The sequence below is a fragment of the Planococcus citri genome, chromosome 3 (assembly GCF_950023065.1).
Source record: "Planococcus citri chromosome 3, ihPlaCitr1.1, whole genome shotgun sequence".
NCBI classification, from domain to species: Eukaryota; Metazoa; Arthropoda; class Insecta; order Hemiptera; family Pseudococcidae; genus Planococcus; species Planococcus citri.
In genome coordinates, this window is record NC_088679.1 from 38,865,741 (window position 1) to 39,009,919 (window position 144,179).

Below are 144,179 nucleotides of genomic sequence, written 5' to 3' on the forward strand. Positions count from 1 at the left end.
ATAATAGAAGTGAAAAAACAAGCAAACAAACAAAGAGGCCAAAGGAGGCATTTTTTTCCAAATTGAGCTACATAATATATGGACCTTCTCAGGTGGATATTTCTTGTCATTTCATACCATTCTATTGACCTTTCTCATGTACCTACCAACTTTAAAAGGTTATGATTTTGGTAATAAAATTTAGTCATGGATATATCAGCATAAATATGTAACACCTGAACTCCTGAAGAAACAAAATGCTTCTCTAAAATTAACATTATGATACAATAAGCATTTTCCACTCGTGAGCGTTGGCGGCACCTAGGTGCATATGCTCGTACATTAGAAAAAAATTTATTGTATTTTCCAACAACATTCGTCCAGCTACTCGCAAATGAAGTTTGTATATAAAACAGAAAAAAAAGGTGATCCACGCTGGCGCTTTATAACCCGTCATCAAATAATAAACTGCAGCATCTGTTTTTACCCCTTTCGGACAATTTAAAAAATTCTAATTAAATCGGACTCGGACGCCACCTCGTGCCGCGCTGCGAAGAAAATAAAATATAGAAAACAAACGTTCCGAATGCTAGACTTGGAAGCAATTAAGGTAATTGTGAAGCTGTTCGAAGTTATTTTCGTATGTGTGTGTAGCGCAAATGGCTAAACAACGATTTGGGACTTGTTAATTAATAAAATCACGGCACCTATTTGAAATGCGGGACGTAGTGGCGCCAATTTCACAACGCAGACGAACCGAATAAAAACAATAAAACTTGAAAATGAAGGCGAAAAAAAAGGCGCTTTCGTATATAAACCAATCGAATTAAACATAGAGATATATGCGATCGCTGTATCTAAAACCTTTAATGTTCGACATCGTCTTTGGTTGTATTGTATCGTTGTATCGACTCGTACGTAGCACGAGTGGTTATACCTTTTCCTTCCCTCCTCTTCATCCGTCCCTTCGTCGTATTCCTTACTGAGACGTGTGTTGGTGTTTTTCAAAAAGTCTGGTTAAATAATCTAGATAAAAGGTACATAAAATAATGGATTTTTATAGAGTAAATAAAATCAAATGAAAAGGATCGTCTTTATTAATAAACTTTGTCTAGTGTTGAAAATGTTCGACGTATTGAAATTGAGTAAGAATGATAGGTAAGTATCTTTTATTTTGAAGGCGAATAAGAATGTATCTATGCTTACTTAAATGAATTTTTGTATTGAATTATACTGGTTAAAATTTGTTGTATCAGTTGGTAAAGAAAAATAATAGTACCTAATACATATGTAAATGAAATGAAAATAATTTTTTAACAATCGATAACTCCGTACAGTACGAATAATTTATTTTTGCTTAAATAAACTTACTTATTCAGGTAAGAATCAACGGAAAATTTCTTGTACAAAAATTGAAAATTTTTTCACAAATAGGTACATCAACAGATAAAATTTTAAAAGCTTACTAATTTCATTTTTCGATTTTTAGCAAATTTTTAAGACTCAAGTTCGGTCTGTTTTCCATAAATAAATTGATGACGAAAACGGAAATCCTTACTTTGTGCAATGCTGGGTTTTCGAGTGGGCTATTTTTCAACTTTTAAAAAAAAATAACAGAGCTAGGAAACAATTATGACCAGATGAATAATCTCAACCAAATGTGTCTACAAAAAACCTAAAATTTTTAGATCCATGATTAACCCCACTAGCAAGAGCTCAAAGTTTGAAAAATTTGCAACATTTTTTATGCATAAGTATAGGTACAACGAATTTTTTTTAAATTTTTATTATTGGTTTAGGTAGCTTAACGTGTATTATTTATTATCAATGTCTATACAAATTAGTTGTTTAATTCCAATGTCACCTTCTTGAGGGGCAGCAGTTTAGAATACTCATCGTCAGTCCCAAAGTTAGATCCCTTCCCTTTCCCCCTCACTAGAGGACAACCTGTGCGGCCTTTCAAGGTCATTACTACGTCTCTTTTCCCTCTCAAGGTCATTTGTCTGCTTGTCTGGCATTTTGAGGTAGGTAATTGACCCATCTGTCTGTCTTCTCAAGGTCGTCTATCTGCCTACTGGCGGTCTCAAGGTCACTGATCTATCTGACTGCCTGTCTGGCTTCCCAAGGTCGTCTGTCTGCGTTTCTGTCTCGCCTCTTAAGGTCATTGAAACGTATATCTGAACTCTCAAGGTCATTGACCTACCAGCCTAGCCTTCTAAAGTCGTCTGTCTGCCTTTCTGGCCTCTTAATGCTATTATTGAATTGACTCGTCGGTATGGGCTTTGATTCTCCCAATCTTCAATTTTTCAACTCTTGCTTCTGACCCTGAATGTGGTCTTGTATTCGGATCTTTGCATCGAGGAAGCAAAAAAAACTCCTTAAACTTATATCGTAAGTATTGACCTACTTGCAGAGTGAAATTGCAAAAAAAATCTTAAATGATCCAGCAACCTTCTTTGATTGATGGCATTAAAATTTTTTATAGGGTAGAAGTTTTTCAGTTTAGTGTGAACTTCTTTATTCATTGGGTGTGATTTATCAGCACGACAGAAATGGGCGTTTTCACGACAAGAAAAGGGTATTTTAACGACAAAAAAAGATATTGTATGGGAAAAGAATCATTTCACGACAAAAAAAGTTTTGAGATGACCAACCACAAATTGTGCACGCCAAAGAAACGATATAATGGACGACATAAAAATATAGGTAACACTCGTGGCCCTAAGATAGGGCAAAAGCCTCCCCCAGCCTGTACCATTCTTTCCTGTCCTGGGCGATCTTTTGAAAATGGTGACGGTCAGTAGTTTCCCAAAGTCGTCCCTCCACCTAGCCCTCTGTTCCCCTTGCCTTCTTGTCCCCGTATTGAACCAGAAAGTGACTTTTTGTGTTCATCTGTTGTCCCTTAATTTAGCCACATGACCCCACACCCCCATATTTTTGATTTTATCAGTTTGACTGCGTTCCGACTATTTTTCAATTTCATTTTAATTGTTTTGATTCTTATCCGATCTCTTTTTTTTTAATTTAGCATGGATCTTTCCATATAGCACGTCAAAAAAAACCAGTTCATTTATAGCACAAGTACATATAGTGCTTTTTTGCTTTTTTGGGCAACAGAAGGAGATGGGAGTAATTTGGAGCAACTATTTTTAGTGGTTTTGACCAAAAACGCAAAAGTTCTTCACAATTCTAGCAACAAAAAAAAAAAAACACCAAAAACAGTAGGGTAAAACTTTCTATCAATTTTTAGCGATTTGGATTATTTTTTTTTGGAATTTCACAATAAAGAATATGAAAGGCAAATTTTTTCAAAAATAGAGTTTTTGAAAAAAAACACGATTTTTGGCAGTTTTGCAAAAAGCTGAATTTATTTAGTAATTCTGGAAACAAAGGAAGACCTTTTGAAAATTTTGACCAAAAAAGCAAAACTTTTCCACAATTTTAGAAACTAAAAAAACCACAACATAACTTTCAGCAATTTCTGCCAGAAATCAAATTTTTTGGAATGGTAAACTTTTTTGAATTTATTTTTAAAAAAGAGTTTTTTCAAAAAATGAAGGACTTTCCATTCGTAAAATGTATTTGTTTATTTTCTGGAAAAATTTTTTTGGTGCTGAATCATTTATTTTTTCCGGGCAGTAATTTTTTTTGGCGATCAAAATTTTATTTGGATATGGATTACATTTCTTTCGTTGTTATATGAAATCGAATTGTCGTTCGTATCACCTAAATTGTGGTGCTGAACCGTCTTTATAACATTGATCGTTGAAATACCCTATTTTGTCGTTCCAATGTCCTGTCGTTCAAATCACGTTTTCTGTCTTGCCAATATACCTATATTCCCCTTAAAGATTTGGTCAAACGTCAAAATCAAAGTACAGTAGGTACTCGTATATAGATGTTTTTTTATCCAGCCAATCACACATTCCCATAAATATTCTTTGATGATTTACTCCCTCCCCATCTCTTTCTCCACTAATTCCCTAACTTATTGGTAGATAAATTTTTGAAACTGTGGGGGGTAAAAAAAAGTTGAGAATTTTACTTGAAAAGAGGGATGTTGTATACACTTTTTGATCCATTATCGACCCAGTTCGAACAGAAAACTGATTCAATTAGTCGATTACGTACGCAGTGCTCTCATTCCCTCTACTTTTGAGGTAGGTACCAGTAAAGCAGCAATCAAAGAACATGATCGATTCATTAACTCGAAAACGATAATTTTTCCGGCATGTTCATTACATTTTATTTCGTCCATACAAACCGAACAAAAATTTCAAGCCATTTCGAACCCACCTATCTACCCAAATAAAAAAACACACGGTCAATTTACCAAACCAAGCGAATTTGCGACGCGACGGGTAAGTAGATACATTGGAAATGAATGTATATGGGACAGATACACACGAGGGCAAAAGTAGGTATCAACAAAATATTAGCCACGAATTTCGTTACAGTCGTAAGCACGAAGGACATTCGACATTGATCAAAACTATAATCCTGCGGAACGGACCCGAAGCCGGAACCGAAGCGAAAGCCGGAGGAGGGACACTGGTAAACATAATCTGCGGATTTTCGTAATAACTGTCCGATTTAAGCCGCTTTTCGAAAAACAATTCGCGACGATATTGTATCGACTGTGGGCTATTTTTTCGGCTGTACTCTTTTAAAACCTTATAAGTACACGCGTTAGCCAACAACGTATGTATACAAGGCTGGAAAAATATGTCAACAAACATACGCGTGGGAGGATGCGGGATTGCGGGAGAATAGCCTTTGCCACAAGCGCGGTCGGCGTTAGTGATAAAAATATACCCAACTACGAGGTACGTGCTGCCATCTGGTATAGCAGCGAGTAAAAAACGATTCATTTTTAAAAAACGTAGAAATTCTGTAAATTTCCAAGGGTGCGAAAAAGAGTTTAAAAAGCGGGTTGACATCGACGACGTAAAAAAGGGGAGGTGAGGTGAGGTGAGGGTGGACGAACGAGCGTCGCGTCGATTTCCATAGTACACCACGTGTATAGGGTATATCTATACATACACTTTGGTGTAAAGGGAGGTAAAGGCAGAAGTAATCCTATGGTATTTGTTCCTGAGTTTTGTTTTTGCAATCATGCGCGACGCGCCATGTTTCAAGACAGTCGTTTGATAAAGATGCAAAAGAATAATAGGCCTCCCTTTGCCCTTCGAAGAGCCTAAATGCGGCTTTCATATTAACCCCAAGTGCTTTCTTCATTTTTACCCAATTTGCGTTACCATTCAAATCATAGCCTACAACCGCGTTAGCGGCTTTTTTTCGCTCAAGCTACGTTTGCAAAAATTTTCATTTCGTATCGCGCGTCGCGTCGGCATCGTGTTTTATTTCTCTTCGGGTATTTTTGTATGTTGTTTTTTTTTCGTCTCTCTATACTTACGTTACGCATTTATGTGTGTTCGTTTTCTACTATTATTATAGTTTTTCTATATTCGACGAATTATTATCGTATAACGTTTTTCGTACGTACTCTTATACGTATTTCCTCGACTTGGGAGGAAAATCGATTATACCGTCTCGTTTCGTTTGTTTTTGTTTTTGTTTTTTTCAATGCACGAATAAATTCTTTCATATGCGTAGTTATCGTATAAAATTAAAAATTTATTGTTACATAAACGTACATAAAAAATACGTGTAAAAGTAAATGAAAATGCAAATATTACAACTTTACTGCAACACACCACCGAATAAAACAAAGGTAAGTACACGCTGTTAAGACGATAAAAAAAATTCCAAAATGTAAAAATTCTCTATCGAATTACCTAGTTTTCGCTTCGGTGTAATTTCGCCTATGTTTCTCTAGCCATGTTATGGTTTAACAAGGATGCTTATATAGTTACATAATTTGCGCCGTGTATACGAGATGGCTAGCTATACACAACTCGTATCTACACGTTCACGAGACGCCTGCCTGCCAGCTTGGCTGTGTATTTCAGTAATATGTAGATTTTATCACTTGTTACTTTCGGTAAGTAGTTTAATGAATACGTAAACACACCAATGACCCGAGCTCAGATTCGTTTATTCGTTAAATTAATTAATTAAAAAAATACTTGGCTCGTTTTCATTTTTTTTTTCTTGCTCGCTCTCTTTCTGCATTTCTCTGTTTGGACGTATGAGTGTGGCATCTGCTGCTGCGAGTGCTGTGGATGTTGCTAATTTTGTCGCAGATCTAATCAGCTCGCGTTTACTGTTTATTGACACTGACGCTGCGTCAAAACGACTTTTTCTCTTTAATTAACGACGTGAGAAAAAATAAATAAAAGGTTCGATGCGATACGGAATGACACCCATGAGGTGTAATCTCAAATGTGGAATTACGGATGAAAAAATTTTTGAAATCGATATTATTGTAAAACCTGTATTAAGCTGTGATTTTTTACTCTGAATTTTTGAATTGCCACGCAGGTAGGTAGGTATTGATTTCAAATAAAAATGATCAATTTGCTCTTTGTGAAAACTCAGTTATTTAGAAATAAAAATTTGACGTCATTGAACGATTCAATCAGAAATTTCGAAACTACGCAGGTGGTGGTTTTTTTTATGAAATACTTACCTACGTTTATTTAGATACAGATTTAAAATCGAATTCAGGGACCTAAGGAACATTTTGTTTTACTATGATAGGTACATTTAAATTAGGTACTGAGCTTCATATCTCATATATTATGGTAGGTACCTAATTTCGGCTTAGTCCAAACTGGATAAGTGGATAGGAAGGTATCTACTTATCACTTGACTCATCAAATTTCGTTTCAAGAGTCTAAATTCATCAAGACGATGTGAATAAATTCAAAACCTTAGTTAAAATTGGTCGTCTTAAGGAAAATGAAGCTTTCTTATGCATCAACTTCAAAATAAAAATACTTATAGTTTGTGACTTCCTTCTAATCACTTCGATATACTTACTCATTTAAAATTATTCCTAAACATAAAAAAATTATATTGAACAATATACTATAGTTAGAGGCAAAATAGGTACTTATGAGGTTCATTCAAGCGCTTTAAATTTGCAACAAAGTTTGAAAAAATTTCCAACTTTGCATTTGTTCCCTGTCTTTCTAAGTCCTCATGTAAAAGGTTAGATAGGTATATGAGGAGAAAGTGTAATCAATTATTATTCAGATTTATGATAAGTAACATGTATCGTTACTTGGATGAAATTTTGAAAAAGTTTAATTTTTTGCTCCGAATTAAAACGAAATTTAAGCCAGGTTTCTGAAAAAAAAACAAATGTTTCATCTTGATGAAAAACTTGATTTAAAAAATTTGAAAAACTGAAAACTGTTGATTTCTATTTTCTATACAGCACCATTTTGAGATTTATCGGCTGTTATCAGCGTTATTGGTAGAACACTGAGTAGAAGAAGAATTTTTTATAGCTTGAATTTTAATGATTTCAAGTCCCATCTCATCGTTCACGTTAATTTTATAAAAAAAAAATTTTCATTGTAAATTACGTATTTAATCTCTTCTACCTACTAATAGGCAGAAAAGTCGGAAGCTAACACAGGTCTATAGAGCAAATCATACCATAATTTAAGTATGTGGTACCTTACTCTTGAAAAATAATGGAATCAATTAACTTGGTTGGAGATATTTTTTGCAAACAGCACCTCAATTAAAATTAAAAGATCAAGTATGTAATCTATATTCTATACATATAGGTTAAGAATGACGAATCGACCCCTGCCTGAGATTTTGAAATTAACCAATGAAAGTTGATCCTTTTGGTTCATGTCCAAAATCAACGTGAAAATTTTCAGACCGCTTGATCGCCATTTTATCCCATTAAATGGGTGTTTACATTTCGGTTAAAAATTGTCATCTTTGGTAATTTTCAACCAAATTTTTTCAAATTTGTAGCAATGCCAGACACTTGATACCTACCAAAAGTCATTTAATGAAATTTTTCTGACATTTTTTTGAACATATTTTTTCTGTGAAATGCGCATTTTCAATTTTTCAACGGCGGTTTTGGTAACTAGGTACTTCCAGGGTCTCACTCTCTCAGGGGTGCTATATAAAAAAAAAAACAGTGTTGTCAGTTTAAAACGTTCAAAACACTGTTTTAAACGTCGAGAAAAAAACAGACAGTGTTTAAAACAAAATTCTGTTTAAAATGTTTTTTTTTTGTTTTGAACAAGTTTTTTTTCAACTCCAATTTCCTAAAAAAAAACACTTTTTTCAATTTCTCGTTGAAAAAGTAGTGAAACTGAAGAAACTGAATTTTTAGATTTTCATTCTTCTTCCTATACTTTTTTTAAAGGCAAATTTTGTGTTTTGATTTCAATTTTTTAATATTTCTTGAGCCTTATAGCTATTTTATGACGTCGCATCTTAAAAGTTGATGACTGGATAACGTAAGTTTGAAAAACTGAATCCAAAACAAATGAATTTCTCTTAAAAACGTGTTTAAACACATTTTAAACATTGTTTCAAACATAAAAAACGTTTTAAACAAAAAAAAGTTTGTTTTGTCTTTTTTTAAAAAAACCGTTTTTTCCAACACTGCAAAAAAGTATAGGAATCATTTTTCTCAGAATTTTTTATATGTGGGTGCAAGACTCTTAAAAATTTTCAAAAGTGATTAATTTTGGTCGAAATTTTTTTTCTTCATCACGATAGAACGCAACCAACTAACCACCAACCTGCATTTGAACCAAATTTGTATAAACTTTTTCCATGGTTTAGATATTAATTTCATTAAAAAATTTGGATCACGCCATTTTGGAAAAATTTGAAAAAAAAATCGGTTGAAAACATATCTACGAAAGGTAGGTACCTACTCGTAGATATGATTTTTCGACAGAAATTTCAATTTTCACCCCTACTTGAAGGGGTTAGAGGTGATCTAGCGGCCTGAAAATTTTGTTACGGTTTCAACCACAAGGCCCAACTTTAACTTGTTAATTTTAAAATTCCAACCAACGACCGATCCCGCTATTCTTCACCTGCTATAGAATTGATAATTCATTATTTATCCCACAATCACTGTTCAAGACCCAATTTTTTCGATCAAATGGTAGGTACCTACCTTACCTACGTAGTCTACGAAATTTAGCATGCAAGTAGCCAATGGTGAAGATTGTCAACAAAAACCCCACCTAATTTCTTGAAATTTTTTCAAGCTTTTTTCAAAATCGATTTTTTAATTCTGAAAATGATCTCCATCACGTTTCCAGTCATCAGTTGACATGTTTAAAAAAAATGTATTGTTTGCAATCACCTATATTTTCTCAATAAGGCGTAGGTAGGATGGTACCTACCATAAACTTCATTACCTTCATTTTCATTTTTAGGATTTTTTGAGCCATCTTATCGACGATCTATTAAGTACGTGTGACCAAAAAAATGTATTTTGACAGTATTTTCTGACCTGAAAACATTTTCCGCTGCATAAATTCAACTCACGAATCCTGGATTTGCATTCAGCAAGTTGGACTGCCAGAAATGCACTCTTTTTGTTGTTATAGCAATGCTAATCTAGGATGGTGGGGGGGGGGGAATGAGATGAAAACTTGGATTTCAAATTTTTTTTATTACTTGATATCCATAAATAAGGATAAGTTTTTTTAATCACCAGAGTGTCATCTCAAATTTTTCTCTACATCAGGTAGAAGGACAGCTAAATAACTATAGGTATGCCAGATTTATGCCATGGACAGACAAAAATGTGCTGAATATTTTTATGCTAAATTTTTTAAAGATAATTTCTCTGATCTATGTACTATGTTACCTAGTTCTTAAAATTTTTTGATCGTTGGAAAAAAAATGTTTTCTTCAACTTTTTTTTTCAGGTAGAAACATATTATGCTAAATTATGCGAAAATCTCTCACATTTTTCTACGTCTTTTTCGCGTTGAACCCAACAGGTTTTCCTTTTTTCAAAACAAGTTGCCTATACGCTACCTCAATAGGCAACGCCAACATCTTCACACAGCTATTTCCGCATTGATTCAACACGACGCGACGTTGAAAAAAAGGCTGCTGGGAAGAAAAGCGTGGTAAAAATCGATGAAAGTCGCGATAAAAATTTTCATTATATTTTTAAGGAAAAATTAACATCTCTTTGAAAGGTCGTACTGTATATAATAAAGTCTTTTATGTCGTAATTTCGACACGATCAGCACTTGAATCTTATGATGATTTGAAAGCACCGTAAGAAAGCGTAAGTCGTAAGTACATATAAAGCTAGATACGAGCCGACAATTGAAAGAAATAGTCTGAAGTCGAGTTATACCGTAATTAATTAACAAAGATAGCAATGTTACACGTCTGCCGCATAAAAGAACGAAGAAAAACAGTTCTGAAGCAACCTCGAAACTAGGGTTAAAATTAATACTATACAAAACCGTAATAACAATAAGAAGTTAGCGCTTTCATATTGTTAGCGTATAACCCAAATCCATTAGCAACGTTGTAAACAAAAAGAGACACTAGGAGAAAAGGAGAGGGGGAGGTATCCTAAACGAACAATACAACAATATACAATACAGCAGCTTGTTACCAAAAACAAGGGTGTTGTTGTATCACTTCCCTTCGACGCACCGCTACTCACTCGCGGTACATTGTTAAGCTCTTATTGACACTGTTAACGCGAAGGGGACATATCTGTAAAGATGCTTGTATGACAATGGAAACATCAACACTGACAACGATTGGGCCGCGTCTATTTTTAGAGGCGGGGCGAGATTCGATCTTCGAACCTATGGAGACGGTACAAAAAAGTTGGGAGAAATGAGAAAAATAGAGAGAAGTTAGGGGAATGCATTTTTTTTCTATCGGTGGTGGGAGACTTTTTTTTTCCACTACAAACGAGAACAACGAGCGGAGAACTTGAAAGAAAAGAATGCTAGTTAAAGTGTAACAAGACTGACGAGTGCTTTACAAACTAGATTCGCCTTTATGATGTAAAACTACATAAAGCGTTGCTAACCTACGTTAAAACCCTGAATTTAATTAATTCTGAAGGGAATCAGTGGTTGGTAAAATTTTACTACCATTTTTATTAGATACAAGTATAGGTGTAGACACACTTACCTAACCTATTCGTTAAATAAATTTGTGCCACGGTACTGTTTTATTGTATGGGTAGATAGGTACTCGTTACATTGTATTTTATTTTACTTTTTTTTTTTTTTTTTTTTTTTTCATTAACCTAAAATTTAATTGAGATGCCAATTGACGTAAAATATTCATGTAATCGCGCGAGTGTGAAACATTAATTCTGCTATTCCTATAATAAAAATCAAGGTTAACCGCGCGTTTAAATCTTTTTCTTGTTTTCTTTTTCGCATTATGGTAAAATTGGTATCTTTGTAAGAAGAAAATATACACCTTCAACCATTTGATTTTCATTTAGTTTCTTTTTGTGTTTCTAAACTATACTTACCAGTTTTTCAAAATCGTTCTTCACTGATTTCTCGCAAAGGCCAACCCCCTTTCTTCAGGAAATTCTATTTTTCCCTTCTTTTTTTCAGTTCCTTACGGAGACTGAAATAGCTAAAGAATTATTGTTTTAAGTACCTATACATAATATTCGTAATTTATCAAGTTACAGGATGTCCAACTCCAAAGAATAAGAGATTTTGACTTTATCAAAAAGAAGAGAAAATTCTCTACTTACCTACCTACCTACTTGAAAATTGGAAAATTAAATAATCATTATAGAGAACATGGGCGTTTGAGTGATTGTTTTAATGAAACACGAGAGAAATTTTCATTTTGCATTGAAACAAAAACTCAAACGCACATTTTTTCGACTGATGTTCAGTATTTAAAATTATATTTAGGAAAATGTTTTCCATCAAATCGAATTCTACGATTTTTTTTGTTTGGAAAATATGCCTATGACTCTAAATACTTACTTACCTATTTAAACCTTTTCACTCTCGTAAAAAAAATTCAGATTGGTATGACATTCGTTCAGGTACCTATCGTAGACGGATGTACCTATAGGTATAGGTACCTTGAGTTGAAATTTGAAGATCAAAGAAGTTGAGAAAGAACAAAACCTTTCAACGTGTAAAAAAAAATTAATGGAGAATAATGAAACCTTTTTTCAGCAGTTTGTATAATCCAGAAAAATTGAATGTCACTTTTCTCACAATTTTCTTGTTGTGAGACTACCTAAGTATATTAAGTAGATAGGTACCTTTGTACCTAATTGATTAAAAATAGCCTATACTTAGTTCTTAAAAGTTTGACTTTCAGTTTTCTCGAAAGAAAAAAACGACGTTTCATGTTGTGCATGTGTTTCCTTTTTTTCATTCAAAAATAACGCTCTTCAAAAACAGCAAAAACAAAAAATGAACGAAATGAAATGGAATTACTGTAAAATTTAACTTGAGAAAAAATAAAAATTGAAGAAAATTCTCCTCCTCTCGGTATAGGGCTTGAACTCCATGCCTACATAAGTACCTATACGTACTTCAACTGTTGATTAAAATTTGAGTAAATATGTTCCTAGGAACTTTTTTATATTTCACTCAATCAATTTGGGGACAAAACGAAGCATTCACCCCAAGAAATGATTTTATTTTTTTCTAGAATGCATAGTTCCCGAATTATTCTCAAAAAAACTAAGATTTTAATGATATGGACAAAATCTATTTTCATTTTTTTTTAAATTTTATTTTGGTCAGGTACAAACCTATGAAACCTAAACTTTAACATCATTTTTGTTAGAAGTGCACATTCCAAAAAAGGGAACATTTTCTCCCAAAAAAAAAACTCATAGGTACCTAATTGGACCGCTCATTCATGTGCACACTGAACAATCACGGCCCGTGTAAGTATATGTACATAAATAGTACTAGCCAGGATTTTTCTTGGGTGGGGGGCAGGTCGAGATTATAAATAAATCATAAGCAGGCCTTTGCAGGGGAGGGGGGTTCCCCCGGGCCCAGCCTTTTCAACTAGCGAAGGGGCACGGTGTAGTTCTAAAAACACATTCACCAAAATTGCTCTAAAAATGGCCTCATCGAGATTTATTTTCGGTTGAACAGTCGTAATCCACGACTCGAAGCTTTTTTTTTTGCTCTTCAAATTTTCTCCCAGAAGCCGAAATTTTCTCTGCATAGCCCTGGTCATAAGTTGTCAAATATGTGCTTAGATTTTTTAGGTGAGAAGAAGTTGTTGTTTGAAACAATTTTCAATATCTAAGTATATACCTATCTACTTACCATACATACCTATACATATTTTTCACAATTGTTTGAGGAAAAAGTAAAGTAAGCAGATTTCAAGTAGGTACCTAAAAATTTTTCAAAAAGCAAAAAAACGAACTAATTTTTGTACCTACCCAATAAACTTTTTATTTCAATATTATATAAACCTCATCAGGGCCACCGACAAGAGAAGACTAGTGGAGACATTTGTCCTGCTAAGCCCACTTTTTTCAGAGAGTCCACGTTTTTGAAAAAAATTCGTGAACTTCAATTTCAAATAAGAAATGCAAACGTCATTCTTGAAAAAAATGAAGAGTTAATTTTTGAACAGCTATAGAAAATGAAAACTTAATTTCGTTTTTGAAGAGAGCCTGCAAAACTTTATTTTTGAACAGAAAATACGCACCTAAGTACACTATCTTAATTTCTGAAGATGAAAAGAAAAAACTGAAAACTTCTTCTCTGAAAGGAACAAAAGTCATGGGAACTTTACTTTTTTAGAAAAATAAAGTCTCTAGGGAAAAACTTTCTCGAAAAAACTTCTCTAAAAGAAACCTTTCTCCAAAAATTGTTTTTGCACAACATGATTTTGTTCTTGACCTCAACTTTCAAAAAAGAAAACTTGAAATATGAGAAAACTTCTTTTTTTAAAATTTTTTTATTTGCTCTCGGAGACACTAACCTCATCAAGATTTTCAAAAAAAAAAAAAAAAGAATTTCCAATTTATATCTACTTGAAATTGAGATTCGAAATATTTGGCTTTTATACTTAGGTTCTGAACTCTCCAAAGTGCTCAAAATTAAACTCAAAATGAGCTCAAATAAACATTACTACGATGAGTATGCAATGTATGCATAGGTACTTGCAAATACGATAAGGTATACAAAATATGTATAACAGGATAGGTAAATCACTTTTTGGATCAATCAAAAATAAGTAGGTACCGGAGCTTGATAAATTTTCCAAAATTCAGTTTTTATGGGGTGCCTATAAATTTCTACCACCACTGTTGAAGTACTAGGCTAATTTTTAGTAGGTAAGTAGTCGAAATTAGAGGAAACCATAAAATAGAAATTGATAAAGAAAACTTGTCAAACTTATTTTCAATTGACACGAAAATTCATCATTAAGACGTACCTATTTTTGCTACAAGATGGCCCTTGTAATTTATGTTTTGTCATAATACATAGGCTTAAATTCAATTTTTTAATTTTTTTGGCGAGAAAAGAATCTAAAAATAGAACTATTGATTTTTTATGGTAATTTCCGACAAAATACGACGCTACCCTGATCAATATTGGGAAATGGTCCATATTAGGCGACTATATGTAGCACGTTGACGGACTTCGAGATTCAAAGGTATACCTACATAACTTACCTAGTACTAAGAAACGAAATTAAATACCTACGTATAGTCGTACAGAAAAACGAAAACGATTCAATTTTACACACAAATAAGTAATAACTACATACAAAAAGAGCAGATACTACGTAAAAAGGAAAGCGTATATGGAAAAGGGAGAGAGAAAAAAGAGGCATTGGAAGTAGCGAAACTTGTACATATAAAACACGGTGTCCTCAGTAGGCCACAAAACCGAACAAACAATCTACAACGAAACTATTTTAGTACAGACGTTAAATTTTTCACGCGGTGAGGCTTGTTTTGCGAATTTGCAGAAAAACTTTTTCCTATATCGTTACAGTACACTGTTGAGTATATATAGCACCGTACAGAATAGTTTGTATCGTTATATAAGTAAGTATATAAGTTGCAATTTCGTTAGGCCATATTTCGTATACGCAGTTATAGAAGGAGGGGACATGCGAGGGGTATAGGTATACGTTCAAGGGGCTACAAGCGAATAGCAAAAAGTTGTGTAAAAGCGTAATGTAAAATTCAAATACAGCGGAAAAAGCAAATAGAAGCGTTTAGAAAAGCAGCCCCTTGCACAGGTTAATACATTGTATTTAAAGTGCGGTAATACAAGACTCATGTAGAGAGAGTGAGCAGAGCGCCGAGTTTAATGTTTATCGAATTGAATAACCCCGTCACGCGGGGTGGGGGTTGGCGAACGGGACGATAGAGAGGGAGGAAGAGGGAATGAGACGAAGGCCGAGGGGTTTTGTCGGACAAACTGACGAACAAGGAGGTCATAACATGGAACAAGCGTTTCTGGATCCCCGCCGAAAAATAGACCTTTTTCGGGGTAGTTATTAGGAACACGTTGTAACTAGGACAACTTCAAGAGTTTCTCCTCCGATGTGCTGCCTGCGTAATAGAACACATTGTATATTGTAGTTAGTGTTGCTATACGTAAATACAGCAGTGTTACCTATACCGGCGAATTCGAATAACCACAACGTACTAACGATGAAAATGGCTATAGAAGGAAAACCGAAATGTAAGCGTATAGAAATATCTGAAAATACGTAAAAAAAAATTAGTATCTTTGGAACGTCTGCTGATTAATATTCTGTTATTGCCCGGAATACGATCGATTTGATGGCAGGGTAAGAGTGCTGCGCCGTTGAATGATAATTTTTTTACATTTTATACACGACGACGATATAAAGAGAGGAATAAACCACCAGCCACGACCAATGTTTCGCGTCGCGACAGTCTTCGCTAACAACACTGGTAGTGGTACCCTACCTAATCTCACCGCGCCGCGCGTAGCTGGAGGGGAAAGATGACAGCTCGGGGCGAGGCGAACGCCCCACTTTGCAATCTACGTATTGTGATAACTCGCTACTGTGTCACATTCGGTCCCCACCTACTAGCCAACTTAACCCCACCTACTCACAAAAATCAAAGCGACTACACGCTGTCCCGCCACCAAAAAATTCGACCGTTGGCCTAAACTGATAACAGCTGTAGTATATCGGTTTGACACCTCAAGACGGCTTCCGTGTACCTACGCGCGATACAGTCTATTCGTAATCTCACCGGTAGCTAATTTTTCTCTCGCTGTTTTTCGATTTTCTCTTTGATTTTTTCCCATTTCTACACGTTTGTTTGTTTTTCTTGTATTTTTTCGTTCGTTTTATCGCACGTTTTAACCCGAGTTTTTAATTCATACGACGTTTTCGTTTATTATTATTTTTTTCTTGTCAACGTTCAGTGCTGAATTCGGATTGTTTTTATTTATTACACTTACCTATTAATTGATATGCGATAATTTTACACATTCGGACTTTTTTACGTATACTCGTGTTTCGTATTCGGATGTTGATCAGTGTTATATTTCAACTATGAAAAATTTTGATTGTTTACATCGTATCTTTAAGTTGAGAAATATTGAAACACTCGAAGGTTGTCTTTCACTATCCTGGGAAGTATCAGTTTGCTGAGGAGGGCCACCGTTTTGGTGTGTCCCTCTTCGTACAATATGTCACGGTACACAAACATACCAACAGTAGATATTGCTACGTCTCGTTGTCTTCAGGTTAGTACAATTTTTTCAATGATAAGAGAATATTTTTCATCGAGTACCTACTGATAAGAGATCAAGAGTTATTAAATGTGTTCCTATACCCAGCCAATCATTTATGCTGATTCAGCAATGATAACGATGTTAAGCCCTACCCATATCTCAAGTGAAAAAAAATATTTATATCATCAAGCAGTGAATTTTGACTACTTCAGATATTTGAATATACTTTACCTACTTGAGGTAGTTTTATGACCATGAGGGCATTATGTGATAACTCAAAAACGAATAGATCATCTAACTATGTTAAGAAGGTATAAATCAACCAGAAGATGAGAACAGCACTATTTACATCTATAGTTTTGGGATTTAACCTCATATCAAACCATTGTGGAATCAGATATTTTTTTTAGACTTACCTATGGTTAAAAAGATTTGTCATTTGATACTCATAGAGGTATATTTACTAAGTACATAACATATCTGCTTATGGCATGGTACTTGAAATATTATGTTTATATTCTATCAATTTTTTTGTGCTGGTCCAAATTGGCTGCGAAAAGGTCTCTATAGTAAATTTAAAAAAGTGAAAAATCATTTGAACTGCTCAATTGTCAACATTTACCTGCAGTGATTATTGCTTAAAGTACCTACATATAAGTATGTATATACGATATAGATAGGAGAAATGTATACCTACATAGGTGAAGAAAAAACTCTGTCAACAATTTAAAAGAACTGCTAAGTATATAGGAATTATCTTAAAACACCTAGATACCTAAAAAATTATTTTGAAAACTCAGGGATGGAAAATTTCATAAAATTAATCTGCAAACTTTTTACCTGATGTTCGCAAAACTATAGTAGAGGAAGATGAGGGAGGGGGGAATACAATTTATGGATAGTGTATACGCAGGCTAGAGCAGTTCATAAACTATCAGCTATTGTATAATCATTTGAGGAAAAACAGCTGTAAAAGTGTGAAAATTTTTGCAAAATTGGTGATATTTAATTACCCACCAACGTAAATGTAAATTTCAAAAACTAGAAAACCATAACAAGCGCAACTATAAGCTTTGAAAACGCATGTTAGTGTGCTATCTCTTCCACTCCTTTCTCTCCTCTCCTCTCTACCATACCTAATGCATATCTTCCTATGTATTTTCCACCAATGTATATAGGTACCTACCATCCTGCCTAAAGCTGCTTAATATAAGTGAGGTTGCTTTGAAAAAAATTGACCAAATTGAGCCAAACACTTTATTCGAATAAAATTAAATGAATAAAGAAACAGGTAAAACCAAAATTGGACAATTTTTTGAAGTTGAGAAAAAGGTACAATGATACAAAGATTCTCCAGTGAGTTGAGGATAATAATTTTTTTACAAGAAATTGAGTAAAATCTGTTTGAATGATTTCAAAATTATACGTAAATTATTAAGTTGACTTTGGTAAAAATTTCTCAATTTTTCCAAAGGAGTGAAATCACTTTAGGTAATACTTTTTCCAGTTTTCCAGAGAGTGCAGGACACCCTGATAGGGGAGTTTTGTATAGTTGTTCGTCGGTGAATAATTACCCATAAGTACCTAGGTATACCTATTTATTTTATTGTCTTTCAAAAACAAAAATTTTTTCAAAGTGACAGTGCATTCTAATTAATATTTTTTTCAAAGGTTAGGAAAAGCAATGCGTTTTTATTTATTTAGATTACGAAATTCACAATGAAAATTGATAGGTAGGTACCTATTTACCCTGATATTCCGATTTATGATGACTTTAACCAGCACGTGGCTCTCTCTTGTAAAATAATAAATAGTGTGATGGGATATAGGTATACCAAGTGCTTATCGAATAGGTACCTACGTAATAAGTACCTCACCAACTAGGTATTTTTTTAATGATCTTATCTTATTAATAAATTAATGGAAACTTTTCAAAATTACTATCTACCTAATAAAAACATTTTTCTTGGACGTAGATTATTCTTACATTAAGTATATTTACTTATGTAGCATATCTCGTATCAGTGTCAGTTGTTTACGATGCGTAATTATATTAGGACCGATTCATTTGGCACTGATGCTTAATCAGTGTTAAATTTAGTTCACCTAAACGATTCAACGTCACTGCAGTATGTGTATCGAAAATAAAAAAAGTGAGATCTTACTAATATAAAAAGTGAGATGGAGTAATTATTCGATGCCAAGATGAAATTACATAGGTAATATCATATGTATATTTAGGTGGTTCTAAATAGGTTCTTTATAAGCGTAGCATTTTTAAATATGAATTTACTTCGGTTGAAAAAAATTAATTAAACTCGTTAAGTATAGGTAAAGACGTGCTTTTTTCTAAAATATTGGATAGGTATTCTTATCCTTCTATTCAAATAAAATCTACAGTGGTAGACAATTTTCAATTTTCAAGCCAAATCGATGAACTATGCAGAAGGGGGAGGGGGAGAAACTTCAGATAAAATCGATTAAAAGTCTAAATCGAAAAGGTTGTTCTGCGACTGCGGATAAATCCATTCATTTTTTCCATAATATACATTTCTTCAATATATTCGGAATGTAGAATCTTTGGCCATTTCAATATTTTAATTATTTTTTAGTAGGTACCTTATGCTAGAAAATTTCTTCAGAATCATGGTTCACATTTTTTTAAATAATATACTTACCCAAATTCTAAACAATTAGAACCACAACACAAACAATAATTTGAACAATTAGATACCTAAAATTATTATAATATGGCTACATTGCTGGACATTTTCCTCAGGAAACCTGTAGATTTTTAGACTAACAATTCAAATTTCCCAATTTTTTCAATTCATTATTTTATGGTAATATTTTCACCATTACATATAAAAAAATTTGACACCATAAAATTTTGCTTGGTAGCCAATTTTGCTCACATTAAATGTGCTCTCTCCTTTGCCTTTAATTTCAATGAGTAAATTTATAATTTATTCAGTAAAACATCAGTACCCCTCTCAACCAATTACCTAACCAATAATCCAGAAATATAATTTGAAAAATTTCGGTGATGTTTTGGCTATGATTTTTAAAATTAAATTTGGAGCTACATATATAAGATTCAGCACGTGTTGTTGAAATCATTATTTACCATACCTACCTACAATTTGGCAGCTGGCATTAAGTAGGTAAGTATAGAAAACACTCGTCCAAATTGACAAATTTAGCGGAACATCACTCATTTTCTAATTGCCAACGAGCTTGTGTGAAAAAATTGGGAACTAATTTGGATCGAATGCAAGTTTTATTTAGACAAATTGTCTACTTCGAAATAATATTTTTCGAGCCAATAAAAAAAGTACAACTATTTTGAATTAAAAACAATCTCAAAAAAATTGAGCAAGAAAATGTTTATTTTTCACAAATTTATTTTCAAACACCAATTTTTGTACTATGTATGTACATTTTTTTTTGCATATTTTTGATAGGTAGGTATATACTCGTAGGTGCTTCTTTACGGTTTTCAACGGTCTTGCTTATTTTTTTTTCTACTTTTGACCTAATTTTTTGCCAAATTACGAAAAAGCTCTGTTTTTTTTTTCAAATTTTTAAATGAAACTTTGAATCTTTCTATTACACCTATTTACTCTACTCTTCATTCGGAATTTTGAGATTATTGGTTTCATTTTTCCTTGAACAACGAAGAATTGAAAAAATGTGACTCGAAGAAATTTCAACTCATCAATCCCCCTCCCCTTCAAAAAAATAAATGGCCTGCTGAACATTTTGCTTTAGTCTCTCTTTTTCGTGTTGCTTTGATTTCTAGATGGGTACCCTTCTAGCTAAATTTTGAATTTTAATTTCAACTGAGTTCCAAATACATTTGTCCAATTTCCTATATCAGCTGTAATAAATAAAAAAAAGGTCATTCCTATTCATTAATAGTTGTTTGAAAAAACCACACTGTTTCTCTTACTTTAGATACCTGAATATTTCCAAAATTGAAAATCAAATATCTCCTACAACCTGTGAAATTACACCCAGACATGGTTTACTTACCTAATAATATACCTTCAAAATAAGAAAAAGGGTACCTATAAAAAATTGCTCACTCGTTCGCCTAAAATATCAAACTTTGATTGGATTTTTACGACGTGAACGTGTTGCTTACGCAGTTTATAAAAATTCTGTCGTCGCGTTGCAATAAATTTCCACATGTAACTATACTATATACGTGTCTCCACGCTTCGGTTAGGCAATTTTTCAAAAGTTGGCATAGGTAAAGATACAAACAGCCATAAATTAACACGGGCTGGTTGTATGATTTATCATTTCTTCGGAGCTTGAACATTTGCAACAAATTCGGATTTGCATTTCAGAATTAGTTAAAACTCAGTACCTATCAGTATGTGCATAATTTTTTTCACTTTCTTAGTGTCATTCTTAGTTAAGTAGGTTTATCTAGCCTCCTATAGGTGTGTGCAACAGTGTCCTTTTCTTCAACGCAATACGCGCAGTTTTCAACAAATTTACCCCCTCCTCCTCCTCCTCTCCATTCACGTATTTTTCCAACAAATGTAAGAATATGATTTATGCATACAATTTTTTGTATAGTTTACTTTCAAAATGATAAGATAAAACCGAAAAACAAGTTTCACTTTTCGTTCTTCCCTTGTAACATTTAAATATGTAGTAAAAATTTTCTCAAAAATGGAACAAAAACATGAAATTTCATAGCTTTTTTTTAGTATTTTTTGGTTTCCTGAACACCATACCACCTAACTATACAATATACATAGTTATATGAGAAATAGTTTGTAATCTTTTACGACTTTTTGGCTTTTTTCGTCAACTCGTAAAAAATGTAGGTGATATACTAGATAACCGTGTATAAGTAAATGGGAGTACTACCTATATACTTTTTGTTTTCTAGTAAGTAGTAAGTACTATATCGTACACAAGGAGTATATGAGTACACGTCATCGATGACTACATGGAAATTTTCGATATTGTAACATAAAACCGATTAGTGTCAGGTGAAATTGTTTTAAAATCCGAACGCCTACTGGTAAAGACAATAGTGATCCGCCTTGCTCCTAAACTACCACGTAAGAAGATTACTAAATGGAAACATTACAAGTGAATAACACCCATCTTGTTCTTTTTAAATATGTATATTTGATAATACGATAATATGAAAATTAATTTTTACACCGCTCTAGGATCTCTATAAATCTGGATGTTTTTGAAAAAAAAAAAAATGCCCCTACTTATAAGCACGATAACGATGACTTGCGTAAAAACAATCTCAAAATTAATACTTCTATTTGGAATATATTTGTAATTACAAGCTTGTTGGTCATGTTGAAGGGCTGTGGTTCAAACATAAATATTCTAGTTCGATATGCGCGCATAAGGAAAACAATTGAAGTGGTCGTTTAAATAGGCGTAAGTATAGAATTTAAACTTGTAAAATGATAAAAGTATTTTTTTTCAACTCGATTTGAGCATCTTATATAAATCTTTAACGACGGATATATTCACGTGCTATTTGCCTCCCAGGTGAATTTGTACTCATACCACTTACTTAAAACTATGTTAAAGTTACCTATAGGTGTACCTACACCTATATTTTAAAAAACGTGTTTCGTTAAGGTACTCATATTACTGGACAATACATCATTGGCGGGCGTTAAACCGCGTACATTCGAATAATACTTCAAATTTCTCGCTCAATTTTATACAAATAGTTGAAATAGTCACGCAAACGAATACAACGACGTCGCGGCTAATCGAATGAGCAAATCATGCTCATACACAAATGTAGCTATAATAGGCATATATACGTCGCTATAGGTACGCGTTTATACAAAATATATAAGGTCCTGATTTGAAGTGTAAACACTTGAAAAATGTGACATCAATAGTGAAGCGTGAGGTGACAAAGAATAACGTATAAACCTTATAAAAACACCGTTCATTCGTATGTATCTGCTATTCGAATGCAGTGAATCACGAATAAGATTGTGCCGATGAAGCGAAGGGCGCGAAAGAATAACTCGATTTAGAATATACAGCGTTGAAAAACACTCTTGCAATGTAACAAAACCTTTGCGTGGAAAATACCGCCGTCCAGGCCGCCTTTAAAGTGCTGTACGATTGCGGTATGTCGATCCGGACTCGATATCGAGTCTTTGACTGTGGGTAAATTTCACCTTTTGAACTTGCCAGAGATCCATAGAATCCCTTTCGGATCTCATGAGAAATTGAAATGTTGATAGAATTAGATCCGCAGCAGCGAATGTTAAGTACCTATAGCTAATTGTGGATTTTGTATTTTTCAGACGGCATCTTCAACACATTCTTCATCATCTAGTCCGCCAACTACCAGATCTTCATCTTCACCGATATCCGCCATTAGAACCACGGCCATAACCAGTCCTTCCATTGGTACCAATCAAAATAGCCCGACGAATTGCGCGCCCAGGTGTTGCGACACCGGCAGACCGCTTTTCACCGATCCTTTAACCGGCCAGACTATCTGTTCCTGCCAATATGATATTTTAAATTACCAAAGATTAGCTGCTTCCGGTGCTACAGGGTTACCAACGTTATCAATGTACGGAACACCATATCCAGAAGGTATGGCCGCCTATTTTCCCGCCTTGGGAGCCGATCAAACACCATTCTACACGTCTGCGGTGAGTAAACTTTGCATATGTGCAGTGATTTTAGTTTTGTAAAGTTATCTGTATAGGTAGTCTGTGCTGTATGGATAGATAAGAATGTGGGCTAGGCGTAGGTATATTTTAGACGTGGGCCTCTTCCTCCCCTCGTGAACTAAGTAAATAGTTGGAAAAGCCACGTCGTACTGGTTGTATTGCTCGCTGATACCTTCGAGAGATCCAAATTCGTATTTGTTGACAATTTTTTGAAAATATTTTATGAAATGGAGTCAGGAGTGAAAAAAATCATAATATCTTACGCAATATTCGATAAGACATAATATTATTTAATTTACCCCAATATACTCGAAAGGGGAACTGGGAACCTGTTCAAAGCTGGCACATAGCAAGAGCGTGCCACTCACCTCTCACAGCCAAATTAAGAGTCGAGCGAAGTTGATTTTTCGATTTTTGGAAAATTTATTTAAATGGTAGAAGTATTAGTCCCTTTGCATGAGTACTGAGTAGGGTGGTTATAGGTACATATAATTTCACAAAAACAACAAAACTTCACTTAAAAATTTAGAAATCGGATCAAAAGTAAGTCGATTTTGGTGCATCTTACATTTTTAGATTTTTACTTGTACATGTAATTCTTTTTTTTATTAAAAATTAATGTCCCTACGAATTAATATAAATTGTACGACAGGAAGCACAGGCAAAATCTGCAGCTATTTTATAAAAATTTAAAAAATTTTAAAAAGTTTCTTACCATAAATGTACTTTGAAAGTTCAACATTTACTTTTGAAATGTGAATGGCATGCTCCTTCTGTGTGCCAAATTTTGACTCGATATCCTTCAACTTTTCCTGCTACTTATAATATTATGGGTAAATACATAGCTAATATATCTTACCTACTGGGCTACTGAGAAAAAGAAAAACAAGCAATGAATTATTGAAAATCTCTACCAAAAACGCAGTCACCTACCTTAATATTGAAAATTTTCAGAATATTATTCAAATATAGGTAAGCACTTTGAGGCCAAAAAAAACATTCAGGGGGATGAGGTGGATGAATATACCTAAGTACGAGTACTTAATACATACTTTTAAATATAAATGCATAATTTTTTACCCCTTGAATTAATAAATTAAAAGTAGGAAAAAATTGGTGAAAATTGCTCTGAAATACAATTCGAATATAGAAAATCTTCTCAATATTTTCAATTCAGTAACTTTATGCACATTTTTAAACATTTTCTCGAAATGAGTAGACTGAAGCTCACAATTACAACTTTTTCAAACTAGAATGTAATTTATCTTTTTAGGAATAAGTACTCTCTAAATTTGAAACAGTCAATTTCACTGCTTAGCAGTGACGACATTTTGCCTTTTTAAAGCAGTAGTTTTTTTTACTGCAAAACAGTGAAAAATTACTGAATTGGTCAGTAAAAAATCATTTTGACTGACCAATTCAGTAATTTTTCACTGTTTTGCAGTAAAAAAAACTACTGCTTTAAAAAGGCAAAATGTCGTCACTGCTAAGCAGTGAAATTTGACTGCTTTAAATTTAGAGAGTATCTGGCTAAATTGTGGAAATTTCACTCCTCTTAAACTGCAGTAAAAATATAAGATAGATAAATATACCTATTTATTATATTCATCAATTATCATCCATTCCATTAATATGTCTGCCTGATCAAAATCATTTTTTTTAGTGAGGAAATGGACTATGGAGAAACTGTAAAATACTTTCTCATACTTATTTTCATCACAATTTTATTGTTTTTTTGATTTCTCTAGAATTTTTAAATTTTTCCAGAACTCGTGGAAATTAATGTGGGCATCTGAAAATCGATTTGGGGCTCAATCTGAATCTATATTTAACGTATTTAACGAGTTTATCATCATTTGGCCTAATTTCCAGGAAAACGTCTAGTGTTTTTTTTGGTACTTATTTTGCATTCAAAAATCTCTATTAAGTACAACAAAAAATATCATTGAAAATACTCTAATTTTAGGATTGTTTTGCAATAGCGTAATGCAGGAGGGCAAAGAGAGATAAGTTTTCACTTTTTCCAAAACGTGATTTTTCAGAGCTGAATTAGTTTTTCTGCCCGTTCCAAAAAAAAAAAATTGACATATAAGACGGTGAGACCAGTAAATTGGCGCGATTTTTTATAGTTCAACTTATTTATTTTTGTTTATTGATAAATTTGAAATATTGATAAAATGACGACTTTTGGAAATTTTCCAAATTAAGGGAACCCATTGGGGCGAAATTGCTTCTGTATCTGTTGAAAGGCACCTATTACAACAATTTCCAAAAAAAAATTGTCTATATACGTACTAACTACTATGTACTGAACTCATCAAAAAATTTAATTATTCAATTCTATAGGTACTTACCCATTTTTTTCATGGTTTTTTTTTTTTTTAATTTAGGTATTCGTAGGCTATTAAATTGTAGAACTTGATTTTTAATGACTTATTCGTTATGAGGCAGTAGGTGAATTTCTTGTTACCTCGCTAAATTTTTTTGTTCAAAACGTCGACAAACTGTTTTAAAATTTTTAAAAAAATTTATTTTGATTTTTGATTTGATTTGTAAATTTTTATTTTCATTTTTCATAATATTTTCTCTGATGAAAATCAAAAATATCTACCTCTTTCATTCTAATCAGTTGATGAGGGAAAATACATCACTAGTTTATATCCACGACTCATTTCTCAATCTATGCCAGAAGAATGTTCTTAAAGGACTGTCTTTGAATCAACATAAATTAAAATTCAGAGTTGTTCGCATCACCTTAAAAGGCACACTGGGGTGAATTTCACCCCACCGGTTTTTCGTTGCGTTACGCTGGAAGGAAAGAGTGCTCAGGTGGTAACGACTATTGGTACATGTGTGTGTATGTCTTGCGCTTCCATTCCGCTGTTGAGCATATTGCATACTTTTTTATTTTAAGGGGCAGAATTTTTTTAAGATGAGTGAAATGAAAATTATTTTTGAATGTTTGCATTTTTTTTTGCCCCTTAAAAGAGAAAGATAGGCAAGTTGTTGTATATTAATTGGTAGAGCATGGATTCATAAATATTTACCAGGTGGTAGTTTCATTCCAGCCGCTTTCGATTGACCACAAAAAATTGTCAAAAAATATGAAAAAAGTGGAATTTTTTCAAAAAATTCTGCTCCTTAAAATACGAAAGTAGGCAATGAGTCAAACATGTCAAATGAAAGGGTGAACATTTACGCACATGTATCAGGGAGCTATAATATCATGTGACTCGTCAGTATAGCGCAGGAAATTCTTGAAAAAATATCAATTTTATCATGTGCCATTAACGGGTTAAAAAATGGACATTTTCTGACTACTTTATACCAAGGTGATTCAAGCTTGAATAACATAGACAAATTTTAGACTTTTTCGACTCACTTCTGTACACCTCAATTTTAAAACCAGAATTTTAATTTCTTGATCTTGATCAAAATCAATTCAAAGACCAGTTTGTACTCGTACATCTTTTTTTATTTCATTTTTTAAATTTTTTTGTACATTTTGCAACCAAAAGCAAAAGGTGCTTAGGTGCCTGAAAATAAAAAATAAAAAGAATTCAACGTTGCAGCCTTTTTTTGGTCAATTTCATTCGTAGAATATTTTGATTATTCATCTCGATGAAAAAATTGATTGAACTAAAATTCGCAGAAACTCAAATAATGTTATCAGACGTTTAATATTTCTACGAGTATCTTTATTCCCATACAGCAATTGTTTAGACTCAGTAGGTAACTCGCATGTGGTTTTATAAAGTTTTTCCAGAAAAATATACCATGTAAATCAGATTGAAGACAGCTCAATAAGACTTGATATTTTTTCTTACCAGTTCAGTTTACCTACCTGAAATTTTTTCTGCACGTAGGAACGAAAATTCAAACTTTTTCGTACCATACCTATGTATTTTCTTGACGTTAGAAAACGAAAAATTCTTAGGTAAGGTTACAATTCATCGCTATACCTCGTGTTCTTTTTATCGACGAACAATTTAAACGAAGAAAAATTCGCATTGCTGAAAATTTTATTTTCAATTCTTTTTTTTTTAGTGACTTCAAGGCACAGAAAATTATGCTATCTATCTAATATACTTACCTACCTACTTATCAATTTATGTTCTAACTACTATTAGTAGTTAATTAATTCAAATACTTTTCAAAAAGTTGGCTTTAAAAATTAGGCAGGGTATCAAATACGCGGTCTCAAAACCCAAACGTGAAGTTTTAGGTCATCAGGTAGAGAATCAATTTTTTTTTCAAAGATCCGATATTTTTATATCTAATTGTAAACATATTTGATGAACATGATGAACTTCTCTACATTAAATACCTAGATAATTTTCAGATATTCAAGTGGGCACAACACGATAAAATTACAAAATTTTCATTCAATTCTCGGAAATATTGGCCTTGTAAATGACAAGCGATGATACACAATTAACACGTGTTTATTTGAGGTATCAAAAATTAAGTATGTTCGCAGTCATATACGTAATTTACCAAATACGTATACCTAGGTATAACGTAGGTACTTAATAGGTAGAGGTACTGTACATGTCGTTCCTTAAAATCATTCTCGATTCAATAAAAACAACCACGTACTTCTAAGACTGTTGAAAAAAAAATTCTTAACAAACGAAACGCGTGCATGGCAAGGTAATACCTTTACCCATACAGGTACACAGTTACATATACCTATTACCTAGTACCTATGATGTGGGTGCTATATATGTAATGAAAAAAAGAACCAACACCTCACATCTGCGAGTAATTAGTACGGTGGATTTTTCACGATATTACTTGTTAGTCAGTCGTATACCTCATAGCTAAAGACCTACACATACTATATAGAAACACTTATAGTCGCTTCTGCATTAAGACGTTTAACATTATTTAAGCATTAGACATAAGTTTTTACACATGTTACTTTGTACGACGACACTCGTTCGTGTACCAGCAGCTACAAAGTATACGCAATTATTAATTTAGTAAAATTTCAAAGTATACTTGTAAATTAATTTCGTTCGTTTGCTCTCTTACGTGAACATTTGTTGCGTCCTGTCGTCGCAACTGACATCATACTAACGCACACATTTACACATTATTTAACAAAATATACTCGCACCTATAACGTTTTTCTTCGCTTTTTTTTTCATAATACCTACTCGAATTCGCGTGAATAATTTGGTCGTGCGAGCGTTGAAAGCGGAATTATTTTCGCTTTTGTATTTAATACGAAATGTACATTATACAGGCACCTACTCTTCTTATACCAGCTGTACCCAAAACACGCGATTTTCTCCTGCACCAAACGAGATATCCAGTACGTATATATTTTGACTCGATCAACAGGTATTTAATATATTATGGACGATTTTTCGCCTCTATTATAAAAACGTCAAAATCTGTAGAATTTAATAGCGACAGCAAAGGTGACAAAAATCCAATTGCTCGGATTGATTTTCATCAATTCACCTTCCAATTTATCAAGTCGTTTCCGCGTAAGTTCGCGATCGCGTTAGATAATTTTTAATAGACTTGTGAAGTATGTGTAGATCGTGTTAGTACATAGTTTTTAAATCAATCGTCATCAGATTATATCTCACTAAAGCTATCAAAATGTGTGTCTTAAAACAAGCTCATCAATATGATACACCATCAACCAACTCATAAGTATTCGCGTTAATTTAAGATATTCTGTCGTTTAAAAAACATCGTATTTAATTGGCGAATTAAATTTAATGTATCAATTTTCACGTGAAAAAGTAGGTATTGTTTACGTCTTGTTCTCGTATAGCAGATCTTATTAATTGGATGAAGTTTGCTCGTAACTTAGATATTTAGGTGAATTGAATTCTAGTTTCCCCCTTCACCAAATAAAAGTACCTACTCGCCTATGGGTACTACCTGGACCTATTTTATATTCAAATACCTATACTCGGGAGTAGGTTCGCGTAGATATTTTATATTTTAGAAATTCGTTAACTGGTCGCGGTTGTTACAGCTGTTACTTTGCTATCACGACAGCATGAACACCTATGTAGTATTACGAGTACCACCTATACCTACATAGGTAGATACTTTTTACCTAAAATGATAAACACCTATCACCTTCAACCCGTGAAAAATCACCACCATGTATGTAATTACTATACGTGAAAAAAAAAGCAAAACAAAACTGAAACATACAGAAATTTACAAAGTAACGACATAGCGAAAAAAATATGAAGTGAATTGTTAACGCTAATGGGGTTCTGTTGTCAAAGCACCGAGTAAGTAAGTAAATTACACGACAATTTCACGTTATATGCGAAAGATAAAATTTAACATATTAACCATGTTCACGGTAAACTAAATTTTCCGTTGAAATGAACGCCAAGGTAAATGTTTGAGCTTTTTATTTACCCGGTTTGCCTGTTTACGCGCTAAAAGCACCAATTTTTTGGCCTATTTTTTTCCAAAGCTACGCGTGTCTTTTTATATTTTTATTTGTGGTTTTTGTTTTATACTTACTTACACTTTCGTTTGGAGAACTTGGCCTAGCTTAGGTACTCGTGTTTTTTATTTTTTTTATTTTTTACCTGTATTGTCAAGGTTTGAAGAAAATAAAATGTGAATAGAAAACAGCTATAATTTCGATAATAAATGTATAAAGTAACCATGTGTTAGAAGAAGTCGTGTCAATAAGCGGAAAATTTCACGCTGGGGGTTGTAAAACGAAAGAATTTGTTGTTTTTTGTTTTGCTGGTTTTTTGCGACATTGACATCTCGTTACATTTTTTTTTTAGGAGAAAAAAGAATTTAGAAAATGTCAGCGATTTGCAATTTCTGTTGTCTTTTTTATCGTGCAAGTTTTTGTTTTTTGGTATCAAATTCATAAGACGATAGTTGAGAACTCAATTTGAATTGAATATCTGTTTCAATTTTTGTATTTTTTACTTACTTACTTACTTACTTAAACTGCTCGATATTTAGCAAGAAAGAGAAATTTATTAAAATATCTAAAAATAGTTAAAGCTCCAGAAAATTCAAATTACTTATAGTGATATACAAGTACTTAGTTGGAGATATTTAATAAATTGTCAAGGAAAAAAATTAGCCAGTTTTCAAATGTAAATGAATGAACGTATTACTAAAGCATGAAGGCGGATGCTTAAAATCCTTCCTGGAATTCGATGAAATAAAAATGATTGGCTTTCAATTGATTCATTTGAAAAAAGTACTTTCTTTCGTTCAAAAATGAGCTATTTTTTAATCTCTGTTTCTGTAGGTAGTTAAGCCTTCAATTTTTTTCAACTTTAATGAGTGAAATTGTTCTGAAAATTTTGAAATTGATTTCTTTCACGTTGGATAGGTAATCAGTATACTTATTATATAAATTATTGAGTTCGCACAACAGTAAAAATTTGAATCAGTTTAATTTTCCAATTTTCAGTGTGTATAGTTAAATAACTAACTGGGATCGAATATTTTTTCGCGCCAAAAAATTCAATTTTTACGTTTTTCATCAATCTATAATTTTTTTCAAAGCTTGGTTCAAATCTTTGATAAGTATTGGCAATGTGTGCCTGCAATGAAAATTGAAGTGTCATTATTAGTCAAGTCATGGGTTATTTTGCTTTCAGCACCTAAAGTTATTGAGAAAAAAAATCAAAAATCAAATTCGTCGCTTGAATCCAGCTCCTGATTATTTTTTTGCCCCCCCTCCCCTGTTTTTTATTTTTAAAACAATTTACAAAAAGACAATTTCGTGAAAATTATTTTGAAAAATATCTACAGCTTCTCGATGAGCTATTTGATTACCTATAAGCTTTCTCGAACAAATCATCGGCGTGTGAGTTACAAGTAGGTTCTTATACACAAAGCCAGACTCTGGGGCTGTAAAGAAAGGGATCAGAGAAAGTAGGTAATTCATCTCGAATTTCAATTTTCTGGAGAATTCAGAGAATTAGAAACCAAAGATAAAATGTAATTGATTATTTCATAGTGATGTTTAACTTCCAAAATTCACAGAAAAATTTTAATTTTAATTTCGAAAAGCTGATGAAAAATTGAACAAAAAATTTTCAAGGAAGTTCGAAACATTTTTTGAGAGTTTGAATTATAAAATTTAGTCGGTATTTTTCATTTCAAAAACAAAAATCAAAATTAGAATTTTTGTATTCAAATTCAGTCAAAAGCTTCGAAATTAAAAAAATAGTATGTTTTCCTCCTTATTCTCACTCTTCATTGGACACTGATTCAAAACATTTTATGTTGAACTAATGTCGAGTTGAGGACATAGGTACTCTCTAAATTTGAAACAGTGAAATTTCACTGCTTCAAATTTAGAGAGTAAATAGGTAAACAAAAAAAAATATTTTGTTTTGGTCATAACATTTTTTGAACCTGACGAATCTAAATCCAAAGATCATGCAAAAATACATTGCCTGGTGCATTTTTTGATTCCTGCTGAATTGTTAAAAATCGCTCGCCCAAAAATACTTAGAAATCATCAAAATTTCAATAAATTGACCCATAAAACAGAAATTTGTTATTGGGCTCCATTTTCGATCTCCTTTCTCCCCACTGAATCGATTGGAAATGATTTTAAATCGTTTTGAGTAGTTCATGAATCCTTCAGAAGATTTTTGAAACTTGAAATTTTCACAAAATTTTACCAAATGAAGTTAGAGAACTAAATTTTACGTGTCAGCATATTTTGGAAATTCCAGATTTTCAAAAAGTGCCACGAAAACTGTTCAAATTAACCTCAGCACGTGTATTTTTCCAAATGGGTTTCAGCTGATTTGGAGTCGTATATTTCATCAGCGATTTTATATGTAATTAAAAATTTGAAAAATGTAGGTACGTAAAATTCATTTTTCAAAAATCTACCGGATGCTCCAAAACTGCTCAAAAAGATTCAAAATTATTTTAAATCGGTTCGGAGGGTTAAGTTGTTAGAGCAGTTCCAATTGGACAGTAAATCGACTTTAAAAACAACAAAAACAAAAAAGAGAGAAATCAAATTTTAAAAATACCCTCAAATCACAAAATATTCAGCACAAAATAGAAAAATGAAACAACTTTCACAGATTTTTATTTAACTTCATCTCCTGAAACTAAAAGTGAGCTAGAATACCTACATTGCACTGCTGTTCTAGAACTCTGAAAATCACATTATCATTTTTAAACTTCTTCTGAATAGGTAGTTTGACGAAAATGAGTGTATCAGTGTAAGTATGCTAATTTTAAATGAATTCGGAATGATTTTGTCTTCAATTTTTTAGGAAATACGATTCATTCTAATCGCCAAATTCTTCTTCTGGACTAAACCATACCTAAAATCAAATGCCTTCTCCTGCGAAGTGCGAACGAATTTCTTTGAATATCACACAAAACTTTTTTCACAACTCCTCAGTATACACCAATCATTTTAATCACTCCTGCAAAATGAAGGAAATAAGATTCAGTCTCAGATACTTACATGCATTTCATTAATAAACATACCATATGATAAGCTTATGTAGCTAAAACACTCATTGATTCGCGAATGAATATTCGACTGTTGTAGGCCATCAGGCAAGTCCAAGTTGTAATTCTGCTCGACTGCGTAACATATAAATAGCGCAAGTTCATTATAGATATAGGTAGATGGATGTTCGCGCACATAGCACTTATCTAAATAGCACCAAATGCAAGAAAATTGTTGCAATTAAATTACCGCTCAGCCGAGTATCTTATCAGTGCAGTTTCCAGGCTCACAGGCTAGTTTCTTTCAACTCTTATATGCTTGGACTTGGACCGACGGTAGCGGGACAACGACGGTCAAAGCATTCATTATACGATCACCCTGTCGCGTTTTGCAATTACCTTCGGGTCAGTCCACACCTTATCCTATATGTATTCATTCATAGATTATTAACGATCTCGTTCACCAAATGTTTACCTTTATATACTGGGCATGGGCAACCATCAACGAAAAAAAAACTAAAAAAAAACCAAACAATTCCCACGAAAAAGTAGTTTTACCATAAAATATTTTATTATAGCTTGTATGTATGTAGTATGTATAGCTGTGTACCTTGTGTATCCATCAGTTACCTACTCATAATTTTCGATTATCTTTGGACCTCCTCCTCTGCGCCGCTTTTACGCACCTATACAATATATTCGACAAACCAACCATACTCGTGGTACCTACTCATAAAACACAATCGTCTGCCTATATCACGCCATAGGTATTATAGGTCCTATATAGGTAAATTAAATTCGTCAAACATAGAAATCGCGTTAAAACTATGAAGTATTAGTTCGTTAATGGCGGTGTTAATAAATCGTACCACGAAAAAAAAAGAGAAAAAAAGAGGGCCGTAAAATACACAACGTAAATCAAATGACCACAGGTAAATACACGATTTATTTATATACGTTGGAAGAAAATCCGAGTATTAATTAAAAAACATTGATTTTCATTTTATGGTTAATGTTTATATATCAACAGTAATAAAACAATATATGTTTAACGATGTATAGCTATAGTTTCATTGTATCACAAATGGTACATTAAAGTGAAAAAATAAGAAAAAAAAACTTTATAGATCTTCCACCTTCTTATTTTCCCTTCTTTGCTTTTTGTTTGTTGTGTGTTTTTTTTTCTACTCTAAGGTAAGTTTATATCGATTACTTAAGTAATCCAACCAACAATAAAACAAAAGAGAAGAACATACCTACACACTTTATAGGATTTTTTCCCCTTTATCGATCATAAAAGTGGAAAAAACATAACCGAAAAAATCGGTTGTACGTGAAAGCTGAAGCTGAAAGTCGGATTGTATTGGCGAAATTTATGAGACTAATAGGGACACATTATCTATTGTGTATATTAAGTATGTATAGGTAAGGTACCTACTGGGTAGATAGGGTATTTTTTAAACCAAAATTTTCTTCTTATTGTCTTCAAAGGGAGAAAAATTGCGTTAAAAATCCCATCAGTAAGTAAATGAATTTTAATTTCAGCTGTAGATATACCTACCCATCAACCGAAATATTTTTCAGTCCCAAACAGAACATAAAAACGTGCACAAATGTTCATTATGATCGATTTTTTAAAAACGTTTTTGAACATTTTCAGAAAATATGTTTTTAGGTAGATATTATAGTGTCACTCAAACAACCAGTAAAAAAAATTAAAGTTTGAACCATAAGTTCTAATTTTTGTAAAGACACTTTTGTCGCTGATTAACGGTAACAAATGATTCTTAAGGTTATCGTTAATTTTTTCTTTATTAATAATTACCAATATTTTGTGGTTACTGTTGCTCATGAAGAATTTTAAAATGAATTTATCCTTAGAAAACAGGTTACTGTTTCAAAAGCGAACACTTGTTTTCTATACAATTCAGTCATTTATTCGCAATTTTCACAATACTTATACCTATCCACGTGTCAAGTTCATTTTGCCTGTAAACGTCTCTACGTGTTAATAGACCACTTTTTTATATTTTTTTAAAAAGTACTTCTGATGCTTCTCAGAAGAAAGACACATTTTTTGAAAGTTCAATTAGGTACGTTCTGGATCTCGTTTTAATGGACAGTCAAGTGGACATGCCACGTTTGAAAATAAATTCATTTTTGGATCAGTTTACATTCTTGATTAATAATACTTCGTATAAAATAAATTGCTCATCTGTTCCTGATTTGATTTTCACGAAAAAAATATTTCAAGTATAGAATGATTTCTCACAATTTTGACATCTTGAAAGCCCATATGCTCAATTGCTCAATACTCATGGAGTCATTTTCATTTTCTTAGGTACCTACTTACCTAATGGAACAAAAAATATTTCTATTTCAAATTTCTAAAAATTATTATTTAATCTGGAAACCAATTTGCACTAGCCACTAGTGGGTACATTACATAGGTACCTATAAATATTAATAGGAACAGATTTTTAAAATTAGGGAAGAGATCGCAACTACAGTCTGAGTTTGTAGGGTGTTTACTAGAATTTTTATTTGGATCATTTTAAAGGGATTTTTCAAGAATAGGACATAAAATTTAAATATTCGCTCTCTTAAAAAATCGGTAGATTTTGACAAAATTCAGCAGAGACTTTCATTTTGAGTTGAAACCTACTCAAAAAATTTTTTAGCTCCGGCGGTGCCTCTGGAGGGGAGATGTGAGCCCTCAATGAGAGGGAATTTTCTAAAAAAAAAAAAAAACGTGGTTTTTTCGTTTCAATCACTACCCGACCTGTTTTAGGGAAAATGGCTCAGTCTCAAATGAAAGTAGGTATTTGAGATTCTGCGTCGATCTTTGCTATTTCCGTCAAAATCATAGACCACTTTTAGGGTTCTACTGAGAGGTTAAAAATTTGCAAATCGTTTATTTTTGGTTAAATTCATGTCTTCAAAAATTCTCTTCTCGCAAATATTTCGCATTAAAATTTAGTCAAAATATTAAAAGATATCATTTTTTATTTTTCAAATAAGGCATCATTCAATTCTTGAATTTTCTCAGAAGGGAAAAATAAGGTGATCTATACTCATGAAACATTCGAGAATTTTTGTACATAATATCAGTAGGTACCTAGGTACCTATATCGTAGCTAATAAATAAACAGAGACCTATGGTAGGTTAAATGTTTCTAGTAAAAGTTGTAAGACGATTTCTTTCTCATCAAATTCTCACGTTCTTTATTCCCAACAAACATTCCAATATTACTTAGTATAGGCTTCAAGTCTACTTTCCAATAACGTTCATGTGTGTAATATCGGTAAGTAGGTAGATATTGCAACAAAAACCATCAAGTGTGAGTATGGTATCCCGGTCCATCTGTTTGGAATGCTTTTCTTCAAAAATTCGTATTCTTTTTTTTCTTGGGTGATACCCAATTTTTAGGCTTTGATTTTTCGACTCTTTCAGGGGGGAGGGGGGTTGACAACATCGTCTTCCCATAATAATCCAATATTAAGTATACATTATATGTACCTATACTTAGGTACCTAAGTAAGTACATACATTTAAAAAAATGAAACCATATCATTAAGGAAAGTCATATACCTACATTTTGAAACCAGTTCATGCTACACTATGCTTACACGTAGTCGATAACGAGTAAAATAGTTTTCCAGATAAAATTTAAAATGTAACGTAAGCGTGTACATTTTTTTTTATCAATTCAGACCCACATAACACGTAGATACATAAATAGTTGTACAGCCATTATCGAAACTTGTCACAATAAACTGTGTCATACAGTTGACGAAGTACTAATTCTATGTATTCCTATAATATATCAGTTTTGACCTGTTTGTTAAAGTACATACATTTTAAAAAAATAAAATTTAAAAAACACTCCATTTTAGTTTAAAACTGAAATGATTCATTTATACCTCATACATTTCATTTTCACGATTCGTTTTTAAAAAATTTCAAATACCAAACGAAGCTCTCATCTGGCATTGAAATTGGCACCATTGCCAACTCATTTCAACCCCATTCAAAAAAAAAATCATCGATTCGAACAGTTCAAATGCATAACACGTTGTATGTACTTATAAAAATGTTGCATCTTGAAAGTAAAATCACATATGTAGGTATAAGACAAACGCGTCAATTCTAAAAATACGATTACGCAATGCCACAAATTGGAATTCGATTCGTAGAAGAAAATTTCGTCGCGTTTTCAACACCGCTCGCCCGTATTTATCCACTTTTTTCAAACCTTCTCCTCTTGCTTCTCGCTCGTAAAATGGGAAATATACAGTCGAGTGTTTTTTCGATTATGTAAAACAACTAGAAAGTCGAATAAGTTACAGGTTGGTGTTTCTTTTTTCTTTTTAACTGATAACAGAAAATTTTGTATACCTACCTACCAAAAAAAAAAACTAATGCGCAAACTCGATCACACCTTTATTTTTAAAGTTAATCATTTTAATTTACTATTTGCTCGGGGTTTCTTTGTATATACCATTTAATGCGGTATATTAAATAAAGCAATTATAAATGGAAATTTTAACCGAATGATTGTTGAAACAAGATTTTAAAAAAACTCGATGAAAATTTATTTAATGTGTAAATACCTACCTATTAAATATACTTACTCGACAAGATTTCAGAAATTCGCCAACGTAATGTATTATACCTACCTGAATCGATAACCTATATACCTATAATATTTCATGTCGAGAACAAAGTAAATAATTAACGAATATTTCAATTTTCACAAGATAGCACCCTTCTTCTATTCGACACTTGATGTAATATCGTATCAATTTAATACGGTAGTAGTGCATTTGGTGTCTTGGCTAACGAACGTCTTTCTTTAATACACAATATCGAGCTTATTAAACATTATTAATTGAATTATAATATCTTATATGTATAGTTCGCGTACCTATTTATAAACCGACCATAATGAATCGTGATTATTTCAATCGTATGAAAAACATCGTAATGATTTATAATCATTTGCAGGCTGCGGCGGGATTAGATTTAAAGGACAATCTAGCGTCAGGAGCTGCCTGGCCTTATCCAACCGTTTACCATCCGTATGACGCCGCCTTTGCCGGATACCCTTTTAATGGGTAAGTACCTAGAATTTTAAATAATTAACTTGTTGCATTATTAGTCATCCTAATAATTAGCCATGCTCGATGTATTACTAATATTCCGAGAAATCATTTTCTTATGTACGATAAAAGATGAGTTTTATTGAAAATTTTACGAGATTTTTATTACGATGTAGTAGATCACCGAGCGGCGTTGGTGAAACTTTTTTTATATCATTTTTTACGATACTTGTATCTTGTCATTATGGACATTTTAATACGTGTACGGTTTCGGCTATTTTTTTGGTACGATTTTTTTTCGAGTTCTTTCAGCCTACTCGTTTTACTGCAAAACATCGATTTTCGTTCTTTTTTCATCGCTATTATACGATATCAATTCGTGTAATTTTATGCATACGATTTCAACTATAAGGCTAATATTCTTGTTACGGGGGTGAATGTGGAATCTGCCAATATTGTAGATATCTCGTTCGCGGATCTATACCGTTTTTTAAAGCGATCTCTGGTGCTAATTCGAAGTCGTAAATGTTTTACAAAAAGTTATACCTATTCTACATATGAGAAAACACCGCGATTCCTTTATTATATCTACCTACCTACTTTATCTCGTTTAAAACCGCGAGAATGAGATCTTTATAGCATCTTTGGTGATCGGATTTCTCCCCTTGATAAATCACTCGAGTTGATACTATTATAAAGACGAATGGGTTCCTGGTTTATTTTAATGCGTACATTGCAGTTTTTCTACCATGACTAACAATTGTACAATAAACGCTACATTACATATTTTCGAAAGCTCGTGTTTACCTTCGTTATTCTTCCAATAAAAAAGGCTAATAAATTTTTTTATAATCGTTCCTATTAATGTATACTCGGATTTTTCATTGCTTCGAAACGAATAAACTGTAGGTACTTCGATAATAGGCAGGCACGTATGAGTAAGAGTACACGAGGTATGAGCAATAGTATATTTTCGGCGAAAAAATTCAAATGTACGAGATCACAAAAGCGGAACCAATTACACTCGAGAAAATAATACTTATATGCGTGTATCTAATTGAATAATTATTACAGTAGTTTCAAAAGGTGTAATTACCCAACTACCTATAGCGATGCGTAAATAGTTATAGCCGACATCGAGCATCATTTCCTACCATTTTTTTTTTCAACGTTAGTGATATTATAGATAGAGCTATACAATCAGCTATAAGAATAGGCAGTGTGCTTTTTTACCTAGACCTACCTACCATTTGATACGAGTATAGAAACAAAACAAAAATAATAATTTATTATTCAAATACTTAATGAACAATCGGGTCGAGTTGTTTAATTTAATTTCAATGATTTTTTTTTTTTTTTAATTTCAGTAGATATCTAGGTACCTATTTAATTTTTTTTGAAAAGTAATCGAGTTTGAGCGATACACATGTTTGAATTTTGAAAAAGAAAAGGTACGGTAGATAGCAAATATGTACTTACCTAAAATTCAACCTTCTAGAAATCAAAGAGAGGGATTTTGCTGGAACGAAGAATTTTCAAGATCATGGATGCCTCGTGAACTGTTCCCTCGGAAATTTCGATGTAAAATGATCCTATGAAGTAAATATTTTAATAGATAAATCAAAGTTGAAAAAATATATGTACAAATTCTGGCGTCTCCTATAGGCAAAAGTAGTAATAAAATTTTTGCATGTTTTAACTTGAGAAGTCCGTAAGTGCGATCATTTTTTTTCTTAAATCACTTGAAAGTAGAGATTTTTGCATTCAATGATAGTTTCAGGATTTTCAAAAAAAAAAAAATTACATTATTTTGCTTTTTAGTGTAAGGCTTAAACTCATAACTGGCAGCTGAAATTTTGGTGACATAGTTTGTAGCGGAGTTCCACCATATCTGGGGGGCAGTTCATGAGGTTCTCTGTGAGAAAATGAATGAAAAAAAAAATTTAAAATCGCTCGATACCAATTTTTATTCTGTTGATAGAATTTCCGAACATTTATAAGAAAGATTTAAATCTGAATAGAGTCTCCAGATCAAGAAGAAATGTTGAAATTTGGTTTAGGAATATCCGATGAACTTTTCGTGTTATTGTTGGAAAAATATACATTTTAAAACTAAACATTTTTGTTAAAAAATATTACGAAGGAGCTTGATTTTCAAAGACAAAAAAACCATAATGTTTCAAAATTTGTTCAAAATTGAAAAGTCAAAGCATAGGAAATTGCGTTAAAAGAATTTGGAACACGTTGTTTGAAGATGCAATTTTTTTGAAAACCAAATCGATATTAAAGGAAAATTTTTAAAATCAATAATTTTTTTCATGTATACCTACGAGAAAGTGGTGGTTTATTGCTTCAGTTTAGGTAATAGGCAGTAATTTTAATTTTTTTTGAAGTTGGCAACATTGCATTTGGCACAATCATGTCTTATCTCTTGTGAACTTTGACAACGTCACGAAGAAATTACGGTTAGAAAATCAGTGTGCCCGACCCTAACAAGAAGTCACCAAATTAAAGTTTTTTTCGACATTTAGGAAAACATGAGGAATTTTCCGAGTGAATTCATGATTTTAGAGAATTTTTCTCAATAATATACCGGTCTTCATTTGAATGATGTCCCTCTCAGCGAATTTTCATCAAAAATGTACTTTGGCAATATGTACATTTATGTACTTAATAGCAATGCCTTGTTTATGGGATGCAAGACCACCAACTTACTTACATTTTTGGTGAAAATACACCGAGGGGACTGCAAAGAGAAAACTAAGTATATAAATTCTAGAGAAAAAAATGCTCATCATCATCACCAAAATAGTGTATGTACTTTTGAAGCATAAAATTTACTTTCTGTTTCACGTTGGGTCGTCTCATTCAATTTTTTCTATTATTCGATGCCAAAATAATATCTTGCAATGATTTTTATGAACTAAGTAAGAAGGGAAGAGACGGGGAGGGTCTCCCAAAAGTAGGTATTTTAGTTGATTTCCAATGCAAAAATATTTTAAAATTGAGGGAATTTTTGAAAATTTTATTGGCAACACTGTTTAAAATTTAAATCCTGAATTTTGGTATCACTTGATATGAGAAAATTTATCACAGATCTCTTTTAACGCTTTTTTGACCTTTGTGTAAGTACTTAACTCCAATAAAAATAATTTATAAAATTTAACAAACCATAGAGTAAGTTGGATATTTTTGCTTGGGGTGCCCATTACATTGCAAAAAATAAATTTCATTATTTTTTGAACGATTGATTCCATCATGTTTGCCATTTCATTCGGGGGGGGGGGGAGGAAAACGGGCATCGAATTTTTTTTCAAAGGTGCGTTAATGAAAAAGGTCTCTGAATCGATCAAATTTTTTTCTTAGTGTGTTGAAAAAGAACGGTCTTTATTTTTTACATACGAGAATTTGGTAATTTATCCGCCAGGTTGTGAAACTTAATCGCGTATATTTTCACCAATATATATGGGGGTCTTCGTCGACCTACGACCTATACGAAGTAATCGCGTGCGATACTATCGCATGTGTAGTAAATCTTGATTTTTAGATATAGATAAAAGTAGGTACGCGCGTGATTTGATGCATTCTTTTTTATTCAATTTATCTAAGTATGCGAGGGAAATTTCTTATTGAGTACCTATTTTAATGGAGGGATATTAGAGGTATTGTTTTACACCTTTGTCATTGGCATGGCGATGGCGATAAAATGGAAAGAAAATGGAGAATGGAAAGTAATTCTACAACCGCAGTATATTATATTCTTTCAGTCGTTATAGTAGATAGGTACTTTAAGGGCCTTCACTTTCGTTTTAGTTTGCTTTTCTGAAAAGTTGAAGAATTGAGGGGCTTCAACGCTTCATGGAAAAAGGGCCTCATAGTCAATTAATTTTTCACTGATTTTTACAAGTTCAAATAGACTTGAATTTTTTTTTCTATGAGCAAACATTTTCCAATTCGTTTTTTTTTTTCATGGAAGAACGCTTCGATATCTCTGAATATGGAGGAATTAATAAAAAAAAAAATTTTAAATATAGATACCTATATTCAGAATTGTAAAAATCAGAAAAACAAAAAAAATGACTAAGGCCCCTTTTCCATGGAACCTCTCAATTGTGAAAAGCACAAATTGTGACCTTTGGCTCACGGTCTCTTCTTTCCAATACCTATTTCAGAGTCTTGAAAATTTTCAAAAAATTCAAAAACACAATTCGGAGTTAAGCATTAGTTTAAAATTAGAATACGCAATAATCATCATTTGAAGCAATGTTTAATCATATTTTTCAATTTTTCATCACTTCTTCACATGCCAAAAAAAATTGGCAAAATTTAAAATCACTCTTGCTTTTGACTCTGACTTTTAGAGAAAATATTCAACGTATCAGTTTTATGTTTTTTTGTAGTCCTTCAGAAACTTTTAGCAAGCATTTGGTTTTTCAAGAGATTTTCAATGTTTCTCGTAACAAAGGCCATTAATGGAACTCTCTTCTTCTAAATTGAACTAAAACTGATCCTCGAACTGGAATTTGTATTTCAATTTAAAAAGTTCAAAAACAGAAAAAATTGAAAAAAAATCATTTTAATTTAGTTTTGAATAACTTTTTTGAAAATCAAACTCTATTGTACAAAATGTTAATTTTTTCGCCCTTTTACTGAATTTGTCATCAGATCGCCCTTGATTCATAATCACAAAACCGTCACGTTTCCCCAAATTCGCCTATATATAAAGTTTACACGAGTCTTCCACAAATTACAAAATTCAACAGAATAATTAAAAATTTGATAATTATAAGCTAAGCAAGTTCTTAATAATGAAATTAATGGATAGAAGGTAGGTAAATACCTACATGCAAACGAACATGTTGGGAAAAATAGTTTGTATGTACGATGTCTGAGTGACTTTCCACGAATACCTAGCACCAAATTACCAACTATAGCGAGTACGACGTGTACTGTGTATAGTGTGTACCTGTGTACCTGCCGTACACAGGTAACTCATTTTTTTTACTCGGAAATATTTGGCAAACCGCAAACCAACTTGGTGGCCGGACGATGCCGATGGAAGTGTTTTACATATGCGTATTTTTATCGGTTGCGCATCGTCGAGTTAATTAAAAAATTATACAAAAAGCCATTTACCAACTTTTAACTACTTGTTTGTTCATTCTAAAATAAATTTAAATTAGCGTACGTGCGTTTTTACATTTGTCGCAGCGTATTGTAATACACATTGGTCAATATGAACCGGTTATTCGCCAGTGTGCCGATGGATCTCGTCGCGTATCGTATCGTCGCAATTAATAAAGATACGTAAATGACATTTGTTTTTCAACAAGGTATTATAATAATTTTGCTTTTAATTTTTCTGCTCCTCTGTCTCCTCTGCTGGGGATATAGGGCCCCGTTTCAAATGAACATTTATTAGAGATATAGGTACACCTATCCTACCTAACGGTTGTTCGATGCTACTTTAACATCATGTTGGCGTATTCTTTATCAAAACGGAAACAAAACGGGTATTAACCTAAAACACGTTCGTGTTCTCCCAAACAAGTCTATCGAACAGCTGAACATTACATTTTTTTTTTTTTTTATTATACATATATGCCGCATCAGATAAAAATACCCTAGCAAAAGTCTTCAGTTGACATTTTTTTCCTATGTACTACCATCTCATAACTATACCTTCGCTACTAATTAATGTACTACTAACGAGGAACTGTTAAAATACGTCACGTTAATGAATTGTAAATTGGGTTTTCGTGTTTTTCTCGACGCCTAAAAAAATTATAAATATCGTTTTCGGTTCGTTCTCCTATATGTACTCGTAGGTAGGTATGTTATAATAAAATTGAATTGTTTGGCCGCCGCAAATTTGATGCAACAAACTGGTTTTTGTATTTGGATAGAAACGAAATTAATAACGTTATTAACGAGCAATTTATTAACGCTACGAGAGCTTTTTTTTTTTTACCTTCTTTCGCTATCTGTCCGAATGAATACCAGTAGGGCATTTCGTCGATAATGGAGTCTTCAATGGAACTACCGCGAGACACGATCGACCGGCTAACTCGATCCTGTATCACAAAATCGAACCGCTGATGTATCTTGCCACATAAGTATACTTATAACTTGTTATACAAATGGTCAATGGATGAACCATGTAAATAAAAAGACTATATAGCTGATGGTATAATATACCTAACTTGTATATATACAGATATTATTCTTTTATTCAACCATCTATTGCAAGGTGTACCTATTTACATAGATGAGGGGGAAAAAACTGCATCGTCTGCATCCATCAAGGTTTTCTCTCATCATTTTGTCTTTCCGCGATCCCATCCACGGTCTCCATATAGGTACGATGCTCATCTTCGTGCATGATCAGCTCACGAAAGTCAGCTCATCGTCTAAGATTAGTGTTTACTAAATTTAATTTATTTGCTCTTTTCCATTTATAGTAGTCTAAGATGGGCGAAATACAAGCAAATTATTCGCCTATAAATCAATCGTGTACGAGTAATCGTTGAACAAATCTAATTTCTAACTTCCGTTAAAAATTCCCAAATACCATTGACATTGATGTACTATCCGGCGATATGCAAACTGGTTGGGTAGGGTTTTTAATTCAATATTGTGACGTGATTTTAACCATTATACCCACGTTTCGGTGTATATAGTTTTTTTTTCTACCTTTCTGGATTCGTAAATGTATATGGTTTAGATACGTATATTATCTCGGTACTATTAGATATATAAATGAAAAAGATTCGTGGGGAATATATTCACGATGAGAAACTACTTAAAACAATTCCTCGTCTGATGATGCTGATTCCCATTCATAAAATACTCGTGTATTCTACTTGTAGTTGAAGATCCATGTTATATTCGTGCAAGAAAAACATATCGTGATCTTCAATTTTCGTAGGGAAAAAACTCTTAGTACGAGTATTTTTACGCTGGAAATTTTTTAATTTTTTTTTTAAATTATCATTTTGTTGAAAAGGAAATCAGATCTTGAAAGAGGCACGAATTTTTTCGAACAATTCTTTAAACAAATTTTCAATTTTTAAGCCTTTTATTATTTTTTTAAAAAAAGGTCATGAAATTTCGAAAGCCAATTTATAAGACACTCTTTAGAAACATCAAAATTCCGAGTTTCAAAATTTTCTCTAATTCGAAGAGGGGCTGTAATCATTTTTGGAAATAATTAAATCAACACTTAACACTTAACCTGCATAATTGTTTCTGTTTGGAAGTGAGTGTTATAGGTACAATCTGGTAGAAAAGGAAGATAAAATTAGAAAACCCTCTCTACTGCCCTTAGAAAAGTAAAAAGAGCCCGAATAGATCCGAAAAACTATATTCGAACGTTTCAAAAATACGTAAATCGCCCAAAATGAAGTAAATTTTTAAAAATGTGTTTATTGGATCTTCATTTTTCTGAGGGCTGGAGGGTGTTTGATTTTTATATTAATTTTTGATTCAAACATTGGATAGGTCCCTGAAAAATGAGAAAAAAATTATCAAAAATGACCTAGGTACCTATTTTTCAGTGTTGAAATCATGGATTCTAGTCCTTCTATTTTAAGGGCTGGAAGTTGAAAATTTCCGACGTTTATTTGAGCTCATTTGACCACTATTGAGAGCTCTGATTTTTCAAAAAACATCTCAGATTTAGAGCATTGGTAACACGTTTCAATATTTTTTACTCCCCCTTCTCCTTTTTAATTTTTTCTTGCCTGCTAAGTTGGAATTAATTAGTTTGAAAATATTTCTGAAGTTGAGAGTAGAAATGACAAAACTAACAATAAGTCAATTTGAAAAAATGGTAGGGCGTATCACGTAACAAATTCCATAAAAACCTGCTGATTAAATTTTTTTCAACTTGAAGGGAGGGAGAAAGGGGAGAAAATGTAGCAGGTATCAAAAGTAGTTCGTCGAGACGATGAAAATAGAAGATAATATGTTAATCAAATAGGAAGTAAATTTTTTTACAATAATCAATCGCAACCAATAGATTTTTGTGTTTATATTTTTCAAAAATTCAAAAACTTGACCAAAATGATTTTCACTGGACAAAAAAGAGAACCATCCGCTATGGTTTTTATTTCTGAGTTCTTACTTGAGTAGGTACCACACTCACTCTAAAAATTGGAGGGAAAATGTTGGGAAAAATAGCTAGACGCTTTATTCGTAATCCTAATAATCAGATTTTTCTACATACGTAATTTTTCCAAGTTATTTTCATAAGCAAAAAAGTATACTTTTTCTAGTTTCTGTGATAAGGCAACCTTTGCAACCAGTCAACTCCTATTGAATTAAAATTTGGTTCACTGGAGGAGCATGTCAGATCACTCAAACCACAGAACCAAATTTTGAGCTGCCAAAGTTGAATTTTCGATTTTTGGCGAATTTTCAAAAATGGTGGAAATGAGCTATTGGTGTCATATAAATTTTCTACAAAAAGAGTACCTACCTAGGTAAATATAGATCTACAAATTTTAAGATCACTTTATAAATTTAAGTTGACCGAATTGATCTGCACAGGAGCCTTTATTAAAAGTTGACTTTTCTCTGGCTGAAAAGAGTTTTTTTTTTTTTTTTTGCAAGTTGAACATCTCATTTTTTATTAAATTCCAAAATTGACAAATTTTTCAACAAATTGCTAAAAACTCACCACTTGAAGTCATTTTCAAGCCGGTCTGGAGTCTCCAGCAAAACTTGATTTTTGTCCAGCACTTTCAAATTACTTCAGATGGCTTTTGTATGCTGCTTGTTGTTTAGCTGATCAAATCGAATTTTGAGAACCTGTTTCTTTCAAAGCATTGCTGACTTTCTTTTCAACTTTTCACGACTATAACCCTCTTTCCTCTTTCATTTCTGGAAGATCCAGGGTTAAGTATAGGAGAAAAATGTGCGCTGTGGAAATTGGAAATATATACCTATGCTCCCCTTTTCTTATTTCTGTGAAAATTCTGAGGTTTTGTCCCCCAGCTGAATTGTCAAAGCTTGAAAATTTTACAAGACGTTTTTCATTGATTAGACTTGCCCTTCAGAAATCTTTTTATTCAACATTGTTTTCTTCTCTCCAAATTGAACATTTCTCATTTTTATTAAAATTATTATTTCAGAATTTGCCAAAAGAACTTTCAATTCAAAGGATAAGCATAAAAGCTGATTTGAAATTTCTCAAGAATTCGTTTGACTTATGGCAAGGGGAGGAGAAGGATAATTTTCAGGGGTTTCTTTTCCCATTCCGAGTAAAACACCAGTGAGCCAAGCCACACAGCACAGTATTCAGTCTTAAATCGTCGATTGCACCATGTTTTACCAATGGATCTCATTCATAAGTTTATAGATACATGGTTTTAGTTGCTGACTTATTTGATGAGCATTTCATCATAGGATAGAATAGGTACTTTGAAGTTTTCCACATACAGTCATGCACCCAACACTTGTATTGTGATTCGTATCGCGTACAGTTGGCATACGACGTAAAAAACGGTTCAACTCGAACATGAAGAAAAAAAAGACGACAGTCGATCGTGTGCAGAGGTAACAACGGTGTCTTTGTACGTGATTGTCGCATCTATTACGTTATTAGTATGCAACATAATCGATTAGGTATTGTATTGTAGGTACTAGGTACACAGTAGGCGATATGCTTTCGACAAGCCGAGCGGTTTCTTTCCAAATAAAGTATAGCTGAGGTACAAACTTGGTCCGGACATCCGGAGCGATTGTTGCCGGGCACGCTTCTATGTTTCCGCGAGACAATGGCCTTTCTTCGAATTGACCTCGTTATAAAAATTATCCTATCAGTTGGAGAAATATGGGTGTCGTCCATTGCCTCGACGCCATTGATGATAGATCATTTTGAACGTTCTTGCAATGTGCTCGTAAGGGCTTGAAAAGAAGACAAGGGTTATTCTAAGAAAAAAGTTCAAAAAAAAGTCACTGTGACACAGTTAATTATAAGTATTAGCCTTGAAAGAAAGTTGTTTCTTTTTTTTCATCTATAGGGGAGGCAAAAAAAATCTGAATCCAATACGTTAATTTTAAATCTACGTACGAGTATATCACAAAATGTACTAATTTTGGTTAATTAGGAATTTACATGTAACTATCACTCGACTATATCGCATAAGAAGAGAGGAAAAGACTCGAGGGAAAAGTCCAACGGTAATATATTAAACGTCATTTGGTGCTATGTGGAATACCTCCGTGAATAATTATTTTAAAAAAGGCGTTAAATCTAATTTGATAAATATTTCAGTTGGTATGCGTGAGTACGTGCACACATAAGTGCGTATAAAGCGCCCTCGTTAGACGGAAGTTTTTCCTTCTAGCCAAAGGAACCTTTTTTTAAACGCGATTTACGGATTATCAAGTCTAATGTTGACAGAAATATCGAGAGCAACGTTTCGACTGATCTACCGCAACTCATCTTATCGACTAATCTAGAAAGCTGCTCTGATCCATCGCACACGCGGCCACAGCAAGATCATATACATAAAATTATACGTGAAGAACTTTTCATCTCCTAAGCCATCTGCACTGTTTACAGCACTAGAGACCACATCATACCCTCTTCGATACTTGTTGGATTTACTGTATAGGTTGCATTAAAAAACCCTATTCTGTATTATCGCAAAGGCTCGAACGATTTTTAAATCTCGTAAATACACACTATACATAAGAGCTGAAGATATGCGTATTTCCTTTAGTTAGTGCCTACTGCATATAGAATTGGAAAACCATGGTCGAAGAGCAGCGTCATCCCTTAGGTTGAAAAATATTATAAATCCCAAAAGAGGATACACGCTAACCGTTTAGTGTGAAACATACCCCTCCTTTAAAAAAAAAAAATATGAATCGACATTTTTTACCACAGCTGTATCTCTCTAACGACACTAAGTAAACATGTTTCGACATAGAAAGACGCGAAATCCTCCAGGGATGATGTATGGCCTTATAATTACATTTTTAAAACTGACTCTTGACGTGGGCCCCCGATATACATTTCAAACGGACCTTTCCTCTCTATATACCCCTGCGTATTACGACTACCGCCAATTTTTTTTTCTCCGGCTTTACAAGTCGCCAATGTCTTTTTCAACCCTTTGATATGTATAGACACGAGAACTGCAGTAGAAAGAGTGTGGAAAAAAACTGCGAAACCTTTCCAAGTCACGGCTGTTGGCTTGGAAAACGTGTGACGAATTCGTTTATACTTCGATGATTCGCCTATTTTAAATATTCACGCCTTAAATCACGTCTTCCTTTTTCGCGGCTCGACAATATTGTACCTTTTAGAAGTATAATACGATGTATATATAGGTTTCGCGGTGTGTAATTACGCGGAATAATAAGATCCCCGCGACGAATACCGTCAAAATTATATTTTAATAGCAGATTTCTACGGCGTGATTAGCATGCGAGCCTGGTAAACCACGATACCCGAGTGAAAAACTAGGTACTTGTGGAAAAAATTACTAATTCGATAAGCTTAGAAGTATAGTATGTAAATGATTTTTTGTGCTAAAAATTAATTAGCAAATAATACGAAGGATTTTTTTGTAAAATGATACGATTCGAATACAAAATTTCAGACATGTTGAAATACAATCTGAAGGTGCTTGATTTTTTCCCACAGGAAGCGCTGTATGCACTTCTAAGACTGAAATTTAGGTCAATTTTACCGATTTTTCAGTTGATTTAGATGATTTCATTTTTGAGATTTATTATACGTTAGGTACTAAAAAATTGAATTTACTTAAATTCATCTCACGTGTTTTTTTTGTCTACATAAAAATCAAAAAGCAAAGAAAAAAAATTGAAAAAATTCACAGATTTTCAGGAATATTTTTCTGATAAAAAATTTATATGTACTTTATTTTTTCGAGAGCAGAAAAATTCAAAAATCAACTGGAGACCTCAGAATAATTCAGAAGAACTGCCAATCAATTTTGGGGTCAAAAATGAAGTGCATACCTATAGAATAAACCAAATTTCAATATTTTACATCAACTTGTCTGTAAACGAAAAATTTCTATTTTTTTTTTTTTTTTCGAAAAATCGCAAGAGGAAATTTTTGGATTTAAACTGGCGGAGACGGATTTTGAGTGGCGAAATCGACCAAAAAGGTCACAAACTCACCATTTTGTCTCCTTTTCATGCCAACCTTTTCAAAACTGAAAGATCTAAAATCCTAATGCAGGATTCAGAATTACTCGAAAGCACCATCATCTGATTTGGGAGGTCAAAAACCATTTACCTATGGATAAAATTTTGGCTTTTTATCTCAACTTGATCAAATTATAAGTTTTTCAGGGAAGATGAACCTTTGAGTCATTAAAAAATCTACAGAAATTGCGGTACATTAATAATGGGTATTATTGTAATTCCATCAGTGAAATTTTTTCTAGAAAGGGAGGCATCCCAACGAGCGGATAAATTTTCAAACATGGCTAAGCTAAATCGAAAAAGCTTGTAAAAATACATTATTAGCCAACACTATTAAAGAATAAAATGTATTTTTTGATTTTTGGTCAATTTTTAAAAATCAAGTTTGGCTCAAAAATGAAAAAAACTACATTAAAATTTTACCAATTAATCCAGAAAGATGAAATTTGGTGTATGCTCATTTTTGACCACCCGAACCGATTAGAAATAGTTTCCAATCGTTTTGAGGAGTGCTGAAGCCTCCAGCAGATTTTTGAAATGAGATGAAATTTTCATAAAGTTTCACCCCATAAAGTTGGAAAATTAAAATTTACTTTATATCGAAATTTGAGCATGCTGAGTCGATTGGAGGTACCCGAGCAGTTTGACAAAGAAAAATCTGAAATTGAACTTTGTGTTCTATTTTTGGCATTCTGAGTCAACTGGAAATGATCTTAGGTCGTTTTGACTGCTCCAGGAATTTTTTGAAAATTCCAGTTTCCCAAAAAATGTGATGAAATTTATAGAAATGGAGACTCATTTGAACAATTACCCACCTAGTTTCAGAAATCGGTTTCAGCCGATTCAGAATAGTGATTTTTGACATTTTCAGTAAGTAGTGAAATTGCTGGAAAAATTACGATTTCAAATCGGCAGGAACAGGTTTTGGAAAATTGTTGTTCGATCTGCCAAGTAGGCCACTAACAAGCATTAACCGCATTTATACATTCTGAACTTGAATTGGACAGTTTTTTTGCACTTTTTAAAAAATCTGAAATTTTTGATATTTGATATATGGCTGGAGGCTTCAGAATGAATTAAAATCACGTTCTATCGACTCAGCATGTCGAAAGGGTATGAAGAAAATTTTAGTTTTCCAACTTCATTTGGTAAAATTTTGTAAAAATTTAGACTTTCAAAAATCTACCAGAGTCTCCAAAACGGTTGGAAACAGTTTTCAATCGATTTTGAGATAGGAGAAGGTCAAAAATAAGGTATAAACCCAGCTTTGGAAGTTAATTTGGTAACATTTTGATTTTATCCATTTTTGGGCCTTTAATTTTATTTTCAAAAATTCACCAAAATCGAAAAAAAAACACTTTAGCTCTTTTAGCTCTTGAAATTTTGGCTGGTGATGTATTTTTACAGGCTTTTTTGATTTAGCCATGTCCATGTTCAAAAATTTATCTGCTCGTTGGGATAACTTTCTCGTAAGTGCCAATCTCAATTATCACTACTAAAGTCTTATTCCTTCAATTTCACAGCACTTTTTCGAGTGAAAATTCATGGATTTTTTTCTGAATTATTTCACTGGTCTACATTGAAATTCAATACAGGAAAATTGCTCGCCAGGATTTTCAAGCAGACTTTTCCTATATACCAAGAGAGCGAAGAGAATGGGAGAGTGCAGAAGTCAGCATGGGAAGATCAGCTCAAAATTAATCAAAGGCACTTAACTACTTATGTAGGTATCTATAGCCTATCCCTTCATCATCATTGGGAAGATAAAAATTATTCTCCATCTCTTAGGCCTACGATAAAAAATAACATCAAAATTTCCACACCTATAGGAACATTTTTATCAACATGAGAACGAGATACTCAGAAATGATATCGAATTACAAAAACGAGCCGATTGAATAGCACAGCACGTTGCGTTAAATTACTCAATCTACGAAGGTGTTCGGTTTCTTGTTTAATTACTCGAGATTAGTGTTTCCTCTTTCGGTAGCCTGTGTTCGCGCTGATTTCGCGGTTTCCATCGTGTTAACAATCAGCTTCACACTTTGAAATATTGTCGAGATGAAAGGTTCGTTTGATTTTCTTAATCGATATTATAAATATTAATTATCTCGCGATAAACTGCCATACGAGTATGTATTGTAAGTATAAATCGAGCCATCTTCGTGTACATAAATATTTCATCAACCTATAGTGGCTTTTATCTTTAATTGTTTATAATTAAGTATATACTTTGTGACGACCCTTGGAAGATAATTTCAAGATATGTTAAACCGTTTAAAACTTCGTAATACGCGTTGACTGACGAGCGAACACGTAATTGCGTTAAAAACAGAAAAAAAACACACACCTATGAAATCCATACTATATATATACGTTGTGTTTAAGATGGACCTTGAATGTAAAGTTGACAACGTAGGTGACATTAAGGTTGAAATATTGCTTCGTTGTGTAAAAGTACCTCGAAAAAAAATCACCGTTGTTCGTGTTAGAAAATTTGCTATCATTTTTCACTTTCAACTCGCCGAAAAAGTACTTCACCAGTCACTCGTTTCGAGGGTTTTCGAAATTTTATCGACGCGTTGTAATGTTTTTCAATTTTCGATTTTCATTTTCGTTTTCGCTTAACGTGATATTGATGCGTTTACATATATTAATGTATTATTATCTAATCTTTTTCGATTATATGTTGAGTTGTATACCTATTTGTAAAATATTTTTCATTCGGTTTCGATGATTCGATGATTCGATTCGATGAAATTAGACATCGAGTACCTACTTGGCATTTCGTATTCTTTTTGCGGGGGTATATCTGGACCTGCCACGTCTCAACTATACTGCGTCGCATTGAAGGACCATAGAAAAAAATTGTCATTTTGATCAAAAATTGAATGAATTTTAATCTGAGCTAAGCAACTGAGCTGAATATAGCAAAAAAAAAACGCCTTTTAATTATGTAGCACCAAGGATAAATTCAGTTACCTATAATAAAAAGGTCGATGAATTCAAAATTTCGAAAACCATCAGAGTTAAATGAAGAAAAACGAGGGTGAAAAAAAAACAGACTCACGATCACGCGCGTCGAATAAAGTACCTAATTTAACTCTGTCAAATAAATACGAAATGAAAAGTCGAAAAAGCTGTTTTAATTTACCGTTGTTAACAGCGAAATTTGCTAATTGACGTTGCGGATGTTTAGTATATACGCTATCGTCGGGTTAACGCGACGATATCCATATTACTACATAACACAGCATCACTAAATCGGCAGAACATGACGTATATCCATGCACGGTGGTGATCGGAGTGCAAAAAGTAAATTACCATTTCAAAAAGTCGAGAGGAGTGTTTTTTTTCCAGCAAGGTAAACGAGACGAGGACTAGATAGATAGATAGATACATAGTACACTAAAAAGAGCAAACCTGCAGCCAGAGAGACGGAGAGAAAAAAGGGCTTTATTAGTTGTCCGTTAACAATGCGAAATCAAGTTGTAAAAGTTTTGTGTACTTTAAACGCTCATATATAAAGAAGAAAGCTTTCGGGCTTTTGTTGACACATGATCAATATACAACACATGAAAAACTGGAAACACGAATCTGCCATTTTATACTCGGGTCTTTGCATTATTCACACGCGTCAAAAAAGGGACATTTTATTTCTGTCCGTTTTGCCGTGAGTTTTGTTTGTTTCTTCTCCCTCGTGGTGCGGATTTTTCGTTTTAATCTATATTATCGCGTCGCCGCGCCGGCTATACGAGTATGTCGACGCTATATAGTATATACTTTTCTATGTAGCATTCCGCCTCGACCAGCCACTAGCCAGCGCGGTAGCGGTTTTGTTATTTCAAATTAATACAATTTCCAACGCCCGGTTGTCGTTTTAAATCTGATTGGAAATGGGGGAAATATCGCGTTGTTGCGGTTGCCATAATAATGAATTCGTTAATTTTTACTGTTAACCATGTTGTTCTCCTATACTATAGCACATATAGTACATTGTATGTGGCATATTATGTACCTACGATCCGATGCGAGGAAATGTAGGGGGGAAATTGAGTCCTGCTGCAGTATTATGCTGGTCGAGTCGACTCTTTTCGCATCGCTCGTGTGTTTATTATACAGAAATATAAGCTAGGTAACAAAAATGTCATTCTAAATGACCACTGCTGGTTGGTGCGGTATTTTTCACACCGCAGTGCAGTATTATTTCCCAGCGATGGAGAGTCGAATCGAATAGGTACATCATTTTGCCTAATGCTCCAAGTATATTGGTCGTGAATTTGATGGCAGAATAAGGTGAAGTATTTTCCTGTTCCTCCCCACAATGTAAGAGAAATGACGAAACATGGAAAATGCTTTTTGAAAATTCAACAAGTGATTTTACGATATAGAATAGGATTTTTCAACTTCAACATACCTACATGAGAAAAAAACATTCCATTTATAAGGTTTTTGCATGGAACAAATTTTTGGCATAATGATTTTTTACCATCTTAATTTTTTCAAAATGAACCAAAAATTGCAGGCATTGGTGGGAAAAAAAGGACCGATTATTATTCAAGTAAACACTTACCTTCCTATTGACGGTCAGATTTGAATTTCAATCACATTTAAAGGCTGATTTCAGCATAAGTAGGGATAATCGTAGCCTATAGGTAGGTATTTTTGAAGATGTAGTTTTAGGTACGAAAAACAAACTCTCAAAATGTGCGATTTGTGGGGTACTACTTCAAGGATTTTCTTCACAGATCATATTCTGAAATATTCATCGTACCTAAGTAAAAAAAAGTGTATTTTTAGAAGCCCAATTTTTTTTTCAAAAAATGCACTAAAATCTATAGAAACATATGATTTAGCAGCGCTTCAACTCTGAAAATCTTCTTTCTTTGAAATGAGAAAATGTATACATTTTTGAGCTCAATTTTTTCATAAAAATTCCCCAAATTCTTAAAATGTGTGACTACGCAGGATCAACTCTGAAAATTGTTTTTCTACATCATTCCGCTCTCGAAAAGAGTACCTAGGTAAGTAGGTACTTACCCAATGACTTGAAAGCTATATTTTTCGATATCTGACAGCATTTTTTGAAAATTTAAGGGCCCTAAAAATAATACTTTTCCTACTTCCAATGTACAAAAATTTGCTCTCAAGATGCAATTGTTGCCTAATTCAAAATCTGGCCAGAAAATAAGTGAATGGAGTTCGCAAAATAATGAACTAGGTAGCAATTTATCATTTTTTTTCATCAGTTGATGAAATTTTTGGAACCGTTTTGGAAAATTCAAGATCCTCAATTTCCCATTTGGGCAGTTGAAATTTATTTACGAAGCTATAAATTACCATACTCTGAAAAATTTTCAGCCCCAATTCTAGCCATGCAGGGAGCTGAGTCTAGAGTTCTCAAAATGGAGCGATTTTTGAAAAAAAAAACACGTTTTTTTGGCCATTTTGGAGTACTTAGGCTACTTATCAATACAAAAGCTCGTTTGAAATCCGATATCTACCACTCTTATTCACAAGCTATGTACTTAAAGATTGGAGGATCACAAAAATTCTGATTTCTCATCAATCATTTCATGGTACGTTTCATGGTACGTTTCAACTATAATAAAAAACTTCATTTCGGAAAAAACTAATGCTAAATTCGTTCTCAGCTGATCAAAGTACCTCAATTTCTACACTTTATATGGCCATTTCGGCGAAATGTAAAAATTCGGCCTTTGGTTTGATTTTTTTCAAACACTTAGGATATTATTCATTAAAAATGAGTAAAAATCATTGGAAAAATATAAAAAAGTGTCTATTGGAGCTTTAAGTACAGGGGTGGGCAAAAGTCAGCTTGCACCATCGAAAATTATGAATGCATCACTTTACCGCTCCTGGATGCAGAAGGAAGTATTCTACGGAAAAATGAGGTCGAAGAAAATTGTAGAGAATTAAATTTCCAATCGACATAATCTCGTTTGTTTTTCTGTAGGATGCTTAGTTTTTGATTTATTGATGAAAAACTAAAACTTTTTTAAATTAAATTTCAATTTGCAAAAAAGTTTCCTAAAAATCATAAAAATCGATCTGGAGGAGGAAGGAAGCACTCTACAAAAAAAAATAAGTAGAGGAAAGTTGTAGAGAATTAAATTTCCAATCGACATATTCTCGTTAGTTTTTCTGTAGGATGCTTAGTTTTTGATTTATTGATGAAAAACTAAAACTTTTTGAAATTAACTTTCAATTTGCAAAAAAGTTTCCTAAAAATCATAAAAATCGATCTGGAGGAGGAAGAAAGCACTCTACAAAAAAAATAAGTAGAGGAAAGTTGTAGAGAATTAAATTTCCAATCGACAAAATGCCACTCATTTTTTTCTAGGGTGCTTAGTTCTTGATTTATTGATAAAAAAAAACTTTAAAAATTTGAAATTTGATAAATTTCATTTTTCAATTTTTGCAAATTTGCAAGCTGACTTTTGCCCACCCCTGAACATATTTCAACCTGTTGAGAAGGAATTTAGCGTTGGTCTTTCAGAAAAAATAATTGATAAGAAATCGAAATATTTGCGATACAACAATTCGAAGTCACTTGTGGAGGACTAAAAGAGGTATTGAACTTTCAAAATGAATGGATCAGAGAGGCTGAAAACTCAAAATTGCTTGTTTTCAGGGATTCACTAGAATGTCAGAAAAAAACACGTTTTAAAAAAAAATAAATAAGTAATAATAAATAATACCTACTTTGAAGACCTCAAGCTGAGCTTCTGAACAGCTATAGGGTGGTCAAAATTTTTCTGGGTATTTTCCCACTCAAAGTGAATTTTGTTGCCAATTTTCATGGAAATACACGAAATGTTTTTTTTTTTATATTCAACTCTAATCCTCATGTTTTGGTTTTAGTTTTAAAACAAAAGCAAAATCGGTGGCTGAGTGACCAAAAAGTTCCTTTGTGAAATGAAAATTCCAAACATTCTTCTCAAAGTTTTATTTTAAAAGCAGTGCTGCTCTCAGTCTATACGACTATGCTTATTATTCTGTCTGCATCGAGTGTCATTTTTTCCTAAGATTTTTCAATGCTTTGAGAAAATTATCTCATAACGAATCTTTCATACAAATATAATCAATTAGCGACCCATATATCTGAACAATCTTATGCAAGTGGTAGAAATTCTGCCCTGGTAAATTGTCACGTCCACAAGATAGGTGGACAATCCAAGTCAAGTAGAACTTGTACATATTCCACAAGGTGCACCATAAACTTGAAATGTGATTTTTCTTTTCAAGTCAACAAAAAGGCTTCCATGCACTTGTTGACTGACCCATGATTTTTAGAAAAAATTTTAAGTTTACGAGGCAAAAAAAATCACTCCATGGATACAATGAAAATGATATTTTTGTGAAATAAGAAACTCGTACCTGATAAGCACCTGTTTACTCGATCGTTGTAAGGCATAGTACTTCTTTGATTTGCTCAATAGCACAAGTATACCTATGTACTTACCTAAAGAGTAATACATCGAGCGTTACGTTGCACCCTGTATTGAGGTTCGGTTTTATCTCTTTGATGGCTCTGGCAGGGAAGAAAAAAAAGGGCCACAGGCCACACCCAAGGACGTAGTCTAGAAAATCTCACCTTGCATACAGAAGTGTAGAAATTGATACAAGAATTTTTTATCTCTTCGTTATATAGACTTGGATGTTGGCGTGTTTAGAAGGCATTTTTTACACTAGAGAAAATGTCCAACTACTGAATTGATAAGGATTACGTTAGGCGCCTGGTATTTTATTATTTGTGGTCAATCATGCCGTGATAAAGTCTCATGAATGTGTCTATTTTAGGTGGAGTTTTCCTCTCTTTCTTCGTAATACCCGACGATGACTTATAAAACACGTTGGAAAAAAATAAGGAAATACCTACTATACGAATAAGAAATATGTCGTACCTACTTTTATTCGCGATGTATATTATGTGTAGGTCTATAGTCCAGGTAAACCATAAAGTATTTCGAAGTAAATTAGACTTTCGTGTGAACGGACGACACAGCTATCCTACCTACCAAGTAAACCGATTCGATTCGATTTCGAAATCTGTATGGCAGCTATTTCTTTAATTAGGCCATGTCGTTGATGCATAGTGTGAAATTCGATCACATAGCATATAGTTTACCTAGCTGTATACCCACGAATAGGCATACCACACATAATACGTAACATGATGGCAGATATTGGTGATTTTCGTCTCATTTCCATGGTCGCGCTCCGAGAAGACGTGCGGAACGTGGCGTACGGTATACCGGCGGCTATATTGATTTAGGGATGACAACTGGACGTTATAATTGGACGTTTGAAAGCCGATAAGTTTTCAACGCAGAACACTATTCCGTGATTAAATTTAACCTCGGTATACCGAATTACCATTTTCCAGTATTACGCGAATAAATTACGTGTTTATTTACATATATAATAAGGATAAATGTAAACGCGTAAAATATATTTGACCGCAGCTTGACCCTTACCGATGAAAATTAGTTTGAAATGCTGGTTACTATAAGTGCACCTGTTAATAGTATTATATCATGCGGCTTCCATACCTCCTCCGGTTCTCATCACAGAGCAGAGGTATACATCGATTAAAATGTCTTGTACTTACAAAAGTGAAATCCTATAAATGCCTTGTAGAACTTGTGGTGAAAAAGGATAAGCGCCTGATGTAAATCTCTCTAAAGGAATTATATTTCTGGTATGGCTATACAACTATACCCAGGTAATAATACGATCATTTGTGATTTTTCGGTATTGGATTTTGTTTTCGAGCTTTCTTATACTGGTATAAGTAGATATATTTTGGCTGTGAGCCGACTTGTATACCTATAGCTGCGGTATTTTGTCAATGCGATTGATAACTCGCGTATATGATATTTTATACCTCTTTAATCATTTCACTTCCGAAATTAGGTACTCGTTTTGGGGGACGGATCTAGATCATGATTTTTCTCAAAGGTGTAAGTAATCTGTTCAGAAGAATATTGACCTATCTTTAAATATAGTTACCTAGGCAGCTGAGTGGACTAATCATAGCTTTGCTTACTCGTATACTTTTAATACTTACTTACTCCTTTGACTGAAATTAATTTGAAAAAAAAAATGGAAAATTACCCCAAATGAACAAAATGTTTATAAAAATACGCACCTTTGAATCTACTACAGCCCCTCTCGTTCTTTTGGACTTTCTGTTTTCGCCAACAAAGTACCAAAAAAGATTGTCTCATAAGATTACTAATCTCTCATTCAAATTTCAGAAAAATTTTGAAAATGAAAATAATAAAAATATTTATTGTAAACAAATTTCTAAAAGCTGCATAAAGATTTGAATACTACCAAAATTTTGAAAAGTATGACCACAAAATTTTCCAAAAAATTGACCATAGAAAAATTTGAGTAAAAATGTAGATATTCGTATAACTTGACTGAAATTTTTTCAAAACATAAATTACCTAATTTCGTATTTTTGCCCAGATTAAAAAGTGTTGGTACTTGGTACCCATTCATTGAAGAAATTCGATTAATTATTTGATTTCTAAATCCCTCAATTATGAGCTTACCTATCTGTATATTTATTTGCACCCCTTCTACTCTCATTCTAGACGAATACGGTTACAAAATTATCATAGTATTTAAAAAAAAAAAAAAAAAAAAAAAAAAATGAGAAATCCTGACCTAAACAAAAATGAGTTTTGATTTTTTTTAACGCCTCAAATGAGATGATGAGTGAACTAAGCACATCAAAAAATCACTCGAACCAAAATTTAAAAAAAAATGTTTAAAGTTTTATTATTTGAAGTTTGAAGGAGGAGAGGGGTAGCAATAAAATATAATTATTGATCAAAAAATTTAAAATTTTCAGACCAAACTACCCATGAAAAATCGAAAGTGTATCCAACAATACTTTATGTGGCCAATTATTAGGGACTTCTGAGTTCATTTTGCAAGTTTTGACGAATTTTTAATTAATATTCGAAGGCCAATTTTCAAAAATTGTGATAAAACTGGAGTAGAAACGTGAAATTTGGTTTATACGCTATTTTTTACCTTCTGAATCTATTTGCACGAGTTTTGAGCTGTTCTGGAGTCTCCAACGGATTTTTGGATCTTCCAGTTTCAGAAAAATCATCATAAAATGAGCCAAGATTAAATTCAACACATCAATCAACTTGGATTTACCATCTTCATGAATTGATCGTTCAAATTGAGTTGGCCACATAAATTCAAAATTCACGATTTTTCAGGAGCTGGAAGATTCAAAAACCCACTAGAGACTCCTAAACAGCTCAAAACCGCTACCATGAAATTCAATAGGTAGGTCAAAAATGGGTAAAAATCAAATTCCAGCTTTCTACCTCAGTTTTATCGAATTTTGATTTTTTTTTTCATTGAAAATGAACTTTTGAAATTTAAAAATCAGTATGTAATACCCAAAAAATATGTAGGTATTTTTTAAATCAAGTTCCTCACTTGACCGTAGACTAAACCACTCAACCGAATTTCATGTGCTCAATTTAATTTTTCAATTTTTGACAATTAAATTTGCCAATTTTTAATGAAAAATCAAATTAAAATTCAATTAAGTCAACTTACGAGTAAAAAGTTGAAATATGATTCAGACCATATTTTCGATTTTTTTCAGTATATTGGTGGTGATTTTGAGCTGTTTTGGAGTCTACAGCAGATTTTTGGATTTTCTAATTTAAAAAAAAAAACAAGGAAAAAGGGGAAAAAATTAGTCATCAAATGAGCCAATATTTAGGCACGAATTTTCAAAATTTGTTTCTGTCGGTTCAAAATCCAAAATCTTCCCCAGTGACTACTTTTGAAAAAAAATTTCAGTAAAATGAAATAGAAGCCTAAACCCAACATCATTATTTTAATTTGTAAGATACAAGTCAACACAAAAAAATTGAAAACGAAAAGAAGCCATACAAGGTTTCGTTCGCGTTCAGTCGGGAAAGTATAATTCATGCAGTTCTAGCCTATAATACAAATTCTGATTATATTATGTAAGTACGCGCGCAGTCATAATAGTCTATCCATTCTATAGCTGCATGATGCGTATTGCATATGTCACAACAATCCCCTCAACAAACAGGGAACAGGGATATTGCCTATACTTATCAGTCTGCCAGTACTTCACTTGTATAATATGCACTAAGCACAGAATATTTTCAACTTGCACCTTACAATAGTGCTACTTTCTTTCCTCGCTTTAGTTTCATTACAAATGATTTTGAACGAATACGTGTGGGGTCGAGTTGATATACGTAAGTAAGTATATCGTACGAGTACATACGTATTAGGGGGATGAAGAAAAACGTCGTGTTAATATTTTATTAAACAAAATTCCGTCTAAAAGTTTCTCCCTTTTTGACTTGTGTCCTCGAGAGAGTTATCAATAATTTTTTTTCCTTCTTGAAAATGGTCCAGAAAATGAGGGTTGGTTGCTTTTGCTATTTTATTATATAAAGTAGGTACAGTGACCATTTCTTTTTAGTAAGTGGTGAAATTCTCGCTTCAGCGTATTGTATTTATCCATAAACTGAAATAAATCCCTCGACACGAGGTTTCCTCCACCCTCAAAACGCAGTGGTCATTTTTGCAAAATTCTATAATTTTTCATGCTTAATTATACCAAATGCATCAATCTACTAGATACTTCTGTAATACCTTACATTCGCGAACAAAATGGCTGATTATCTTTGCAACCAATGAAGATGAAACAGCAACGTTAAAACCCGATGTAATTTGAGTTGCTAATCCGATTCCTATATATGTACCTCTACCTACCTACCGAAGTAACTATATTTCCACCATATCTAATACACAAGTCGATGCAAATTACCCCCTTTGATCGCATTCACGCTTGAATTGTTGCGGGAAAAAAATGAAAATTATTCAGACATTTCACTTTTAGCGGTTCCTTTTTGATTCGTGCCCTTCTCGTCTCGCTGCTAAATATTCGCCTCTTTCCTCAAACGCGTCGCGTTATTAATTTCAAGCGGTTAGCACCTTATGTTGTCAAGCTGACAATTTGTGTTATTAAAAAAATATGTTAATCAGTAAAATTACAAAACCCTTTTTTTTGCCCCTTCGACGTCTCTGGTCTCTCGAGTAACACGTCTATCTTCTAAACGCAGGTAAGATATACAAGAGAAGAAATTCACACCCGAGTAATTTCTAATACGAAGTCGATAAAAGCGGTAACCGAATCCGCGCAGTGTGTTCGTCCACAAGTATTTCATCGAGTTGGACATCTGTAAGTGTTTAATTCTCTCCACTTCTTGTTGTGTTTCTTTGCCGAAACCAAATTCTACTTCTTTTCGACCTATTTCTATGTATTCTTTCGATTCAAGTGCCGCCGCCTCTGTAACACCTCAAAGTGTCTTCTTTGGAGAACATTATCTATTACGATGAAATGGGTATCTAATTCCGAGCATTCTGTCAATGCTTCTCAGTTTACATAATTTTTTGGTGGCGATATCGATGAGTATAATTAGGGACTGGACAGGTTTGATTTATTAAATTGAGGTGTTTACCTTTCCGGTAAATTTACCTGCTGAATTATTGCACTGGAGAGGTAGTACCTCACGTGTGAAGTGATTCTTATTTATTTTCGTTGCTGATTTTCTTCTAATTTTTTTTTGGCTCCTATCACTTCCAAATTTTTCAACGATCTTTCTCAAATTTTCCAAAAATTAGGCCGAGAAAGCTTGAAATTTTAAATTGTTTAATTTCAGCTCATGAACTTGACTCGAAAATTCTTTGGAAAAATTCTGAGCACCTTATTAATGAAAATCATTGAGAACTAAGATGGTTAACATTTTCAAAAAATTAAGTACTAAAAAATAACTGAAAAATTTAGAAAAATTTTATCATAAGACTTCTTTAATGGGTAAGTAAGTACCTAAGCGATTTTTTTGCAAAAATTCAATTCACTTCCACGAACAACAAGTGTAAAAGTGGATAAATTTTAGGCGTGAATTTTTTTTCTATTCATCAACTCAAGTATAAATTTCAATTCTTTTTTCGATGGAAAATCAACCAAAAATCTAGTTGATTAGGATTTTCAAAAAAAAAAACAAAAAAAAATCGTAAGAGAAAATAATAATTGAAAATTGAAAATATTTTTCGTAAACGTGAAGAAAAGATTTTTTAATTTTTATATTTTTTTGATGGTAATTAGATTGAAAAAATCATCCAAGTTTTGGTATTCCCTTCAAGAAATTGTAATATTTAAACAGAAAATGATGATGAATTTCAGAATGAAAATTCAGTGAAAAGGATGGGTTCCGAAAAATTAGATCGACGATGCTTATCAAAAAATTTACAACTCTTAAAAAATATACTTTCTTCACTGCTACAAAATTTTTTCCAAATTTTGATAATTTTTTTATTTTTAATTTTTTTTTTTGAAAATGTTGACCAACTTGGATTTTTTTATACCTACTACTTATTTTATTTTCTATTTGAAAAAAACACTTGAAATTTGTCAATTCTTGACGATTTTCAATTTTTTCAAGCTGTGAAGATTTTTGGATTTTCTTCACATTGGCTTTGGTGGGAAGTGATTATAATCGAATTCATTTAGCATGAAAATAAATTAAGGGATATATTTTTCAGATTATATGAAAGCAAAGGTCATCCTGAAATTTCTTTAATTTCTTCACCTCGAGTTTTCTTGAAGTTTTAAAAATATAAGACCAGGCCTTTCAACAAAACCTCATTTTGAGACCTTTTTCACAATTTTTAGACCCGAATGGTGACAATATGGCGACTGATCCCAACTTCTGCTCGCCTCTACGCATGCACTCTCTAATCTTAGGCATGCATGAGACCAACACCGAATTTTACGAAGCATTGTACACTGTACACCTTTCGTTTATTCATGCATTAAACTTAAAATGTCGGCACCATTACCATCTAATACTTGAAAGACAATCGTTGTTCAGATATTCTCACACACTCTCTGTCCACTGCACCGCGGCGGCGGACATATACCTACGAGGAGGTATGTCCAAGACACACACATACGTATAAACACGAGTTGGTACACCTCTACTTAAACTTATACTTACAGTTTACTGAGCTGAGATTCTGGCGTATAGCCGCCCGTTTACCTATGTATAATACCTATACAGATGATCAATTCCATTTTAAACGGATTCGATTTCTTGTCGCCTTTCATCTATTGCGCCGACTAAACAAATATTTTATTATTATTAGTCGTCGGTTAGCGAACTTGTTGTAAAATCACTCGTATATAAGAACTAAGAGCTATAGCTGGTGCACTCGTCTCATTGGATCGTGGATGCATGTATACTGGATACTGCAGGGTACTGGGTATGGGTATCTACCTAAGAGAGCTGCGGTTATTATATGCGCACAGGTACCCACTATCGATATTTATTATGCTGATTAGTCCATTATTAAACAGATTAAAAAGTTTTTAAACTGGTTTTAAATTTTTTTTATGCTTCTTTAACGACGTTTATGGTATTTGGTAAAATTTAAAATCAAACAACTACCACAATCGTGTAGAAACTCGTAAAAAATGTGTGCAGGAAAACAAATTCCATCGAGTCATACTTGCATGAATTAATCTTATGAAGTTATATAATTGCCTGTACCTATTCAAAAGCCAAGGCAAATATAATATTCTAAAGCTTACTTTAATTTAGCCTTCACATTCGAAATACCTATACCCACTTGAATATATCCAAAAGATTTTAGCAGGACGATAAATTTTCATTACCCCCCCCCCCCCCCCCAGCAATTGCTGTAGAAAATTTCATGATTTGAACCGACATCAAAATGGTTTTTATCTCACTTAAGCCGTTTTTTCGAAACCTATAGAATGCAAAAATCCACTAGAGGCTCCAGAACGGTTTGAAACCATCACCAATCGACTCGGGAGGTCGAAAATAGGGTGCAAACCAAATTTTAGCCTTCTAAGTATATGTCAATTTGATCTTTGACCCTTTGATTTTTTTAATGAGAAATGAGCCTTTAAACTTTCAAAAATTCGCCAAAAATCGAAAAATAGATTTTTACGTCTGGAAGTTTTGCTGGTGGTATATTTTGGGCTCCTGTTTCGATTCTCTTTCGTCTTTTTTTGAGCTGGTTGAAATTTTTTTAGGAACCAAATTTCTCCACAAGAAACGAGGTAAAATGTAAGAACATGCACTTTTTCACACATGTCAAAAGTGGCCTTCAAAACACGAAAGTAGTGAGACTGAGAATGTTGTCTAGATGGACGATTTTCAGAATTTGTAGCTGCCCAATTGCACATTTCAAGATTTTAGGAATTTTTTTTAAATTTGGGCTTAAAGAACACATTTTTTCTCTCTTGTCGAAATGTAGTTTTCAAGATCCTAGAATTGTAACTGACCAGTCGCACATTTCAGACTTTTAAAATTTCTTTTCGAAAAAATTGGGCTCTCGAAAGTACCATATTCCCTTATAGGAAGTGTACAGTAAAGTACCATTTATGGATCACTTTTTTGGAACCCATTTTTGAGGGGGACGTGGGTGGAATAGATGAGTGGAAATGCAGTTGTTTTGAAGGATGAACTCTCCTCGACACCTTGTAACACTTTTTTTTCTTTGATTTTCTTCGTACCTTACCTCTACAAATCAGATTTTCAAGATTTTCAAACAGGAGGTAGATATATTGTAAGAAACTCGAACCATAAAAATCAAAACTACAGAAATTTTTGTTTTCTAAATACTCTAATAATATTACGATGGTAAAAACATGGTACAATAATTCTAAAAATTCATTCGTTTTATAAACTTCCCCCTACACCAGCACCGATTATCAATTCGTGCGAAAAAATAAATCTCAGCAAAAATGGTAAAACCACTCGTCACTTTTTTTCTCAACAGCATCGCGAACACCATCAGCATGAAAAGTTTATTAATTATAATATTTCAACTCGCATCGTTATTACGACCAAAAAAAATACTCGTTACGTTGTCGAGCGGAAATGAAAGCTTGGCAGAAAAAAAATCGCTTCTCGCAGGAAAAAGGGAAAAAAATAATTATTAAGCCAAAAAACGAGTCGAAAATGAAGTATAAATACACAATTTGGGATTTTGTAAAATGAGTTTAACGTAGTAAACAAGGCATCGCGGATACATAGGGGGTGAAGAATGAAAGTGAAAGTATCACCACAGAGATGAGGGGTTGAAACGCCCAAGAAATAAGCAATTAACGATATTTTTATTAAATTTTTTTGCTGCAAAAATCCCGAAAAACTTTTTCTTCGTTTTGGAATTATAAGCATGGAAAAAAAAGGAGAAGAAAAATATGAGGGGGAAAAACTAACCCGATGAAATAAAAAGGTTACACATCGTCCGCTCTTTTTATGAAATTCCATTAAGCGTGACACTGTTAATAGGATAGGATTTAAGAACTAAAAGAGTATACCTATAGCGAGAGAAAAAAACGAGAAAAACAGCGGCGCAGCCAGCAAACTGCGCGTCAACCTTGATTGAAAACTAATGCAAATTCGTTTAAGGGCTGCCGAATAAAAAAAAAGGGAGGGTAGTGATATAACCAGAATTAATAAAAGGATTCCAGATAAAAATCGACCTAAGCGGGGTGAAAAACATTTCCCATTTTAAAAAAGGGTAGTTGAAAGTAGTCGAGAATCATCCAATAAGATGAGTTCAATGTTGCGGTTGGGTGTATAGCGAGAACAGTTTTTCGAAAAGTATGGCCCCTGTAGCGGGGAGGAAAGATTGTACTTAACGATATTTACATATAAAAGTGTTTTAAATGTTCTCTCCGGAAAATTCCGAAACGTTATCTTATTTAGACGAGGATTATTTTCGAGTGCTCTCTCGCGCTCTCGCTCTCTTTTCCAAAGCTAAGTCTGTCGGAAAATATAGGCTTAAAAAAGAAAATAGAAAAAAAAGAAGGATTTTCCAATTTCAATTTAGCTGATTCTCGGTAGCTACTTATCAAAAAGTTTGTCTCAACGAGTACGCTATACAGATAGCGATTGGAAGTGCTTTCGATGAATTTATTTGTCTCGTATATCGTTCGGACTTACAACTACGATAAATCGTCGTTGCATCCCCCTCCCTTGCACTGTTCCTATCACCTTTATATAGTCTAATTTTTGCCACGCTGAATTTACTTATACCTACCTACTTCAATTTATATATACGAAAAATCTATCGCAACATTTTCATCTCGATAGTTTTCAATTCTCACTTCGAGTAGGTATTGAGAATACAAATTACAAAAAAAAAAAAGATTGCTCGAAGGGGGAGAAATCTCCGCGTAAAAAGCTACACCTGCGTGTAAAAACTTCCCTTTTTCCAACTTTCAACCCTCATCGCTCGTTATAAAAATTTACTCGATACTTTTGGTAACCCTGCCAGCGACCACAACGAGGGAATAATTAACATGGTGGCGCACAAAGTGCCAAAAAAATCCACCCACAAACGACAAAGACGCCGAAGCAGATCCAGGATATAATTTCGTCGACGACTCGGTCGGATCGTTTAAAATACGAAAAAGCTCTTAATGCTATTTCATCATTAAGCAGATTCGTTCACGGTGTAAACGAAAGATAATGTTTAGTGCGTAAAAATTGAATCGAGTAAACTTCCTAATAGGGGATTTGTCTAAAGTTTTCTTTTACTTGGTTTTTTTCTCACTCGTGTACGCTTTTGTTTATTTTTTGCTACCTACCTTTTTTTTTTCTTAATTTCTCAATTCTTTCGGAAAATTCGAAGAAAGATTACGACGGCACGATGTTGCTATTTTTTCCCTAGACCTTTTTTCTTTGTTTTTTTTTTGTTTTTTGTGTTTTTTTTTCAATTTGCCATCTTACTTAAGTTACTAATGTTTTTCGTTTTTTTTTCTGCTTTTCGCAGATATGGCATGGATTTAAACGGAGCTAGAAGAAAAAACGCTACGAGAGAGACAACTAGTACTCTGAAAGCGTGGCTTAATGAACATAAAAAGAATCCTTACCCGACCAAGGGTGAAAAAATCATGTTAGCCATTATAACGAAAATGACGTTAACCCAAGTATCCACGTGGTTTGCTAATGCTAGACGACGACTAAAAAAAGAGAACAAGATGACTTGGGAGCCAAGAAATAGGGTCGAAGACGATGATAATAATAACGACGATGCATCCGATGGCAGAAAAAGCGTCGATAATAAAGACAATTTAGGTGAGTTTTTTCTTTCAAAATTTATTTCTAGATTTATGATTTAAGTATTTTTACTTAATTATAATTATTTTATGAACAAATCGTCGTCGAATATGAATGTTTTGTCTGCCTTTGCAAAAACGCCAATGAACAACAATCTACCGAATTCTATACGCTGAACTTGGATCTTTTTTTTGACTTGAACAATGTTGTCAACTTCCAAAATTTCCTGTCTTCAGATTTTAAGATATTCACCATACATTTCAATATTTTTACAAAAATGTCTCAATTTTCAAAAATGGATTCTGGCATAAGATCAATCAAAAAAAAGTTCTCTTACGAAATTGTCTACGTCTAAAATTGAAGGAGTCAAAAGCAGTTGTGTACATTTGAAGAATAATATCATTTTTAAAAATGAGTTTCACAGAATTTGCAAAAGATGTAGGTACCTACTTTTGTTAATTTGAAGGTAAATTCATGATGGTAACATCTCAAAACGAAGAAAAGTATTATTCTTTTGTGAAGTTGCCTATCTTTGAATTTGAAGGAACTATGGACAATAATTTTACAGAAATTTTGGGACCCCACAGAAAAATCATTCGTCAAAGAGTCTATAATTTCAGAGAGGAGATATTTTTTGAGAGAACATTTTTTGCTTGCTTTAAAAAACTTGAAAAAATATGCCAGAAATTTTGATCAAGAATAAAATTCCATTTTCAAAAATTCGTTATCCTCTTGTTCCTTTAATCTAGTAGGATCGGTTCTCAACTCCCCCCTCCCTCCCAAGGAGCATATACTCGGTCCAGATCTAATTTCAGCCTCCTTCCCCTTCTAACACAAAATTTAAGCCAGTTTTTAAAAAGAAATAATGTCTTTATAGAGACTAAAAGAGGACAGGGGAGGAAAATCCCTCGTTTCCTCTTTTTTTCAGCAGTATGTACCTACTCAGAAGAAAAATTGAAACCATCTTAAAACAAACTTGAAATTCAGTTTTTTTCAGAATAATTATTGTAAGTAAGTGAAATGTGCTCAAAAAAAAAGAGATACCTACACACGCGTATATTGTACCTAAAATGCAGGATTATTATACTCAAAACGATCACTTTTTCAACGCAAATTTTCACGATTTGGGAAATTTTTCTCGCGATTTTACTTAGGTACAGTTTATTCAAAAAACGAAACAAGAAATAAAAATTGTATTCCAAGCATAAAAATGATTTTGATCATCTGCATCAATGATGGTAAAATTTCCAATTTTTCATCAACTGGGTTTAGTTTTGATATTCTTGACAATTTCCAACCCTCTGGTACTGTTTCTAAATTTAAGGGACATTTATTAATCAAATTATAATCCAAAGCTACTAATCCCTCCAATATTTTTGATCTGCTGTTACAACCAAATACTAAAATGGCAACAAAAATATCAAGACAGCTTTTGAAAACACTAAAAAACGACCTTAAACTAGGCATGGTACATATCTAACGCATTTTTTTGTTGAAAAAATCACTATCTACCTACTTTTTTCACTACTTTTTTTCAACCAACTTTCAGAATGTTATCCACTCGACCCCCCCCCCTTACACACAAAAAAATTAACAAAGTCAATTTTTTCACATGAAAATTGTTTTAAAAAATTGAAATTTGAAGAAAATTTGTGTACAAATAATTTTTTAATTTGATTCAAACATATTTTTTAAAAAACAATACAAATGAGCTCATTGTATCTAACAAAATTTCAAATTAAAAAATCAGGACTTTAGCAGGACATTTTTTAAACACTAGAGATTTTATAAGAAAAGGGAGCGGGAAGAGGCAAAATTTTACATTAGAATTTTTCGCTTTTCCAATGTCTTCAAACGTCGTCAGATTTTTTTCAAGCAAGCGGATGTCGAATTTAACAAAATTCACTACTTTTTCACTACTTTCACTACCCATTTTAAAAATCACTACTTTTTCACTACTTTCACTACCTGTTAAATACCCTGCTATAATACCCCGTTTTGTGCGTAGCTGCTCCCCCCCATTCCCCTTCAACACCCTCCATTTTTAACTGAAAATTGAATGGACTAAATAGTGTTGTTTCTTTTTCAAAAATTGGCCCAAACAATCAGAGATCCCTGAAAGACAATGCTTACTCATATATTTCACCTTTTTCTAGAATTTGAATACTCGTACCTCATAAAAATCTCATATTTTCACTCAAAAGCTCATACAAAAATTTGTCAAAAATTATGAAAAACTTTAAATCTTTTCATCTTCTTTTTGTCGCTGTGTTGTTTTCTTGTGAAAAGTTTGAATCCCTCGAAACAATCGTCTCTGAAAGCAAATTCCCTTACTAAAAAACAAAATTTTTCATCAGGATCAGTTGGCAACACTGCTCGAAAACATTCCATAATTAATTTCCAAGTGATAAAACAAGTTGAACTCAGAAAACAGTACCTGCTATAACTTAAGCTATACGTCAATTAAGCATACGAATGTAGTCTACACGATGAGGCACACAATTACACAATTTAGTGACATCGTAACTAGACACCTTGCCTATCTATATCTATACCTACCTTTAGATGAACAGATTCAGTGTTGAAAAATATAGCCTATGGTTAATCGATGAACCGCGACATCTGCGAGATTTAATCTGCCCATCGAACGAATGCTTATAACCAAATTACGAATAACTTATTATGGCCTATCTATCTACTATATACACTTCTAACGAGTTGTTAAATTGAAAGTCTCTCGCGTAGCAGAGGGGGGGGGAATCTCGGTTTATTTGTTCGACGATATGATAATGGATGGTGATGATGAAAAACAGCCATCGATAAGTCACAAGGTGTTATACAAAATCGCGATAAATTCACTCTTTTCCCTTTTTGGTTTTTTCGAATACATTAAGGTGTAAATATGGGTAGGTTTAGACGCGAGTTGTGTGCAGTGCGTTGGTGAATTGGCCGTTCAAGTTGCCGGCAGAATGAACGGCACGCTGCGCTGAGATAATTTCGATACCGCGAGAGGTGTTGACTCGCGCTGGCGATCGTTTCTCTTTGCCTGAATCCGGCCATCCCCGCGCTGCTCGTGTCGATACGTTCGTATACATACGTATAGGTACCTGTAAAAGATACGACATTAAGATAACGCGCAAATAACCATAATATAACCGGTAGTGGTCGTAATAAATCACATTCGATAAACTCGACGATAAAAGGTATACAAAAAAAAAGAAAGAAAAAAAAGTCAACAAAAAAACATTAAAAACCGTTGTCCAAACAGATTCCAAAGATTCCGGCACGGCTTCCAGCGAAGACGGTGATCGTCCGGCACACCACAGCTTAGACATGGTGGATCGACCGATCGGCGGCGGTGCTCTGGATACGGGCAGTGAATGGAGCGAATCGAGACCAGACAGTGAGCCCGAATCGCCCGAATGTCTTTACGAGCAACGATCGCAGCACCTGTTGCATCCGGCTTATCACGGCCATCCTCATCTTAATTCTAGATTTAACCCTCCGTCGTCACCCAGTCTGCACCAAACGGATACCTCGTCGCCGATAACCAAACCTAGAATATGGTCTTTAGCGGACATGGCAACCAAAGAAAACGATGTCCGGACATCTATCTCGTCCAGCAGCGTTTATTCTACCGGTAAAATGGTACCATCGTTGGCAGGTCGTGGTCCGCTACCGCATCCGGCCAACTACGCCCGCCACCACGAATTCTACCGCAATTTCTACGGTCCCCATTTGGCCGGAGCAACCAGCGATATTCTAGAAAGCTATTCGCGGACTTTGGGCGCGACTTTCAACAACAACGGTAACGCAACACCTCCTTTTACGTCCGTAGCCGCAGCAATGGTCGCGGCCGCAGCGGCCGCATCTTCCAGCGCCAACTCTCCGTCGGCGCCTTTCGATTTGGCAGTTACCGCCGGCGCTTCATCTACCTCATCTACCGAATCGTCGCCTTCAGATTCCACGCCTAGTTTAAACCTTTCCAATTCCATAGCCAAATCTGCTGCTGATAACGTGCAAAGAGCTTAAATTAATCATGGCGGCGGTGGCCCAAGGAACTAGGTGATTGCATAACCTGCTCCTTTTACCACAGGTATGTCGTTTTCATTAAAAATTAAATAAAAGCTAGTCCAGAGAATTTTTTTTCAACACATATCTCGAAAAATTGTTTTCTTTTTTCCTTATTCATTTTTTCCTTTTTTTTTCTTTATTCTTTTGTTTCTTTGTTTGTTTGTTCGTTTGTTTGTAATTTGTATGTACGATTTTTTTTTCTATGTATTATGTTGTTAAATGTGAAATGAAAAATTTCGTCGGTTTCTTTCTTCACTTTTTTTTCCTAGAAGAAATCGACGTTTTGAAAAAAATTTCCATTTAATTTACTATTATACTTTTCACTGTAGATTTTTATGTTCAATGTTTAGTCTTTTGTGGCAATATTGTGATATGTATATAAAATAAGTCAAGTTCCATTTGAGCCCATTTTACTATACCTACGTATTTATCGTCATTATCGGTGTAAATTAGGGTGGTTCTGATTTACCTATCTTTGGGGATTTTTTTTTTGAATTTTTTTACCCTCATCCTACGTACAGTTGTTGGGTTTTACGAGGAAAAAATCGTTTCATTTTTTTTTCAACTTTTCAAGTGAACAAGTTGTATCAGAAAGCCTTATAAAAAGGTACCTCTACCTACCACAAAGCTGAAAAAAATTCAAAATTTTATTTTAACGTCTCAATGCGCAGTCTTTCTTGAGAAAAAGTTACCCTGAGAATTAATTTAGCCTTGGTACCTATTAACTGTGTCTCTGGTGAGAAATGAATTGGCATTGAAATGACCAAAACTTCTCAAATATTACACAAAAAAATAAAAATAATAATTTTAAAAAAGTTGAAGCAAAGAGAAACTCATTCTATAACTGATTTCCAAAAAAACAAACTAATAATGAAATTCATATTAGGCATTTTTTGGGATTTTAATTCTAATTTTACAAATCTCTTTGAACAGAAAATAATATGTTTTGTAAGTAGGTAACCTGTGACTCATTTTCATGAAAAATGAGCCAAAAAAAGAAAGAATGGGAAGAGAAAAAGTCTTACTTATCACATAATCTCTCCTGATATACGATTAGAAAATTATTCTGGAAATGAAAAGATCATCTCCCACTTTCCCTTCAAAAAAAATATAAGGAATGCTTTTGTCAAGTTCGATGAAATTTTCAATAATTTGTAAAAAAAAAAAAAAAATGAAGCTTCGAAGTTCAAAAATTATCTATTTTTAAAGATTATTTTCAAAACGTTGAGGAATTTTCAGCAATCACGAGCTCCTTGCTTTTCATTGAAGGAGCTTTGATGAAAATTGAAAAACAAACGTTTTCAATTTTTCATCAGGTTTGAAGAACTTGCGGCACCATTCTGCATCGACTCTACCAAAAAACCAAAATAAGTAAATTATTATTTCATCGTAAAATCCATCAGTTTTGAGGATAGAGGGTGAAATTTCATAAACCAAACTATACAAGGACCACCCTAGTGTAAATTTACTTCATATAAATTGTACTTTCATCATTTTTCTTTTCTCTTTTTTCCTGTACTTGTTTTTTGTTTCGTTTTTTTTTCCACTGCGTACAAACTACTCGTGTAATGTCGTGCACATGCAAATTCGTCGCTCGTTCACGTTTAAATTCTCCCCTCTTCTTTCTCCATTCATTGGAACGAAAAATAAATCTGCTCTTTTTTTTCACGTCACTTTAAACATACGAGAAGTAGTTATACTGGCATAATTCACAACGGGTTTCCAATCCAGCGAACTCGAACTCGAGTATGAGTACCAAAGTATACATACGATGAAGCAAGTCTATCTATGCAGTCGAACAGATAACTCGTCAGTAAAACCAACCAATCAATAACGTTCATCTTCTTACACAGAGAGAAAGGGGGACGAAAATTAAACCGTAATTATAGGGTTGTGTGCTGAGAGTAGGTACTTCGTACGCCACTATTTACAAATCCCCTATTCTCTTTCGTATATTGAATAATAATTGTGTGTGTAGCAGTAGCACATACAACACTTTGGAAAACGTTTTGTCATATCGTATTCGTCATTTTGAAGCTTTTATTTTGAGCCAAATACTAGATGCAGGGATGCTCATGAACCGGAAAAATTGTTTTTATGCGAGGATATCTACCTAGATGTGTGATTGATACTTAGATGTTGTTTATTTAGTATTTATTGTTTCGAGCCCTGGTGGTTTTTTTCCTCTCTGCGTGGAATAAAATGAGAATTCATTTTGTACTGAGCGATTGAAAAGGTTGGTTATTTGTTCAGGATATACTTAGGTACGTAGGTACCTCACCTACCAAAAAAGAACTTCATTTCAAGTTGGAACAATTTTTTTTTTCATTTTTTAATTATTAATATTGATCTCAGAAAAAAATTGGACAATATTTTTTAAAATAAAAATATTAATTCCCCCCTCTTTAAAAAAAAAAACTTTTAGAAAAAAATTATAACTTGGCACAATCTTTGCATTCTCACCCACCCAATCCTCAATCCACTTGCTCCATCGTATATAATTTCGTCAAAAATTCAACTGTCACACTTATTTCGACAATTTCTTGACATGATATCTTCTTGTTTTTTTTTTGGTTGCTGAATTCTACCTATCTAGTCAATAAATTTATACACCACGCACTTGTTGAAAATTTAGCTGCGTGGTTATTGACCCAAACATATAGTTTTGACTTTATCGAGGATTGTAAAATTTATAAATTTATTGTAAACGATAAAAATGATGAGCGGGCTTATTGTTAAACGCGTAACTTGGCAAATAAATTTCAAACAATCGTGCTTGGTTAATAAAAAACGACACCACTTTGCGTATCAGCACGACGATGTGATGCTACAGCAAAAATATAAAATAGCAAAAAAAAAAAAGAGGAGAGAAAAAAAGTCGCAGGAAATGCACGTTTATTATAATAAACTCGCTCGTAATGTTATATATTTAATGTCAAGTACGCGATAAAAAGTAATAAATTTTTGGATTGGGTACGAAATTTTGTCGTTTATACTTTCAATGTTGCATGTTGATGTTTTTTTATGAAAAAAATTATAAGGACAATATTACAGTAGTTTTCAAAAATTTTCCCACTGAATTGAAATTAAATTATCAAAAGTGACGCGCGACTACCTACATCGTATAGTTTGATCGCATCGTACACGTAAAAATATAAGTTACATATTTTCAAGTTCGAAATAGCCAAGCTTCTATTTATATAGCAATAAAATGAAATTTTCTCTTTTTATTTTTTTTTTAAATACGTAATTTTATAAAATGTAAATATTATTTAAATGAAAATTTTTTGTAACATTATGTGTAAAAAAATGTATAGCTTATGTTACGATTTTTAGTGATGTGTTACATTCTTATTCAGCATTAAAAATACAGTTGTTAGACAAGTTTTCAATTTTTTTCAACTTTTATTTTTCTGTTTTGACGTTGATGAGGTAAAAAATGGGTTTTCAGAATAGAAATTCATCAAGTTTTTGTGCTTCATTCGGAATTTCACGAGGAAAACACAATTTTGTACAAAATACTTGCGAATACTAGGTCAAAAATTTCGATTTTTTAGCAATTCCGCTCACAACAAATTGAAAAAATATGCCTACAACAATAAAATAGTAATACCTATAATTGATTCGATGTTAAAAAATACCAAAATCTGATAACGTTTCAGTTGAAAGTTGGTCTCAAGAAAGCAAAATTGTCATTAAAAAAACTCAGTATGTACAGATCTTATTCATCAATTTGAAAATTTAAAAATCCAACAACATTGAGAAGCTACATATAAAAAGCACCATACGTTCGTATATTCAGAAATGGAGAAAAATCACAGATAATCTGGAAAGATGCAGGAATAGGTAAGTAACCAATTTAATTCTCTAAGCGAATACCGTTCAGAAAAAAAATATCATTTCCTCGCCTTTTACTCAGAGGAAAATTGCAATTGAAACTTAATGAAATTAGCTAGGTATGCACCTGTAATTAATTTTTTAAGAACCGTTACATCTCAAATTACAGCTAAAATAATTCATACAATCAATCCACTGAATTTTGCAAGATCAAGCCATAATGCATGAATTTTCTTCCAAAAATTTGTCAAAAAAAATAAATGCAAGAAAGTAGGAATAAATAATTTATTTGATTTGAGAGAAATACTTTCAGCCAAAGATCCATTATGTACAAATTGCTTACCAAGACCAGTAGAAAAGACGAACCAAAACCAAAAAAAATATTCATGGGTTCATACAAATTATGTAGAAATGAATGTTGGCCCCTCGGTTGATTTTTTGCCGGAGAAAGAGAGAACTGGGCAAAATGATATTAGCTCTGAATTCATTTCGACTTTTTGGTTTTCAAAGGTTTTGCTTACATGCATTAAATCTTAATTTTATTTTTTAAATAAAAAATAGAGACGTCAATATCTTCCCTAAAGCTTGAAAAATTGATCCTTCAGTTGAAAAAAAAATTGTACTCAAGCTTACTGAACATTTGTTAATCAGAACCAAACACTTTCAAATTGAAGACAAATTTTTATAAATTTTGAAACAGTAAAAAACTGCTGCTTTCTTTACTTCATTCTTCTATGGATCTGGTTGTCAGAGTATTAAAATCAGGGAGTGATGCATGTGCTTAAAAGGCTCAATAAATCAAAAAGTAGATCAAAATTTTGAGCTTACCGATTAAATTTAAAATGCCACTCGCAAAATTTTCCAACGATTTAATGCTACAGTTTTGCATCCAAAAAAATAAAATCTCCATACTATCAAAACGTTGAGATCTAGATCCTGCATTTAGCAGTTGTATTCTGGTTCGATGCACAGAACTTCCACTCCGCTTCATAATAGGTAGAGCTTCCATCATCAAAAAGTTGAACTGTGGTTTAGGTCCCTCCTAATTGGTTCAAGATTTAGGAGCCATGCTTTGAAAAAAGAACTAACTTGAAATACTTCAGAGTCTCTCTAATTCGATGTTTTGAGAATGAAAAATCTTATTCATTTCATTTCGGCGTTCGGTCGATTGGTCTGTCTGCTGTCACATGGAATTTCCTAAAAAAAATTAAAAATGGTAAGAATTTCTCTCTCCGCCTCCCCCCCCCCTTCCCAATGAAAAAAACTATCCAAAATCCACCCTTTTTTCGTGTCAGTCTAGCAGTCGTCGAAAACTGTCGAAAATTCTCGGTTTCTAGCAAAATATTTCAAAAAGTCTTGACTTTTTCCTTATATGAAAATTGTTTTTAATAGGCCTAATGAAAACATTGATTTAAAAGAACTGGATGGAAGGACTTTCTCGATACAATTCATTATTTCTTGAAATTATTTCAATTCCGAAAGATAAAATTCCAACGGTTTGTTAAAGGAAATCTATTAAGCACAAATTTTTAAAAATGACCGCATTAGTTATGACTCAAATTTATTTATTCCAATCCGAGTTCGACCTTCCAAATTTCCCTAAATCCCAATAATACTAGACATGGTATCTGTTACTTAATTTAATTTGTCTGTTTTTTATCGATCATCCAATTTCTGGACATTACAAATACTAAATTGCAAGCAGGAACTCTGAAGTCCAATTCCTGGATTTAAATCTTACCTTCTCAGCAGAATATGATTGGACATTCGTCCCATGGATTCAATTTGAGCTGACCCGGGTCAGATCAAAGTTCTGATTAGATCAGATCTATTATGATTCGATCAGACCCAATAGGAAAGATCTGATTATATCTCACCAGTGATCAGACCTGGTTAGATTCTGACATGTCATGGTTCCAATTTGATCTCACCATATCAGACCAGAGTTAGTTTCCATCAGATTAGGTAGATCTAGTTGGACTTTATCACTCAGATACAGCCATTTTTCCTAAAGAGTAAAGATTTCAGTATGTTGTCATTTCCATTTCGATATCAAATTTTTCCATAAAGAATGAGGGGATTGAATGGGATAGCGAAGTAGCAAAAATCTCATCTTACTCAGAGCTTTGAGAATTTGTATTCCAGCTCTGGCAGCTCTGAACTCAAGTTTTGTGTTCCTTCGCCAATATGAGTCGAGGATCTTTTTTTAGAAATCGCAAACTACTTCCCTAAATCCTCATATCTTGACAAACCATTACACTTTATAAGTATTAGGTAATCTTTTACCATAGCCAGTTCGAATTAAAATTAATCTCGAAGCTACTCTTATCGTTGAATCTGCAACGTACGGTGGTTTACATCTCAGGGTAATTGCCATGCTGATCATCTTTCTTGGACTGGTTATCTAGCAGAATCTGAACTACTGAGACAGTCAGTCGGTGGCGTTTAGAATCACCGGGATACTCGCGACTATGGTTTATTTGTCAGCCATAAACAAAAAAATCCCATAGACGTAACCGATATGATTTTCAAAACGTGTAATTCATGAAAGAGCTGTAATGCCTGCATAGTTAAACTCACACAAGATGAAATGATGAAGAAGAAGAAGAAGAAGAAGGGAAAAAACATTATACATGAAAAAAAAAAATCAAAAGACGAGTTGAACGTTGGGATGTTGTATTATAGAGAGAAAATGTGATCGTAGTGCTGCATTTTGCGCACAGCACAGCACTGCACAGCACACCACACCACACGAACACAATACGAAAAATATAGTATAAGTACTGCAGTTTGTGGTACTTGTACCTTCTGTTCATACAGCAAGTTCTCTCTCATTCACGTCTAACTGTCGTTATCAGCGCAAAATCGTGTACAGCTGACAACATGCTATACTATATAAGATATACCTACAAAACAGCACTGCAAGAGTTGATCGCATAGAGAAAGAGGATGAATCGCCATCATATATCACAACATGAATCCGCAACATAAACGCATTCCATCGAGAACGTATTACAATAGCGAAGATTTTGCGCGCTCCAATACAAGGTGGTCCGGTCGGTTGGCTGATTTGTTGATTTCTCATGTCCCCGAAGACCCAAGTCCGGTCTAGTCTTCGCGCAAGTGTTGCATGGCTAAAAAGTCAACACGGTCATTCGTCCTCTTATTAAACACAATGCGCCAATTATTCTGCCAATAATCGACAACACAATTGGCACCTCTTTGCTCCATATATTACTTTTCTTTCTATCTGTCTCCCTCTCTCTGCGGACTTTTTTTTAATGGTTTGCTAGAAACGCCGATCTCTTTGAAATACTACCATAAATATTACCACACATCGGTTAAAAGTGCAAAAATGCGGATCTGTTTAACGATGTTGAAAAGTGTTTCTTGTCACTATACGTCTCTCCCATTCTTCTCTTTCACACTTCGCATTCGCAGTCCTTTCCAAGCGAATTAGTAACATATAAAAAAAAGCCACATTTCGTTTCTAATCATTTCCATACGCATTGACATCTCTTCGGTAGTTTTTTTTGTCTACCCGGTGTGTCCGATTTAGCCGTTGGGTCCAGCGCCCCGCACTCGCCAATCTGCCCGCACGCCAGCTTCAATGTGTGAAAATTCTAATAGATGGTGAAAAAGATAAAAACTATTACACCGCGTAAGAAATTGCTCCTGTCAAAATCAACCTTTTTTTTTGCCCGCTCGTTGGCTCGTTCAGCCAAAATAGTTCGCACATTTATTTTACTGATCGTACCTCTAATGCATGCTGCGTATCTACCTGTACCTACTGGTGTATCTAAGTACCTGCAGTAGATAACTTACACGTACTTTCAACGAGTGTTCATTTCCATAAGGTAACGGCATCTCATATGGAGTAGATACATTAGTAAAACGAGTGTCATAATTCCAGAAATTGGCAAAGTTTCGAGCAATAAGTAGCAAAAATTGACAATTTTGGAATTTTTTGAAAAATTGCGATTTTTTAACTTATAAAAAATGCACTTTTCAACTCGTCGCCTGGGACTTTCGATTCACCGAATTCGATTTGGATTTGGAATACCAAACTTACGGTAGGATTAACGCCTTTCTGGACCTCCTGGATCGTTTTGAAATTGCTGGAGAAAAGTCGACTTTTGCTGGAGGCTCCAGGTCAATCTAAAAGTGGTGGCAATCAATTGGGGGTGGGTCGACTTTAGTACATATGTATTTAAACTGAGTTTCAGATTTTTATCTCTATGTTTGCTTTTTTTGTAGAAAATTGATACATAGGTACGTACTACGTACCAACAGACTATTTTAACCATTTTCGAAAATTCGCCAAAAATCGAAAAATCAACTTCGGGAATGCTGAAAATCGGACTTTGAGGTCTGGTTGGCATGCTCTTTCAATGAGCCAAATTTTAGCTCGATCGGAGTTAACGATGTTGTAAAAGTTATCCCTTCTCAGTATGTTTTCCAAAATCAGCTTTTGCCTGTTCAAAAGCATTTTTCAAATTTTCTACTGTTGAAAAACGACAACTTTTGTAAAAGGTACTGGTAAACATTGTGCAGATGTAATTCTTAAAATCAAATGAACTTTTTTAAAATGGCATTTTATCCTCTTTCCAACCATGTATTCATTTTTTTTCTCGGACACGCGGAAGAGACCACAGCAGTGTTACCAAAATGATAACTTGAAGATGCCGCACCCTGTATTTCCAAAATATGCACAGAGACTCTAGAATGGCTCAAATAACCTCGAATGGACTCAGCTTGCTGAAAATAGTAGGGCGTTTAAGTGAATTTCAGCTTTTCGATTTCCTGTGGTAAATTTTTTAGGAAAATTCAACAATAAAAAATCTGCTGGGGCTTATCCAAAACTGCTCAAACTAGTTCAAAACCGTTTCCACTTGATTCGGGGGAGAAGGGGGTGAGGTCTAAAATATGGTAACCAAATTTCAGCGTGCTTTCTCCCTCATGTAGCGTAACTTGACTCTCCTTCTGGGGGTGGGGGGGTCGAAATCAAAATACAAGATATCATCAGAGGTGGATCGAAGTCATGCTATTTTAGGGAGGGGGGTATCATGCCATTTTGCCAACAAAAAATTGTGATTTTTCCGGCTAAATAGGTATACCAATGGAGATTTTTGGACATAAAAAATTGAAACTTTAATTTTCTGAAAACTCTTTAAAAAGAATGATAAATTTATTGAAAAGAAGGTAAAATTACTGCTCAAGCGAAGCAAGAGCGAAATTTTTTGAAAAAATTGGTTTAAAAAACGACCATTTTTATATGGTTTTGAACAGTTTATGGCTCTGTTCAGAAAAAATTAAGCACTTTTCAAATGGTTTGGGTCCTTTGAGTATTTCAGGAATTTCCCTTAAAATTTTTGAATTCACATCAATTTTAATGAAGGAATTCGTTTTTTTTTTTATCTCAACATTTCAAAAATTCAATCACAGATTTATAATTCAAAAAGTAGAACATCAATTCTAATTTAAGAATTCGATTTTTCCAATCTCAACTTTTTAAAAATTTTATCAGTTGTTTCTTGAAATTTGAAGTGGGAACGATGAGTACCAAATTGGCCCGAGCGACGCAAGGGCAAAAGCTTTTGAAAATTTTTAGTTTCAAGAAGCAAAACTGTAGTAATTTTGATGTGAAAGGTCAGTTTGAGAAATAGAAATCATAAGTGTATTTTTACGCGATGGCGCGGCCATTGCAAGCGAAAAATTCATTTTTGCATCGCTTCGAGGGGGGGGGGGTGTACCCAAAACCCCCCGTGATTACGGCACTGTTCTCCCCCCCCAGCTATAAAAATCACAAAAAATAATTTCATTTTAATCAGAAAATTGTCAGTTATTTTTTAATTCCAAGGATTTACTAAGTCCTTCATCCTTGAACAAATGAACATATTTTTCTTTGCGTTGCTATCCCTCTCGAAAAAATTTTTAATCAGAACTTGAAAGCAGATAGTAACCAATAATTAGAAAATTACCTACTTAGAGTAATGTCATACATGGTAAAGTTGACAACTTCTTGAAATTTTGGGTAAATTTCGTCGACTTTTTATGCACATTTGAAAAAATTTGGGATAACTATTTGAGTTGCTTGGATTTTTTTTCAATTTTCCGGGATCAATTTATTTTTTAGGGTTTGTTGAGATTTTTTGACGTGATTGAACCTGATCAGATCTGAACTGATCTAATCAGATAAAGCTCTGGATCTGATCGAATCTGATTGGGTCCAGGAAATGTCCACATCTGATCAGATTTTGTGAGATCCGATGAAGTCTCTCATTCTGATCTGGTCTCATTAAATCTGGTACGATCAAATTGGATCCATAAAATATCTGGATTTGATCAGATCTGATCGATCCAATCATTTTCCACTGAAACAGCATGAGTTTCACGGATCAAAAATTCAATTCCCTCTATTGTAAATTATTATTCCACTCTGGATACCTAATTGTATATCATACATTTATATGATTTTTTTTTCGTCTCATAATATGTACCTGTGAGTACCTAGAAACACAATCAGTCCAAACGTGCATATGGTTTGGTTTGCAAACTATAACATAGTCGCATTAAACAGAATTTCCTTTAATTTTCATATGTAAATGACAATTTGAAAATACACACATATACATATTCCTCTAGAACATACAACAGCAGCAACGACTCGAGCTTAATTATGAAATCTAATTTAAAGAGCTCGTTTATTTACGTGACGGATAACACATGTAAACAACCGACACATATATAATGGAATTAATTATTACAATGGACTCTCATCGGCCAAGAACCGCATACATCGGAGTTTTATGTGTAGGTACGAATAAAATTAATATTTTCTCCTCTACCGCTGCGACGACCTAATTAAAAAAAAAAATGTACGTTTGTAAGAGAGAAATAGTAAAAATTAGGTACGGTTTAGTTGGTAGGTAAGGTTGTTAGCATTAATTGACGTAGAGGTTAATTAATGTATCAAAAAAGTATAACTTTTACCAAACGTTAATTACCTAGGTAAATTTTCTATATACATACCTATACTTAAGTATATGAGAAGGTACATGTAAGTAAGCACATATAATGTATATGCTTCAGCTTATGTCGTCGTCGATGTCGTATGATGTGATGTAGGTTACATAAATGATGTGTACTTGTATGTATGTATTATTTACCTATGGTAAAAATAAGCTGAAAACATTCACATCGATGATATGCTATCTTAACTTAGCCTATGTATAATTTTACCCCCGATGCAAACGGATCGCTGCGATGCTCTGAATATGAATGCTCGTAGATATAGTAGCAGAGTCACTGCAGTTTTTTTCTCTTCAGTTGTCGGAATAGAATCTGGTATGTCTAATACATCAAACTGTTTTATGTAAACACATTCGTATATATATATCGATGGTTTAAGCGGACATTGATGATTAAAATAACGTTGTCAATCGAAGGCTATCTTACGAGCGGTTTTTCAGTCAGACCTACCGCGGTTTAATCGAACTAATGAAGTCTTAATATCATAAATTGTTCTGCTTTGGACAATTATTATCGAAAGGCAATAAATTTACCGTTGAAATGACAAGATCAACCGCCGAGTTGCGCTTTCCGTGGTGACCTACCCCTTCGCTAGCTTAAAACATATGTTTGTTATTGTTAACAACTAGTTTTCTGCGTATAGGTACGCGACGTTCCCTGGTGCCCCGCTCGCCCCTCTGGGCATTGTGCACTGGTTCGCGGTTCAATTTGTATTCATTGTACGATTATGGCATTGATTTTAATTGCTAATACTTTCACTATTCTTTGAGAGCGGCGCGATCGACAAATTATTGAAAATGGAAATTCACCTCGTATAATGTCGAATTTGAGCTTCGATGAAGTCTCCAAGTATTGAGGGATTATAGACTGAGAAATTGATAAAATATGGATGTGTCGAAGTTAATGTTGGTTTTATCAATCGGTAAACGCTCGACTTTTTACCAAGTCATTTGAATTTTTTTGAGAGAAAAAGTCATATGGAGAAGAAAAAGAGGTTGTGAGTCTTATTAGGTACCTACATTGAGTTGAAATTTCAAAATCGAAGAAAAAATGTATAAAAGTACCCATCGATGGCTATTTTCAAGTGCAAAAGGTACATCTACATACCTACACTCGAGCTTGTGCTAGTCTGATTATCATTTTTGTCAGTGGCCAGCTTATGGCTTATCTGTATTCCAAAGAAGATCGACTTTCTATTGTTGTGTTGGTATGTGCATCAGTAGAATGGAAAAATGGCAAGATGGATATAATGTATTGATATTTGTACACAACGAACGTTTGCAGCACGGCTTTATTAGTCTCGTGCTCGATCGTATCTATATGATTGAGAGGACGATGAAACATTATTAGACATAGGTAGCATAGGTAATAATTTACCACACACAGAAGATCAATTGACCATACTATATACATGATTATATTACGTACGAGTGAGTACAACACCGAAAAAAATGTAGGCTAGAATAATCGTTTCACCTTCTATGATAACGTAATTATTCCTGAAAGTTCTGTGACGATTCATGTTTGGCAACTTTTAGTGGAATCATTCCCTTAAAAATGAAATTCAATGTAAAGAATCCCGAATCTTGATGAAATGAATACTGAACATTTCGTCCTGTCATTTTTTTATCGGATTTCACCGTACCTACCTAGATACTCATTATGGTATAATTTTTACAATGTAAGTAGGTACAGAAGATGCTGACAAGATCTTAAAATTTATTATTCGAAAGTTATTCGCGATGTAATTTAATCAAAGTCAGATGAAATCAGATGATTAGAGTATGAAACGATACCTATGTTTAGTTTTCATTGGTCTCATAAAAATTAGATTAAATCAGACAGATTTCATGATAAAACGAGGCAGAAAAACAATGCGGATATGTACCTATTTAAATTGTTAACAATCGGAAGCAATTGAAATGAATTCATGACTTTTAAAAAAAATTGACCTCTCTGACATTTTGGGCACCTACCATTGAAGGAGACGCTCAGATATCAAGCCTGACTTTTGGAAATTTGAAAAAATTGACCAACTTTCGAAAATAAATTTTTGATAAATTCCAAGTCGAAATTGAAAATTTTCAAAAAATTTTCATAGACTTTTTTTCAGTTAAATTTTTTCTACATTTTCAATTTTAAAGAACTTGCACAGGGAGAGCATTGCTTAGGAAAACGAGAGGGGGGAGCGGAAGATTTTGGATGCATTAATCCAGAAATTTCTATAAAAAATTTTCAAAATGGATAATGTTTTTTGGGACGAGGTCGCTGGGGTCTGTCCAAAATTTTTATTACGCTTAATTTGCGTCACACCGATCCGCGTAACGCTGATCATGCGTCGCACTGACTTTTGAAAACATGAAAAAAATTGTTCAATTCTTCGTATAAATATCTCACTTTTAAAAGCGAAAATTACCAAAATTCTGGTATTTTATTATCATATGTCATATTCTCTCTAACATTTTAATATTATCTATACCTACCTACCTATAATTGAATCGGTGAGAACAGAAAGGGACCAATAAGTCACAATTTTGGGGGGAAAAAATTTCACGGATATGTGGGTTTTGAAATACGGCGGATCGACTGGTGATGTCAGATTTCCGCAAAACTGCCAGGAAAGTGGTATTTGGGCGCAGAAAAAGGGCGGGTCTGCAATGATGACTTTTTTGTTAAATTTTTTGAATTCCTTGAAAAATAACAACCATTTTCGAGAAGACCATGTTTTGAAATTCAAGTTCATCTCTGAACTGAAAAAAAAACGAAAAAATTAACAACTTGAGCAAAAAGTTTTACACCTCAAGGGGTTTTAGGTCAATTTAAACGAGATAGCAGTCTAAGTGATGTACTTAGATGTAGAATCAAGTCCCATTCGTGCCCGAGCAATTTCAAGAGAAATTTTGGCGATTGAGTGCAGAAAGGGTCCAAGTCCCATTTGTTTAGGCAGCAACAGCGCCGGCGCACGTGAATATTTTTTATTTGAAACTGTGCTAAAAATTGTGTCTTGGGGTTCGCTTTCAATGACCTTAAGCAATAGCATGTTTACCAAAAATTTTAGATTTTTGAATAAATCAATTTTTTGTTATTCCTGAAAAATGCGAAAATGGACTTAGCCCCTTTCTGTTCTCACCGATCCAATTGCACTCAATTCCAGACATTATGCTCAACTTTCAAAAACTTGAAAAAATTACTCATCTTTGAAATTTTTATTTGTGTTTAAGTGGACTTTTATGGATACATACCTACCAAGTGAAACAAAATTACTAAATTATAAATTGCTGAGACGCTCGACAGGAAGATAGATGACCTTGAGAGACCAGACAGCCGGGCCAATAACCTTAAGGGGGTTAGACAAGAAGACAAACGACCTTGAGAAGCCAGACAGACGGGTCAATGATCTTTAGTGGACAAACAGGAAGACAGACAACCTTGGGAAGCCAAACAGGCGCACAGACAACCTCGAGAAGCCCGACAGACGACCACGAAAGGTTCTACAGGTAGGTCAATGACCTTCAGAGGCTAGACAGACAGACAACCATGAAAGGCTTGACATGTAGGTCAGTGACCTTAGAGGCCAGACACACAGACAGACAGACAGACAGATAGACGACCTTGGGAGACCAGACAGACAAGTCAATATGCTGAAAACTTGATGAGATCAAATCTTGGTTAAAAGAGCGTCCGCACAGGCACACCTAACATGATCATTTTTTATCAATAGGGACACCTCAATATATTTTTTTGAATATTTTTTCGTGGTGTTCCGATCATGAAATAACGAAATCATTTTACGTTTCAGAAAATTTCCTTTCAAATAAGTCCAACTTCATCTCGAATATTTTAGAATATTTTGCCTTAAAATGTATACTTTTACATAAAAACGATTGATACGAGTATTTGAATATTTTTGTCCAAAATTACCATAGTATTTCACAATTTATCGAATATTTTGGAATATTTTCGAAATTTTTGCATTTTGAGGATCTCAACACTGCAAACGTAATTTTATTTTGAAATACATTTGGTTTTTGAATGCTGGGAATAGCTTTTCACGGTTACAATAAAATTATTTTCAAATAAGTATTTTCAGGGTATTCAAAATGATACATGAATAAGAGCATATTTTGGGTTACCCTACTGATCGAGCATTAAGTCAACTTGACCAAAAAACATATCCATGATTTAAAATGTTCCAAAGGGAACCCTCCCACATGATAATCTCCGATTTGAATGAAACTTGAACTGGTGGAAAGAGTACCTCAAAAACCCCATCCTCTGATTTTCAGCTGCTGAAGTTGATTTTTTGATTTTTGGTGAGCATTTGAAGTTCTGTGTATTTTTTATAATGTATGTAGTACATATCTACTTTTTCTTATGTTGTGTGAAAAAATTCGATTTCTGATGATAATTCCAGATTTGACCGAAGTAGTACTTATCAACTTAGGTGTCAAGCATAGACCCTTCGGCCAAAATTTCAGTAATTTCAGCTGCGGCCGGATCCGGCCAATGATGGTATGAGTCAATTTCGTATTCGGGACAGACTGTTTGACCAAAATTTGAGCCCTTGAAGTTCATTAGATGAGGTCAATTTACTGGTTTTTCAATGGCATTTATAAACCACCAGATGGACAAAAAATTCGATTTCTGATAATAGTTTCAGATTCGGCCAGCGGTAGTATTAGTCGATTAGGTATCAAGCATATAGACCCTTTGGCAAAACCTTCAGCAGCTGAAGTTCATGTGATGGGAAGAAACGGTCATTTTTCGAATTTACAGAACAACTTTATCTGTGTATACAAAACTTCAAACGCTCGTCAATAATCTAAAAATCAACTTCAGCAGCTGAAAATTGGAGGATGGGAGTTTTTTGAGGTTCTCTTTCCATCAGTCTTAGTTTCATTCAAATCAGAGATCATCATGTGGGAGCGTTCCCTTGTTATAGAGAGGAGACTTCAAATCCATTTTGACATAGATAGGTATGAGGTATATTTTAGCGGGAGGGGAGCGGAGGAAAGTATCCCAAATGACAGAAAATTTTCCGAACCAGACAAGTTGAATCGAAAGAACACACAAAAATACGCAACTACGCATAGTAAGTAATAAGTAACCAACAAAAATGTCAGGTGCTAAAGCGCATTTTTGTTTTCTCTTATTAGTTATGAAAGTTCTGTTGAAAAACTTCGAGGATAAGCTTATAGGTAATCCAAACAGGAAGACCTTTTCAACATAAATTCACTTTCTTCATACACCCGTTTGAGTATAAACAAGTATATCAGCAGAATATAAGGTACGACAATCGAAATGATGGGTTATTTATTACACCTAAGCGTTATAAATTCCGCTACGTGTAGTTTTGGCAAATATCTTGATAGCCGGTAAAAAAACAGAGTTTTGTTTGTCTCTTCCAATTAAGTAAACTAATAAATCTGTTAGCGAATAGCAATCGGTCCTTGTGATAATGACTCAGAAAAGCATTACGCCGGATACCATACAAAATATTATGCTTCATTGGCCAGAATAAGCCTTCCACATCAAAGTAATGAGAGCATGTGTGTTAACATATGTCGACGGTAGACATGATTTAATGCGCGTTTATTTCGTAACCGGGCCACAATTTATAAATAATTTGTCTACTTAGGTATATTTGACGCTTTGATACCTAATTATTAGATTCGGTATAGTTATTTCTTTTTCCAGTGCGCGAATCCCGAAGCTTATAATACTTACTCGTCACCACAAGGGAAAATATTGATGTTTATTTTATCTCTCAATTACCCACTCGCAGAACTGCTGGGCTTTGTGGCTTTTTACCGAGCTTATGAGTAATAAGCGTGTTTTTTCGTTCTTTTGATTTCGTATCTTGTTTGTTTACTTATTAAAAAACGTCTCTATTTAATACGATGGTCATTTACGTCATAGAGTAGCTTAACTCATTTTGTACCTCGTATTTTGTTTGAGATGTGATGCACTATTTTTATTAACAATGCGCTAGGTAATACTCAGAAGAGATGTTCTATAAGTATGTAGGTAGGTATCTGAGCACCAATTTACTTCAAATTAATTTTGGATCAGTGCTATGCTATAGAGAGAAATTGTTTTGGTAGCAAAAGCAAAGCATGGTAGGTGCATGGCTATTTTTCTTCCATAATGATGATTTTTCAATTAGTACAAACAAATTTTTATAATGAAGTATTTTTCCGAAAAAAGATCCATGAAAATTTGTCCATGAATTAATATTGGTTTACCAGCCAAATTTCATCACTTCCAGCTGACTTCAAACTTCCAGAAAATTAGATACTCTGAAACTATTGGCCGAAGGAAGAGAGAGAGCTGAGACGCTGAGAGATGCACACACGACGAAGGTTCAACGCGAACTGACACCAGAAAGACAGTGAAGTTGCTTTACATCCCCCCCCACTCATATAGCACTCCCCTCCATTTAACATAACTTTGATCATTTCATTCCGCCTGCCATAAAAATGCTTTTCTTCATTGACTGTTTTTTGAAATAATTTTTCAATTAGGCAGGTTTACGTTCATAACCTGTTTACAACACTGGGTATGCGAAAAATGAATTGAAAATTGCAAAGGATATAAAATAAATTAAACGCAGGTACTTACACATTACGAGACTTTTTAAAACACCATAAATAAGCTTTATCACTCTACAATTACATATTTAAAACAAGAAAAAATTCACCCGATGGAGAACTACTATACCTACCAAACACCAACTAAGTATACCAACAACTAGCAGCATTTAAAAGTTCAAAGCATGAAATTTAAGCAACGGTAATTATTCTTATGAAAAGTTGCGAACAGCTTTTTCTTTCGCCCATCTGTTATCATCATGTTAATCATGCGAATTCGTGTTCAGACGATCTCGAGGGATTCTGTACCTTCGTTTTAACGGCGTGTATCGTAAATTAATGTATTTAATTTATGAACTTAATAAAACAGTTGCCACAGCGCATATTTTATCGTTAACTTGGAAAAAAAACACCACGAAAATATAGAGATCGGTAACGTATGTTACCACCCGCTGAGAAACATTTGATTATTATTCTACTTTGTATTACCTTAAAACAAAATAGTAGAAGGCGATAATGTTAACATGAAATGAGCGAATACAAGTGGTACTTCTGCGTGTAAAGAATAATGTATTGCTTTTGATCGCATTGTTTTTTTTTTTTTTTTTATGTACACTTGTTAATGAGATACGTAGCTAAAATCTTTAATGCAAGTTACGCATGCTAACCCTTTCCCGTCTTCCTTTAGAGTAATGTTACCTACCAAAAATTCGATTAGAATATCAAAAAAAATCCCTTATCACAAACACTTCAATCTCTATACCATAAGTTTGCATTTTTGCTTTCGCATGTCGTTTAAATGTAAAAGAAAATACTTATTTTGGTACCTAACTAATTTTACGCCGAATACTGTCAAGAATTTCCATGCTACCATGTAAAACATAACGTAATAGGGTTAGTACTCGTATTAGAATACAAGTCAGGCATGTATTTTTTTTTCTAACGTTTGATAATCATAATTTTTTAAAAAAGAGAAAAAAAATACGTATTTCTCTGAAAACGTTTGTTAAAACTTTCTCAACTAAATCAACAATTTAGGTAATTTTTTCCTAAAATTTTACGATAAAATCGTACTTAGCTTAAATACACGTTAATACAACAAAGGGTTTGATGTAGTTTTTTTTTTCTTCACGTCATTGAATATAACATACAAACTACTAAACGAAAGCATGGCGGGAATATAAACCCTCCCCACTTCACACTCAGTTGATTTTGAAGGGCTTCTTGGTTCTTGCAAATAAGGCGACAGGTTGTGAAACACCGTTAGCTCCAAAATAGTGAGTATTGCGCACGTAGGTAAGCGGTATAAGTATATGATGTAAATATATACACATAACACATTGAAATGAATAATTAATCATTATAAAAAACGACATTATCAATCTACAACCAAAACACAGAGTCGTCTAATTAGAAACATATCAATCAACGAGAACGGTGTACCAGTACCTATAGTGTTCTTCAGATGTCGTTTCAATTAATTTTCTTTAATTAAACGTTTGTGACATCTAATGGTATTTTTTTCACTATAGGGGTGTTTCTTTTTTTAAATTTACGAACAGGTAAGTACATAATATTGCACGATATTTATAAACTTTGACATACTTATATATGTACCTATTTTGTTATTAGTCTATATGGGCGTCCGACTCCGTGGAACGAGAGAGCTCTGAACTTCACCGTGTGATTTGAAATGGTACGTATTGATTATTATTTTTTAATGAATCGTGCATATGCTTACAAGTATTTTTTGTTAGTTTACTACTTTGATCTGCGGGTAATACTCGTCAATATATGTAAAATAAGATCAATTTATTGGATGAAACTGTGGTGAATGGTTTCTCTGTGTAGGCATTGGAACAAACCAGTACCAATTCACTATTGCCTATTAGCTTCTAATTTATTTAATTCAATTTTTTTTTTTTTTGATACGTATACCTACTTATAGTTTATTCAAACCGTTACAAAAAATGGTTCTGAATTAATTTAAGAGACCCAACTCTGAAAGTGGGTAATACCTACCTACTAATCAATAATTTATCAGTATTCGATGCAAATGAACACCATTGGTAGGTTTTAGTTTCTTCAGATAAGTTTCAAAATTTCATATTGCATCAAAATGCTGAACAAGGTACTGACTGGAGGATCAATTTTGAAAAGTTGTCAAGAGACAGTCTCAAAAGAGAATGCAAACTTAAGATCCTTCGGACACTAAACTTCCAAACTATAAAAACCCAAAATTTTCTTAGTAGATACTGATTTTTTATTATAAATTTGAAAAAAATTATCGACTCAACGTTCCAGGAGGATGATGAAGAAATGCGGCAAATATAAATTAAATGTGTATAGTTTCACTCGATTTTTTCAATCTATTATAATTTTTATTTTTTATTCAATCAGGAATGTAGGGAGTATACCTACTTACTTCAATGTTTTTTTTTTTTAATTTTTGGAGGAAATAGTGCACAAAAAATTTGGAAAAAGAAGTCCTCTTTCATTCTTTTAAAATAAGTAAGGTACCTACATAAAATAGTTTCGTTTTTCATTTTTTGAGGGAGAGCGAAGGGAAGAGGTTTGAGAATCATTAAGTTTTCATTTCCATGAGGGTATACTTCTCCTATTACCAGGGAAAAGAGGGAAAGCTCCCCAAACGTGATCTTACTTTCTGAAAATTATTCTGTGACAATCATATGATTATACTTATCAATTAAAGCTCCTCCAAAAAAAACTTGGTTCACAAAACTTGGAAAAATGCTGAAAAATACATGTTTCATCCAGCGCCTCTTTCCTTTTGTCCTTCGCCCAATAAAAGTAAAAATGGCTTGATAATAAAAATCTATTGAACAAAAAACAGACATCCATTTTGAATACTTGAAATAAAATATATCTTTCAAAATAGGTCTTTTATTGTTTTTCAAAAATAAATAAGTAAGGGGGAAAGCCCAAAATAATTGGAGAAAAAGTAGGAATCAAACAATTGTTGGGAGGAAAAAATAAAAACAGAAAATTTTCTAACAAAAATCAGCGAAATAAAAAATTTGGCTAAAAATGTTTCATTTTTCACACATAGAATAAAATTTATCATTGACTTGTAGATTGCACTTTAAACAAAATACTCGTAATTGTCAGGTTTCTGTTTTATTTCAATTTTTGCCCACTCTTGGGGTAATTGTTTTTTTTTAATTCAGGGAAAATTCAAATGTAGGCTCAACAAAATTTGTGGGAAACATCTTTCATCAAGTAATAGTCTTCAGTTTTCCTTTTTGAAAAATTGAAACATGCTTTTATTACCTACCTCTAGGTAACTACCTAGGTACCTATTAAAAAAAATTTATTTTTTTGAAATGAACCCTTAAAGAGGTATGTTTTTGAGCTGGGTTATCATTCCATAAAAAGTTCATAAAAAGAGCAAAAAATCCAACCAATCTGTCTTATCAAAGCATTTTTTGTATTAATAATAAAATTCCCTAAGATCTCAAAAATGACGATTTCATTAGACATGGAAAATTTTTCAAAACTTGCTTTATTTGTGGTGGTGTAAGTCCTTAATAGTGGTGATGACGAGCGAGGGTGCTAATAATGTACATTGCAGTTCATTGTTGAGCTCACTTCAGATTTGGATAATTCAAGTACAACCGAGTAATGAAGAAAAGTCAAAAAATTGAAAGGCCAAACCACATTTTTAGGAAGCAAAAGTCAAAATTTATTTATGACCACGTTGGTATACGTGATACATCGAAAAAAGAGCAAGATTTCATATCGATCTCTACATTTTGCGATTGCCCACCTTACAAATTGAAGGAGCTACTTGTAAATTTCAAAAAAAGTCGCAATTAAAAAAATGTTTTGAGGTATGAAGATAATCGAAAAATGAACAAATTTTGATATGACAACATTTTTCAGAGTGACGAAATTTTAAAAAAAATATTAGGCTGTGCTCAAAGTTATTGGAAATTTTTTTCAAATTGTCCACCAACAAATTTCAAGTGTCATGATATCTCAAATTTCAGCCAAAAAGCAAAAAGATATCATGACAAATTTTTACTTTTCTACGTTTTTTTTCTTTTTTTAAAATTTCAAATCTATTCATATTTTGAGAGTCCGTCTTTCGATTTATTCATCAACTTGATGGTCAAACATGAAAATTGAATTCAATCCAAAAATCAAAAGGGTCATTGTTGGTGATTCTAACGTTTCAGCTCTGTAATTAATTACAGAAGTTCAGGTTCGTTTCGTTAGCATTAAAATAAGTTAAAATTATGCTTATTTGATGAAAAAATTTCAGTTGTAATCATATTTGCGAGGTGATATGGTACATGCCTTCGACTCCTTACAACTAACTGTATGATTGTAATTTGCAAACAAAAAAGTCATTCAGCACGCTTTCAAATTTGAACAACATCGCTACTTGTACGTCACTTTTCGATACACGAAATACTGTGAAAACAGGTACGTAGCATTATAAATCACAAGTGAATTTCCTCGATGTTATCAGCGATGCTTGAAAAATAGACGAGAAAAAGTGGAAAATGAAACGATTCGACGGCAACGATAAACCAACAAGCGCATGATACCTTAGTACATTTTACAACCAATGAAACTCCGCCTATTGTATCGTAATTATTTAAATCCTCTTTCACTTCAATTGTTAAACATACTCGACGAGTACATATTTACAACAAAAAACAATTTCTGTTTTCGTCTTATTAGTTTTATAAACGCATTCTCGTATTCAAAATTATTATATTATATAGATATATACTACCTACCTTACACGGTGGTAAACCGTATTGCGTGTTTTGTGACCATTAATCGCGCATTTTATCGCGGAATATTATATTTGAAGTAAAAAGTAACATACAATTTTTTCTCTAAATGTATAATACTTACTTAGTATTATAAATGTATAATATTTATAAATAAAAAAAATAAAAACACGTTTTCTTACCGAGACAGTAGGTAGGTAACAATAAAGTAATTAATGTTTTGAATTAAAAAAATACATTGTTCGTAGAAATATAAGGATTAGAAAAAAAAATAGTAAGTAAGTAGATATAATTAACAATTGAAGAAAAAGAATTAGAAGTGTGGTTTGGGAGTATATAATATATTGTATACCTACCTAACCTACTAAGTAATCTAATCTGCATGAATTATCATTCTTACGACTATTTTAAATTAGGCGAAAAAAGAAATTGGCCAAATGGACACACGTATGTTATTATTGCAATGATATGATAATTAATGAAAATATATCCGGTGCTTATTATTCTGATGTTGAACCAAACTTGTTTCACAATAGAATAGAAATAATATTTCGGAATTTAGAATATAATAATGTAAGTAACAATCATACTAAAGGTACGAACTAGGTACTGCAAATAATTTTTTTCAAATAATTAAATATTCGCAGGTAGTAAAAAAAAATAATTGCCAACTGGATAAGTTTAATATTAACGCAACACGTAGTAAATGTGCAAATAACGAGGTAGGTAAGTATAGAGGTGTATTTCTGTTTTCCCCTCTTGCTTAATTATTTTTTAGAATAACATTGTTGCAAATATTTTGCCTACTATCTGATAACATGTAAATTGCATTTAAAATTTTTACTAGTGTCAGTACTTGAATCAAAACAATGTTTCACATAGCTAGGTATGTATCTTTCTTTCTGCCTGCTTATTTTTTATTCAACCAATACGTTCCAATGTCGTGACCTGATTCAAAAATTCACTAAATTTAGGCATTCATGATACAGCAATTCTTCACAAGTGTAAATTCCAGCATTCCAAATTCCTGAGGAAATTATAAAAATAAATATTTTAAATCATTTACCTATCTGACAATTTTTTCTTAAGCTAACAAGGGAAACTCTTGAGGTGTCACACTCCGATTTAAACTGAACCGCGGTTTTTGGAAAGAGCATAGTCTAAAACGCTCAAAACCAAATTTTCAGCTGCCCAAGTTCATTTTTCGATTTTTGGCGAATTTTTAAAAATTCAAAATTGACTGCTTTTGGCGATTTTTTTTTTTTTTTTTAAAGTACGACTTGATCAATAAAAATGGTCAAAGTAAGTCCCAAAACTAATACATATTAATTACCCAAATCCAAATTTCACCATTTCCAGCCATTTTGGAGCCTCCAGCGCGATTTTTCAATTTCTCAAGAATTTTGAATTTGCTCCAGAAGGCGTGAATATGCAGTTGGGCAGCTAAAAATCGAGTTGTGTATTATACTCGACCTGTTCAACAAGTTTATCTACATTTGAGCCGATTTTGGGAGTGACACCTCAAGAGTGGTTTTTTGACCAGCTTTTTTCAAAATTAAAAAATTAAAAAAAATCAAAAGATAACCGTTTGTGAGGAAATTTTTGAAATTTGCGCGAATCGCTGTATTTCTTCAAGAACTAACCCCCGGAGCGCAAATTCTACCATTTCCAGCCGTTTTGGAGCGAGAGTAACACCTCAAAAAACCACTCTTGAGGCGTCCCTCTCAAAATCGGCTCAAATGTGGATAAACTCGTTAAACTGCAGGTCGAATGTAATATACAACTCGATTTTTAGCTGCCTAACTTCATATTCACGCCTTCTGGAGCAAATTCAAAATTCTTGAGAAATTGAAAAATCGCGCTGGAGGCTGCAGAATGGCTGGAAATTGTGAAATTTGAGTTGGGGGTTAGTTACGGACAAGATACAGCGATTCGCGCAAATTTTAAAAATTTCCTCACAAACGGTTATCTTTTGATTTTTTGGATTTTTTAATTTTGAAAAAAGCTGGTCAAAAAACCACTCTTGAGGTGTCACTCCCAAAATCGGCTCAAATGTAGATGAAGTTGTTGAACAGGTCGAGTATAATACACAACTCGATTTTTAGCTGCCCAACTGCATATTCATGCCTTCTGGAGCAAATTCAAAATTCTTGAGAAATTGAAAACTCGCGCTGGAGGCTCCAGAATGGCTGGAAATGGTGAAATTTGGATTTGGGTAATTAATATTAGTTTTGGGACTTATTTTGACCATTTTTATTGATCAAGTACGTACTTAAAAAAAAAACATAAATCGCCAAAAGCAGTCAATTTTGAATTTTCAAAAATTCGCCAAAAATCGGAAAATGAACTTGGGCAGCTGAAAATTTGGTTTTGAGCGTTTTAGACTATGCTCTTTCCAAAAATCGCGGTCCCGTTCAAATCGGAGTGTGACACCACAAGAGGTTCCCTTGTACGATGTACATTTTGGCTTAGGTTGTCAAAAAACTATAAGGTACCAATGTTGCCATATAGGTAATGAACCAATCACGTAAGCACAAAGTAATTATTAGCTTATGCAGCCTACATGACAATGTGACCATAAATTGATCATCGAAAACAATACCTACACAATAAAAACAAACAAAAATAAGAATTTAAAACATGGACTCTTGTAACAATAGACACTCGTACGGATGTTATTCGCGATAGTCACCTGACAAGAATGATTAATTAAAGAGAGACAATTTTGTAAATTTAATTTTACGCGTACCGAAATGATCAGCACTACTGGTTTTACGTAGAGAGCCTAGCCAATGATTTGGAAATTTTATCGAAACAAAATCGCGGCCATGATTTAGTATTCTGAATGATTATCGTGACACGTGAGAAGGTAAACACATGCCACAAGCCATACCAAGAACAAGACTTGAAAAAACGTTTGAAAATTTTTCAATTCAATTTGTCACGCCGCCGCTGGGTATCTCGAAAAGATGAGCGAATTTAGAATAGAATCGAAGAAGATTACAGCATATCGAGATATGGATGTTATCGATAATTACTTTTTGATCTAATAGGTAAGTGGTGTATGAAGAAAAACAAAATATCAGCGTAGGCGTTGCTGCCATTTCTTTTGTAATCTGGTTTTATTTGATTCGTTGGTCGGATATGAGAGTTAGGTACGGTCGGGAACACGGCTAAATGTCTGTTGATTATTATTCAATGCTACCGAACATCGGTTTTATGGTAATGTGGTTCCCTTTTCGTCCTATGTCCTCTGTTCTTCGCTATTTCACAACGGTGATCTTTGACAGTTACCATTTGAGTCCCTGTCTGGGTACAGATTACTGACCGCAGTTATAATAAACTAACGATATATATATTCCAACTACAAGTACCACGAAATCCTTATTAATTCAAAACTATCGTCATATTAAGAGGTTTATCGCTGTTGTTCTACTAAATTCAAGATTATTCGTCGACTATGTATAGTTTCTCATGTGTTTCCATACACATCTACCTACCTCGATTCTGTGGCAACAATTTCGATGTTTGGGTAAAAATAGGAGCATTATTTTTTCATACATTTGGATCATTTCACGAAGGAATGGATTGTATTTGAAAGTTGATTACCTACGTTCATTGATTGAATTGATTTGCCTACCTAGCTACCTACCTACCTACCTACCTACCTACCTATCTATCTATCTATCTCGGTTAACGGATTAAACGCCATTCAAATACTTTTACTACGAAACTCTTACTTTTTATCTAGATGTCTTCTACATGAACTTCGACTGACCATTACGATGTATCTGAATATCGTTAATGTATTATTAGTTTTCATTGAAAATAAACAACAGAGATCTTTTCAGTGAATGTTTACAGCATCGAGATTATTATCAATGATAGAGAAACAAAACCTTCGAGTATACTGACCGCTTCTCTCAGATCGTTTTGAATGAAATGAGTAAATCTAATTATGTAATCTTGGTTAATGTTCTTCAGATGCTTAATTGGTATCCACCTGCTTACTTAGTACATGAGATTCAGATGGTTTTTGTTTCTTTTTCAGTAATGATGATGAGGATTTCAAGAAGAGGTGTTCAGTAGGTATTTGTTGGATTTCAAATGGTTTGAAATTGCTAACAAATTATCGAGAGTAATGCAATACTAAATAGGTAACACTGAAATGTTGCAAGTATATGGTGTGCCTATTACTGCAATGAAATAATTTCCCTTCAAATTCAGTTGTTCTGTCCTTTATTTATGTATCTACAAGTCGAGGCAAAAATTTGCTCATCATTTCTCAAAGAATGAATACCTAACAGTAATTCAAAAATAAGGAAGGAAACCGGTTCCTAAAATTCTCCTCTAAAAAAATGCTTATTTATTAGGATAGGTACTATACCTATACAACGTGCAATAACATTTTTAATTAACTCGTGTGTACAAGAATGATAATTCAGACTATTAACAAAGTAAATAAAAATTAATTTAATAGGCTTTGCGAAGGTGAATCTAGTTTCCACAATTATACACATACATCCAAGTAAAACAATGAGGAATGACATAAAATTACCAGAATGGTAGATACGTTGGGTTAAATAAGCGAATATAAGACAATCTACGAATTTATATGGTACTATATTTTCTACCTACATTTGTAATATGAGAAAAATTTTGATGATGGAAATTTTTATTATCTTTGTATACTGAACAAACGTGACAAAAAAGATGAGAGGACTGATAAAATTGATATTTGAGCCAACTTTTATGAATGGATGAAGAAAAACTTATGTATCCAGCTGGAAAATGAAAAATATTGATGAGAAATATTGTACCTAGGTACTAATTAATTATGTACTTACTTCTGAGAAAAAATTATGAAATCTAGTGCCGGAAAAATGTGACAAAAATTTTAAATTTTGGACATTGATTCAAACCTTTTCCTCATATCTTTTAAAATTTTATAAAAAATGTCTTAAATGGGTATATTTTACAAAACTTCTGATCGCAGAATGAGAAAACACATTTCTATCTAATTCAACTAATGCTAAAAAAAAAAGTCTCTGGCGAAGTACTCCGGTACTCCAGGTATTTCATTTTTCTCACTGCAGAGGTATCTTTTGAACTGACACCTTTCCAATCTGAATGAAGCCAAGTGAAATCGAAAGAGCATGGCTTAAAGGACCAAAACCTTCATAACTAAAATTACAAGAGCTTAAAGTTCATTTTAGAATTTTGGGCAAATTTTTGAAAATTTAAAAGATTTAAAAAAGCTGTTTTAAAAACGATTTCTAAACTTTTCCAAAAATTAATATTCTTTTTTTGGCAATGTGAACTAAAGTGGATGATTGCATCAATTCAACTTCTGCACATCAACAACTATACTTACTATTTTTGGACCATTGAACCATTCTAGAGTCTCTAGCAGGTATTTCAATTTTTCTCGAAAAATTTCAAATTGATCTAAAAAAGTCAGAAATTAACTTTAGGACCTATAACATTGGTCAATAAACCTACTTATGTATTTGATGCCCTCTCAGCCATTTTAGGTGCCTAGTTCCTGATGTGTCCGTTCGATTGTGAATTTTTGACCAACTTGTAGGCTAATTGTAAGTTCCAGAAAAAAAAAAAAACAGTACCTAATTCGAAAACTCACTAGAGGCTCTAAAAAAAGTCAAATTGAGATTGTTTTCGAGTCAAATGGTCGTGTAGACACATATGTATTAGACAATATTTTGCCAAAAAAATAGTTCGTTATGTGTCTCTTTAGAAATTTTGATTTGGTTTAAATTTTCTGTAGAAATTTACAAATTGATCAACAATTCACTTCTGAACAGGCACTCCTGAAATTTTGCGATACCCTGCACCTAAAACGATTGAAAGCGTGTTTAATAAAGATTGACCAAAGTTATAGATCCCAAAACTAATTTTTGTCCCTTTCAGAGCATTTGAAAATGTTTGGAGAGTTTTGAAAACCCACTAAGTAAAAGTTTAAAAAGGTCAAAACTCTCTTTTTTTCGATCTAACTAGGTTTTTTGAACTTTTTTCTCACATGGTCAAATTTAAGTACAAGTACAACTGTCATGTAAATCAACATATTAGGTATGATAAAAAACCAAATTTTGAGAAATTGAGCAAATCATTGAAAAAGAATGTATTTTAAGGAAATTCAACACACCAAATACAAATCTATGTAAGACGATGAAGGTCAACTTTTTGGACGGAAAAATTACGTTTCAATTTATTTATTTTTTTTAATATGCATGGCAGATAAGTGAATTATAATATTATCTCAGTTAAAAAAAAAAAAAAAACAGTAGATAGAATTTCTCAGCTTTTGTCCAAAGAATCGAACGGTTTTTCAAAATTCGATTTTTGGGCTTTTGTAAGTATACCTATCATAAATCATCAAGAAACATCGAGAAAAAAAGTGAAAATTGAGGTTATTTGACCAACTGAATCTGAGAATGATGATGAAAAAAATTCAAATGAATGAGGCAAAGTACATAAGTACCTATCTACCTACTCTTAGTAGAAAATACCATTTTTTTTTTTTTTGATAATTCAAGTAGGTTTTACTCCTTGAGAAGATCAGAAAATGATTACACCTTCCTGAAAAAAAGATGTAGGTCTAGGTAGTAGAATTGTGATCTAAAAAGTCATTTCGCTTCAAAGAGGAGGCTGAAATGAAATTTGAAAAAATCGACTTGGGCTGATTCGCCTATTTTACCTTCTACAGCCTTTTGAAAACCATTTGAAAGTATTTTCAAGCAATTGGAGACCCCCCCTCCAAAAAAAACACAACTACATTAAAACCATTGCTCCACATTGTACTCGTAGGTAGAATCACATGATGAGACGCTAATCCCATGTAATTGTAACGATACATTGCTCTGTATTATTCCTTTAAACCATATCTCCAACTAATAATGCCTAATTAAGCTGATTCCACCATAATCTATCAGCACCTTATTAAACACCATTCGAAGATAACATTAGATTTAGATATACTCATCTTATCTGTATAGGTTCCTATAAGTCCATAAGTAAGATAGGTATTAAGACATCCATAAATCATAACACATTACATTATCTTCATTCAAAATGAATGTCGTTAATTTCACAATTCACAAATCAGATCGGTTCGGTAGTTCACTAGGTAGTGTAGTGCGCGTCTGTAGTCGACTCGTAAAAAATCGTGTTAACAATTGCATTCGTTTATAATGTATTGTTAAAGAGTACTCATGATCGATACCTAGACAGCATCGAGATCACGGAATGTGTCAATTAATTGAAATTACAAGAATATAAAGCGAAGCCGGCATTTATATCGAGCACGATGAATTGAAAATGTTTTATAATCAAGATATACTCGTATCTCGTTTGAAGAATGATCTTGCAAAATTTCTTTTAAAAAATTTCACTCTTTTGTATAGATTATAACCTATATCCTATCAAGGTATTAATTAGTGAAAATTTTTTCTGTTCGGTTATTACCTTCAATTATCATCTACCCAGTTATACCAATACTATTTTATAGAAAGTAAACTTACCTATAAGATTGCGAAATTAGGTACTCAATTATGTATACCTATACTAACCAACAAATGCATCATAAATGTAGATAGGTAGATACTTTTGGAGGCGCCTACCTATTTCTTTTTAAGTACCTAGAGATAAACGCTCTTACTCTCAGCTTGTATACAAAAAATATTGTAAACTAAGACGAACCGAGCCACCTGGGACTCAAAAACCCCTTCGACAAGATTCTGTAATAACGACGTTTAATTAAATTTATAATTGATACGGACAAATTTAATTCTTCTGTTTCATTTTTTTACCCAAAAAAACTCGAACTAGTTCGTAACATCTACTTTAATAATAAAAAAAAAAGAAACAAGCCCCTGTCGATTGTGTTTTATTCACTTAACTCTTACTACATGTATACTTGCTTATACTATTTAAAACTAGCATTCTGACGAAAACACAAACATACAGAGACAGAGAAAAGGGTTTTGAATGAATTTAATGCAAACATACCTCGTAGCCGAAGTCAAATAAATTAGATACAAACAAGATTTCTCGTATGGACCAATCGTCTACATTATATGGCAACGGTTGCATGTTGTCTCTTATCAATACTATTAATATTTTAAGTAGAAACAAACCTCTATGTTTAGTAACACTATAATAATATAATCTAATGCCCATTTTAACGGATTTTTTTTTCAACGTGCACCCGAATAAGAAAACTTCTCAACGACAGTCGTTACTTTTTCTCTTGATGGAGAAATTATTCAAGTAAAATATCCGAGTGTGGGACCTTTCCGTAGTTAGGCATACATATACTGATGTCTTAATATGCCACCAAAAGATCAATTAAGGTTCAAATCGTATAAGCGTGAACTGATGCTTTCAAGACGAATGTAAGTATCTATAGCTAGCATTTTTTTTTCATCTTTGCAAACGTTGAAGGGACTTGATATTTTTTTGGTATGCTTGGAAGGGGAGGGGGAGAAAGATGAGATGATGACTCCATGACTTCAATTGAAAAATCATGGTGTAACGAGATGAAAAAATAAGTATGTTCTTATACTGTTGAAAAATTGAATTCTTAAGAGAGGATGGTAAGAGAATGCCTTCTTTTGCAAAAGCAAATGTGGTACCTAATGATTTAGTCACGGTTTTAGTAGGAGGAAAATAGGAAGATACTAAATAAAGTTTATGAAAATTTTTCTGATAATGAGCTCTATAGAATTCATCCTCCGCTATGAATTTTATGGATACTGTGGAGGGATTGCATTACTTTTTGAGAACGAGGGAGAAATCAATAAATTGATGATCATAGACGAGTCACAGGTAATTTTTGGTAAATTACTGGCGAACTTCAATAAATCACTACCTAGTAATAATTATCAATAAATTTCAAGTGATTATTTATCGTTAAATTACTGGTCATTTTTGGTAAATAAATATACTTATCTATATAATTATAGGTACCTAATAACTTTAGGGAAATTACTGGTAATTTCTGGTAAATCACGTACTAGTGATTTTGGCTTTTTTGGTAGATTACTGGTGATTATTGACGAATTACTGGTAATTTATGGTAAACTACTGGTAATTTTTAGTGAATTTTTAGTTCTTTCTGGTGAATTACTAAACTAATAATTTTCGGTGGATTATTTCTGGTAATTTTTGGTAAATTACTGGTAATTTTTGGTAAATTACTGGTAATTTTTGGTAAATTACTGGTAATTTTTGGTAAATTACTGGTAATTTTTGGTAAATTCTGGTAATTTTTGGTAAATTACTGTTAATTTCTGGTTAATTACTACATAGTAATTTCTGGTAATTTACTGATAAATTACTGCTAATTTTGAAAACTTTGATTTATTTTGAAAGTGCTACTAAAATAGGTTTTAAAAATGAATTTTGAGAATTTAAACAGGACGATCGTGGAGAAAAAGCTGAAATGAGAATAGTTTAACAGAGAGAACATCAAACCATTGTTGGTTGTTTCCAAACTAATATCATACAAATTTTTTGAGATTATCAACCTTTGTAAATTCAAAATTGCCGAAACTGAATACCTAAATGGGATGACAGTAGGAAAGACAACAAGTTTTGAGGATATGTTGCCAAAGTTATTATCCTTTTTTCAATTAAAGTGCTTTAGGTATGCAGTTGAAAACATCAAACAGTCAAAGCTCCAAGCAGGAAAGGGCTAAAATCACTCAAATCCTATCCTAGATACACGACTACATGGTACAATTCTTAGTTGGTTATTCTCAAAAGAAAAAAAAATCCGTAATGATAGCCTGAAATTAATACCAATTGGAAACAAAACGATTGGTGTAGTACGTGCATTAGGGTGACCCTTAAAATGCAAAAGTAAATATTTTTTCGGTCTGACCCCCTAAATTTTTTAATTATATCATAAAATTCTCGAATACAAAATTTTAGCCCATTTGGAGGTCATTAACCCGTGCCGAATTGGACTAGATGTTTAAATGGGATTTAACATAGGTTTTTAAGTGAAAATTGCATTTAAATTCCTCTTAAGCGCCTAAAAAATAATTCCGAGGGTTTTTTACAAGAAAATGCTACAAAAGCATGTCAAAAACCATATAAAACAATAACAGGTTCATGGGGACCCCCCTACCCTTCCTTCCTGCCCTAAAAATATAGGGGAAAATTCAATATTTCCAGGGCGGGAAGGAAGGGTAGGGGGGTCCCCATGAACGTGTTATTGTTTTATATGGTCTTTGACATGCTTTTGTAGCATTTTCTTGTAAAAAACCCTCGGAATTATTTTTTAGGCGCTTAAGAGGAATTTAAATGCAATTTTCACTTAAAAACCTATGTTAAATCCCATTTAAACATCTAGTCCAATTCGGCACGGGTTAATGACCTCCAAATGGGCTAAAATTTTGTATTCGAGAATTTTATGATATAATTAAAAAATTTAGGGGGTCAGACCGAAAAAATATTTACTTTTGCATTTTAAGGGTCACCCTAACGTGCATGGAAGTGGTAAGAAGCCTGAATTTGTTGAGAAAATATTCCTTCACCAGGTACACCATTTTCGAAACATAAGAGCCCAAAATCTGTTGAGGAGGCCATTCCCCCCTCCCCCCTCTCTCCCTCCATCCGAGTTGCAGAAACAAATTAGATGAATTTTTAAATTAGAATTTCATTTTTCTATAAAACTAAAAAATTCCAATGTACCTACTTCCATATTGCAATCATTTTTCTTCATTTTGAATCTGATTCAATATTCAACATTTAAGGTTCAAACTTCAAACGATCATTTTTTTTTAAAACAAAATTTACCTACATTGTTTCAAGTTTTACATAAGCTTGGTAAAATAATTGAAATTATGCCACACTCGTCTATGAAAAAATCATAAGAGCGAGAAACTAGTTATCATAACAAACATTTTTTTAAATTGATATTACCTACCTAAAGTAAGAAAAAAAGTATTCGTACCAGCTACACATACATGCTATGTTGATTCGCATTAGCATTTTCTGAAATTTACTCGTGTTAACAATTTCCTAAAAAAAAAAAGTAAAAAAAAAGTAAAATAATTTCCATATGTAAAATCAACATGCAAGATTGTTCTACCTGTACATCGGGCGATTTTGTAAATTTAAATTAACTGAAAAGAAAAAAAAATAGAATGGAAAGAAAAACACAAGCTGTTGTATATTTTATTAAATTAATTTTTTGTCCAGATTTTTAACGCAATTAATCATAATCTAATTAATGCGAGAAATTTGGCCGTGCGTAACGAACTGACACGAGAACATCTTTTAGGAAAACCTTTAAAAGATATACTAGCAAGACCGATGAAAAAGCTTTTGGGAAACAGGAGAGTGAAAAAAAAAATGAAAAAACAGCTCACCGAGACCGAATCGTCGTGAAATTTTTTCTTTTGGGTATATAGCTAGGTAGTAGGTCTGTTGAAGTGAAAAACAAGCACGAGGGCGCGTAGAGCTGTAAAACGATAATAAATCGCGCGCGATCATTTTTGCAAAACATTACGCGACCAGAATATTAAAAACATGGCAAGTCGGGGAAAAAATAAAATAAAAAACAGCCCGAGCAAAAAAGTGTAGTACGCAATGAAGAAAAAAGCGCGTTAAACAAGAATCCACATGACAATTCTTATTTATAATTGCGGACGGCTGAGGACAGAAGGGATTCGAATACACGTTCGCACTTAGCGGGAAAGGCGCCAGAGATCATTGTAATGAAGGCAAAAAATGCGAAGAAAAAGAGGCAAAGAATCTCCACCCTTTTATTGTTTTACCGTACAAAAGTGTTCCTCTTTGTTTTGCCGAAGACACAACCAGCATTTTGTGATGAGAGAGGTAAACACGCGAGGGTTTTTCAAAGAATGCATACGGCAAAAAAAAAATACTACAAATAAAAAAGATACGCTCGTGTGCTTGTGCTGTGTGCTTTTTAGGGTTGCTTTTTCCAAAATCTGCGAGTGGGCTTCCATACAAATTTGGCGGTGACGTTAATGTTTTACGAGTGCAGCAGTTAATTTCTTGCGGTCGCCGGTTATTAAAAAATTAGCAAATTTTTCCGCCTTTATGGTAGGTCCTTATCAAGTGTTTGATTTAAGACAATACTAGTGTATGGTCATGGTCGCGTTTTTTCTGATTTATAGACCTACTTACTCGTAAATCAGTGTTGTCGTTTATGGGTGAACGAATTCTACTGGAATTGAATTTTTTCCCTTCATTTGTACACCATTTTATCGTATCTGTAGATATAAGCCAGATTATGTTTGCTTACTGTGTTAATCTTAATGATATGTACTTAAACCTACCTACCTACCTACCTACCTACCTACCTACCTATACATTTTAATGATTAATTCACAAATAAAACAGTTTTAATTGAGAAAATTCAAATGACGCAAATTTCGCTCTTGAGTTGTACGAGTAGGTATTAAATTTTTAATAGCGAGTGCTGGAAAAAAATTTACCACGAAATAAAATGTAAAGGTGTTGGTGTTTTGAAATTCAATTATTTCGAAATAATTACAACGTAATTTGATTTTCATGTTTTACTTTAATAGATTTTGTGTTTGGTAATTTCCGTTTTGGTATAAGCATGCTTGCGTGGTAAAATTTGAAAATTCTGGTTTAGGTACTTTAATAGCGTCGTAATGATCGATGTTTTATTACATTTTAACAATTTTTTTTTATTGTTAGGTAATTTTTCTTTAATGAAGTACTGGACTAAAAAATGTACATTCAGGTACTAAAGAAATTTGCCAGCTTTTGTAAATTATTTTAACCCATCGGTATCATTATTGTTGCCTATAGTGTCTCAAATTTGAGAACTTTTTTAGACTTGCTTGAAAATGTTCCAATTTGAATTGTTCTTGATTCCATTTAAAAAAAATATCGTCATGGTATCTAACAGATTTTATTTTAAAAAATCATCACCCTTTTACTACTTTTTCCAACCAAATTTTCAGAAAGCTATCCACTCGACCCCCTCCCCCCCGACAAATTGGAGAAAACAAATTTTTTACAGGAAAATTTTCATAAAAAATTAAAATTGAAAGAAAATTTGTATACAAAGTACTTTTTAATTTCAATCAAAATTATTTTAAAAAAAATACAAATGAACGCATTACATACGTAATGAGACAAGATGTCCAACAAAATTTCAAAATAAAAAAGCAGGACTTTAGCAGACATTTTTTAAACAGTTGAGATTTTATAAGAAAAGGAAACCGGGGGGGGGGAGGGCAAAATTTACATTAGAATTTTTCGCTTTTCCAATTGGTCCGTTCTTTTTTTCGCATACATTGCGGTGTCGGACAACAAAGGGTGGATTGTACGAATCTCAGTCAAGATTTTGAACTCAGTTTTTAACCACTAAAAAACAACTTAGTTCAGAATTTGAACGAGAGTGTACAAGTGGCCCTAAAAAAACTCAACTTTTACAACTTGCGTGCAAAAAAAACGGACCAAATGTCTTCAAACATCTCAAGATTTTTTTCAAGCAAACGGATGTCGAAAATATAATTTTATCATTACTTTCAATTTTTGATTTTATTTTCACCTTTAAGGTTCTTGCTGATGTAAGGAAATGAGGCGAATGAAAAACTTTTTTCAACATAATAAATTTTTTAAAAATGTATCTACAAAAATTTGATCGAAAATTTAACGACATTTGGGGTAAAAAATGTAGGTATCAATTTTGCCTAACATTCATATAGTGGAGGCAAATAAGAAAAAATAAAAACATTTTTGGCTTCCAAAGCTTTTATGATGAAAAATTGTCAAGGGGCCCATTTCACCCCTCGTACGCGCCGAAAACTTTTTTGTGATTTTTAGAAAACCCCTCAAATTTGAATGGTTCTAGCCTCACCCCCCTTGGAGGTAGAAGGACAGTAGTTGATATGTCACTAGATCGGGAATTTGACGCAGAACTCAAAAATAAAGCTATTTTTGACGTAAAATCAACCACTGAGGATAAAACTGCAAAAAACTCATTTTGGGGGGGGGGGTTCAACCCCCCCATAAAAAATTAGCAAGGGGTCTGTGGGGTGGTAATTCTCAGGGATTATTCAGGGGACCACCCTTGACAATTTTTCATCATAAAAGCTTTGGTAGCCAAAAATGTTTTTATTTTCGAAATATGATGCTAATTTGCCTCCACTACGTATAAAAATTTTGATTTCTCCTTCAAGTCTGGAATTATTTGATTGCGGAAAAGAGAAACAAACTGGGCCTGGCGAAGCGAGGACAAAAGCTCTCGAAAATAAGTAATTCAAGAGGTATCTACATAATATAAAAAAATGATGATTTTTATTTGTGTGATGAGTTAATTATAAGACTTTTTTTACTTAGCTTCAAAATTTTAAAATTCAAATGATGATTTTTTTTGAAAAATTCAAAATTGAAAAAAAGCAAACAAGCCCGAGCAAAGCTAGGGCAAAATCTTAAAAAAAGTTCATGTTCTGAAAAGTAAAAAAAAAGTTTCTTCATGTAGAGTGGAGTTCATTTTTCTGATTCAAACTTTGAACAATAAGTTATTCATGCGGAAAAAAAGCAAGTAGATCTAGCGAAGCGAGGGAAAAAGCTCTCAAAAATATGTCATTCAAGCTCTAAGCTTCTCAGAAAGTCGACAAATGAGCTCTTTTCTACGGAATAAAGATAGAGAAAAAAGAACGCATCTGAATTTTTTCACTACTTTCACTACTCTCTAAATTTGAAACAGTCAATTTCACTGCTTAGCAGTCACGACATTTTGCCTTTTTAAAGCAGTAGTTTTTTTTTACTGCAAAACAGTGAAAAATTACTGAATTGGTCAGTCAAAGTGATTTTTTACTGACCAACTCAGTAATTTTTCACTGTTTTGCAGTAAAAAAAAACTACTGCTTTAAAAAGGCAAAATGTCGTGACTGCTAAGCAGTGAAATTGACTGTTTCAAATTTAGAGAGTAGGTACCTGTTGGATACTCTGTCCAAGTAAAATTTTGACAGCCCAAACAGAAAACGTAGAGGTCAAATTTTGAGTCGTTTATCAAATTTGATTCCATAAAAAAGACCAAAACTTGCATGGACAAAGAAACCAAATGAGCGGTTGTTTCTTCGTAAAACGTTATTTTTGGTTGGGTACTAATTTGCCACGTGGCTGCCTTATTATCAATGAGGAAAATATTTTTTAAAAGCTTCAATTTTTTTTATCAAAACTCGAAGATTGAAAATACTTTTTCGCTCACATTCAATTATGTACCTAAGTACTTTGAACTTTGTAAAAAATTGTCTTCATTTTTGAAAAATGTTAATCCACGGTCTCAACTTTTTCATTTGAAAATCAATTTTGCCAACTCAGGAAAGGTAAAGTTTACCTACCTTGCGTAAATACGCGAGCTGATTATGTAGGAAAAGCGTTCTCTCGATATTCGATCAAATATCTTGTGCTTGGTAGATTCTCTAGTAAGAGTTGAAAACGTCCTTCTCTACTCCCCCTATCTTCACTTCCTTGAAGAACAGTTCTTTCGCCACTTCTCTGAAATGATACAAAAAATATAAGAAATAAACATTACGAGAAATACTTTTACACGGTTATATTATTAAATTCTTGCTGAAAATGTCTTCTATACGTGATTTTAAACGCGTGTTCAATATTATACACATTGACTACACTTATTTACATTGTATTGTGACCACACAATACACCGCATTATGGATCAGCTCGTATCCAATTTCGGCGAAATTCCACATCCATAGCGGCAAGAATATACAGACTTAAGCCACATTCGAGTACACATTCGCGCATGTTTTTCAAGTGAAACGCGAAAATTCTTCAACGAAACCGAAGAACCGAAATCAAGGATTACACATGTAATCGACGATTTCACACAAAAAATAACACACATAGTTACATAGTAGTACTATAGTAGTATAGGTCTACACATCACAATGAATGAAAAAAAATCTATCAAACACGATAGTACGAGTATAACTACAGGATAGCGAAGTAACCACTATTATAATGTTGATGGATGTTATTGGGACGTTTTGTTTACCGATCGTGTGATTTATCGAGGTGCTTGGATTTTGGAAGACAGATGCGAGTTACTTAATAGCGCCAAAGTCAACATTAAACGAGCCGCAGAGCTGTTGTTTACACTTTGGCCTTAGCGTAGATATTCTCTTATAATCGAATGCTTCATACATGTTTTCACTATTTTGGATTGTTGTGTGCCAAAAGCTTCGCCAATATAACACCATTATGTGAGACAACATTAATCTCCTTATAGTCTAACGTTTAAACCTACTTATTGCTCCCTGGTAAGCTTTATATTATTTAATAATACACGTGAAAAAATAGACCCATTTTGATTAATCATTTCCTTCGTCATATTCCCTTCGATATTTAGTAAGAAAATATATTCTTATGCAAAAATAAAGGGTTAAACATGAAGAAGACTGTGCCGACAAAAGAATAACTTCAACTTCTTAGTTTCAATCCAAAAAGAAAGTTTGCATATCCTGAAAAGTAAGGCAAAAAGTCTGGTTTTCCAATTTTTTGTTTTTAGATGTTGCTGACGCTAATCTATTAAGCAAAATTATAATTTTCAAGTTGAACTGTAGGTAGGTAACCTACGAGAAAAATTGAATCGAAAAAATTTTGAATATTCTTTTCATATCGACCCATTGAAAAGATTTTGTACCCAGTTATGCTACACAGTCTCGCAGTCCGAAAATTATTTTCTCCAAGAATTGGACAAGTTTCTTTGACAATTCATTCAACTTTTACAAGTGCCTTTTTGTAGCTTGGTGAAAGACTGAAAGATAATGTGGATTTTTTAAAATTCACAATTACCACAATTTCATAAATAGATCTAAAGACTCAATTTTCTATTATGCTTCTGTTAAACCAAACCCCCAACATTTTTACCATATAGAAGGACCCATTTCTAATTTCATCACAATGTTGAACGATCTTCAAATCAATCCTAAAACTCTCATCCAAAAACCAATATTATACCCCCCTTGGCTTCTAAAGCCTCCTCAAGTCAATCTACAGCTTATTAACTACTCAAAAAATAGCCACTCTCCATTAGTAATAAAACAGAACTATCTTGAACTCTTATCACAATACAAAAAATTCAATCTTTGCTTTACAGATGGATCAAAAATACCAACGCTTCATACAGGATATGCCTATTCTATAAATGATAGAATTTCAAATTTTAAAATCCATAACTGTTCTTCAATCTATACTGCCGAACTCACAGCTATTTTCCATTGTCTCTGTGATATACTCACTTATGAATCAGAAAATAAGTCCTTCTTAATTCAAAGTGATTCCCTCAGCTCACTAACTGCTATCCAAAATCTTTTTTCCGATCACCTTCTAATTCAAAATATTCATAAAACTTGACTTATAAAATTCAAACTTCTTTACACAGTTTATGTATGTACCCAGCCACGTTGGAATCTTAGGAAATGAAATTGTAGATATTAATGCAAAATCTGCCACCACCCTTTCTCCCCTTACACTTATCACAGCTGACGACCTCAAATCTATCTTCATCCAAAGCACACTTAAAAAATGGCAAAACTTTTGGTCCCTCCAAACCACAAACAAGCTCTTTCAACATAAAAAATTAGTCCATCCTTGGAAAAACCTCTCCCACTTAAACAGGCTTGAAGAAATCATTATAGTTAACCAGACTGAGAATTGGCCACACAAAAATCACACACAATCACCTCTATGAAAAGGCCCCAAAACCCACATGTCAGTTCTGCCTGTCAGAACTCATATCTGTCCAACACTTACTATTTCACTGTCCCTCCTTACATCAACACAGACTATCCCTACAAATAGACGAAAGATCCCCATTCATACCAGACGACCCTTCCGAAATTAAAAAATTCTTAGATCTAATTAAAAAACTTGACCTTACCAACTCGATTTAAATCCCATACGACGGGTGTAATAATCAAGTAATTACAAACACCAAAAAAAAAAAAAAAGTAACAAGAAATATAAAAATTGTGTGATAGGAATATGTCTTCGTTAATTCAAGTTTACGCACTCGTAGAAGGAGGTAAAAAAGCTCGGAAAATACGACTCCATTTGTGGTTTTAGTTTCGAGTCTGTTACAGTCGAGGGAACATTTGAGTGAAAATGGAATCACATGCTGTCTAACAGTCCTGCTTATGTTCTTTTTTGCTCTAGATGTACTCTGCTATTCTGACTTTATCCCGCTTTCTTTCGCAAAAATTCTCAAAAAATCCTGTTTTTCATCATTGTTTTTTTTTTAATCAACCTCTGCCATTTTTATTTGTTTTCCTCTGTTTAAAATTCAAAAAATTTCAGTCTGAAAATTCATGTCAGAAAAATTGTTGACTGTTTCCCACTCCTCACTCCTCAAAAGTTCAAATTTTGAGGAAAAAAAGTGTCCTAAAAGAACTGTTTTAAAATTAAACTTCGATTGTATTTTTTCTTCCCTTTCGTAAAACATGATCCTCAACCTAAAAATTCATGTTTTTGAAAAGGTATCATTCTAACAGCTTTGCTTTTTCCTACACTTTTTCATCCTTTCGAGTTGTCCTGCTTGTCCAACACTGAGAAAATTGTCTATTTAGTTTCTTTTTTAAGAATTTTGATTTCGAACATTTTTTCTCAATTATTAAGTGACAGAATTGGAAAAAAAATCTGAAAATTTGTTGATTCCTCCTTCCCTTCTTTTTCTTTACAGTTGGAATTCTTATTTGAAAAAATGGTCTTGTTTTTCCATTTTTCAAACAAACTTTGAAATCGTCTGTTTATTTTCTCCCTACTTTTTGTAATTTTAATTTTTTTTTCTGATTGTGTAGAATTGTAAGTGAACGTCAACAAAAAAATTCACCAATCCCCCTCAAAAAAAATGTCATACCCTTTCAACTTTCAAATCAAATGTCAAAATTTTCTTTCCATTTATTCTCTGCTTTTGGAAATGATTTTAATTTTTGAAAAAAATTCTGAATACCTACAAACCCAGCTAAAAATTAGAAAATTTTGAATCTTGAACAAATAATTTATTTGAGTACCTAAGCAATGAAAATACCTGAAAAATGTAGAGCCCCCCCCCCCCAGAAACATACAAGAGCTATTTCAATCAGTAAAAATTTTAAGTCTCAACAAAACTAAATCGAAAAAATATGCAATAATTTCCATTCAGCAAGAATTCCAAGTCTTCAAGTCAATTTCTGCAATTTTGAGGAATTTTCAGAAATCAATTGGACTCATCCATTTGATTTGAGCATAAGTTGAGACTTGATACGCTTGCTCTGTATTTATCCCCCTACCACTCTAAATCGATTTGAAAAAGGAAAAAATTGAGAGATCTTAGATTTTTGAAAAAGGTGGATACAACTGTTGCTTTAACCATGAGCCCTATTTATAGGTAGAGGTACGTGAGCCACTTTCTACCCTTTGGAGTGATTTATTTTGTTTTCCCGTATTTTCTCAATTTTGTGGGGTTTTTTCAACTTCTTGTTATGTTTTTTTTTATTTCGCTTCAATTTTTTGACATAGGGAAAGAAATTTCTATAGGTGCGACCGGTTATAGCAATATTTTGGTCATTAAAGTGGTTTCCCTAATTTTTCAATTTTTTTTTTGAGTTGGAAAGCATTCTACTTTTTATACTTACTTTCCTGTCTTTTTGAAAACTTTTAAAATTCTACTTTAGAAATTTTTTTAAAATATTGCTTTAAGTAATGTTCCACTTTCAAAATTTAAACAACTCTTTGTTGTACGTTGACAGCGAAATTTCTTAGTTTGATAATTTTTTCATATTTTCTGTGCATAAATATTAGGTAAGGTGGGAAATGAAAGCCTAGTTCACTTTTAAATTAATTGCTGACTTGATCTAAGTACTTGAACGAATGAACAAGGAATTTAGAAAAAAATTCAATTTCTTCACCACTGGAGTAAATATTTTCTTTCATTAATTAATCAATTAGATTAGTTGAATAACTACCGTAGGTGATTTAGAGAATAGGGGTGTTAAAAAGACTAGTAAGATAATATTTTATCAGAATGGCATCGCAATGCACCTGCATGCATATAAATTTAAAAAAATCTTATCAGTATCAATCCGTTCTCGCCACGAACAATTATTCTTCCAAGTGTCACTTAGATCAGCGTCGTGTCCCTAATTTTAAAACCGACACTAGTTCACCATCACTACACCATTTTTTCTGAAAATGGTTACACTTCAAAGTGTTAGCGTATCTCAATAGACAGGTAGGTAGAGAATTTTTACGCATGGAATGACCAATGCACAAATATGAGCGTGTTTTAGAAGGCACGAACTTCTCCTACCATAGTTACAGATACACCTAGACATAGTATATGTACAGTGCCTTGTGTCCATCAATGCGTATATACAAACTCCTAATGAATGATACATATTATACAATGGTTCAAGCGTAATGAATGTTACCAAGTTGTCTAACTGGCTTCCATCGCCATCACCATCACCGGTTTGAATCTCGTATAGGTATAGGTACGTGTAAAAACTCTCACCTCGATGTAAGTCGTTGCTGTTGATTATTAACAATTTTACAGATTGAAAAGGCAGATCTGTTTATTTAGTAGAGCGCGCAGACTCATACGATGGAGCGAAGAAAAACATAAAAGAAAGAGAGGGCAACCGAAGTTTCAGTCTATAGCGTTGTAACATGTTTTATTCAGCTGTCTGTGGTAATTGTATGTACGGATGTACACAATAATTTTTCTTCTTTTGATTGCAATGACAGCAGTGTGGGCTCTGAGCAAACATTCTGGGGGACCTTATGCTTCTTCGCTGTTGTATTTTAAAACCCCCGGTATATTATGTGTGATATGCTGGGGCTCCCTTAATGCGTACTACAATGTAGGTAACACTTTTAGTAATAATATTTGAAATTCATAATCCATCTACCCTTTTTTTTTTACCTTCTTTTTCATTCCATTTTATATTTCTGGAGCGAGATACATATAAATACGAATTACACGGATTTATTATTGCATTGCTATTGTAACTCGAGCAAAAATTCTTTATCCTTGAGTAAATAATTTTTAGCCCATTAGCGTAGCGGTTTTTATTATTCGCGCCATCGCATACAATTTAACAACTGAGTTCATTTATATATTGAAAGCCGGTTTTTATTATGTATAACACTGTTCTAATATGTTCGCGATCAGGTATTATGTGTTGGTATAACGTCAACAAATTGAATATTCATGAAATTTGCAATTAAAAGGCCACATAAAATGTTATAGGTACCGCGAATTTTTTTCCTGGTTTTTTGGGTGGTTGGATAAGGTAATTGATCTATACGAGAGATACTTACACAAAGTTAATTCGTCTTGAGATAAATATGCTGTGCTGAAATGCTATAAGGTTCTTGGAATAAGGGCTCTCGATCGTTTGCGCTTTTTATACATCGATTGCTCTTTGGCAAAGAAGGGGTTTCCAAAGTAGTAAGTATACCTCTTGATGCATCTCTGAGTAATTGATACTGCTTCATGAAATAATCATTAGGTACTTGAATACCCATCGATAACCATAATATGTCATAAGGAAAACTGTGCAGGATTCGGACATCTGTCAGTTGAGAGCTTTGTGAAAGTGATATTAGGGGAGGATTCGAACAAAATGGTGTTTTCTTTCGCAAGTTTTTTACGATCTTAAGGTAATGTGAAGTGCCGGATTAGTTTCCTTTTCTTTGCAAAACAATTGATATTATTTCGTAGAATAGATAAATTAATTAAATACGATGTAGGTACGTACTTGCCAAATGACGAATTTCGGGAACCCCTTAAATCGTTTGAGCTATAGAAAAAAATAAAGGAAGCGCAATCGATGTTCTCCCCTTGGAAGGAAATCACTTCAGTCAGCTCAAGACTCCGTCCATCCAATTTCAAAAAATTGTCATCATAGGACCTCCATCTCACTTCCCTCTTCAACCTTTGAAATTTTCATTGACATCAGTCTAATAGATCCACAGACATTGAACTTTAAAGAACAGTACCCAAGTGTCAAAAAAATTATTAAAATTAAACCAGTTTCTTCATTTTTTTTTCAAATGCAAAAGTTACCAGTACCTGTAGGCATTTTTATTAGGTCTAATTTTGAATCACATAGTACGTTAATTTCGATATTATGCAGATTTAGTCACATTTCAAATGATTGAAAAAATTACGTCACTTTTTATCCGGTTCAAAATGGGGATTGCGTCAATGGGAATGGGCGAAAACAGACGATGTGTAATTTAAATATTGTATCAACAAATATCATTTTGACAACTTTCTAACACACTCTAGATCGAAACATCTATCCTGAGTTAATTTCCTGTAAAGCATCAACGTTTAAAGATAGGTAGGTCGTACCTCTTTACCTATAATGTAGGAGCATTTACGCATTATGATGTACTATCGAATCGCAAATTCCTTCATGTTGATTCAACGTTTTACTTTGAACTTAGCGACATCTCTCGATTACAATTACAAGTCACCAGAATAATACACGTTCATGGTTCATGTAGTGGGTAGGTTCTTAAAACGCTGTTAAAGAGTACCTATCGGTGCTAACTGACGAATTAATCATCTCACAAAGCCGTCAACATGATTTCTCATCGTTGTTGATTTATAACGCGACCACATGTCGTGGGTAGATCACGGTGTAATTATTGAAAACACTCCAATACACGACAACTCAGTCGACATCAAATGACTATAACCAGTTTCGCACGCGATCTTTTCGGACCATAGGTAAAAAAAAAAATTTAACACGCTTATTTCGTGATTGTTTTTGTCTAAAAGAAGCTCCGGATTACATTTCTTTAAAATGAATTTACATTAAACCACGAAGTCATACCTACGATTCCAAACGCCCACCTGAACCGTGTACTTGCATACCACTGATTCCATTGGCTCGCACATTAATAGAGTCACAAGCTTGGAGAATTGATCTGCATAAACAAATGCAAATCGTCGTTCTTAATGGTTTACATTGGAAACATCGTGGAAAACGCGACAAAATTGTAGAGGAAAATTCAACATTGTGTACCTCGTTGTTAATGCTGATGTTTTAAAAGTTGTTCTAATTTTTCAAACTGGGATTAAGTATAGGTATCTGTAGAAGTACTTTTTTATGGAGGCGTTCGATTCATCTACGGTTCTAATCCGAAATGTACGGAATTTTTTGGCAGCTAATGTTGTGAAAACAAGATTATATGTACTCGAATAATCTTTAAATTTTTTTCAAATTTCATACCCATGGAATTTTCAAAGGTTTATGTGTGAGAAAGATTAGCATAATTTTATGATCAATTTTTTTTAACTCGTATCAAAAATCAAACTTTGTTTTGAGCTGAGATTACTCGCCTAAACAGCACTTTCAGGCAAACTTTCATGGGTTAATCTTCAAATATTGACAAACATTTTTCATACCTACGTAACTGGTTCATTCATACAAAGCAAACCATTTCAGAGCCTAGTTTTTTCAAATTTGCTCAAAATTTTCTACTCTCCAAGAGACGTGGGGGAGAAAGACGAACCAGATAATATTCACGTATTAAGGAGTTCTTTGCAAAATAGCCGAACTTTGAAAGCTTGTATCAAAAGACTGATTAAACATAGAGCAAATATGTTTATGAGAGTCTAAAGAGAATTACAGATTTAAAATCAGTACCTATCTACTTATTTAAAACTTGAAAACCCCAACGTTAAACTTTCAAGGTGAAAGCTCGACTTTTCATAATTAATATGAAGAGAGGTTTTTTTGAATATTCTTTTCAGAAAATTAATATTTGAAATGGGATCTCAATGTTTCTCTAAGGCACAAGAGTCTCTGATTTAGATTTCAACAAAAATTTCAAAAACGTACAAAGTTCAAAGCAGCACATTTCTTAATTGATACTAATTTGAAAGTTCTGAATTAAGATATTAAGGTTGACCATCAAAAAACTAGAGGAAAACCAATGAATTCCTAAAATTATGTCAAACTTTCAAAAATACCTAATTACTTCTTTTAACATCGGACTTTTGAAAATTGGAAAAAATCCTCACAAGTTCTGAAGTCATGTCAATGTCAGGATTTTAAAAATTAACATCAAAACATTATTTTCAGAGAAGGTACTCTCAAACACTGTCAGAATACTCGAAAACTGACTTTGAATATCCACTGTTCTTTTTTTCTCTCAAAATAGATAACTGGGAAAACATGGATACGTCAAATCTGAAAAATACATGTTTGAAATTTCCAGTTCGATGTTTTGAAAATTCAATCACATAATGACACATAGGTAGGTACTAGGTACTTAGAATAGACTACCTATCTATAATTAAAAAGAAAACTTTGGAATAACAATTTTTCTCAAATCAGGCAAATTTTTATACATATATAGGTACTTAGGTAATGTTAAAAAATTTTAAGGCAAATGACCTTTCATCGCTCTTTCTGGCGTCAAAATTATTCTTGTGGATTCATATTATTCTTAGGAAACCTCTCGAGACGTCCGCTTCTAATGAATAACGGGACCACGATTTTTGGAAAAATCATGGTCTGAAACCCTTTTTAACAAAATTTCAGCGGCCGAAATTGATTTTTGAATTTTTGGCGAATTTTTGAAAATATAAAATTTATTAAGTAAGTACCTACATAGGTACCTATATTTTTAGAGATTCGTGCTTTTTTCAAAAAAATAATGATTCTCCAATAAAAACGATGAATATTAATCTTGAAACTAATACCAAAGTATCAACTCCCTCGAACCGAGTTTTGGCATTTCTGACCAATCTGGAGCCTCCAGCGCGACTTTAGATTTCTCAAAAAGGTATGAAAATTAATGTCGGTGGCTAAAAGTCACTTTTGAAAAAAAGCATAAGTCTCCAATATAACCTAGGTAGCCAATTTTGGATTTTTTTAATCCACCAAAAATAGAAAAATTAATCCGTCCAGCTGAAATTCGGGTTATTGGGGGGGGGGGCTTCAGACTATGTTTTTTCAAAAAAATCTCGGTCTCGTTTGAGTCGGTGGCAGACATCTTAAGAGGTTTCTTGTAAAATATACAGTTTCAGAGCTTAAAAACACATTTTGACGACGAAATGTTCAGAAATAAAGGAATGCTTCGATATATTGGGGGGGGGGGGCAATAAGCCCAAATCCGTCCCAAGATGCTGATACCCAAAATACGAAAATGTTTGATTCAATAATTACACGAATTTTCACTTTCAAAAATGTTGATGCACATAACTCTCCTCCCTCCTCAAATCACCTCTCACGATGAGAAAAGATGAGGAAGAGGAGGAAAAAATCAACAAAGATAGCAAAATTCTTGCTACGATACTACATATTTGCAAAAGCAAAGTTTTGATTATGCCCTTGTTAATAAATTTCTGATTGTGACGCCAACATTGAAATAAAAAAATGTGATTAGTTCCACCAAAACCAAAAATTCTAAAAGAACATATCCCTAATCATGATTCAAAATCCCAGTTTTTCTGAAGAAAATCGCTTAATTTTTTTAATAATTTTATGGTCAAACGAATCTAAATGTTTTTCAGTCCAGATAAAATTTGATTCTGATTTTCAGCCTCACATCTACTTTTTATTTCACTTTTTGGTGATTTTTTAAAATCATTAAGTCATCTTCAGAATGCAGATTTCCTCAATCAGAAAGCAAATTACTAGCAGGAATCTCGGATTTTAAATCTCCAAATCACGTTTTTTTCACCAGTGACAACTGACAGCTTATCAAAATTAGTAGGTGAATAATTGCGAAAACTGACGATCTTCCCTTGTTTAAGTGGTACTACGTATACAAATACTTCAACATACGATTCCATCACAGCTTAAAATAAATTTCGAAATTTTCCAAAAGATTAATGCGAAGAGAGGGAGGAGTTTAATTAAATATAATTCGAAGGTCAATACGAATCACGAATACAGTCGTAAACTCTTTTCCTCAATGTAATACCTACGTAATTAAATAAACAATCATCGTCGATGATTTTTTTTTTCTTCTTCAAAAGTGCCTACACTAGATATCGAGGAACTTTTTTTCTTGGAATAAATTCCAATTTACAAGAGGGCGCAACGTTTGATCAAAATCAACGTCGCTGATAATCGCGCAATTTTAGGAATAAATTAACAGGTGCTACTTGAAAATGACTCGAAAAAAGAAATACTACAACGCGTGAATTACACAATGTTTTCTCTTTATCATCGCGGAACACTCGACAGTGAAAAAAAAATTTCAATTTTTATTTGACACGCACGAGAGTCGTGTCGCACATACTGGCTTGTAGGTAAGTAGGTACATAGACACCCGAGTTGAGTGAAAAAGTGCTGCGTAAGCACTATACGCAGTGAATTTACCTACGTCGTCGGTCGTGGTAAGTACGAGTAACATTTCATTTGTTGGAAGCTGGCAAAATGTTATTTGCAGCGAAATTATAATATGAGCTAACGCCAGTCTCGTAACATGGCAGCAAATTTAATTTGCAAACTTAACGTTCTGGTAATTCATACATTAACGCATTGTAACCTACCTCCGGGTAAGCACTTGTTAACTCAAAACTAGATAATTCCATAGAGGGACTGGGACTAGTCTACAGCATTTAGAACACGAGAAGATGTAAACGTAAATGTTAATAGATTGTAAGTAAAAAAGCTGGAAAGACGTAGTTGGATGTTAAAAGGTTGTACATGTAAAGTTGGAAGAACCTCTGTTACATTATGCTAATACAAGACATCTAGTGGACTGCGACATACGTATACACTAGTGGCTGAGAACACATTATAGTGGCATTCCATGTAAACGTACACTCTTCCACGCACAAACCTGGAATTCTTAATGATTTCTATAACATTTTGGTTAATTAAACTAAAGTCTGTACGTCCGTCCGTCCGTTTTCGCTGCAAACATATGTTATGACCGAACATCGTTAGTCGTAATCCATTATGTAAATTCTCGGCCCGTTTAAATGTCATTTTATTTTCATTTTGATATCTTTTATTACATTTTTATATCGATTTAATTTCGTTATTTTTTTGTTCAGAGTCGCCCGTGCACAAAATTATATCGCGAAAATTTCGCATCGAGTACTTACGAGCATATAACTTAAACTAGATACCTACCTAATCATAACCCGTGAAACGAATTTTTTTCACCGTTGAAAATCAGATAATTAAAAAAAAAACTGCGAGCAAAATAATGCACCTGTCGCATTTCGTGGGTTGATCGGCATCTAGCGAGGTCTCACATCAAATGAACAGTCTTTACTCTTCAACTTGAAGAATAGGTACGACGAAAGAATAAAATTACGTATGCTTATGCTTAAAAAAGCAGAAACCTTCAAGAATTGTCAATTGCAAACCACAGTGGTTTTTGGAGAGAGTAGGTAATAGGTATAGCCTAGATATGGTGTGAACACCTCCCCCCCCCCATAACCAAAATTTCAGCAATACAAATTGATCAACTTTAGATTGTTAGCGAATTTTTGAAAATCCAGAATTAATTATTTTTGGGGATTATGACTATTATGAGTAATTGAGTATAGGTAAAAATTATGAAAATGAGTCTTAAAACCTAATAATAACTTCACCGAACCGAAGTTCGCGATTTCCAGCCATTCTGGAGCCTCCAGTCAGTGCGACTTTTGATATTTCCAGAATTTTTAAATTTCTTCAGAAAGCGCAGAGATTGATTTGGGCAGCTAAAAATCGAGTTGTTGCTTATTCTCAACTTGTTTAACAAGTTTTCCTACAATTTTAGTCAATCTCCAAGTGCACATGACATCTCGAGTGCTTTTTTGACCAGACTACAATACCTACTCACCATACCGAAGGAAAAAATTCAAAAAATCAGAAAAAACACTCGAGATGTGTGCCTAAGAAGTTGACTAAAATGTAGAGATGAACTACTTGAACAGGTCAAATTTAATGTCCATGAAGATGGTAAAAAATTCTGGAAAAATCCATACCTATATCAGTATCACACTGGTGGTTCCAGAATGGTTCCAAATGATGACATTTAGATTCAGGGAATTGGTTTCAAAGGGGAAATAGCCATTCACACAAATTCTAAAAATTTTCCAATAACAGAAAATTTTTGTTTTAATTTTGAATTTTGAATTTTTCTATACCTAAATATTGCTGAATAATTTTTAAAAAATCAAGGTGTCCGCTTGAAAATTGGCTAGAATGTTTGTCAATTCGGTAAACAAGTCGACAATAAGCCACAACTTCTTAAAGGGGTCATTCCACGTCAATTCAATCAAGAAGTGATAAGGAGGGTCGGCGATTTTTTTGAAATTTTTTCTGTGGAATGGCCTTTCGAAGGGATGACCAATGGCGCAAATCGCAGCCCTCTGGCCCTTTTTTAAAGGCTGCCAGGGGGTGTCAAAGTTTTCAGTGAACTTGATACATCCATTTCAGCAGTGGATTACTCGATAACCGCGATACATACCAAAAAGGATTTTTTCCCAATAGGTAGGGGTTTTGAAAAGCTTTTTGGTGATATCATAAAAATCAGTGTTGCCACTTTTTTTCGTACAAAAAATTAGCTCGAAAAGTTTCAAAACGCATAGTTTTCATATCGTTCCGACTCTCAAAAATTCTGAAAAAGTATATTATGGAGAACATTTCATGATGGAACAACATATTAAAAAATTGAGATGGCATTTTGACGTAAAGTCAATTTAAAAAGATTGAAAGTTTGCGAAAAAATGTGATTTTTTGATTTAAAACATGAAAAAAAGTTTTGAGTGGTGAAGTTGACCCATTTGACCCCTACTTTTACGTATCCGTTGAAAAAGTTGGAAAACCCCATTCACTCGATGAAATGAACTCATCACAAAAAATCGAAATGATTTGAAAAAATTCAATTTTCAATTCCAAATATCAAAAAAAGTTTAAATTTATTCAGTTGTCTTATTTTGACCTCTTTCTGACGTATTTCATGAAAAAGTTGATGAAAATCATAGACCGGGCAAATAGCAGTTTTAAAAAGGAAAAAATTGGCACATCATTAATTTTTTCTGATAAGTTCATATTCGTATTCAGCGACCTCGAAATTCGCGATTTTTCAAAATTTTGACCCCCTTTTTGGGGCTCAGAGGGGCTTTGAGGGGTTAGACCCAGAAAATAAGTTCATATCGTATTCAGCGACCTCGAAAACATACTCTTCGATATATCGCACGTCCAGATTCGTTTTTCGAATACATGATTCAGTTGTGTGTTACTTGAAAAATCAAGCACCCCCCACCAACCCCCGGGGAGGGTTGAAAACCAATCAATGGTGGTTTGATTAGTAGTTGGGTGTGTAGACTTTGTAAAAAAAAAATTGAGCGAAAACGAATAATATTAAGTGATAATTTTGATTAATTTACTGGACTTACATTTTTTTGAAACACGTACTCTTTCCACCCCCTTTTTTAGGCACCCCCCTTGAGGGATGGGCATCGAGAGTAGTATCAAATTATCGAGAATTTGAAGGGGAACATTTTTTGTCATGGTAGTTTTTATCGTAAACCTAATATTTACGGAGTAAAACGCAAAAAACGTGAATCGCAACCGGTTTTAGCCCCCTAAAAAATTAGCTCCAGGGGTAGGAGGGTCGGTTTTTTTTTGGTAGTTCAGGGGGTCCATCTGAACACATTCCCGAAGAAAAAATTGATGTGCCAATTTTTTCCTTTTTGCCCTCGCTTTTTTACGTTATTTTCCCGCTCTATCACACTCATAGCAAAAAAAAAAATTAAAATTCGTTTATTTTTTGAATTTTTCGAATTTTGATTTTTTTGTGTTGAGTTCATTTCATCGAGTGTGTGAAAGGGTTTTTTCAACTTTTTCAACGCGGATGTGTAAAAATTGTGATTGAATAGGTCATCTTTACCAATAAATACTTTTTTTCATGTTTTAAATCAAAAAATCACATTTTTTCGTAAACTTTCATTTTTTTAAAACCGACTTTACAAAATAATGCCACCCTTATTTTTCAATATGTAGTTCAGCATAAAAAGTTGTCCACAATATATTTTTTTCAGAATTTTTGAGAGTCGGAACGATATGAAAACTACGTTTTGAAACTTTTCGAGCTAATTTTTTGTACTAAAAAAAGTGGCAACACTGATTTTTATGATATCACCAAAAAGCCTTTTAAAACCCCTACCTATTGGAAAAAAATCCATTTTGATAGATATAGCGGTTATCGAGTAATCCACTGCTGAAATGGATGACGTATTTCAAGTTCACTGAAAACGTTGACACACCCTGGCAGCCTTTAAAAAAGAGCTAGAGGGCTGCGATTTGCGCCATTGGTCATCTCTGCGGAAGGTCTTTCCACAGAAAAAATTTCAAAAAAATCGCCGATCCTCCTTACCACTTCTTGGTCGAATTGACGTGGAATGACCCAAAGGCAAAAAAAAGTTATACCTCACTTGCACCTTGTTTACCAACTATCATCTGATTCAACTCAATAACTCAGGTGGTAAATTTTCCAGATTTTTTTTTTTTTTTTTTTGACAGGACTGCAAAGTCTAGGTATTTTATTAGGAATCTTATAATACGCAAAAAATTATCTTCACCGCCAATTTTGTTTATTCCACATCCACAATAGCTCACTGTTTTCAGAAAAAATGCAGTTAAAAAACAAACCAATCCATACCCAACATATGAAAGCAAAAAAAAATCCACATTATCGCATGTAAAAACCACGTACGAGCAAAAAGCTCTGGACAGGGTAAAAAAAATGAGCGAAAAAAAATATCTAATTAATTGTAACATTGCGGTTGGCCACCAAACACGTATCGTATTCCAGTGCTAAACTGAACATTGAACACAAACAGAGCAGAGTGCAGAACAGTGAATGGAAATTTTACAAAATGAGAAATGATATATTACCGGGAACAGTCTAATTTGCGGAGAAATGGTAGGCGTTTCGGCGAAATGACACGTGTATCATTTTAAACAAACATTAAATGCAGAATATTCGATGATATTAATGAATGTCGTTTATCAGCTGAGAGGGTCGTCGTCGCCGTGCTGAAAAACAAAAAAAGTCGTGGCCTAATATTGATAACTACAAAACAGTGGTTCGAAAATTATACCTCGAGCACTCTCGTCACGCCAGCCAACCTATTAATTTCCATTTAGGCCTACTATAGTGCTCTCGATGAGCTTATGGTAGAGGTGGTCAGGATTTCCATCGCTATGAGCGTTTTGTCTATGCGAATGTGATTCGCGTTCATTCATAGCTCAAAAACATAACCATCAAACACAGGTAGAACGTTTCCGCTACATTTTGAGCTGTCGCCGGACTTATCAATTAATTCGCAATTTAGCCAGCCCTGTTTTAGAAATTCGTCAACGAAAGACGTTAGTAGGGGTAATATTATGTCAACAACAGTTGAATTGTACTACCGTTACACCGCAGCACCATTCGCATTATATATACAAAACCGACTTAGTACGAATGTATTTTTTCGAAAAAATATTTCATGTACTAATCAGAAACAACGTTACAACCGTATCGGGGGTTAAAATGACGTCATAAATCTGTACCGTCCTATTGTCAAGCACACACACTTTGTAATTGTCACAACGAACGTCGTTCTTTTTTTTTCACTATCCAACAACAGCATAAATACTCTGATTGCTGTTCTTCCCTTTTTTGTTTCCTTTTGTTTGACTATCCCCGCTTTCTTTGTGGCCTTTAATAAGCGTCGATTAAAAGAGAAAAGGTGTAAGTCAAACTTACGTCTGTGTCTCCTCCTTTTCCGACTTTTTCATAATCGCGAATTTAACTCGTATTTGAATTGGTGACGGTGGTTTGCGCCTTTGCACGGACAATGGTTTGTTTTTAAGCGATCGTACGCGCGTTAGGGTGTCATCAGATCACTACTTGGTGGTATCCCTTTTCTTCGCCTTTTTACCCTTATACTTTTTTGCACTTTCTTTCGTTCGCCGCCTACGCGTGTAAGTATTTTTGCGGCGACGTAAGCGAATAGAGTGGGTTGTAATTGAACAATGAGTAATCATTTTTATTTACGAGTACCATTACGTGTGTTTCAAGTTGATCTGTTTGACAAGTCAAAACTAGAGTTGTTTGTAGGGTGAGTGATGAGTGGTTTTTCTATGTTTTTTTTGAAATTTGAGAAAATCTAGCAAAAAAAATCATGTTCAAGTTACCTCAACAAGACATAGAAAAATAAGGGCTGTAATAATGTACAGTTTAACCCGAAAAAAATGTCAAGTTGGCTGGAATTTTTTCGGGCCAAAAACTTCAGTTGGCTTTACAGGTCGAAAATATCAGAAATAACGTATTTTAGATTTTCACAGCTGCATAAAACTTTAAATTTTAAAGATAGCTCAGACCCAAAAAATTGTTCAAAGTTTGGTACTGGGCACTTGGGCATTCCCTCTACTCCAATTTTATATTCACTTCATCTCGCCAGTACCACAATGGAGCGTTAGTTCCGCTTAAGTGTGACTTTGGAGCAAATTTACCTATAGCATACAAATAATGATTCCACAGGCGTCACTAAGTCGGGGGCCCCAAAAACATAATGTCCATAGCATAAAGAGTTCATTCCAAGCCCATTGCACAAATGTTTGTGAAAAAGGCCTCGCACAACAGGAGACGCAGTTGAATTTTAAAGTCGCACCCACCCCACCAATTTCAAATTAAAAATGAACTGTTGAAGAATTATTTAAAAGTGACCTTGCGACCAATCAAAATGGATTAAAATTTTGCTATAATTCGAATATTTCAACGAAAATGTTTTTTGAGAATTTTTGAAGAATTTTGAGCCCGAAATTGGGTCATGATTTTCGGGATTTTTTAAAAAGTGCCATGCGACCAATCAAAATAATCTAAAATTTTGTAAAAAATTCGAATGTTTCAACGAAAATGTTTTTTGAGAATTTTTTAAGAATTTTGAGTTCATAATTTTTGGTCATGATTTTTGGGATTTTTGAAAAGGTGTCATGCGATCTATTAACATGGGTTAAAATTGCAGCAGAATATGAAACATTTTCATCAAATCTTACTTACTTTTACTTTTTCTATTAACGTGCCTTTTTGTAAGCACTTTCGGAGAATTTGGAGCCCAAAATTGAGCTTTTTTCCGGATAGTAGTGGAAAAGTTGTCATTTGCCCCATCAAAATAGTCAAAGTGTTCAAAAAAAAGTTTTGATGAAATTTTAAGTTTTTAACCCATTTTTATGGGTTTACAATACATTTTTCAAAATTCTAAAAATTCATGACCCTTTTCTCTAACACATTTCCTCTAAAACAATTTTTTCTAATAGAAAATTTATCTAATGTCAATTTCTCTAAAACGCATATTTTCTAATGGAAATTCTGATAATGTTATTTTTTTTTTCTAAAACATCAATTTCTCTAAGCCATGTTTCAAAGTAGGTATGAAAACTTAAAGTTATATTTCTCACCAAAATTATCTATAGTCCTTTTTCCATTTTTTAAATCGAGGTTTGAAATTTTTCTTCTATTCTCTTTTTTTAGAATTTTAAATGTTTTCTAGTTCTTTTTGAAAATAAAAAAATTATTTTTATTTTACGAAATAGGTATTAACATTAGCAGCAATCGCTCGCATATGATCCATTCTAGGTCGATCGTTGAATTCAGCTGCAATGGATTCCAACCTAGTCTGCAAATCGATCCAATGTCTTTGATGGTGCTGTTTTTACTTTCTTCCACATTGCCAGTTCACTGATGCGGATTTCTATGAATCCTTGCTCCTTCTGCAGTTGTTTCACAGACGTTTTAAACTTCAATTCCTCTTTGCTAAGCAATACAGAATATTACATTGCAAATTCTGTCTCTTGAAAAAAATTGTGTTAGAGACTATGCGTTAGAGAAAGTGACGTTAGGAAATGCATCATTAGCAAATGAAGTTTTAGAGAAAATGACATTAGAAAAATTTGTTATTAGAGAAAATGTTTTAGAGAAACATCATAGAATCCTCTAAATTCTTCAAAATGCTTTAAAAACTTTGGTAGGAATTTTTGATTTTATACCGAAATTTCAAATCGTTTTGACAACTCGCATGACACCTTTCTCAAAAATCTCAAAAACCATGCCCTTTTTAGGCTCAAAATTATTCAAAAATTCTTATAAAATATTTGAATTGATTGCTAAATTTTAACCTATTTTAATTCGATTTCTTAGAGCATTTTTTATCACTTGGATTGCAGACTTATGTATAGGTATTGTTTCAACTACTCTCATCACTTGACAATAGGTGCCTACCTACCTAATTAACTTTGGGCTTTTTTGATGGTTTAAAAGTGATCATATGGGGAAAAAATATTTAAATTTGTTTCCTCGCTTCTCGCATAATATAATTTCAATAATAACTTTTTAAAAACTTTTTCACAAAATTTTTGCACAAGGTATAGAACAGAGAGGAGATCTATGTGAAAGGGAAAGCGTCCTCGAATTTGGAATTTAATACCGATAACACCGAATAGGAATAGAACATAGATAGGCTATAATATAACGGTTCCACGTTTCGAAATACCCAGTGACAATACATCGTAACTCTAACATAGAATAAGCGTAGGCTTTAATTCATCCTTTAGAGCTATATTAATGGATGTAAACATTGTAGATATTACTTAAGGAAAACGAATAGGACTCGGTTACGCCTTGATTTAAGTCATAAAACTTCATCATTAACAGCTAAACCTTATAAATTTGATTTTATGATTAAATTAATTGCCAATTTTATAACATTTATTTTACACAGAATGTAACTTTATATATAAACAAGTTGAAAATTAAAACCTTGTTTGTTCGGCATATTCCAAAATCTCGACGACTACACACCAAACCTAAAAAGAAAAACTATAATAAAATCAAACGCCATTTGATTACTCGCATATACTCACACACACAGGTACTGGACGTTCATAAAGTAAAAATATATAAAAATTTAATGGTTTAAATTGATACTCTTATTAATGTTTTAATGGTGAAGTCTGATTCGAACACCAAGATAACGAATATTAAAACTTAGGAGTAGGTATCGATACTCGTACTTTTAGGCCTACTTTTCGTTTTCCTTTTAAAGCTGTGAGATGTAGTGTAGTGACAATAGGTTGCTTTCGTACGTGTTAATGTACGTAGCTGATGAGAAAAGTACATTAAATACCCACGTGATCCTACAGAGAGTTCTTGAACAGACTGTACAAGAGTGTTGAATGGCGTATTCAAATTGTAAATATTTTCACAAGTTTGTTTCCAAAATTTTATTTTTTAAAAACATTTTTTGCCACTTCTTTAAGTAATAGCTATTGGAGATCTTCAATCGTACATAGATCGAAGGCAAACTTTTTTTAATGCCAATTTTGAATTTTTTTTGTTTCAATTGTTTGTCTTCAGTCAAAATCTAGGTACCCATGCCTTTTTATTGTTCATTCGGCAAAAGTAACCAACAATCAAAGCACTACACGAGGAAACCAGTTGGTCACCTGTAATACCTATACACATATCGCAGACACAGACACATGCTTAATATCTTCCACACGAGGTCAAAATTCACGGTACGTAATACCTATTGAAAAGCCGCTTGTAAAATCACCCCCGCTCGAAATCAAGTCACCACGTCTTCAGACAGATCTAGCTAGGTTTATGATAATGGTGATTAAGTCTGATTCGAATGGTTGGCCGCTTCTGTTAACACACACAATGTTTACATAGAAGCGGATATCTATCGTATGAAGATAAATCAAACGTCAGAATACTAACTTGTACTTTTGAAATGAATGCCTTAATTATAACCGAGTCGGCTTCGTTTTATATACTTTCAATACACATAACAAAAAACCACTGCTGCGCTGCTGATGGGCGCTTTCAAAAAAAAAAAGCGCGGATATATTAATCGGGGTGTCTTCGTATATCCTACACCGCGTCGTCGTAGATATACGTAGCTTATATTTCCGATGAATAATGAAGTTAACACTTATTATGTGTGGTGGACTGCAGTTCGGTTCTATACACGCTTGCCATCAAATACCATATTTTCATTCCAGAGGAAAAAAATCGCCTAGGACGGTTTCAGATTAATCATAGTTTTAAATAGGGAGCGTGGCAGACAAATCGTTATACTTACCTACTTGGATTTTAAAAATTTGCATCAAAAAATTAAGTCTTTTCAAAAATAACTTCATATGACGGGGGGGGGGGGGCGGGGGTGCAAAAAAATTTCTTAAAAAGATATACATTGACGACTTTAAATTTAACAATTTGACGAATACTTCAATTTTTCCTGACCTGGGGTGATTTTTTTTCTAAGTGACCTCAATTTTTTGATAAGGTTTGGAATTGGATTGTGAGAGTAATTTGTTTGAAGTCAAAATAAATTAAGTGGTTTCATTCAAGAACTTTATTGAAAAAACATTACACTGGATAAGAGAAAAAAAATTGAATGTTTTGGTAGTAAAAACAGAAAAACTTTCAACTTTTTTATCGCAAACAATCAATATGAATTGGACTTTTCAATCCACTTGAAAATTATTTCAAAAACAAAGCTCCCTGGGAGAAAATGAATCATCTTTTTTTCAATTAATGGGAAATTTCATGTTCCACAATTTCGTTTCTTATCGTTTTTTTTTTTTTTTTTTTTTTTTTGATGAGATCTACTTTTTTTAAAGGTAATTGTTTTATAAACTCAAAATTTTAGGTTATGCATCCTCTATAAAGAAAATTTATTGGAAAAAATGCTGGAGACCGAAATATTTCTTCAGACGTGAATTTTTTTCAACATAAGTGACCCAATCCGTCAGAAAAATTTGTGAATGAAAGGTCTATGGGAGAAAATCTCTTGAACTTTTTCTACAGGACTTTAACAAAAGATGGTCCAAGGTGCCCAGCAATGCTTCATCAAAATTTTAAAAATCCGAGGACAAGGGCATTTCACCTATGGCGCCTGCAAGCCATACATTTACTTCCCACAGATATCAAAATTTCAGGATGCCAATTTTCGAGTTTAAGACCTCATGTATAATAGAAAACATCAGATGGAAATTTTGAAACTAAAAAATGGAAAAATTTCATTTTTTGAAAAAATTACCTTACAAATAAGTTTGTATAGTTGAACTATAGCAAAAAATGTAATACATATCAACTTTTTGCCTATCGTAATATTTGAAGGAGCCAGCAATGTTTTAATGTTCAAACTCATCATAAGTATGTAGGCCTAGTATAGCCTAAATACAAGATTTTTTTCAAAAATGAACATCCTGTTTTACAATATCTGGCTAACAGCTGAACAGGTCCGAAATACGTAATTTTGAAATAGGTATTTTAACGAATGAATAATTATTTAAATCTGACATTGCCATATGTTAAATCATTTTAAGCCTCTTCAATTTTAATTTGATCATTTTTTGAATGCTTGACTTGAGAAATTTTGTGCTGCAATCATTTTTTGTAAGTTTTTTGAAAGTAGAAAACTTGGTATTTCTCACTTTGTTTTGAAATTGCCAACTTGAGCTTTATACGGGAGGTCTTTGGCTCAAAACTGATAATCTATTTCAAAATTTTTCAAGATTTTCAATTTTTAATTTTGTTGAGTTTCAATGTAATATTCAAGATCAGAGAATTCCCCAATAAGTAGAAAAAATTCAGCCAAACCGATGAAAAAATCGATCATTTAGATGACTGACCCCCTCCCTTCCCTCTTCTTTCCGCAAAAAATTTAATTGCATACTGAGACAAAGTTCTATTTTATAGTGATGAATAATATTGAAATGTTCAGGTACAAGATATTTTTGAATTTTTTCAAACTGTTATTTTTTGGAATTTTCTTCGGCCTTCTTATAAATATTTCTTTAATGTTAGAAAACATAGGTACCTACTATATTTTTTGAAGTTTTGGTTTCAACTAAGTAATTACTTTAGAAATTCACGTTTCTCAAAGCACTATAATTTTTTTTTTAGATTTTTCTGTTTTGTATTTTTTCAGGAAATCAAAAAAATTATGAATGGAAAAGTTGAAAAATCATTTTACAAAAGGTTAGAAAAGAGTAACCAATCAGTACACACCTACGAGTTGGTAATCGTTACTAACTCTTGGAAAAGTTGAAAAATTCAAATATTCCTCCAAACTATTAAAAAAGGTTTGAAAAAAGAACAAAATTCAATTAAAATAGGTATCAAAAACAAAAACAAAAAACAAAAAACTTGGGAAAATAAGTCCATAAGAAACTAATAGGTATTTTGATTTTCGATATTTTCCAATATCAAAATTCTCTTCAATTACAGTTCTACCTACCACCTCCCCTTCCCAGTCCCCGCAACAACTACGTACAATTTGTAGAGAAATCAGTAAGTAAGCATTTACACAATTGTAAGGGGGAAAAAGAGACAGGATATCGTTCTGAACCAAGAAAATCAGTGAACTTGCATTTTCAGTTGAAAAATCGAGTCTTGCACTTGGCAATTTCCACTTTATTTTCTATCCTTTCCAACGATACTCTTCGAGTACGTCGCTGCTGGTAAGCGATCGCCGATTGGTGGATCGCAGTGTGTATTTTAGGTATAAGTACACGACATAAAGCTTCAAATTAACCATAATTTAAACCGAACGACAAACCGAATCGGGCTAATTTCGAAACTAATCAAGTACGCTATGGAAGTGACGCCTGACGCTGCGAAGCACGTGCTGTTGTAGCGTCGTAACTTTGGCGTCAGCCAACTCTCGCTCGAGCTGTATCGTTAATCTCTTCACGCTAACATATTCGAACCTCCTAGTTCTTTTTATTACGCGATTTACGAACGGTAAACATACTATTTATCATTATTGATTCGCTATGCTTGCTACCAACGTTCGCCCATATATACGAGATTTTAGTTACGCTATGTAAAAAGCACACAGCAACATGTATTCGCAACTTGGTTCAAATTTTTTTTCCACAACGATGCCTACACAGTACACACGCAGTAGAAGAAATCCCTCAGCAAGTAATCCGACCAATTGCGAAAACTAATTAATAAAAATTATGCCAATGAGAAATCTCTCGTTCGAGCCGAACGTAGGTAGGTATTTGGTATATAAACCTACTCGTTATTAAGCGAATAAAAAAATAATCTCAATATAGCGATCAAACATTCATCATCATCGTTCAATAGTTTGTTGTGAAAAAAAAACTGGATTAATCGTTCAATTTCGCCCTCGATTGCGAAAAAAAAAAAATAATTACAAGAACGTCAATCATAAAAATTCATTATTTCGCGGCTTAATCGTATTCCGTTCTCGAATTGGTTCAATTCTACAAATATAAACCTAATAAAACAATTCAACTATTGACCGAAACAACACATAGCGAATGTCAAAAATGAAATAAAAATGGCAGGCGAGGAATTACCTACGCTGGAAACAGAAAAAAAAACGCCCGATAACATACGATGAAGTATGCTCAATTCGAACTCAATACCTCGTATATACGAGTATATTGGTGGAAAAAAATCTACACGCCGATATTTACCAACATCAATAAAAAGCTTCAAATAAAGAAGTGAAAAGCGATTAGAAAAAGATAGAAATGGCTAATCAAATATACGAGAGGGGATCTGGTAATACGTCATAATACGTTCGTTGTAGATGACTTCTATTACGTCCTCATATCTCCACATACCACAGTTTACCAAGCAGCATTTCGCATAACTCATCGTGGCGTTTCCCTCAAAGCCCAGAATTTCCCAATGACCCCAAACAATGCTTACCACTTCGGCAATAGATGGAATACTATTGTTATCATCAACTGTGTGGAATTTTCAAACGTACGGTTATTGAATTTTTTGTTTGTTGACAGGTTTGATATCGCTTCATTCCATACGTTTTTCAAAGTTCATAACGTGGAAACATACGTTTAACTTTCATCTTTTACGCTGCGCCAGACTTTTCCAAAACTGATTATTATCCGCTCGTGTCGTGGTATTTTTACTCTCTACTTTCCTTTTTCGTCTTTTTATACCTTTCCAGCGCTATGTCTCTTTCACTCTTGTTCTTATTCTTGAAGATGATCTCGACGTATGTTCTATACGTGAGTAAACACAAGCCTATATAGATATGGAATTATTTGTGAAGTTGAGTAGACAAGCAGGTAGGTTCCTTTTCATATTATACTGGTATCTTTTAAGGAATGAGAATCGAAATTTTTTTAAATTAAAAATACAGCCTTTCTCCTGCAGATTAAATGTTAGGCAAACATTCCTTCATATACTCAATCCATGTTGCAAAACTGTAAAACACCCAGTAGATATAAAATTATAGGTACCTAATCCCAACAAGTTTCACCCTTAATATACTTTTCTCCACAACAAAAAGAAAGTAGTATACTTACTTACGACAAAGCAATATTATTTTTTAGTTTATGATTCCCATCGATGCCATCTCCTTCGCTACATGCTATGTAAGTATCAAAAAGGATAAGTAGGTATACTGGTATACTTACATAAAGAAAGCATCCTCGTATAAGCAGGTATAATCTTTGTGGACTTGGACAGAATTTCAAAATGCACTGATACCATAAATCAGATGCATTTGTATCGAATACACCGGCTTTTTAGATTTGATTAAATCCAACGAGTTGGCGAATAATTTATAATTTTATTACCACGACGTTATAGTTCGGCGAAATATGTTACACGTGTCATAATAAACAACCTTTCATATTATTCGCGCGAATCGCAAGTTTGCAACAGTTGTTTCGCAACTTACTATAGCATCCAATGTACCTACCGTCATCGTCGGCTTATATTTGAATATGTAAGAAAAATATACGTTGAAATTTATTTGACGCACATCAACTGGCAATTTTGTTCGAACCCAGAATACACGTGTCGTTCATAGGCCAAAATACTCGTATTTCCTACATAAGGCGTCTTATATGTATTATTTGCGTAAGGGTGTTATATTTTTATATAGAAACCTATACCTTCACGATACAATACCTATCTACTCTTTATTTTTATTTTTTTTTTAGAAAACATGCTACACGAAAAAAATGATTCTTGTTGGGAAAAATATTAAAAAATTGAAATGAAAATCCAAGATTTAACTGTTTTCACATTGTCTGAGTTTGGAGTTTCACGAGCAAAATGGGATAAGATATGGCACATCGAGTATTTTCAAATGAAAATATCAAAGGGTGTCACAGATAAAATAAAGCCAAATGCTCATATTCGCATATTTGAGATACTATATTGGATTAAGTATTGTTGGGTACCTCTATACCTACTTCTAGAAGAAAAAAAATTCAGGCGAAATCCCCCCCCCCCAAAGTATACCTCTATTGCCTAGTATAGCTAAAACACACGGGTTTTCTATACAAGAAAAAATCTACATCTACATATGATTATTGCAACTTGTAAGTAAAATTTAGATTATCACACCACATATCTTTTCCACTCGATTTTTTAATATTTCTTAACTTAATTAAGAGGCGAGGAAAATTTTATAAAAGAAAACTTTGAACCGCCATAGCACCGGACTAAAAAGTGCTACGTAAGCCAAAAATTTTCACCAAAATGTGTATTACAAAAATTGTGTTGATAAACTCGACAACCCTCCTCCCCATCTTTGCAGTAAATTCATAAAATGACGCCTTTCAAGCTGTACTTATGGAAGGTAACTTTCAAAGATGATTTGTACCTTCAGATTTTGATGCACTCATGATAATGCTAGATCGAAAAAGCATGTCTAAAAACCCTCAAACCAGAATTCTTAGCTGTTGTAATTAATTTTTTGATATTTTTTTCACCAATTTTTTAATTTATTTCAATTCTAAACTTACAAAATACCGCATTAGTGTGAAAATACGTTTTACACTGATCTCTTTTCGATCATTGATCGTACCAAAAATTTAATAAAGCACTACAGTTGCTTCCTATGCATTTTCTCTTGAAATGCTCATATTTTTTTGTGTATAATGCCAATAACATAGAAATTTGTAGACCTACCTATAAGTAATGTTTCGCGTTTCGTCAAAAAAGATCATATTTTGGAAATTTCAGCCCCCCGCCATCGCCACAACATAAAATGTTGAAAAAGAATTTGAAAAATGAAAAGTCACGCAGAATTTTTTTCTTGCGTCAGAATTTGTTTAAATACGTAATTAATTTACTTTTCAAGAAACAATAACCTCCCTCGGTCTTCCAAACTATTTTAGTGCACTTGCATGGAGCCCTCCTCCAAAGTTTAAAAAAATTAAGAAAAACGAAATAATATCTAATCAAAATCATTTTGAAAATCCTCATTGCTGAGTCAGAATTCTTCTAAATTTATATGTACTTCACCCTCTTTTCAAGAAAAATCGTTTTTTATCCTCCCTCCCCCTCCCCGAACAATTTTGGTGCTTCATAAGAGCTTACCCTGAGGAAATTTTGGAGCTGCACAAACCTAAATAAATTTAAGTTATTTTCGATCATGACTGCAATCAAGGTTTTTTAGGAAGGGAGGGGAGGTATGGTTGGAGGTGTACAGGGAAAACCTCATTATGTATTATATCCATTAATGTTGGGATAAGATAACGCTTATAGAAATATGGTACACAGGGCCGTTCCGAAGCGACTTTTCAAAGGGGGGGGGAGAAGAAAACATGAAAATGCCAACTCATGATTTTTTTTGTCTCGAAATTACCCAACTCAAAATTTTTGAAGAATGAAATAAATAATATACAAGCAAACAAAATTATAAAAACGATGTTAAAAAAGTTCAAACTTGAAAAAAAAGGAACTGCACAAAATATGCGCAGCTGCACGTTAGGGTAAGTCCTGGGTCAGAATAGGAAAAGAAATTCTAAAAAAATAACACAAAAAACAAAAATTATTTGAAAATGTTTGATTCAAAATTTTTCTAAAAAACTCGCTTTTCAGTAGAAAACCTCCTTCAACCCTCATCACCAAACAATTTTGGTTGGTCCATTACTCTTTATATGGATCCTCACAAGAAAAAAATCAAATATTGAAGTCAGTAAAAAGCTTTTGGAAATTTTTCTTTTTTATCAAAATGCTTCTAAACTGAGCTGGGATTTTTATGTTTAGGTACCTCTTTTTTTGAGAAAATGCCTCCATGAGCTCCCATAGTTCGTAGTGAGAAGGGGGCACAAAGGGAAAGTGGAAAGTGTTTCCTTTCAGAAGAGGGTCGTTTAAAGGATTTCAGTCAGAGAAAGTGAATGTTTTCATCATTCACCAATTGCATTTTTAAAATTGTTTCCTACTTTGAGAGGTCCTATACTGGAGTATTAACACTTCTTGGGAGACCCAGAGAGGGGTTAAAATGATTAAATTTTTGAGCAACGTAGACAAAAGACAAAAAGAATAAGTCAAAACACTTCCACCAATATTTTGTCTATACTGTCCCTATGAGTCTTGAATTATGGCTTCTTATGCAGAGAAAAATCAGATGTGATCTCTGGAGGAGTTCTTAAAAACTCTTGAAATTTTCATGAATTGTGGATTCCACACACACGAATACTGCGAATAGATATGATTTTTTTAAAATTGATATTTAGTAAGCATTATATGTGACGCGGCCAGCGATACCATACCATATGTCGGAAAACTTTTTTTTGAGATAATCGCGTTTTCATGGAAAAAGTCAGAAAATATCAAAAAAAAATTTTTTGTCGATTCATATACTATGAAGCCTATACTTTGGAATGGGTGTACCCACCGATCTCAAACACGTCGTTTTAGTGGTGAAAAACCGGTTTTACAAAAGTGCTTTTCATAAAAAAATGTCAAAAAAAAAAAAAAAATATTATGATGTAAAACCATTAAAAGATGAAGAAAATCAAAAAAAAAAAAAAAAAAAAATTTAAAAATGTTACAAAAATAACCCAAACTTTTAAACACGTTTTTCTCAGAATTTTGGTTTTTGAATTTCAAAAAATACGCAACTTTGAAATTTTGAAAATTTGTCAGATTTTAATATTTTGAAAATCTGTTTGCACCATTGAAAAGAGGAAGAAAAACACTACCAGAAACCACAATAAAACGAAAAAAATTTTTGCCGACATATGGTATGGTATCGCTGGCTGCGTCACATATTTTCTAGTATTTTTTCCATTTTAAAATTTCCAAAAATTGAAAGGGGACTAGATACATAGTTTGAAATAGGTAGGTACATTTAGAATTTTGTAAGTATCGTGACTTACCCTCACTGGGACCATAAATAAAACATCTACGACGCAATGGTACTTGAAAAGTGAAGGTTTTTTCTTCTTACCCCTCTCCCCCCACATGAAATCCCTAAATATGCGATATTTTTTTGAAAAATCTTCACATATGCACTTATCAAGTGACTCTGATAAATGAGTTTCAAAATTTTTGAATCACTCTCCCCAGAGATGAAAAATATAAAATTTTTGAGTATTTATGGCGGTATCACTTTGGTTAAGGATTGATCTGGAGGTATGAACTGAAAAATTTTCTGGAGATGGTTTCACATCAAAACCAAACCATTCCATGTCCTATCAACCACATCAGACGAGAAAAAGTAATGCTTAAAGTTTCTTTAAAATAACTTCTACCAAAAGCCTGAACTTATTTTCTGAATTTTTTTGACACGAATGATTGCGATTTTCATTCTGAAACATAAGCGTACGTAGGTATCAGGTGCATTTATTCGAAACTTAGCAAGTGTTTGATCGTGAGAAAAATAAACTACACGTCGAATATGCCTATACATAATGTGTGTATTTTTCTCCATATGAAATTCCGATCGACGCTGTTTTTGAATAATGTTTTAAACTGTTTATTGTGATACCTATACGTTCACGGTTGGTAAGTTGTAACGTCGAATTGACAGGTGTCATGCGTCATGAAGTATCGTGAGTAGATTCTGCTTAAAAGACCACACACCATCTTTCGCGATGGAAAACACAGCATGAGTTCCGCTGATTGGACATCATTCGGTACAAAAGTCTAATATGGAATCGCCTTTTATACACGCTCCATATTTACTTTTTATTTTGTAATCGTAGGTACGCTGCAGTCGATCCTACGTCGTACGTGTAGTCTAACATGTTACATTGTAAATTGTTCCTAAACGAGCGAATAATACGCATTTGACGAAATTATGATGAATTACCACTTTGCACCGCGACCTCCTACGCAAAAACTCGAGATAGGAGAGATTCTACACGAGTACAATATACATAAGGAGCGAAATATTATTATAATTTCGATAAAAACCTCGTTCATAGTTTTATTACGTAGGTACTCGGTTATTTTCATTCATAAAAAAAGGCACCTAACAGCGTGAAATGGACCACCTGGTAAGAAGGATACATGTTTTGGTCGTGTTTTTCCCAAATACATCGGTTACTTTTTCACACTAAATTCGCTACAGGTTGCGAGTTTTTGAATGGGTGTTGCGTGTGCTGGCGTGAAAACTATACGAAAGGTTTGTTTAGTAATTATGTTTCGATGATCGATGGACTACTCTCTAGTTGGACGTTTTTGATGTACCTCTATACGTACCAGAGTCGTTTATTTTTCCAAAATACTCGTCGTGAGTCGCGTAGTTGAGAAGTCGACACCAAAATACACTGTTTCTATCGTTGAAATTTAGGCACCGGTATCGATATTCCAAAACTGCCTCCGTCCATTTATCAAATTTTATCGGGAGAATGAAAAAATTACATGCGTTCACTAAAAATATTGTCAGTGAGGTTGCCTATCACTAAAATACATCTTCGACAATTGATTTTTGTCTCTCATTGGCAACATATATTGACTGATTTTGAAGTAGGTATTGTAGACCACAGAGAGGTCAAAAAACGTGTTAGAAAACAGAAGTCTCAGAGGACGTTTTGGAATATCGTGACTCAATTAATTTTCAAATTCTAATTTAACAATTTCGATGATTCGTAGATAATTAATCAAAGTGATGATGACTAGATAGGTAGCCCATCATAAAAAACAAGACAGCTAAAAAAAAAACAAACAAACAAACATGAAAAATAACGATAAAAAGAAATGTAAAATTCGATTTCGAAATCATAATAATTTTTTTTGGTAAAATAAAAAAAATTCATCGGTGAAAAATTAAATTAAAATGGGGATCGTTTAATGACAAATAAATTGACGACTGATTTTATTTATTGTAACAAAGAAAATATACCGAGGTAAAACGCTGATTAGCATATTTAACGGGTAATATAAAATAACCGAAAACTTTCTTTTTCCCGAATATAGCATCAAGAAGGGTGGACTGATTACATTCCAGTCATTTTAATGCTATCAAAACAGAAGGAAAAAAAATCAGAAGTATGAGAATACGAAAGAATACTTTTTCAATCAACCAATACCGAGGGTTCATAAACTAAATAACGTTTTGAAAATAAGCGCAGGTGCAGGGGTTCGTAGAAATTTCCATTATTTATTAATTTCAATTCAAATTATCGTGTTGAAATTTCGAATCTACATCAAAATTAAAAGTTTTTACGAGACTCTTTAATAATGGAACAATTTTATTTTCATATTAATAAAATATTGCAGTAATTAAACTATACTTCTAAGCTCTTTAATGCCAACAGCAACTTTTTCAGAATATTATGGGACGGATTCTTGATTTTGGTTCAATTCAAAAGGATTCATGCACCATTCATTTACTCGATTCTTAGCTCCCTTTCCTCCTTACTATTGAGAGAATAAAAACCTTGAAATTTTGCCATTGAGTGAAAATTTGAAATTTTATGCACTATACCCCCTTCACATGTACTCTAACCAGATTTGAGATTATCCACCAACGATTTGCCAAAATTCAAATGATTTTATAATAATTCACTAACTCAAGATCAGAATTGTGTTTTCAGCACCCCTCTCTCTCTTTCTCTACTGCTAAATGAGATGAGAAAATATCAATAATTTTTCGATGTAGGTACCTATTTACCTATACCAAGACTGAATGGGTAAAGATAATCAGTCCAAGTATGTTGGAATGCTTTTCAAATATGTAGGTAACTCAAAATTTCATAAAAAAGCTTTGAATAAGTGCTCGAGGTATGAAGTAGAATAAAACGTTCTTTTCATTTACTTGAGTGTAAAATTCGAAAAAAAAGATGGCGTATCGAAGTAGCTCTCTTGTAAATCGTATATGATCACAATACGTTTCATAAATTGCGAGGTTATCGATATTAAAGTAGAAGGAAGAAAATTAAAAGGAAAAAGCGTCGAGAAAAGAAGAAGAGAAAAAAACTGAGAAAAAAAAACCGTTTCATTTGCAACATATTTCAAGCTGAAAAATGTGTTCTACGCTTTTCCTACTTCATTTAAAAATAAGCCAATGGTAAATCATCGTTCGTAGTATAAAAACGATTTGAAAAGCCGCAATAATCTCGTCAAACGGTTTTTTAACCACAGTTAAAAACAGGAAAACGGAACACAAAACGAGAGAATGAAAAAGAAATACTTGGAAACAATTTGCCTTATAGAAAAGTTTGAAAAACGTTTTTCGGTAAACATCGGTGTATATCAATCTTCAAAAACAGGGGGAAAAAAGCTGAAAAAAAAACTTTCATATAGTTTTATGAAAGCGAATACGACGCTAACCAATCAATACTTTAAAAGCTCATATTATTTTCCCCTTTTGCCGAGCAACTTTTCCTTACCAACTGAGAATTAATCATCGGCAAATGAAATCCGAGCTGGCATTTTAATATACTGTTCTGCATTTTCTTTTTCTATTCACTTTTCAAACTTCATTATTGGATTCCATCTTTCAAAGGATTTTCATTATTATTTTTATAAAGTGTGTTACCGCTCGCGCGTAAGTATAAATTTCAAATCTACTTCTTTTTTTTTCAACGTGTGACCGGCATATTCGCGTTCACCAATTCGTGCGAAAAATCTATGAAATATTTTCACGTAGTGCTGTCACTTTTCTTATTCCAGTTTTTTTTTGTTTGCCTGATGAAAATTTAATACGGATGCGATTTCTATCATATTTTAGATTTGACAGATTTGATTCTGTTCGGGAATTTATGAGGTATGAATGCGAATTTGGATTCGAGATAGAATTTTTACCATTAAAATTGCCGAATCCGTCGCACAACTTACCGCCGAAGTACTCTGCAATATGGAGAGCTTTAGGTACGCTTCGAATCCAAAACTTATTGGGAGGAGCTCCGAAGTTGAAGAATAATCTCGATAAACTCCTCCTTCTATGCATGTTCTATTATAAAAATGCTTTCAGTTTTATTTTTCTTCTTGTGTTTTTCAAACGACAGACAGATTTATCTAATTCTTCTTTTTTGTACTGAATTATTCGTTTTAAAAGAAAAATAATAAAGTGGATTTAAAAAAAATATTTAAAAAAAAAACAATAAATTCAGCAAATAGGTATGTACCTAATAATAAACAAGTTACCTACTTGAATAATGAATGAGACATTTCAATTATTATTCATCTACGTCGAGGTTAAAATCGAGTAAAATTAACGACGAGATGACGTTTATTTTGGTATGTTAATGAAATTGCATATTTGAAAAATTACCGGCGACACTTCATTATATCATTCTCTGGGTGAAGGAAGAAGAAGGACCCTCGATACCAGACGCGACTTCATCACGCAATCGAACCATTAATGATGGACAAGTTACGTTAGCTGAATTATGTGCTTGCCTGCGTCTTACAAAAGGGAAGCAAGTACTTGATTGGGAATCACCAAATTAAACGTTAATAGAGATTATGAAAGCTGAAAATACAAAATACTGCCACAAAAATATCAATTTCTCATTTTCAAGAGTGTTGGAGTACATGTATTATTGTAGATATATTTATTATGTTTTTTGATCTGTGTATTTTTCTAAATGGAAAAAACATTTTTGTGGCAAATAAGCAGATAGATCTATAATGGTGTAGAGGAAAATCAAAAAATTCGGTTACTTTGTTCGATAGCGATTCCCAGAATTAATTAGGTATATATCCTTAAAAATATTTTTCAATAAAAAAAAGCTACTCGTACTTTCTGTCAGTACGTTCGGGATAAATTCAAACAAATTTTTGAACTCAATTTTGATACGAGCATAGAAAATTTTATTTTTAGTGGTCCAATTAGAAAAAAAAATAGTTTAAATGCATAAAAGTGTAAATGGGAGCCAATTTTAAAATTCACTTCGACTTGTAAAAATTTTTATATTTTTTTTATTTTGATCTTTTAAAAAAATCTTTCAAGTGTTTTACTCATTCAAAAATACTACTTGAATTCACATAAGAAGCTGTATCTTCAAAAATATTATTCAATAAAAAAACTACTATACGAGTACTTTCTGTCTGCATTTTTGCGATAACTTCAAACAAATTTTTAGATTCATTTTGATACGGGCAAAGAAAATTATATTTTTAGTGGTCCAATTTTTAAAAAATAAAAAAACTAGTTCAAATGTCAAAAAGTGTAAATGGAAGCCAATTTTAATCTTTTAAAAAAATCTTTCAGCGTTTTCCTCATTCAAAAAATACTACTTGAATTCTCAAGGCCCAGCTTTTAGAAAATAATACACACATTAAGGCAACGCTAAAATACGTCACCAATCAAAATTTCAGGTGGTCAAGT

The 144,179-nt window shown here is 33.2% G+C and overlaps 1 protein-coding gene across 2 annotated transcripts; it reads left to right on the forward strand.

The window, feature by feature from the left end:
- Nucleotides 1-5,612: 5,612 nt before the first annotated feature.
- Nucleotides 5,613-75,743, forward strand: mirr (mirror). 2 transcript variants are annotated; one of them, XM_065354482.1, is made up of 5 exons: nucleotides 5,613-5,713; nucleotides 22,943-23,299; nucleotides 37,782-37,891; nucleotides 67,991-68,295; nucleotides 71,546-75,743. In XM_065354482.1, exons 1-5 carry the CDS (start codon nucleotides 5,660-5,662, stop codon nucleotides 72,307-72,309), a joined length of 1,590 nt encoding a protein of 529 aa, XP_065210554.1. In that variant the 5' UTR covers nucleotides 5,613-5,659; the 3' UTR covers nucleotides 72,310-75,743. The 2 variants fall into 2 exon arrangements, with proteins under 2 accessions (XP_065210554.1, XP_065210552.1); XM_065354480.1 differs by lacking the exon at nucleotides 5,613-5,713 and adding an exon at nucleotides 16,037-16,634.
- The last annotated feature ends 68,436 nt before the right edge of the window (nucleotides 75,744-144,179 follow it).

Coding starts and splice junctions, on each gene's coding strand:
- mirr (XM_065354480.1), top strand. CDS start 16,578: ATGTCACGGTACACAAACATACCAACAGTAGATATTGCTACGTCTCGT. Junction 16,635..22,942: donor CTACGTCTCGTTGTCTTCAG/GTTAGTACAATT, acceptor TGTATTTTTCAG/ACGGCATCTTCAACACATTC. Junction 23,300..37,781: donor CACCATTCTACACGTCTGCG/GTGAGTAAACTT, acceptor AATCATTTGCAG/GCTGCGGCGGGATTAGATTT.